The sequence below is a fragment of the Manacus candei genome, unplaced genomic scaffold (genome assembly GCF_025592945.1).
Source record: "Manacus candei isolate 608988 ecotype Guabito, Panama unplaced genomic scaffold, ASM2559294v1 h1tg000003l, whole genome shotgun sequence".
Classification (NCBI taxonomy): domain Eukaryota; kingdom Metazoa; phylum Chordata; class Aves; order Passeriformes; family Pipridae; genus Manacus; species Manacus candei.
This window is the reverse complement of record NW_026138051.1, coordinates 16,892,933-17,033,839: the sequence shown is the minus strand read 5'-3', so window position 1 is coordinate 17,033,839 and position 140,907 is coordinate 16,892,933. Positions and strand designations below refer to the sequence as shown.

Genomic DNA, 140,907 nt, shown 5'->3' with positions numbered 1-140,907 from the left:
ACCAAGAAGACAAGTCATACGTGTCCAGAGGTGAAAGGAAAATGGTGTTTTAACTATGCTTCCAAGAGGCAGACATAAAAAGGAAGGGGATCTGACCTTAAAGAAAACCAGGAAGGGTTGTGGGAACCAAGACTTAGTTGAGAAATGGACACTCAAGATTTTACCTACCCTGCTTCATCTGCCATTTCCTGCAGCAGCATGTCCACTTGGTTCTGAAGGAAAACAAAAGGGATTGTTGCATTTGGAGTTTCTGACAACTGTTAAATCTTCTGAGAACAGGAACTATTTGAACAAAACTGATTTAAAGGTAAATGCCTTTTGCAGAGCAGTTTTGTGCTTAACCACCAGAAGGTATGAACTCAAAACTAAGGAGTAGAGGTGACATTAACTGAACTCTGGCTTGTGAAATGATGCTTCTAAAGAAATCAACTTCTCTGCAAAAACCCCCAAACATATACCTGAGTGTTTCAAGTGCTGAATATGAGCTATTGCTTTGCACAACATGGAAAAAAAGCCCATCTCCAATAGATTTGGTTTATAGGATTTGGGCTTAGGTTTATTTTATTTATCTCCAGTAAATTTCTCTCACAAATGTTCTATTACAAAAGCTGGTCCTTGTGGAACAGCACAAGGGGACAGTTGCTGGGAATTCTTAATAAGCACTGTTTAAAGATTTGTTTTACTGAACACATGTGCATAAACTGGAAGTAGGTAATTACCAACCTCTCATTGCATATAACACTACTAATTTGGTAGTGACTCATGTAATTTTGTTAATATCAGTGAGTTAGAACTCACAGTATATTCTGCTTTGGCAATGCTGCAATATTCTCTGGTGCAGAAGTTCATTAAAACTCATGAAAATGCTGCTTATTCAGTAGGAAGGTTAAATTTTTCAAGTTATAATATAAAATAAAGCCTGCAAAAATAGGCTAAAATACATCTTTGTGATCCTCTGCACTTGTAGCGACAATTTGAAACAGTCTCTTCATCACAAAGGAACAAAAAGCAAAAAGGCTGCAGTGGCTGATATGTCCTAGGCAGAATGAAGAGAATCAGACATTTCCATCCAGTTTAGACACGAAATTTAAGGTCACCTTGTTCAAAATATTTGACTATTCTTACTTGTGGTGTTGTTAACGTCGTAGTGTTGCTCATTGTGTCTTCCATCTGTTGTGTCTGAACATCCAGTGTTTCAAACTGATGCTCAAATTTGTCCATTAGTGCAGAGATCTATACAAAATATGAATCACATCAATAAGCTGCAGATAACAAAAGAAATATATCTCAACAAAAACAGAATCATACAACAAGGACAGGCAGCCTCTGGAGATCAGAAGCTATGTCCCCCTTCCCTCCCAACCTCACTGTGAAAACTTTTCTCTTGATGAAATTTCCCTTTTCAAAACTTGTGTTAATTGTTCTTTCTGCTGTGTAAGTGCAGCTTCAAGAAAATGAAGCTTATTTACCTTTTCCAAGTTCATGCTCTTCAACGTGGCATCCATGGACTTCACCACCCCTGCCATCGACTTCGTCACCTGAAATAAGGGCAGGGAAATTATTACAAAGAAAAATTAGGAGTTTGGGAAGCAATCCTGCCCTGGGAGGGTGGGGAGGCCCTGGCACAGGTTGCCCAGAGAAGCTATGGCTGCCCCATCCCTGGAAATGTCCAAGGCCAGGTTGGACAGGGCTTGGAGCAACCTGGGATAGCGGGAGGTGTCCCTGCCCATGGAGGGGGTGGGACTGTGTGAGCTTTAAGGTCCCTTCCAACCCAAACCATTCCGGGATTCCATGATTTCTTATCCAGCTCTCTTATCCACAGAGCTTTGGCAACACTAAATAGCAGGAAACACACTATATCCATCTGGAATGTCACTGTTTTAATAGCTCCTGCCATTTCAAACTCTATAAATTAACTCAACCACTTGAAATACACATCCTAAGGCAAAATTCACTAAAAACCATGAGGTTTACATGGCATTAATTTTTGTGGACTTGAGACCTGTCAGTGTTAAGGGATACACTTGGTACACAGGTCACGTGGCACAATAAACTCTCAGTAGAGCAGTTTGCCTTAAACAAGTATCTGTGTTGAGAAAGATCTCCGGAGTCCCAAGTCCTACGCCATGACTTGATGCATTGGGAAGGGGAGAAGTATCCTGGCAAAACAATCTTCCCCCGAGCTAAAAAAGATCTCTAGAATCACAAGCCCTATGCCGTGACTTGATGTCCTGGGAAGGGGAAAAGCACCTTGGCAAAATAATCTTAAAATCATAGAATCAGCTGGATTGGAAGGGACCTCTGAGATCATCAAGTCCAACCCTTGATCCAACCCCGCCCTGGTTCCCAGCCCATGGCACTGATGCCACATCCAGTCTGTCCTTAAACACCTCCAGGGACAGAGAATCCACCACTTCCCTGGGCAGCCCATTCCAATGGCTGAGCAACCTCTCTGTAAAGAATTTCTTCCTAATATCCAACCTAAACCTCCCTGGCACAGCTTAAGACCCAGCCCTCTTGTCTTGCTGATAGTTGTCTGGGAGAAGAGACCAACCCTCACTACAGGTTACACCCTCCTGTCAGGGAGTTGTAGAGAGTGAGGAAGTCTCCCCTGAGCCTCCTCTTCTCCAGGCTCAACAACCCCAGTTCCCTCAGCCTCTCCTCATAGGACTTGTGTTCAAGTCCCTTCACCAGCCTTGTTGCTCCTCCTCTCTGGACCTGCTCCAGCCCCTCCATGTCCTTCCTGAACTGAGGGGCCCAGAACTGGACACAGCACTCGAGGTGTGGCCTCAACAGCACTGAGTCCAGGGCAAGAATCACTTCCCTGGACCTGTTGGCCACCCTGTTCCTGACACAGGCCAGGATACCACTGGCCTTCTTGGCCACCTGGGCACACTGCTGGCTCACGTTCAGCTCCCTGTCAATCCAAAGAGCAGCTGCCAGAGAAATTCCAGTACCCGCTTTACTACCAGCTACATCTAACCTAAACCTGACACTGCCCCGGTGGCTCTGGACAGCACGTGAAGCAGCTGAGGGGTGTCCCTGTGGGAGGGTTGTACCTTGCCCATGGTGACAGCAGTCTGCACCCGGGCAGCCACGGCGTCCACGCGGGCGCTCATGCGCAGGAAGTTGATGGCCTGGTTCTTCTGGCGGATGGCGTTCTCGGCGTGGATCCGAGCCACCTCCATGTTCCCCTTCTGGATGGCCTGGGAAGCGAGGAAAAGAGGGATAAAAAAAAAAAAAAAAAGAGCCTTTTAAGCCTTGCTTACTCTTGCAAATATGGTTTCTGAGTAGCCTGTTTGGTTTCTGAAATAAAAGCATTGACCTGTCGCTACGTTTTTTTCTGTTAAAAGAGACGATAAACCTTTCCCTCCTCCTGCTGGATTCCAAAATCTGGATATGAGAAAAAGAAAACTGCTAGGTCTAAACAAAAGCCTTGGGCTAACAGAGACTGGGGAAAACCCTCCATCTAGAGTCCAGACAAGGATCCATTGATGTCATGGTTTTGGAATGTCCTGTCCAAGCCTGGAGAAACCATGCCCTGATTTCATCAAGCCAGTGCAGAAGACTTATTGTGTTTTATCTCTCCCTTTGTGTTCCCTGGATCCTGTGCATTCTGCAAACCTGAATACCTCTTTCCCCCATGTAATCCCCCTAAGACAAGATGGGGTTTTCGCTATGATGTAATTGTTAAGACCCCAAATTTGGTAACCTGGGTTTTTCATCCGCTGAAACCCCCTGTTTGTAATAAATTGTAATAGTTACAACGCCCTGTTCAATATGTAGACCCTAAACCCTTCAAATATGACTTGTGAGCCCAATAAAGCATTCCAGTTTTCTGCCTCTGCTGGGATTGTCATAGTTATTGACTCACTACACCCTCCCCCAAACATTTTCAAGATTTGAATCCCTAATTTCTTTTCAAGGAAAATATCTAGAATGCTCATCAAACAGGAGCGTTTACAGAGCTACAGAAACAGAACTTTCTGTTCCTCAAACCATTTTCAGTCTCAAGATTCAGATGCAACCACACCAACTGTATCTCATGGACAAAACCAGAGTTAAATAAATTTCTTCTCTCTTCACTACCTCAATGACTCAAAAGCTATTTTGAAGTTCCTCTCCATAAGCCCTTTTAACACGAGCTGAGAAACATGAAGCACTTTTAACTTTGAGAACAATAATCTCTAACAAAATGCCTACAAGACAATCCTCTTGGGAAGCAAATTCCACAAGCTGTCCAGGAGGATACATGAGAATTTATCCTCATGTTTATTAATAAGCATGGGAAGATTTATAGTCATTACTTTAAATCCCAGACATTGACCACTTTATTATTAGCATGCACACCAGGGAAATGATAAAACACCACAAGTTTTCCTGCTGTAGTAGGTAAAAAACAGACATAAAAATCTTTTTTCACACTTACCTTTTTAATTTTGGCTTTCTCAGCCTTTTCTTCTTTGTCACATTTTTTGGAGTTCCTGTTGAGCTCCTTTGCAGCAAACTTCAAATTAAACAGGTGTTCTGCAGTGCAAGTTAAGGCTCAAGAACAGGATTGATCCTTCAGTTGTAGTATTTTCTCTCCTGTTTGAAGTGCTGCCAAACCATGCATATACTGTGCTTCCCCATTAGTGATATTAAAACTTGGAAAATGTTAGTTAAGCCCTTGAAATCTGCAGGATAAGGAGACCTACCAAGCTGCTTTATAGTGCCACTTAATATCTTGATCCAAAATGTACAGCCATAAAAAAAGTTCAGAACCCAAAGTGGCTCCATTTAACATGAGAGACCTCCTTCAGACTGATAAATACAACCAGTCAAACATCCCCTAAGGACTGAGAGCTCTTCTCTGCCATTTACTTTCACTCACACACCCAGATCCTGTGACTCTCAGCGAAATGATGTGGTTTAGTGGCCCACCTGGAACCTCCCCATCCAAAAAAACTCCAAAGCCACTGAGAAACAGGATAAATGAACAGTTTAACAGCAAAGTAGCTCAGCTGGCCATGCCCAGGCACAGCCCAGCAGGCAGAGCTGCCCTTCCCAGCCACAGGAGGATCCCAGATTTAAATTGCTCATTGAGCTCCTTCCCAGCCCTGGGTCATGTGAACAGTCCTGGACTCTCTGACAACTCCATCATCTGACTTTTGGGCAGAGAATATTTAAGGCAGGAAGAGAAAGTTTTTAAAAAGAAAAGTCTGAGTCCTGCTTAAGCTGAGAGTTCTAAGAAAACAGTAAGTCAGGCCTTCAACGTGACTTCGAATGACTGCATTAAATGATACTGACAGAGAATAAAGTGTGTGCTGCAGAAATAACAATTAAAAACCACTCTCTTAAAATACTGTCAATGAAAGCTTCCAAATAATATTAATCTTTCTCAAACAAAATGAAAGTAAAAAGTTTTGTAGGCCTCTTTGCTGCCACCTTTGCTACCCCAGGAGGAAGCTGCAGCAGGTACTAAGATACTTAACAGTTAAGTGGAAGCACAAAAGCTGAAACATTACAGGTACTCGAGGCTTCTTCAATATTTCAAGTATATAAATTATTCCACAGCTGCTTTTTGCCTGCAGACATGAGGAATGTCTTTGATATCCTACAAACAATCAGGTAACGGATGATTTTGCATTTAGGATATTTACTAAAGTAGGTACCAGTAGCACTAAAATTGCTACTTGTATTTATATTTGCTTTAAAATCCAGGTCACCATCCCTTTCAGCAGCAATAAGTGTATGCTCTGAGCCACAGATCAGGTAATTACCAAGCAGGAAAGCACTTTTACGTTGTTCACTATGGTTAGAGACCAGAACCACCAGGCAAAACATGACATCACCTGCTTACACTGATACAGCACTTCAGAGCAGTTTATTTTGAAACAACTTCCTCAGTTACTCACTTGGGGCATTAAAACATCTCACCTGCCACCTCCTCAGCTCTCCCATTCCTGAGCAGCACATTCCTGCTCCTCCCTTGAAGTGTCTTTCTCAATGTGCCATAGCCCAAGTGAAACACAACTTCCACCAGGGTTTGTGACTCACAGTCACCTGCTCCAGCCTTCCCTCAGTCCCTACACGACAACTGGCAACTCCAGCACTGCCTGCACATTCCACCCACACCAAGACCTCTGGCATCCACAGGGAGACCTCTGTGGTCTTTAAGAAGTTTCTGTCCCTGATCATTAAGATGGTTTTGTACATCAAGGAAGTTTAAATCAGCCCACACAGTGCTTTCTCTGTGTGTAAACTCTTCCCAACAGCAGGAAGCACAGTCAGGAGTGTCCACAGTGGCTGTGTGGGGGGACAGCCCTACTGACATCACCCCAGTCTGTACACACGTCTGGTGTCCCTGCTGCCCAATTTACACTATTTATAGTATAAACTGTGTTTTCTTCCTCAGGAAATGGGTTGTCCCTCCAGCCCTGGGAGCAGAGGCACCGCCTGCCCCTCGTCTGCGGAGCAGCTCAGGCCGCCTGGCCATGCCTCGGGAAGACACACTGAACCTCCCACTCACTTCCTCGGCCCTCCAGGGTGGTGAAACCACAGGATCACAGGATGGCTGGGGATGGAAGAGACCTCTGGAGATCATCCAGTCCCAGCCCCCTGCCCAGGCAGGGTCACCTGGCACAGGTGACACAGGGATGTCTCCAGCTGGATTTGGAATGTCGCCAGACAGCGAGACTCCACACCCGCCCTGGGCAGCTCTGCCACCCCGGACATAAAGAAGCTCTTCCTCATGCTGAGGTGTTTTAGTCGTGTTTTCGTTTCTGGCCATTGCTCCCCGTCCTGTCGCTGGGCAGCACTGAACAGAGCCTGGCACCATCCTCTGACACTCCTGGGAGAAATCTGTGTGGATCGAGGAGACCCCTCTCTCAGCCGCCTCTTCTCCAGAGAATTCAGAGAGCTCAGCTCCTGCCAGTGTCACACCCAGCCCTCTTCCTCCTCCTCCTCCTGTCCCTCGGACCCCGCGACCACCGACCTGAGGGGCTGGAATCGCCTCCTCCTTCCCCAGGGGCTCCTCCCGGGCGGGGAGGCCTCGCCCGCCACGTCCCCCCGCCCCGTTCCCGTTCCCGTTCCCGGCCCGGCCCGGCCCGCGGTGCCCCCGAGGATACTCTCCATGTTGGACATGCTGGCGGCGCCGGCCGGGCCGGCAGGGGCGTTGCGGGACCGAACCGGGCTCGATTGCGCTGGGCCCGGGGCGGCGGCGGCTCCTCCGGCGGCTCCGGTTCCGGGCCCGTGACGCGCCGGGGCGGGACAGGACGGGGCGGGCCCGGGGCGGGGACGCGCCTGCGGCCTTGGGGGGATCGCTCCTTCCCACCCCCTGCCACGGACAGGGATGCTTTCCACTAGCCCAGGCTGCTCCAACCTGGCCTTGGACACTTCCAGGGATGGGGCAGCCACAGCTTCTCTGGGCAATCTGTGCTAAGGCCTCACCACCCTCACAGCCAGGAATTCCTTCCCAGTATCCCATCTAACCCTGCCCTCTGGCAGTGGGAAGCCATTCCCTGTGTCCTGTCCCTCCATCTCTTGTCCCAAGTCCCTGTCCAGCTCTCCTGGAGCCCCTTTAGGCCCTACAAGGGGCTCTCAGGTCTCCCTGGATCCTTCTCTTCTCCGGGTGACCCCCCCAGCTCTCCCAGCCTGGCTCCAGAGCAGAGGGGCTCCAGCCCTTGGAGCATCTCCGGGGCCTCCTCTGGACTCGCTCCAGCATCTCCACGTCCTTTTGCTGTTGTTCCCCGGGGCTGGAGGCAGCTCTGCCGGTGGGGTCTCACCTGAGGAGGCAGAGGGGCAGAATCCCCCCCGCCCTGCTGCCCACGCTGGGGATGAGCCCAGGGCACGGGGGGGGTCGGGCTGGGGCATCTCCAGCCTCTCACCCACCATTAGTAAATATATAATGATATTTTCTGCCGAAGCATCTCAGGCAAACCCCGCCAAGGTAGTGATGTATCTCAGCTGCTAGTTCCTCACAGGGAAATTGCCTGTAGGAGTTGTGGACACGGTAATAACACAGGAACGCACGTAGCAAATAAATGCACGCTGCAGTAAGCGTGGCAGAAGACACTTGAGCAAAGCCAGTAACTTAATTATTCTTGCTTGTGTCTCAGGAGCCTGAATTCGTGATGATAAGGATCTCTGCTGAATCCTGGCTGTAAAAGCGTTGAAACCCAACTGGTGACACCTCAGCCGTGACACACTGTGTGTGTGCAACGGGAGAGGTCTGCAGGAAGGACTTTTTTTTCCAGGAGATAGGAAAAGATGAGATTTTCTGGACCTGATAATTCTCAGTATCACCAGTTCACAGAAGAAATGTTATTGTCCATGGTTTTAAACCAAATCTGTGGAGAGCTGTAGCAGAGATTTCACATATTTAATAGAGTCTGCTCCTGCTTGAACAGCCCTCCTGCACTCAGCCTCCTAGACACTTGCACAGTAATTCTCATGAGTAATAGTTCCTTAAATGAATAAGGTTTTCCAGGGTCAGAAACAGACACTAGATCACTGAATATCCACCTTGTTTTTTCTCTAATATTCCTGGAACTCTTTCATTAGGGCATGCTTTGGAGGTGGCAGTGATATTAGATAGGAAGTATTGGAGTGATCATCTACTTTGAAAAATAATTATTTGTTTCAGTGCTGTCAAGGAGAAGTGAACCTGACCTAATTATCCACAACAGTGTTAGAGAACAAAGCAGAAAAACCTGCTCAGAAGCAGGAGCATGTAATGTTTTACCTCAATTAAACCTGGAAAAGCATCAGCCAGGTTCACACTGGTGACACAGGAGGGAGAAAACTGGGCTGCAGCTGCTCAGGACATCAGCTCACAAATTCCAGCTGAAATCCTTCTTTCCTTTCGACTGCTGGGGAAATATCCTGGTGATACACCTTAAAAAACTACCTGAGATAAAACAGAAATACAGTTTATTGTTTGGGTTTCTTTTTCCTCTGACAAGCATCACTGAATTTTCATGATTTAAAACAAAAAAAAAAAAAAAGAAAACACAAATGTGGAAGGAACACATTACGGAGCAATTATCTTCAGAAACCTAAATTAAATATGTTATCTGCTGTGGGTGCAGGTGTAGAGATACACCAAGATGTTGGCAAAGATTGCAATGAAACTTATGTAATTTAATAATTTAGAAATACTTTCATTACAATAACGTCCTGAAAATACATTAGACAACAGAAATTGCATATTCTCTGCATCTTCCATTTGCAACTTGCCATTTCCTGGAGGAGCGAATGAATACTGCAGAGCAAATTATATCAAAAGAGATTTTTTTAAATGCTGCTCTTGCAGCATGGGGGACTCTGTGGGTCACCCTCCAGTGCCACTTCCAGGAGATAATCCTGGTCTCATTCCACCTGGACAAGGGGCTTGGCATGGAAGAGGCAGAGGTTGAACCTGGCACAGGTGTGGGAGGGAACTGGCCCTGCTTGGATGCATTTTCCCACAGCAGGAACATCGTGTCTATAATGTTCCAAACCAACATCCCTGTGTCCTTGGGGCTTTTCCAGCTCAACCCCATCCCAGCCCTCCTGAGCTGTGTTTTGGGGGCAGAGTGAGGCAGCACTCACAGCAACTCAGTGCTAAGACCCTCTTGCCTCACCCAGGAAAAAGGGACAGGGATAAATGGCATTTGAGTCACTGTTCTTTGGCCTCTGAGTGATCAACATTTGGAAGTGAATAAACCTGTTGACTAATCCCTGAACTCTCAGTACAGACCTTCTGCCTCTAAAATGAGAGGGACTTTGCTGTATCCCAAGTTCTGAAAGTTGTTGGCTTTTTCCAGCCAATAAAATTGTAAATAGATTGCTTTACCTTCCTTCAAACAATCGTGGATGTCCAGTACTGGCTGCTTATGTCTCATTAGACTGAAATCACCTTTCACAGCCACCTTTCCTCTTGTTTTTTGTATTTCAGTTCTTGATAAATCCATTTTAGAGCCTCAGCCATTTTGTACAGAGTTACCAACTCTCAATTTTCTAACCTCTCCCAAAAGCAGCAATTTCAAGTCTACCTCCTGCTTCCACCCCTCACCTTCCCTCCTACACAATCTCCATCTCATCTTGGATGCAGAAAATATTTATTTTTCCTTAAATTTTATTGAGTTGTGGGTTATATGTTGCTCCCTTCATAGCACTTTGGAGAAATAAAACTGACAAACTGAGCTGCACAAGAGGATGAGCTGGGAAAGAATTGAACTGCAAATATGAAAAAAATCAGAATTATTAAATAAAAGTGCTGAAAACTCAGCAGAATTCAATTTCCAGGCATGATGGAGGTGTATGTATTTGCCAGTTTAATGTGAATACTTACAGGTGGTGACGGCTTTTAGGGCAGGGAGGAGGTGATGAGGCTGAAAATACTCATTACATAAAATTCTCTCTGTGTCCATGGTGTTTCAGCTCAGTTTTTTTCTTATTCTTCCTCCATCATGCTCTTTTCTCTCTCCTTTTTTCCTTTCCTGTGTGTTTTCCCAGGTATTGACCAGCACAGGAGTTGGCACAGGTTGGTTGATTTTAATGAGCTCTTCAATGATGCCTTTCAGCCAAACCTACAGAAATTTTCTTCATATATTGTAAGAGGGTACAAAGATACATTTTACTTTCATGATACCTTAGATCCCATATTGCACAAACCTCCCAAGCATTGGCTATAAAATGGCATTTTTGCAATGCATTCAAACCCAAATATGACTTTGCCACGGGGTGCAAAGTCCATAAACACAGCTTGATTTTTATTCTCCTGATGAGCAAATACTTTAGTTTTGACATAGGACTCAGTGAAATTCTTCCTGTATGAAATGGTTCCAAGCCCAAGCCAAATGGGCTCGTGTACCTTGGCTTGTGAGCGGTGACACCAGGAGAGCTTTGTGGGGAGATCAATTTTAATCACAATAATTGATCTGTTCCCTTAGTCATCCCTGGTGTCAGTCATGTGTGATACACAGAAGACAGTAAATGTTAAATTCAGGGGGTAGAACATTGGAACAAGTAAACCCGGCTGTGATACAGCACTGCTGAGAGCTCTGATGCTGGGAGAACACTTGTAATTAAAATGCAGTTTTCTTAGTGCATTCCAAGTAAAAGCAAGACAAAGATTTGACTCACATTGTCCTTAAAGTCTACATGTAGCAAAAAGAAATTAGAGTGATGAAGAGCTTAGGGGATGTGGGATCTTGGCTACATCTGTGGAGCAGAAGCCGTTGGGAGACAGGATGATGTTCATCCGTGGGATGAGCTTGGCCTCCTCCCTGGTTTTGGATGTAGGAACACTGGCACCAAAACATGCACTTGTTGCCCACTGTCTGCTTTGCTCTTCTAATTGCAGCAAGATTCATTCCAGCAGGAGGACTCTGAAACTCAGCATTCCTGAGGGCTCAGAATGCTGGGGATGCACCAGAGTCCACTGCAAATGGTGGCAACTGCAGAGTCCAGTTCAAAGAGGGAACAACAGATTAGTCCTGGTCCAGTGTGGAGATGTGGCAAAATCTAGGTCTGCCCACTGTCTGTACTGGGTAAACAGGGACATTCTGGCTGTAGGGGGTCAGGGACCTGTGGGTGTACAAAGCCTGTTGATCCCAGCAGTTTTTTGCACATTGTGTGATTATATCCCAAAATGAGCATTTCCATCATTCAGTAGAATCACTACGAGTATGAGGCAACAACAGGAGACAACAAGGTCGCCAGTGATGATGATTTAATCACAGAACCATAAAATCACAGAATGGTTTGAGTTGGAAGGGACCTTAAAGCCCACCCAGTTCCACCCCCTGCCATGGGCAGGGACACCTTCCACTAGCCCAGGTTGCTCCAAGCCCCGTCCAACCTGGCCTTGGACACTTCCAGGGATGGGGCAGCCACAGCTTCTCTGGGCAACTGAATATTGCTTCCTTCAGAACTGAAGTTCTGGTTGTTTTTTCACAGAGACAATTCTGTAATATTTTCACTTAAAAGATGCTACTCAAAGTGGACAAAACTAAGAGTTTCTGTTCCACGGAAAATTCACCAAAAATTGTTCTCATTTAGAGTGCACACCAGAAATTAAATTTTCCATGGAAAGGAGAGTCCAATAGTTAATGTTTTAGAAAGAGCTCATTTTCTGATTTTTTTTTTTTTAATTTCTAATATTTTCTTCCCCAAAAAACTCCTCTTAGTCATATTTCATGCTCTTTAAACATCATTACCTTTAAAGTCTTCTGGCTCTGCTTTGAAATGTCGCTCTCTCCTTCAAAGTTTCTGTGGAAAGAAAACTTCTTGCACTGTGGGCGTTATTTATCTGAAGTAGCAGTGGGATTTCTCTGTCTCTTCGTGGAACAATGAAGGAAAGCAGGACTGTAAAGCCTCTGTCCCTGGATGAAGTGTTTAGGAATTCAGAGTGAACCTGCACAGATCTCAAAGGCAGCAGCCAGAGGGCATGAAAGAAATGGTTCAATAAAACCATTTAACTCTCCAATACCCTGTTAATGAGCTGATTCTGCACCTCTGAGCTCCAATACATCATGTCATTTCAGGAGAATTGGTGTAAATTTAAAGTTCGGTCTTTCTGAAAGTAGTAGAGTGAAAACCAAAGGGCTCCACATCACTAGGCTGATTTATTTTTAATAATAAATTTTCCCCTGCTCTATTACCATGGATTTCCTGAATAAGCTTCATTTCCAGCTTATCTCTGCCAGTAGCTGTGACACAACCTTCCACTGAGCTGTACTGGTTGTGTTCTGGAATGGGATGGGGGTGGTCAGTTTAAAATAGGGACATGGTGTTTCACTCAAATCAAAAACAGATTGAAGTAAACAGGATGCTAGTCCTGAAAAATATTTGAAACTTGGGGTTTTTTTAGTCCCTTAAATGCTTAATTTCTGTTCTTAAATAGATTAATATTTAGACTTTGAAAATACACTGTCAACCACTGAGCAAATGAGAAGTCTGGGACAGATTTAAGGCAAAAATTAAACTTAACATGACAGAAAAGTGATTTTTCTTCTGGAAAAAGACTAGAGGAGAGAGGCAGCTAAAAGAACCTCCATGAAAATAAAAAATACAAATTTTTTTTTTTTTTTTTTAAATAATCTCTTTTCAATAGTAAATCAATACAATACCCAGGGATGGCTCTACCATTTGTTAAGGTTGTGTAGCTGTGGGTAAATTCATCCCATGCCTTGGAGGAAAACAAGGACCTCCAAAGACTGATGGAGACTGCGCGACACAAAGGCTTTTTTACGGAATAGCAATTTTTTTCAAATTAAAACAGGATTTTTATGTTCTTGCTTTATATTTTTGCATTTAATTTGGGGGTGCTTCTGGGAAATAGTCCTATGCAATACTTTCAGGGCTTTTCCCCCTTTTTTTCCCAGCTGAAATTATGTGAGGCCTAGAAGAGCCTCCCCTTCTCCTCTTCCAGCTTCTCCAGCAGTAGGACACAGCAGCTGCATCCTTAGTGCTCCATGCTGTGCATTTTAGATCTCAGCAGGAACTCCCAAACTTCTCTGGGATTTAGGGCTGAGCTGGCAGTTTCCCTGTCCCACAAGGAGTCCCACCACAGCTGGCACGGGCAGCTCAGAGGTTGGGATGGTGTGAGAGGGAAGCACTGGAGCCTACGTGACTGCTCCCTGCTCCAGGGATTCAGGGTTCTGCTGCCAGGGCTGCCTGTGCTCTGCTGAGTATTTAAAACACATTTTCTCAATGATGATCCAAACAGTCTTTCCTCTCTGTAAGGTATTTGTCAGAGTGGTTTATTCTCTAAAGGGATTGCTCCTGCTCTGCATTTGTCATTCTTTTTGATTGCTGCAATATTGCACAACACAGTAAATAATACCAGGCTCCACTCCAGCTCCAGTTCCTTGTAGCACATGAATGCTACTCCAGAGCCTTGCTGCTTCCCTGATAAAAATACCATCCGATCTGATCTAAGCCTCTTGCACTTTGCAAATGTGGAAACTCCTCCTGTTCTGTTCTGTGCCCTGGTGACTCACACTGCTGGCGTCACACACGGAGCAGAGCCGAGCTCTGAGGTCAGTGTGTGCAGCCCAGCCCAGCCCCAGGTCTGTCCCTTCCTGATCTGTCACGGCACAGGCACTCGGGCACCAGTGCCACCACCACCCTCTGCTCTGGGGCTGGGACACAGGATGGGCCCCCAACTTCTGTCCCACTCCAGTGCTGCTGGTGGGGAAAAGCCATCTCAACACTTTTCCTCCTTTCCTTACAAAGTTAGGACATGTGTTACTAAGGCAGCAGCAGATCTTGCTCCAAGTCATCATCTACATTAACAAATTCTTTCTTCCTTCCTTACCATTCACCCTCCCTAATTTCTTGGTGTGCCTTCCTACACTCTTTGCCAGCTCTTACTGCTTCTTCTTTCAGGGCTGTGTCCTGTTCTCCTCCTCTGTCCTCCCACAGAGAAAAAAGTTTAAGAGGCTGCTCATCTCCAGAGTTATGAACCCACAGTCCCATGAAGTCACTCTCAGAGCTTCAGAGAATCATAGAATCACAGGATGGTTTGGGTTGGAAGGGACCTAAAAAACTATCCAGTTGAACCCCCCGACATGGGCAGGGACACATTCTACTAGACCAGGTTTCTCCATGACTCATCCAGCCTGGTCTTTCTTCACAAATCATGGTCCTTGAGGTATTTTTAAAGGACCTTTAGTCTCGCTCCTAATCTGTGTGCCAGAGGACAGCCAAAGGTTGACATGGTGTGACAGCCTGCAGTGCTCAAGAATCTGTTTTGTTGCAGGAGAAATCTGTCAGTGGATAATGTGAATTTACAGACAGCTGATGCTGTTAAAACAGCACCAACAACTGCAACAAATCTACAGCAAGGTGTGCACCCAGATGTGACCCCAGCTGGGGACATTGCTGCTTTCTATGGCAGCTGAAGTGCCTTGGCCAGGCAGCAGAAGGTCCCCTGGGTGGGAACAGCCCCTAAGGAGGGACACGGTGCTGCTGCAGTCTATGCACTCCCCTCCTGGAATTTGGGATGGCTGGAAAAGCCCTGCATTGGGAGATCATGGAATCATTGTTGTGGAAAAGCCCTCCCAGCCCATGGAGCCCAACCTGTGCCCAGTCCCCACCTTGTCACCCAGGGCAGAGCACTGAGTGCCATGTCCAGTCATTCCTTGTACACCTCCAGGGATGGGGACTCCACCTCCTCCCTGGGCAGCCCCTTCCAGTGCCTGACAAAAAAAATATGGAACGCTTCCCCAATTTCATCACCTGAGTCTAAGGGTGTGCTGCAGAATGTTCCTGATGTAGTTGGAGCACTGATGCAGGAAGGCATTTCAGCAGCTTCTCTGCTCATCTACAGTATTTCATTCTCATCCCTCAGGTGCTCCCGAGTGCCCTACACACACAATCGAATTACTGGGGCTTTACTAGGGGAGAAGATTGGATCAGGAGCTAAACAAACCAGATCAGGTTATAGATTTCTGTGCACTTTTATTTTCTTCCTACCACCACAGGGATATGTGTAAACAGGCACATATATAAACCCAGCAGCAGATCTTTTTAAAGCAGCCACATATTTCTGAAGTGTAAACATTTTTATTTGGGATCTGATACAGGAGTCAGAGGTGAAGGGCACGCACAGAACTTGTCTTTCCTTCTGAGCAGAGAGGCAGGAAATAGAATTTTTCTGAGCTTCCCAGCTGTCCATTGATGACAAATTACTGCTTGTTCCCATTTAGCCCAGCTTCAGCTGGCCTGAATACATTCTATTTACAAGTGCCCTGGGATTAGTTCAAGTTGCTCCAGACTTCAGCGTGCTGACGTTGGAGGAGATTAACAGAAGTAATTTGCTGATTCACCATAACAATTTTCATAAAATATGACTCAGGGTTTTCTTCTTTCATGTAAGGCTGAAATTAGGTTAACATGCTTTGCTGAGCACTGTGCTGTACTATGTGTGTTCCCAGCAGCATCTGATGTTCCAGGGGTATATTTTTGGAAGTATAACCAGATTTATGAGGCCTTATCTTTTCCTCAGCTTTCCAATAAACTGACCTTCACCAATCTGTGGCTTGAATTAGAGACCTCTTCTTCACTCCAAGACAAAGTCACGATACCAAGTGGATTTTCTGCAGCCTCTCACCTGTTGGACTGCTAAAGCTCTGTTTAAATTCTATGCTTAAGTGAGCTCCTCCAAACCTGGACACCTGGAGCAAAGCTTGGGGAACATTCATGGCAGGGAACTTGGAATGAGATGATCTTCAAAAGGTCCCTTCCAACCCAAACCATGTCCCAGGATCCAGCTCAAATTCCAGAGTAGGGAGACACCTCTTCCCTCAGACTGCTCATCTGGGAGCAGGGTCTTCTTGCCACCCCTTGCACGTCATTACCCCTTCGATGTGTCTCACAGTGTCTCTGCCACCTCATCATCAAACCTTCCTGTCCTCGTGCCTTTCTAGTTTCACACAGTTAAATTGAAGTGGTGACTGTGGAAAATGACATCAGCATTTAAATAGATTTCCTGAGGAAATGTTTTAATGGTCATTTTTATAGCTTGTTTTGTGCTTTTTAACTTTTTCCTCTCTGGTCAAAATCAAGAAATCATTTCATACACACCACTACAGGAAAAGAGCTAATTCTGACTAATCTCAAGGGTTTGATTTTTTTGATTTATTTTCATTCCAAGCAGCGACAGCAGAAAAAAACCTGAATTTCTTTGTCTTCAAACAGTTTCTTTGGATGAACCAAAACATTCTCCACTTCTAGATTCAGGCAATACAAAAACTCAACAAGTCTCTTCACATTTAAGAGTAAAACTCCATAAATGGCAGCAGAAGCTATAAACCCCCTGACCTCAATGGACTTCTTGGAATTTCTTGAAGATAAGTTTGCACAGCAAGTGGTTCTCAGCACTTTTATTCAGTGACATCTGACTTTCCCGCTGTGGCTACTAAAATGGATATAAATTCCTTCTGAATCCTGACCAAGGGCTCAATCCAAGGTGCCTGGTGATGAGAGGAAGAGCTTACAGTGCTCTGACAGTCATGTGTGCAATCTGGCTTCACCCTGGTGGGCTGGAAAGGAAAATTCCATATATTTCTCTTTGTGTTTGTGTGTGCAAAAGTGAATGCCCATTTCACCTGGAAAATGCACTTTGACTCACCCTCATGTTGCCTCAAAACTCATGCTCAAAGTTAAGGCCATGGGGGTTGTGTTTTCTGAGGTGATTTCCTCTGAGACAGAATATGAATCATTCATGACACAAAATTCTGGAGTTTGGGAAGGAAAACACAGCCCTGCGCTGGAATTTTCCAAAGGTAAAGCTGATTTTCTTCCGCCTCGCTGAACTGCAGAGCGCAGAGCTGAACGCCCAGGGTATCTGAGATCTAAATACATGTGAGAATTGGGGGAGTGTAGATCAGGATCTGACCTTTACAGGTCCAAGCTCAGTAATCTTCAGCGTTTTACAACTGCCTTTATTGCTCTCACAGTTTCAGCTTGTTCTGCACATCCAAATCCCTGCGAAATTTGATAAAATCTCCAAGCAGGGCTGGATCCTGTTGTTGCCCTGGAGGATTTAGGTGCTGCTATTCCAGCAAAACATGACCTTGCATGGGGTTATCCACGGCATACTATGGACCTTGAGCTCTGCATTCATAAAACCTGACAAAGGGCACAGTTCCAAGCTCTGTGAAAAATTGGCTGTGCTTCTACAATTTTATTCAGCAAGAAATCAGTGCTGTGCGTCACTGGTCAAAAGATGACTAAGCTCTCGTTATAAATGATAGAAATGATACAGCCAGATTATGCCTTTTGACTCCTTTTGAGTAATACCTCACTTCTTCACCAATGAATTAGAGATAAGCAAATCTTTAAACTAGGTGTTTGCTCAAGAGCTTGGCTGGCTGGAAATGTATTTATGGATATATTAAGTGCTTTCTGGAATTAGGGCCAAGGCAGGAGGAGGCAGCAACAATCCGGGTTTAGGGAGTGTATCTTGTACATCGGCACAGGAGACCTGGCCTTAGAGGTTGCCTTTAAAATCCTCATTTCCAAACCAAACAAAGTGAGCTGGGTGAAATCCCAGCTTTACTGAACTCCGGAGCAGAAGTCCCAGCAACCTCAGTGTCCCTGGGATGTCATCAGACAGACATCCTTCTCCTTCTCCCACTTTTCCACTTGGAGAATATGGTGCTGCCAGCCCTGTGCTGGTGTCCCTGACCTGCCCATGGCCAGTCCCAGCAGCCTGGTGACGTCTCGATGGCACAGATTTGCATCTGCCTCCCTGAAAATGCACAAAGAGGTGAAGGCATAATTCCAAGAAAACCCAGCTCTCCCTGCCTGACATTAAATTAGGTTTATCACCCATCAAACATGAGCTTTTCTCTGTATACTAAACACTTGTTCCATCACCCAGCCATGCTGTGGAGCTGCAGCTTCCTAAAGAGTGAAAAAAAAAGGAAAATATGTAGCTTTTCTGAAGTAATTCACTGTTTTCCAAGTGGAGGAGGACCATTAACTAATTAATTTGCCCAATTAATCATTCAATAGCTATGTATAATGGTTGGGCAAGCCATGGGCTTCATCCTGGCACAGGCTGAGCATGCAGCTCCCGTCCTGTCCCAGTCTCCAGCAGTTCTGTGTGTCCAATTCTCCCAGCAATTCTAGGCTTCCTCTGTCTTGGCTGTGGTGGCCCAGGGTCAGGAAACTGGAAAATACACTTATCAGAACTGAGAATTCATTTGTTTTAGAGTTTATGAGGATTTCAAAAGTCTCATCAACTCTTTTTCTTGATTTGTGACCTAGGAAGATAAGTTAATATAATAATAAACACAGAAATAACAAACAAAAGAAACAATCAGCTAATATAACAATATAAAGTAATTTAAATAGAAATACTTTTCACAGCTAGGAATATCAAGTAATAGAAACTAACTCGATGTTTATGACATAAAATGAAGTCGTCTCACAAGTGGGATTCTTTAATCGTGAAGTGCTTTGTAATTGCTGCAATTGCTCCATCATAAAACTGTTCCCAAGAGGAAAGAGACACTGAAGATATTTTTAAGGGCCCTAAAGAATAACAGCTGGTTTGGGGATTTTTATGTTCAACAAGGGTCGTATTTCCTTGCTGTGGATCCTTTTAGGATAAAAGGTTAATATCCTTCTCTGGTGTAATACCCCAGAGCCAGCCTTGAAGTACCTGGGTGCTGGAAGGTCAAGTACAGACATGGCTATTTAAGGTTATTATATATTTCCCTATGACAAAATGCAGTTTAAAATACTTTCATAACCTTTTTTTGCTCATTGTTATGAGTCACTATAGTACTAAATCTGCACTTTTTTTCAGAAGTAATCATGCCTTCCCCATGTGGCATATTTTCTCAGAACAGTAAATTATCTCTCATTTTAGGTCTATGTCTAAGCAAACTTAGACATCCCACAGCAGCAAATGTAAAGTATTTAGTGTTATAGTGGAATGGAAATGACCAAAAATGGCACAACTGACATAACCTCACCCTGGGCAGGGTTTTATTCCATCCATCCAGTGAAGTAACTGATCAAACATAGTCATTTTTAGATACCCAGTCTAGTTTTGTAAGTCAGATGCTTGGAACCAGAACTGAGTCTGTGACATCACATATTGCACATGAAGGAGCACAGGGAATGTTCCCAACAGGACACCACAGTAGAGGAGATCCTGGGCCCAGAGCTGAAGTGACAGAGCAGCCAAGTGTCTTTCACTGTGAGAAGGGCTGTGCTGCAGGTGAGGCAGAATTTGGGGGGTTGAGTGACCAAACTGCAGGTGCTCATGTCACTGTTATCAGTTTAATCATCTTAATCCTCAATCTTAATCCTTACAATCCTTAACGCATCCCTGAAATGTAGATTTCCTTGTTTAGATTCCTTTGGCAATTACATCCTGTGCATGTGTCTTGCCCAGAAAAGCTGTGGCTGCTCAATCTCTGGAAGTGTCCAAGGCCAGGTTGGAGGGGGCTTGGAGCAACCTGGGATAGTGGAAGGTGTCTCTGCCCATGGAAGGGGATGGGATGAGCTGGGCTTTAAGGTCCCTTCCAACTCAAATCATTCCAGGATTCCATGAAATAGTGAGGCAAAAACGAGAGACTGTTTGTACAAGAAGAATCTCAAAACCAAACAAGTTTAATTCTGACTCTTCTTGGGATCTGAGAACTGGGTCACCAGAGGATGAAACCATTTGCCACCAACTGAAAGGGACCCTCTTTGCCTGGGCTGACAGGACCTGAAGTTGCACGGGGGAAAGGTTCAGGCTGGATATTAGGAGCAATATTTTTCGTGGAAAGGTTTGTTAAAGCATTGGAACAGACTGCCTAAGACAGTGGTGGAATCATAGAATATTCTGAGATGGAAGGGACCCACAAGGATCATCCAGTCCCACTCCTAGCCCTACACAGGACACCCCAACAGTCCCACCCTGTGCCATTGTCCAAATGCTCCCTGAAGTCAGTCCCCATCCCTGGGGGAACTTTACAGCTGTGTGGATGTGGCCGCTGGGGACATGGGTTAGAGGTGGGCTTGGCAGTGCTGGGGGAACAGTTGGACTCGATGAGAGCTTTTCCAACCGAAACAATTCCCTTGATCTTATATTCCTTGTCGCCCTGATTTTATGATTCTGTGATTCCGTGATTTTATGATTCTTTGATCCCGCGATCCCGTGACCCCATGGTGTTATTATTCCACGACGCTATGACCCCGCTATTCCACGATTCTACGGTTCTGTGCCCTCCGCCGGGCGTATCTGGCAGGGGCGGCGGCCGGGGGGCTGCAGGTGAGGGGCGGCGGCCGGTGGCCGTCAGCTCCCGGTGTGGAAGCGCCGGTGGCCGCGCCGGTGTGACGAACAGCGGCCCCGGGGCAGGTGTGTGGCTCGGACCCTCCTCTGAGGGCCGCGCAGGGGCTGCGGGCTCGGGGGTCTCTGTGGCGGGGCCCCGTGAGGCGGCGGCGGCGGGCGCGGCCCCCCCGCTCCCGTTGCCATGGCGGCCGCGTTGCGCTCCGCGGGGGCGGGCGGAGGGCGGGGCGGGGCGGCCGCTTCAGCACCAGCGCGGCCGCGGACAGCGGCGGCCCCGGCTCGGCGGCCCCGGCAGCGGCGGCCCCGGACAGCGGCGGCCCCGGCTCGGCGCGGGCAGCGCGGGCAGCGCTCGGGGCTCAGCACGGTGAGTGTCCCCCCCGCCCCCGCCCCGTCCCCGCGGGTCCCCCCGGGCGGGGTCGCGGTGCCCGCGGTGCCCCCGGAGCTGCGGGGCCGGGGCGGGCGGGGCCGTTGCGGGAGCGGTTGGTCTCGGTTAGAAAACTTGGCGAGCCCCGGAGCGCTCGGCTCGGGCCTTTCTCCTCTCCCCGTTAAGGCGTTTTCCTCACAAACTTCGGGGGTAAACTTACAACAAGGGCGGTTTGGCGAGCTGGCGGTGCCGCGGGGGGTGTGTGTGTGTCTGTGTCTCGCCGCACGTGAGTTCTGTCTCGCTAGGGTGTTCCTTTGCACGAATCCTAAAAACTCCCTGGATCTGGGCAAGCCCTGCCTCACCACATCCATAGTAGGAGTAGTAGGAGTGTGGTGTTCCCTATCCGCTGGTGGAAGCTCTGTCACCCCATGTAGAAGATGACAGCTTAGGTAGCTCTGTCACCCAGTGTAGAAGATGACAGCTTAGGTAGCTTAGGCCTTTTGTAGGTGTTCAGCAAGGACCATCTGTGTTTTTGGGGAGGTCACAGCCTGGAGGTGACAGCGACAGCGACAGCAAGCTGGGATTCGCTGCCCTAAACTATTAGGAAGTGCCTGTGTGCAGTGCAACTCAGGGCTGGAATTCTGTGTCTTCCCACGCAGGAATCACTCTCCTGTGCTCCCTGCCTTCTCCCACAGGCATCTCTGAAACGTCTGTAAAGCCACTGCAAATCTTTAATGATATTTATTGTTCCCTCTCAAAGAGGAGGGCTGGCTCTGCAGGCTCACACACGTTGTGTTCCATGTGCTGCGTTAACAGGGACAGTCTGTCCGTGGCTCCCATTAAAAGCAGCAAGGTGGGTATGAATGGGGATGTGTTCAATTCTCCGCTAAAGGCCGAGCAATGAATAATAAATGACAGTGACGGAGAGCAGGGACTCTCCCAGGCTTCATGCTCTTGAGTTCCCCCTAAACTAGAGTCAGATGTGTCTGTCCCATTCAGAAATATAAAAACAATCCCTTGTGTCCTTTCATCCTCCGTGTGCCGTGCCTGCAGCATCCAGGAGTCAGGAATAAGGGCTTGATCTGTGAAACGGGAGTAGTTGCCTGCATTATACCTTCTATTCCTTATGCCTTATCCCTCTTGCATTCCCATAGCTCAGTTCAAAGAGAACACTAATAACTCCTTTAATTTGCAGTGCTGCAGACCTTTGACCCCTGGGTAGTGTTGCCTGCACACCATCCCTGCCCAGCTGTGCATCCTGGGCATAACTTTACAGTAAATTTAGTTTTATTGCCTCATTAGGCGTTGGAAATACAGCTCCTGTGTGCTCCATAATGATTCAGCTGCCACAAAGAGAGATGTCTGCCGTTGACCCTTGTGAGCAAAGGCCTGACCCTAAATTCCTGCCCCTGGGTGTATCAGCAGCTCAGGTTCGGGAGTAGCTGCTGACACTGTGGAGTCTGGTAATTTATGAACCCACTATAAATCAGGGAGACATAAGTAGACCAAGTTCCTTGAAAGACACATTGAGACTGAGTTATTTTGGAGAGTCAATTAAGCAGCATTTAGGCTGGCAGTGGAAATTCATTCATTAATTAATGCTGCTCGAAGGAATGAAATTCTACCTGTGTTTTCAAAACACTCCTAATCCGGAGCAGTTTCGTGGCCTTCCTGGTTCTGGGCTCTGATGATCAGACTCCAGGATGGGCTTGGGCTGAGCCATCAGTGCTCAGCCATGGCAAGGAGTGAAATGTTGGTACCTTGTACTCTGCTTTGCCTCTTTTGTTTGTGTTGGGGAGCCCTTGGTGGGTCACCCTGAGGTTATTGACAGTGTTGAGTTCCCAGTGGCCTGATGGTCATCTGCATATGGGGATAGACCTTGTCTTATGGATTTAAGACATAGATATGTCTTGCATGTCATATATATCTTACATGTCTCTGTTTAACCTGTTGTTTTTAATGGGTGAAGGTCAATGAAAAGCTACAAGATTTGGAGGCAAATTCCGAATCAAATTTCACCACCAAACTATAGGTAATGCAGGTAGAGTGGAAATGAGCTCAGGTTTATCTTACAGAAGTCAGAAGCTCAGCCATGAACAGACCAGGCCAGTTCTGCTCTCATTTATGCCAAAGCAATTCCTGGCACTGGTACAGGTTGCCCAGAGAAGCTGTGGCTGCCTCATGCCTGGAAGTGTCCAAGGCCAGGTTGGACAGGGCTTGGAGCAACCTGGGCTAGTGGAAGGTGTCCCTGCCCATGGCAGGGGGTGGGACTTGATGGGCTTTAAGGTCCTTTCCAACCCACACCATTCCACGATTCTATGAATTTATGCCCTTGGGTTTCAAATATTTTTTAAAAAGAAGTATTTTGAAAGTTACAATCTGGCTTTTCCCTTTTGCCACCACGATTTTCATGCAAAAATAATTATTCAAAGCATCAGCACAGAATCTGAGATGCCACAGGGAAGCAACAACGTACCTATTTCCCAAAATTAGTGTGGTCCAGAAAGGGAGAACACAGAGAGCTGCAAAATTTGAGCATAATACTGAACGTGGTTTCTTCGTGTTGCAGAATTGCTCACAGATAAACCATCCTTTCAGTTCTTTTCTAGCCAGGATATTTTTGTGGCCCTAAAAACTGTTCCTTTCAGCACTTATTACCGAAAGGAGGGTTTTCCTCCGTGAACCACCACAAATGGGTACAGCAGATGTTGATTTATGTCAACATCAGCTGATTTTCTTCTCCATTACCCTTCCTGCTGGGTCTTTGCTTAGCGAGCAGGTCCTGTCGCCTTGACAGCCGGTGTCACGTTGGATGTTTTTGCACATTTGGGGAGAGCTTGACTCAGTCCTTCTCCCAAACTTGGTGTCGTCATGCGCATGATGGTCATTATGAATTATTGATAGTGATGGAAAAGTCACGAATACACAGCTTTGCTGCAGGGCCTCAGCCTCTTCCTTTGGTTTAATCATTGCTTTATCTCCTCTCCGTGTTTTACTAATAATGTCAACAGAGACATTTTGTGCTGCCTTCCCCACCAAAGAGTAGCAGTGCTGGTGCTGCAGCCACGATCCTTTCTGCTGATCTAGTTTGACTAGTTATGCAGATTTTTTTTAATCTGCAAACTCTAGAAAACATTTCAGTTATCAAAAAAACTATTTTCTAGGGGAATCCTGGCTCTTACTGAGGCAGAATTAAGAGTAAACTCTTGTACAGCGAGTACTTTGAAGATAATGAATTATTCATTTATTTTTCCCCACTTTTACAGTGTAACTCGTAAAATTGGGAAAACAGCTATAAAATGAAACCCCACTGCTGCATTGTGTAGTCAGAGAATAACTTTCTAATATAAATATGGAAATTAATTCATAAAAATACGAATTCTATATTAACATTATAAACACAAGTAGTAATATCAATAAACAGTGGAAGACATAGTAATCTTTGAGTAAATTGGGAGACACATTCCTGTGGCATTACCAGCCCAGCCTGCTCCAGAAGTTTTTTCCAACTCAATTTAAACTCCCCACTTGCTGTAGCAGTGGGGAAGAGCCTTTATTTGAAGGGATCCCAAAATGCTTAATAAATCAACCTGGAGTCTGTGCCCAGAGCTCATGGCTTGTGCCATAAAATGAAAATACTTCTGGAGTGAAACAGGATAATTGTCTAATAGCAAACACTTTTCTAAGATATGCAGAGCAGAGCAGGGGTGATGCAGAGAGGCCTTCATGGAACACCAGTTCCATTTGTCTCAGTTTTCTGACTCCTCCCATGGAAAGCTTTCCAAATCCATTCTATTACTGTATGAACAATCAGAACCCACCCTTGATACTCCAATGGCTCAGCACTGATTCAGAGAGGGGAAAAAAGGCATTGCATTGATTGAAGGAACTGAATGCAGCTTCCAGCAAAGCTTTTTTGGGCATGATCAGTGAAAAAAGAGGAATCCATGCCATTTACCGTGTGTGTTGTGTTAGAACCCTCTCAAAACACACATAAATGCGATCCTGGAGGTGTCCTCTCGTGGTTCAGTGACCAAGGCTGTCCCACAAGGCGGGTTCTTGGGGACATTAGATGGCTGTCCTTTGGTGTAGATGAGGGGAGGAAGGCTCTGGAGAGTTTCTGAGGAGAGCCTTGACTTTGTAATGCCCTTTATCCCCTGACTGAGCCCAGAATCGGGGCTGTGATGGCATGTGGCATCGCTTATCCCTCTTCCTCCGACATCTGAAGAGGAGAGATGATTATGAAGGTGGTTAATAGATGGGAAAGGAGGATTGTTCCATTCTTTACCTTGCCTGCTTTTGCTGCAGTTTAGTCATAATAATGAGAGTTTTTGATAAGTGAGCTTTGGATTGAGTCACTGGGATCTCGAGTGAGTAAACAGATGTTGGGATTAGTCTGAGGAGCTGAGCAGAGCAATCATGTGCTGCTTGGGGAAGCAGGCAGAGAGGGGGGGAGGCAAGGATCTCTTGGATCCTTGGCTCTCATTCCTGCCAGTTTGGGGGGAATCACCTTGGAATGCTCTGGGTCAGCTGATGAGGTGTTGGAGCAACCTCCGTGCTCACCGAGGTGTGGGCACTTGAGGGGTTTGAGGGTGGATATTCCTTATGGTGGTAGCTGGGAGTGGGGACACCCAAAGGCAGGGACACCAGCTGGGAATGTGCTCCCAAGCAGTGCTTGTGGCAGGGAGGGAAATCCTCAGAGCCACATGTCACCTCCCAGCCCCTGCTGGGTCTCAGGAGAGTCCTTTGCTCGTTAGGCACGAGGGGAAAAAAGCTTGGAAATGGGTTTGTTGTCGCATGTCACAATTCACATCTCAAATTCAGGCACAGGAAAATACTATCTTTGAAACACAATTGTTGACAGAGTAATTTTTATTTTTATTTTTCCTTTAGTTGGAAAAATCCTGGGAACCACGAGTGTAGAATAAAGGACTGATGCGCTTTTTCCCGTGATGACGGAGCCAATAAAAGGCAGCAGTTGGGAAAAAAGTCCCAGCAGCCAAAGCAGTCCATCAATCTCAGCTGCTGCTTCTATGAACATATTATATAATAATGGCTCTTCTTCTACAAAAAAAAAGCCATAAAGGTCTCTCTTTTCTCCCCTTAAAGATCACCAGAGGAAGCCATTAATTCTGCTCTAGAGTTAATCTGTTCCATCATGGTGATATATCCATTAATGGATATCATCTATCCATTAAACCTTCCCCCCTTGCACAGAAAGAAATAACAATATTTCATCGTTAAAAAGAATTTTGTATTTTGTGTTTTGTTGTAAAGTGACTGATTTGTCTGACTTTTCCAGACTCCACATGCTGAGACTTTTATCTAAGCAGCCCAGAACCTCTTTTCTTTGGCATTGAAGGCCTAACTGGGCTCTCACTCTCAGGCTGACCAAAGCTCAGCCCTTGCCAGACTTAACCCTTTATTCCCAGCTGCAAATATGAGCCATCACTGCATGGATTTGGGGAGCAAGTTCAGGGAACACACATTCATCCAATTAATAGCCCGTGAGGAGTTGGAAAGCAAATGAAAGCTGCAGACAGGCCCTAGCACAGCAGCCAGGTCCCCACAGGGTGAGCAGAGCAAGTGCTGTGCTTTTGGCAGCAGCAAAATGGCATTTTCAGGGATAAAAATCTGCCTGCTGTAGCACAGAGGGAAAATCCAACTTATTCTGAATAAAATTATTAACCCAGTGCATACCTCCTCGGGCTATAATTCCAGCTTTTCCTGCAGATTATGCAGATATTTACACTCAAATCTTGCAAAGTTACCTTTAGTCAGAACCATATGTGCTTGCAGCATAAAAGCTGAGATTGTGGAACACAACTCATCAACAAGGAGTAAATTCACATGGATATCAAACCATAGAGTGGACAGGGCCCTGCTTGGGATAGTCCAGAAACCTTGTGTGGGTATTGTGGACTTTGCAGGATGGGGTTCTGGAATGGGAGATCTTTGAAGGAAAGCCTAAAAAAGGCTGCCTAGCTGTCAGCATGTCTTCAAAATGAGAAACAAATATAAAGAAGTGCCTTTATGATAGCACAGGAATATTTAGAAATATATTTAATTCCAGCATAGCCAGTCAACAGGCCACTGGAATTGGAAATTCCAGCAACAGGGATCCTGGGCTTACTGTAAATGAACAAACAACCTCTGAAACAAGATCTTCCTGTCATCTGCTCTTATAGAAGCAATATAAAGCCACTACACAACTCATAGTATTTCATTTTGCTGGGTTATTCATTCTATTTTTTAAATGATTCCACTACATCCCTGCTAATTTGCATGTCTATTAATAATATTGAATTCTCACTCAAAATCCCATAGAGAAAATGACAAGTCTGTTAATATCCTTGCAGAGGATTAAGCAGGACCTGAAACCCAGAGTCTTTATAAGCACTTTGGTGCCTTTCCACTGCTTTTACCTTATCATTCCCAACTTGAAAGGCTGTTGTTATTCCTGCAGGACTGCCAGGCTGTAATGCATCATTTATTATGTACAGCAGGTGACTGGTAGTTAACATTGATCTCAAAATGAATGTTATTGTTTGTTGGGTTTTATTTCCTGCAGCTTTCCCGGGGAGCTTCGTGTTTCTGTCAGTGACAAGATGACAATTCATATTTTTACCAAATGATCCAGTGACTCATCCTATTAACTCCGCTGGAATACACACTTCCAGTCCTCCTGCCACAGTAAGTCCGTGGGATTTTGCATTCTTTCTGGAAATATTACCCAGGACTCAGTCCACGGTATGTATCTGGTAGTACAAATAACCTTTACCTAAATCAGTAACTTCTCAGCAATGGCCATAGCCCCAAATAGACCAAATACTGCATATAAGACGTATTTTTTTTAAGTTATTAAAGTATTTTAGAGCAATTGAGAAGATTGTGCTTCATCCTATGTTACTTAGAGGCCTTGGTTTGTTTGGACATGGAGGCCATGTAAGAAGGAACATTGTGTGTTGTGGGAATTGATGCAAATCATAAAATATCTGCCCTTGAAAATGTTGCCCTGTGAGGGGATCCCCATCCAGCTCAGAATGACTGTACCATGAGTCATGAGGGAAAATCTGTCATCCAAAACCCCCAAATGTGCAGGATGAGATAATATGGATTATGTATTCATACTGCTTGCCTGAATTAAACTCCTCAGTTTGTCCCTCCTGAGAACTCCCAGCTCATCGAGCCCATATCCTGTAACATTCCAGGTGTTGGCTCCTCGGTTCCTTTTCCCAGCATTGTGCTGCAGGGCCGGGCTCTGCACATCATTCCCAGTTGGGAGAAGGGGTGTTGGAGCCTGGTACATGCCTCTGCTGATTCTCATGGAAACACAGGATCACAGGATGGTCTGGGTTGGAAGGGACCTTAAAGACCATCTCATTCCACAGGCAGGGACTCCTTCCGCTAGACCATGTTGCTCCAGCCTGGCCTTGGACACCTCCAGGGATTGGCAACCTGTGCCAGGGCCTCTTCCCAATATCCACATTCCTTCCTAATATCCAGTCTAAATCTGTCCTTTTTTCCTTAAAGCCATTGTCTCTGTTCCATGGGTTGGGGAAAGGTTAGAGCTTATTTTTGTCGGCAAAGTCTCTTCTTCTGCTCACCTTTTCTGCCCCTGAAGGTGATATTCTGTGGCATGGTCCAAGCAAACTGCTCTTAAGTGCATTTTGCCCACCTTGCAGCCTTATCTCACCAGAGAGGAGCATCTGGCCCCGAGTTATTATTTGTTATTTCAGGGTAACTCGATGGCAACTGTACTGAAAACTGATGGCAACTCATGCGTTATCTCGTGATAACAGGATAAACAAACACCACCTTCCCACATGCATTAACAGTAATGGGAGGAAAAACTGGTGAAAAACACTGTCAAATCAGTTTAAATATTTCCCCATTTAGGTTCTCCAGATGCTTTACTGCTTCTACTTGTCTCGTACGCATTTAAATTACGACTGGAACTCCTTCCCCGTTTGACATTCCTGCCTCCGGAGCTTATGCCAGCTGCAGTCCTTAAGTGAGTGAGTAAAATACTTCCAAATGCCCGGCTTAACAGAGAAATGGAGCTTTGAACTTAAGGGAAGCTTTAGCAAGAGATCATGGGAGTCATTAGTGATGCATGTAATGTGTGTGCAGGAAAATCAGTGCAGGCATTGAGGGGACAATGGCAGAATTTCTGGGAGTGTTTCTGGAGTAATCCCTGAAAACAAGGCCACCAGGGCAAGACATTTTGCTTCATCTCTTTTTAAGCCTTTGCTCCTGGGTAACAAGAGAGAGGACGAGAGGAAACAGCCTCAAACTGCACCAGGGGAGGGTCAGGTTGGACATCAGGAGGAATTTCTTCCTGGAAGGAGTGGTCAGGCACTGGAAGGGGCTGCCCAGGGAGGGAGCACCCTGTAGGTGTCCAAGGACCACCTCTGGTTGAGCTGACAAGGTGGGGATTGGTCACAGGTGGGACTCGATGATCTCTGAGGTCTTTTCCAACCTCAGTGATTCCATTATTCTGTAAAAGGTCCTCGTGCAACCAATTTCAAGTGCAAAGTAAAGAGAATTAGAGCAGTCAAGCATTCCCAATCTTTGCTGGAAAACAGGAAAACAGGGGAGCAGATCAAAGGGAAGAGGATGGAGCTACCACAGCTGCACAAAAACCCTCTCAGCTGGATTCTGCTTGAGAACTCCAGCACATGGCAAAGCCTTTGAAAACACACTGAAGCAACATTAGGGAGTATATAAAAAGAGAATCTAAACAGTTTATGGGAAAAATATGAGCTAAATTTGATGAGACTGTTCTCTAGACTGTAAGTATCTGTTTCTCTGAAAGTTGTGGGGAACATGAAAGCTGTCATTAGCGTGGCAGATTTTCTTCATTCAGATGTAAAGCCAGATCTGCTTTCATTTTTTTTTAATGCAGCTGATCCATGGCGCAGCGCTAAGATGTGGTTAACAAAACCTTTCAGCGTCATTTTATCCCAAACTCAGAGTTGTTTGGGTCCACAAAGAAAACTAGAGCCTCTCACTTCAATATTAAAATAAATAATAAAAGTTAATAAAACTGTGTTTAATGATCCCACAGTATCTAAACATTTTTCCATGTTGTGACCACTTTGTCAGCTCAAGGTGACCACTCAAGGACAAGCTGGAGCTTGAAACAGGGAAATATTGTTCTAACCTTATAATAAGGATACTATATCACAAAACTTGACTGGGTCTGATCCATCTTATTCTGTGCTTCTCTGGCCGGTGTATGTGAAAGAAAACACCTTGAAAACTACTTTTCCTCGTTGCTTTGTCTGGTAGAGATCTTAAGTCAGACAGTTTATAGTAACATTTTAAATCCCATAAACAAAAAACTAAGAAAAATCACTTGGAGAGAGTCCCAATAAATTACAAATATTGATGAAGTGAGCTAAAAACCACCCTCTTTTGAGTTTCACTGATGTTTGTGCAGCCTCCATTTGCCCATGGACTGACTTTAAGGCAAGAAAACACTGAATGTGGAACACATGAAATGCTTTTGGGTATTCACATGGAAGAAGTTACAGAAAATGAATTCTTTGGCAGGGAGCAGCAGGGAAGAGTCAGGGAAGGCTGGGATTGAGGGTGCTGCTGAGTGAGAGCTCTTGAAGTCTGTGTCACATGTAGGGTGACCCTAAATGATCAATGCTGGTTCTGGCAGAGGGGCAGGGAGGTGTTGCTGCCTCCAGGGATCATGGAATCTCAGGATGGGTTGGGTTGGAAGGACCTTAAAGATCATCTGCTTCCACTTCTGCTACCCCAGGTTGCTCCAAGCCCCGTCCAGCCTGGCCTTGGACACTTCCAGGGATGGGGCAGCCACAGCTTCTCTGGGCAACCTGTGCCAGGGCCTCACCACCCTCACAGGGAAGAATTTCTCCCTAATCTAATCTAAATCAACCCTCCTTTAGTTTAAAACCATCCCCCCCATCCTATTGCTATCTGCCCTTGTAAATGGATCATCCTCCATTCCAACCATCACCAGTTTCCAAAGAATAAAGTGATTTTCCAGCCTCTTTTCCCATGAACCAGCCCAGCATTTGCTTGTGTTTGGCTTCATCCAACTGCTGTGGTGACATGCAGTGAGTTTCCTTCCCTTCTTGTTTCACACAATACTTTAACTCATTTTAGTCTCAATATTGCTACTGATTTATTGTAACTGAGGTTACTTACATTAATAATAACTCCTGACATTGGCCTGAGCACCTCAGTAAGTAAATTTGCCACTGCTTTGAGAAATCAGGTTCCTAATGAGTATAAAATTACCTGGAAATTGTTCTTGTTGCCAGACAAGGTTGAGGAAAAGAACAAGAGAAAACCCTTCTGGGAAAGTCCAGACTTGCAAGCTGGAAGCAAATTAGTAAATAATAATAATTACAATCAAGTTTATTAATGTTTAGCTGCAAATTAATTACATGCTTGAAAACTTAATTCCTGTTTTTCCCAGGACGTTTTCCTCACTTGTCAAATTGAAGGTGCTGTTTCAGCACAGAATTCTTAGTATTTATTGTAAAACATTAATGTTGAAACTCTGAACTCCCAAAGCCTCCCCAGACTCTCCAGGAATCACTTTAGAGAAATGACATTTTGAGGTACGTCTCTTCAACACAAAAGAGAGATTTACTGACATTACCTTTTCCTGTCAATTTAAAATGCCAGTATGTTGCAGTAACATCTGAAATAACTAAAAACATGTAGCAATAAAGAAGGGATTTCTAAGCTTATTTAGGGATACTTCCATTTTCTGACTTTCCAAGTATTTGAAGAGGGTTCCTCTGCTAAAAGAGGGGATTGAATTTCAACATTCCCTTCTCTGCGCTCTTTCTTTTACATCACAACATTAACCTCAGAAAGATCAAAGTTTTGCAATATCAGACAAATCCCATAATAAAAAACTGCTTAGGCAACATTTCTGGCAACTATAAGTTTTCTGGTAGATCTGCCATAATCTGAATTATAAAAGGTTGGACTTCATGATCTTGGAAGTCTTTTCCAACCTTAACAATTTAATGATTCTATGAATGACACAGAGACAACAGGGCAGTGAAAACATTTATACAAAAAGCTCTCCTTACATCCTTCTTGCTCTACCTTGGGTTGTCCTGTTTCCAAAATTCACTGTGGCTTTCTGTAACAGCTGTTTTTCAGGATTAACTTGTTGTTGAGGGATGTGGAAAAGGCTCTGAAGGATGGGTACAAGTTTTTCATGGTAATAGTTTTAAAGGAATAAGCGTGGAGTTATAGTAGATATTTAATGGTGAAATCATAAAATTGGCAGTATTATGGATGGCAGTTTCTCTCCTTTTTGGTTCAAAAGGTCATGTTCTCTAAATTCCTGAAGTAATGTCCATATTCCAGAGTACATGTGCAAACATACATGTGTTTGCATACTATGTATGTGGAGTTATACACTACATACACAGTGCCAGGAGCTATGTGGGACTGATTCCAAGACCTTCACACTGTCAATTAAATTCCCAACTTAAGTCCTGCTTTAGCCAACTTTTAAAACATTCATTCAACTTCAAACATCTGGTTGGTTCCGTTCTTTGTAACGAGGCCAGAAAGGTGCCTGGAACTCCATATGCTCCTGATCAGTTTGCTGGGAGATGAAATTATAGCAGAAGTATGTGAAATATAGCTCTGTCATATTCCCAAGCCATTTGTCAGTTCACAAGTTACTTGAAATTACTAAAATATTCCAGAATGTGGAATCCGAAGGCGAGGGAAGGAAAATACATGACAACGTACATATGTAACCACTGCTGATGAAGAAACAACAGTGTAGACTTTTCAGTGGTGTTATTATTACTCAGTAGGATTTTATTTCATTTGTATTCTTGAGGTTTGGCTGAAAGAATCTGTTTGAGCCATCTGCCTGCAGAGACATTGCTGGTGTTTCAGTAGTAGGTTCTCGGTGTTGGCAGATTCCCAAAGACACTTTTTCCACCCGGTTGGTGACTCACTGAGCTGGTTCAGATCCCACCTGGGCACCACCTGAGTGTCACATCTCATTGCTAGATGTGAGGCTATGAAGTCCAAATATCATTTTAAACAAGTCAGAGCTTTCCCCTATGTATTCTACAGGTGCTTCTTTACAGGCTTCCTTGAGAAATTCTTTCTCCACAAGACTGGAAGAGGTTTTCTTACTGGTTCTGCAAACCATAGCTTGCAGCATTGGTACATTAATGTAGGAACTAATGTTAATACATTAACATAAGTTAATGGCTTAGAAGGAAATTTTTTGCCTCAGGAACACAGTGGAAACAGCTTAACAATGATCAGGTTCCTAAACCACAACAATTGATATTAAAGGATGTGTGTGTATAGATGATCCATAGAGACCAAAGTTCATCCAAGGCACTCACTGGATAAACAGTGAGCGTGTTCCTCACTCCTGCCTTTCACAGAAACTTCCTGCTCTTTCAGTGATTTGAAGTATTCAAGTCACTGAAGATAAAGGAAGATTTCTAGACAGGACAGAAAGAATAAATTTGCTCATTTTAGCTCTTCACAGTGAAATTTATTTGGAGTTTCATTAGAACCACCGAGTATTTGGTGTTATTAACCTTTGAGTAGTTTTCAGTTGGGTCTGGATGGTTTGCTGCATTTGCTTTGAGTCATGGGTTATACAATAACGTGATGGTTTCTCAGCAGGATTAAAACCTGGGTGCATTAAGATTCAATTAAAAGACTGCGACAAGTGCAGTGGTTGACTCAGACTATTAACTGGGATTGTGTCACTGGAAAATGAACTGGCTTTGCAGTTACTGCCAAGGAAGGAAGAGACAAGTTCAGTACAACCAAGTGAAATGTCTGTCTCTCTGGTATTTCAGGAAGTTCTAACATTTGTCCCTATTTTTTCTTTCTTCCTGTTTAGCTCACTGACATCACAATGACTGAGGAGGACTTAGACCACAGATTCAGTTGTCTCACCTGGGATCAGATTAAAATCCTGGATCAGGTTTTAGCTGAGCCCATACCTATCCATGGGAGAGGAAACTTTCCAACCCTGGATGTAAAGCCGAAGGATATCATTCATATGGTGAAGGACCAGCTCATTGAGAAGCAGATCCACGTCAGAGACATCCGCCTGAACGGCTCCACAGCCAGTCACATCCTGGTCAAGCAGAACGGAACCAGCTACAAGGACCTAGACATCATTTTTGGGGTGGAACTTCCCAGTGAGTTGGAGTTCCAGATTGTTAAGGAAGCAGTCCTTAATTGCCTATTGGACCTCTTGCCAAAATGCGTTAATAAGCAAAAAATCACGGCTCAGACCATGAAAGATGTGTATGTGCAGAAGATGGTCAAAGTCTCCACCGACCACGACCGCTGGAGTCTCATCTCGCTGTCCAACAACAGCGGCAAGAACGTGGAGTTGAAGTTTGTCAGCTCGCTCCGGCGGCAGTTCGAGTTCAGCGTGGACTCCTTCCAGATCATCCTGGACTCCATCCTGGCGGTGTACAGAGCCTCAGACTGCCCACTGGCAGAGGACTGTCACCCCACCGTCATCGCCGAGAGCATGTACGGGGACTTCAACGAGGCCATGGACCACCTGAAGTACAAACTGATCTCCACCAGGAACCCCGAGGAGATCCGAGGAGGTGGCCTCCTGAAGTACAGCAACCTCCTGGTCCGTGACTTTAAGCCGGCAGATGAGGCTGAAATTAAATCTCTGGAACGTTACATGTGCTCCAGGTTCTTCATTGATTTTCCAGATGTTGCCGAGCAGCAAAGGAAAATCGAGTCCTATCTGCGCAACCACTTCATCGGGGAGGAGAAGAGCAAGTACGACTACCTGATGACCCTGCGTGGGGTGGTGAACAAGAGCACAGTCTGCCTCATGGGGCACGAGCGGCGGCAGACTCTGAACATGATCACGATCCTGGCTTTGAAAGTACTGGGAGAGCAGAACATCATCCCCAACGCGGCCAACGTGACGTGCTATTACCAGCCTGCTCCATATATCAGTGACAGAAACTTCAGCAACTACTACATTGCTCATGGACAGCCCCCCGTGTTCTACCAGCCCTACCCATTCCACATACAGATCCAGAGCGGGATGGTTTAGGAACACGCCGACCTCCGCAGCACCCACTTACACTCCTCCCTCTTCCCAGTTCTTAATAAAGGCCTCATTAAAGCGAGTTTTATCAGCACTTCTGAGTTAAGGACATATTTTTGTGCAAGTTGCCAAAGTTCTTTGGTTGATCAATGTCTAAATCACCGTTCAGCACGTCGTGAAATAAGTGAAGCGTCCGTCATTCGTGAAGTGTTTATACCTTGGGCTGTATTTTTTTGCAATGAAAAGAGAAGGGTATAAATTATTCTAATTTTTTTAAAATGAAATGCACTAAGTTCTGGGTTCTAAAAAAAAAAAAAAAAAATTCTGAAGCAAAATTTAAATAGTGTAAATGAAAAATGAAGCCGATGAAATACCTCTCAGTAGAAACGCCTGATTTTAGAAGTGTTAGATCATCTCTCCGTTATATCCATGTGGTTCCAGCAACATTTATTTGCAGCACCTTTGAAAATACACATTGATGGGTCGTCTCTTGGTGGTGTGGGCTCTGCTTCACAGTCTGATCATCCCTCAGGTGCAATCAGAGAGGTCCCTCTCCTTCCCAGGGTACTGGTTAGTACTGGGGAGCAGGAAACACCCCCACCAAGAGCAGCCTTAGGACCTCGTGTGTCCAAAATTTCCACTGATGCGAGTGACAGATTTGGCTGCTCAAGTCATGCAGCATCAGACCCCAGGATCTGCCTCCCAGATAATGAAAGTTGTAAGAGATACAACTATTCTGATTAAATTGGTCTTGAAAGCCAAGGCAACAGAATGAGAGAGAAGGTGAAAATTGAGCACGTAGGGCTCACTTTCTGTTGCTAATTTGTTATTGATCTGAGCTGCTTTAATGCGCAACAAACAGAGTCAGGAAAAAACCAAAAAGCCCAGGACTGTGTTATTTTTAGGGGAATTAAAACAAATCCTTGGCAGTGGCATTTGAAAAAAATATTTTATATTAGCAACGTCCTGTGTGTGCTTAGATTCCTGCACACACACACCAGTAGCAAGTGAGGATTTAACGATCAGGAAGCAAAACATTAGTTCCGAGTTTTTGTGTGTGTGTGTGTGAGTGTTTACCAAAGATAAGTTTTAAACATGTCACATAAGTGCCTCCCTGTGCCAGTTGCTCCATGAAGGTTGTGATGGTGTTGGAAATGGTGCCGGAGAGCTCCTGAGTTAGGGAAAGGGGAACACACACTCCTGGGTTGCAAAGTGTTTGTAGCAGAGAAGGTGGGAGAGGTGGGAAGTGTTTGCTACGGGATGAGCAGGTTTGGGACAGGTGGACCTAAGGTGGTCACTAAAACTAAATATGGGACAAGGAATGGCATGAAAAGGAGATTTAGAATTGGTGTGGGTGTAAAATTGGAACAGCCAACTGGAAATGCAAAGCTGTAGAGTTTCTTACATCGATGCTTAACGTGTCACTGTGTTATTCTACGAGTCCCTTGCCAGTCCTGTACTATCCTCAATCCTCCTCCTGTGCAAAAGCAGCGGCTGCATTTCATTGATTTACAACAGTGTCAGGTCTTGGAAGTTTATTCTACTTGGGCATGAGTGCTTGATTGATTTTACACATAAATATGCTACGTAAATGTGCTATTTTAAATCAAACATTTCTAAAATTTCTATGAAGTCCTACAGCCAGTGAAATGTAGCTTCCCTTTTCCCTCTGATATTCCTGTACAGTTGAACAAAGAACTGTTCAAAGGCAACTTTGCTGACCACCATCACTACAGGCAACTGTTTTCTGTAAAATACAGTGCAAAAAATGATGTTTCTGCAACATAAGAAGGGTTTGCCAATGATGCTGATTCATTTTGTGATGCCTCTCATGAATATAGTACTGTTACTTTTGCTGATTTTTCAGGTATGTCGAATTTTGTGTCTAAAAGCACACTTGGTTCCACTTCCACGAATATCTTTCCATTGGCTAAAGTCTATTTAATAAAATCATCAATCCTAATTGCTCTGTTATCAGCTGTGATAACACCATATTTGCATGAAAGCACTTCTAGGGAATTCCCCATCAGGAGCAAAATGGAGTGAAAATGGTGGTTTCATTTTACTTCTTAATTGAACTGTTTGAATGATAAAGGGAACATTTACATGTAGTTAGGTATTTGCCAAATTAAATAACACTGTGAAAAATTCTGTCAGAGCCTTACACAGGTTGTGTCCCTGCTCATGCTTGTGCTCCAGCACTCGTGTGACCTGCAGGGAGGAGGAGCCAAGAGCTGGACTGGGGAATCTGTGGGGGTCAGGCATCCAAACACCTTGAGTTTCAGGAGGAATGAGGCTCCTAAACTCCCTGAATTGATTGGAAAATCTCAGTCCATCTGCACTGGCCTGTGACCTTAATGCAATGTAGCACATCAATTCATTACTCCTCCACTCCTGGTTTCCGTGGTTGGTGGGTGGAGAAATGGGTTGATCTTCTCAAGAACCAGGAAACAGGTCAGGCAGGAAGGAGCATTTTAAACATGTCTGATCCATTACCCTGAGAAATACTTCAATAAGTTGGTTTTAACCAACAGATAGAAACACTTTTGAATCAGATGTTGTGAAAACTATCAGGAATGGTGAAATCACTCTGGATTTGTGTAAACCAGCCTGTTCACTTGTACAGCAACTGTTTATTTAAATGTATATTGAATTCTGTTAGGTCTCTGTTTATACATGCAGGTAAGGAAGGGCTCAGCCAAAGTCCATGAAGTTGGTGGGAAGAATCCACCAAACTGCAACAGGCTTTGTACCCCAGAAAAGAGCAAAGGACTTAGGTGAGGACCTACAGGTAAAGATACAACATCAATATGCAAAAATCTCTCAGGTATCAATAAACCCTTTAAATTATTGAAAAAAGGTCTTATATTTCATACCTAGAGGTAGTTCAGTTCTGAAGGTTAAGTGAGGTTTAGGATTTTGTATATGTAAGCATTTATATGTCATTATTTATCCTTACATATATGAAATCTCATGTTTCTACACCCACAGGGCAATTACCAAAACCTGATGGTTTTAATTATTTCCTTCCAGATGTTATATTGACACTGGGAGCAGTATTTGACCTGGAGACTTTTTCTCCAGGTCATAGTGACTCTGTAAAGTAATTTCAAAAAGGGGATGATGAATTGACTGCTGCCTGCAAAACATTGATATCAGTGTGTGAGATGAAATATTGAAATATTGGAACCTCTTCTCCAGTTGTTACTGATTTTACCACGTGCAGATATAAATCTACAAAGAATTGAGAGTTTTCTCAGTCCCAGTCTCCTGAGCTTCATGTTTGCATTATAATTATATCTCGTTGTTACAATCTGTTCAATGATTATTATACCTGGAAATTGTAATGCTGATTTTATTTAATTACATAAAACTTAAGGTTTACGGCTTAAAATAATAGAATGTTGTCAGGACCTAAGTGTTACAGTTTCAAGTGCTTTCCTAAAAAATGTCATTTGAATTTTGTGTTATGTTGTAAAAGGTCTATTTGAAGCAAATACTTTATGGTAGTTCCTTTAAAATGTATTTTGTGAGCTTTATACTCGACATGTCACAAAGGTCTTTGCAATGGGTAAAAGGAATGTAAAGTTGTCCTGAGTCGAGGTGCTCCCTCTCCCGGGGATCTGTGGGTGATTTGAGTGGTGTCAGAGGAGTTACAGCGACAGAAATGGGGAATTACACAGCTGTGGGCTCAATATGATTTGCAGAAATACCTGGAGAAAGGGCAGCAAAGAGAGTTGGGCAGGTCAGCACGATTCTTACAGCTCAGTCTTGGGTTGATACTTCTATTAAACAATCAAATGGAAGGGTGTCCAGGACAAAGCTGTTGCAGCTGAAATATTTCACTGGATGTACCACCTGAAGCTGTTGAAAAAATGTTGTAACGCTAAAAAGGTGTGTGAATCCCACCAGTTTGTAGGGGATTAGTCTGCAGGGTTGACTGGTGCCTTTGGGTGTTTGGAGAGTGATCATTAAAACTACATTTTGTTTAATGGATGGTTTATTGGAATCCCTTCCTTACTCCGGTTGGACACCAACTGGAGCGGGGAGATTTTGTCCAACAGCCCAACTGGGGAGGTGCAACTGCAAGAGAGATACAGGTTTGGTCACATTTTCTTGGGTGGATAAACCACTGCCTCAGATTCATCAGGGGTCCACTGTCTGACCCACATGGAAGGTTCCTGTGGATCTCCCGATACATTGGAATGGCTCTGTCTAGTTGTCAACAGGCTTGTGTCAAATATTCACATTTGAAGTGCCTAGATATATATATATATATTTATATAATGAAAACATGACTGTCTGCTGGGTGAATAAAATTAATACTTAAATGACAAATGATTTGACTTTACATCTGCCTAAAAGTACATTTTACCTACTCTGAATGCACATTCCCATAAATCTAATCATGTATCTGTCCAGGCTGTAGGATTTGTCGTGCATGGACACGGCCAGTGCTGGTGATTTTGGAGAAAATCCAACAAACTCAGAGTTTTCAGCTCATCACAGTTACATTTATGGTTGTTTACTTGGATTTTCTGGGGTTTTTTGGGGGGGTTGGGTTTGGGATTTTTTGGTTGTTTGGGTTTTTTTGTTTCATGGGCTGGGTTTGAGCTCCTGCTTATTAATTCAGAGTTTTTAAAAAGGACAGGACAATATTGTTCTTTCTCCCTGGGGGTGTCATATGCTGTTATATCTCATGGACCCTCCAGTGCCTTACAAGGAGGGGTGGGAACATGCCAGAGGTTTCAGCCCCACCTGAGAGCTTGGGAATTCCCAGTTTGGCCTCTTTGTGTTGACTGTGCAGTAACAAGTGGTTCACATACAGCAAAGGTGCTGCCATTTGGTGGGAATGGGGAGGAAAACCAGCCTCAGAAATCCAAGGATGCTGGAGCAGGTCCCTCGCCTTCACCAGCCCCTCTGAGCTGTGCCCCAAAGTCCTTTGTTATCCAACACTGATGAGATTGATGGGATGGGAAGGGCAATCTGCAAATCTCCTCTCTGTTGACTCAAATTGGTGTTCAGTGTTTTCCCCCTTCACTTCCTGGCTCCCTCAGCTCTTCCTTGAGCACCCAGTGCCATCCCAAACTCTGACTGAGGGAGGGAAGCAAGACCCCCACACCCTAGGGAGACCTTTATTCTTTAATTTTACTCAATGTTGCTCAAAACATGTTCTTTCATCTCTTTTTTACAGCAAAATGGTTAATTTTTTGTAAAGGCCTTCCCTTTATTTTAACCAGTAAACACCATTTAATAATAATTTCATTTCCTGACCGTTTTCTTTTCTTTTCTACAGCCAGATTTTTAGGAGTCTGCCTCTTAATAAACTGGTAAGTGGGGAAGTTGGAAGGCAGCCCACATAGGGGGGTTCCTTTCCTTAAATATCCACCGGATGCTTTCCTGGGGAACTCAAAATCTGAGGAAATACGTGAAGCTGAGGGAGAACTGTTTTGTTCTAGTCCCTGCCACCCCCATTTTTTCTGCTCCATCAATCTCCATCATTAAATACTATTTCATAAGCAAGTGATTTTCTTCTTACCAGCTGCTTCCATATTCAGCTCCATTTCATCCTGTACCATTGCAGAACCTGCGCCTCGGAAATCACAATTAGTTACCATGGAAAGCAATTCAATACCGCAATAAATGCACTCCAAGGCTGCTCACCCTGCTCCATGTTACAAAATAAAAATAAAAATAAGTCCTCCCGACAACCGGCTGCAGATCATGGGTGTCTGTGTTTGTGGGCAAGTGTGTGCTTGTGCATACATGGGTTGATGTTATTTTTAATCCAATTTTCCTCGTGTTTGGGTGCATGGGAAGAGCAAACCCCTCCACGATGCAGCCCCGCTCCTTCATGAGCCCACCCTCCAATATGAGCCCCCTTTCCCCCGTCCTATATTTCATTTTCCTATAAATATTCCCGTCCTGTTGTTGATGTGAGTTTATTTCTCACTCGTTCTGTTTGCTCTCTGGAGCAGACAGGGACATGATGCTGCCCATATGCTGCTGTATTTCTGCACACACACACAAGCAGTGGCATTTCAGTGTCCCCAGCAGCTTCCCGGGGCCTCTTTGCCATCCCACGTTCCCTGAGGAGGAGCAGTGGTGTTGGGAGGACGACACGTCTCTTCTGGAGACGACGTGACCCCGTGGTGCTCCCACCATTAATGCCAACAATTCCTTCCTCCAGAGTTTTATCAGCTCCTGACATTTTCCAGACAAAAGGCTGAAATTGCAGCTCGTGGCTTTGCCTTAAAGATAAAACCAGATATTGGAATATATCCCTTTTTATTGTATTGCAGTTCCCAGGTAATGACATTGTCCAAGCAAGGATCTGGATTCTCCACCTGCCTTGAATGGTTTATTTACCCCCCAGGGCAGGAGAAAGAGCTGGGAACTTCTTGTATTAAAGTACCAACAACTTGTTACGCTTCTCTAGAAGTTGATTAAACTGCAAGTTCCAGCCCAAACACTCAGTCATAGAATCATAGAATTGCTTAGGTTGGAAAAGACCTTTCAGATGATGATTTCAATCAAGAGGCAGAAGGATGTCCATGAGATACAGCGCCACAGTTGTCGAGTTTAATAGTGTGGGACAGGCACAGCTGGTCTAATACTGAGCACTAAATCATTTGTGGCAGTGATCAGCACTTTCATTAAGTACTGCATTCAGGCAATGAATTTCTCAACTCTTATTGTGGTAAACCAGAGTGGCACAAGTCCTGCCATCCAAGGAGTGAGCTGGGCTTTCACTGGGGCTACCCCGGAGACACCTCCCAGAGCACATTTATGTGCTTTTCTCAACTCAAATGTGATTTTCCCCCATGGTTTCTAAGTCAGATCATAACAAGAAAACAGGTCATAGTACATAAACTAAGGAAAAGCTGTGGGAGAGCGTGGTGTCAGTAAAACCAGTCTGTGCTTCTGTGAATACACAAAACAAGGGCTGCACAGAACCTATGGAAAGCCAAGGATGAAGGATCCCAGCCTGGAGCTGCTCCCTGTGTCAGAGTGAGGTTTGGTGATCTTGACTTTGGTGGGTTGGGAGGCAGAATGGGAACTTTGGCCGTGTCCATCTCCTGCCCACTGACCAGGAAGGACCCTCCATCCCACTCCTGCCGGGGACGGCGGCTCTATGGAAACACTGCTGGACATCATTATTTATGGCACTTCAGTCACCCTGGAAACAAAGTAGATGCTACCAGACATGACTTTTAACACAGCTAATTATATCATTAGTGTCAGTGTCTCTCCACAGCTGGCATACACCTTCCCTGGGCTGGCGCTGGCGACGTTGCCACGGCAATGACCCGGCCCCGCACCCCGGTGGGGAGGTGCAGAGATGTGCCAGGACCATGGTGAGGTGGCTCAGCTTTCTGCTGCTCCTCCCAGGACAGGTTTGTTGCCTAATCCGAGTTTTGCATTGGCTAAAAAAGACTATTTGGAGATCAAGAGCCCACTGATGAATTCAGTCTGATTTCGGGAATGCTCTGCCCCGAAACGCTTCACGTGCCTTCCCTACGTGTGGTACTTCAGCCTCTCATTTCTCAGCTGTGCTCCCATCTCAAAATCCACTCAAGCAAAAGAATTCATTAAACAAAGTAATTAAAAAAAAAAAAAAGAGCAAAGTGAGAGCTTTCCTCCCTCTTTTCCAGGACTTCCTGATTGGCCCCAGCAATGCTGATCAGCATTTTAAGGTCTCAGAATGACTCAGAGGAGATTTTGGTGGGTGTCCAAACCGTTCATCACCTGGCACAAGCCTCTGGCTCCATGGGGAATGTGACCACATCCAAGAGCCATGTCCAGCCAGGATATGCTGCAACCAGAACCTGCCAGACTCCTGAGGTCCACAGGCCAGCAGGAAAACGCTGCTATTTTCCTTTTCAGTTGTACAGACCTGGGGCCAAATCTCTGCTGATAGGTTTTGGTGAAGTTTAACAGCATTTTAGCCACACACAAAGGGCTTCAGTTTCTGAGTGAGAAGCAAACAGCTCTGTAAAGAGCCAATAAATGATGCTTGGAAGAAAAAAACCCACTGAATTATTAAATCCCTGTCCCAAGGGCTGCACACAGGGCTCTGCAGCCTTGCTGAGCTGCTTTGCCCCAGGAGCACCGTGACCGATGGGCTGGTGGGTCTTGGGCTGATCAGCAGGATCCAGCTGTTCCACAGAGGGGTTGTCACCACAGCCCAGCTGTGGTTGGCAGCATTTTGGGGGCGATACATGTGTTTTTGGAGGCTGATCCCCCCTCAGAGCGGCAGGTGGTGGTTTCTGGATGAGGGGAAATGAGACGAGGGATGGATGGGACTTTCAAGCTGAAAGCTGAAAACGGTGTGTTTGTGGATTTAGAGAAATGAGTTAGAAAATAATGAAAATCACTGAACTGCCACTGAGAACCACTGTGTGCCTGCTCCCCCTCACCTGGGAGAGATGGATGGCTTCGTTAGCAGGTGATAATCGGTGCATCCAGCCCGGCTGGAGGCACAGCTTTAACCAGGGAATAGGGAAACTAGAGGGGAGATGGATGTTATAGGAATATGCCCAAGGCCCCAAGAATAAATCCAAGCCCAGTGGATGTTTTTCAGCAGAAGACAAATAGTGCAATTGGGGACTTGTTTTTCAGGGGATTGAGGGTTCAGCTCCACAGTTTAAATGTAATGGGAGTATTTTACTCTTTTGGCAATGGTTACTAATTATCCCCTCTGCCCATAACCCACATGGACACGTCCATGAACACACCTCTGACACTCCTTTACAATCACTGAAGTCCTCGAGGTTCCTGTGGCTGCTCTTTGCTGCAGCTGTTTCTTGGTCTAAAGCAAAAAAATATTGGCAAAATGATGTGTCTTTGTAGAGGAAACAATGTCAAAATGACTCAGGACTAGAAATAAAAGGAAGCAGGTGACTCTTGACTGGAACCCTGTACTGCAAGGTTTGGGCTTGAGGGCACTAATCCCTGCTCCTGCCCCATCCCTTTCCACCCTGGCCCTGAGAAAGGGGGCAGGAGAGGAGGGTGGGCACTGTCACCCCAGTCAGCAGAGTGGGTTTGGGCTCTTCTCCCTGATTCCTGTAGGGAATTCCTCAGGGGAAGGTAGGGTTGAAGGGTTCCAAGAGAGCAGCAGAATGTCTTCATCATCGTTGTTCTTCACAGACTAAGGGGAGTGGGGTGGGGAATGGTTTCCCACTGCCAGAGGGCAGGGCTAGATGGGATATTGGGAAGGAATCTTTCCCTGTAAGGGTGGGGAGGCCCTGGCACAGGTTGCCCAGAGAGGCTGTGGCTGCCCCTGGATCCCTGGAAGTGTCCAAGGCCAGGTTGGACAGGGCTTGGAGCAACCTGGGACAGTGGAAGGTGTCCCTGCCCATGGAAGGGGGTGGACCGAGAGGATCTTTAATGTCCCTTCCAACCCAAACCATCCTGTGATCCCATGGGTGCTCAGTGCTGTGCCCAGGGTGACGCTGGCACAGGTTGAACCTTACCCTGAGGGAGGTGTAAATCCAAGGGCACTTTGCAGCACTATCCCTGATCCCAAAATCCACTGGCAGACTCTGCCCCAGGTGTCAGTCGGTTCAAACCTGACTCCAGCTGAAGAGCACCTGCTCATAAATATCCACAAATCCTCCCACATCCTGTTTACATCATCCTCCCTGTACTTTACTGGGAGAGAACATGAGTAAATGACTGACTCACAATGCCTTATTTCCCAAATTTCATGCAGTTTTTGAGTTTTCCTTGTATTTTGCATTAAGATGCTTTTATAACCTTCATTACATGCAACGAGCCCCAAATAGCTCTTGAATTCATAAATATGGAGCAATCAATGTATTTTATTTTGCAATTATTGCCATAAACAAATGGGATATTTCAGGGCTGCTCGAATGTGCTCTGTAAGTAATGCCTCTCATTGTCCTTTAATTGTAAGGATTTGGTAAATGAGCTTTAAGGGGTCTATTAGTATTCATTAGGCAGAAGCTGCCATACATTTGCTGCAAAATTAATGAAATATAACTGTTTCCTCTGATCATGACGTAGCTGAGTTGCAGTCCAGCTCAGTGCAGGTTTATTACAGGTATGGTTTACTGTTTCTTCCCAAATTCTGGTTAGGAAGGTCACAAAGTGGCTATTTTCAGTCCCTGGCTGTGCAATGAACAAAGGTATGTAGGCACTTACTAATTTTCTTAGGATTTTCAGGCTGAAGTCTGCTGCCCAGCTGGGAAAATGAGACTTGAAATCCAACTGGATCTTGGTGTTGGGGATCTAAAACACTTCTGTGAGCATTACCAAGCTTTGGGATGTCCAGATGCTCCATCAACCCCAAGATGCTGCCAGTGCTGGGGCAGGAAAAGAGGTGTCCAGCCCCTGCACAGGGCATGGATGGAGCTCAGTGGAGCTTTCCCCCTCATTTTATTTGGCATTATTTTACATCAAACGCATTTAAAACAGTTTGCAAATGTTATATTGTTATTTTTGGGTTGGGCTATGAAACTTAAACTAAACATTTTATCCGAAAACTAAACCAACTGCAACAAAAAGCCCAAAGGCCAGCTACACAAAGTGCAGAAGGTTTTGTAAACCCACGTGTTTGCTGAGGATATTTTTCCTAGCAAATGAATGAAAACTTGATCTAATGAGGACTTTAAGGGTCTCACGTAGTGGAAATCCCTTTAGGAGGTGGAGAGGGTGAGCTGAGGCTGAAACAGGCTGTGCAAAGGGGTGAAAATGTCACCCCCCAGCACACCCATCAGGCTCGTGGGTTCATGGTGGTGAAGAGGAGATTCTGGGAGAATCAGGAGCAGGAGGCAGCACACAGCAACCTGCTGGAAAAAAATACCCACTGCTTGGCAAGGTGGGAGGATATAATATAAGAAATAAATGGAGGACGTAAAAGAAAAACAACCCCAAACATGTATGGGGAGCTGTGCTTAGAGAATAATGGGTTTGTTGTGGGGATGCCAGCTTGGATCCTGCTAAGTGATTAATAACCTGGAATTGAGAAGATTTGAGGAGCTGAATGACAAATGAGCGAGGGCAGAGCAGGAGCTGAGGCTGCAGAACGCAGCAGGTTCCTTCAGACAGACGTAAAAAATGACTGAGGGGAAGTGTAGTAAAAAAAAAACAACTCAAAACCAATCAGGAAAGATATAAAAAAAACCCCAAAAAAACCTATGAAAACATAATGAAGGCTGAGAAAATCAGAATATTACAATTTTCAGCTTCCCAAAAGGCCTATTAAATCAGCAGAGGTGAGGAGCGTGGGCTCTCGCTCCTGAAAGGCAACACTTGTTTGAACACGGATCCATCAGACAGTGGGAAAAGTTCATCACCAGGGGATTACTTGTGGCAAAATATAATGCCACCCCCCCAGCTCACAGCAGACTGTGGGATTTGGCTCTAAATCCCAAGCGAAGTGGAAGAAACCACGTTCATTTAGCAGGATATGTTTAATAGAGGAGGGAACAAGTCAAGCAGCCGACAGCTCTCTATAAATATTTAAATGGCAACAGAGCAGCCCCTCGAAGGTGTTGCCCAGGGGTTCAGGAGAAATAAATGAAACTGGCCTTTCCCACCTTGTCCTCTGTGAGTTGGTAAATATTTGGGGTGCTCAGTCACAAATATTTTGGGAACAAACCCACACTATGCATGAAATTCAACAGCAAATAACTTCACGCTCCCAGACTCAGGGAGAAGAAATGATTACTGGTTTCTGGTTAAGTCAGAATAATGAAGAATTTAGTTAATTTGTTGCTTAAAGGCATCTGAAGTTGCAAATAAATTATGTAAACTGAAATGTTATTGATCTTTTGATCCGTTCCAGGGTCAGGCGAGGACCAGCAAATACAAGTTGATGGCACGTGATGTTAATTGCATGGAAAGACAAACCTGAGCCTGCTTTTCCTGAAAGCACAGGAGGAACTCTGCTGGGTTTAATGGACTTTCAGACATTTTGAGAATTCCATTTAGGAGCTAAGATGTAGTGTGTAGGTGAAGCATGAATGATTCAGGTGTTTTTCTCAGCTGGAGGAGGCACGAGCACCTCCTCTCTCTCTTCAAGGACAGAGCAAACTCAAGGAGTTTGCACATCTCCATTCAAGGCAAAATCACTAAAATCCCGGTGTGAGTGTTTCTGTGAGCCCACACAGGGCAGGGCAGAGGCTCAGCAGCCCCAGCCAGAAATAGAAACACTCCTCAGAGAGCCTGAACTCGCTGAGCTTCCCCAGCCTTTGCCTCACGCAAGGGAAGGGCCACAGGATCATTGCATAACTGTGCTGGAGCAGGAGCTGATGGGCTGCAGGATCCCTGGAGGGGTGGGGTAGGCAGGCACAGGAGGGGATGAATTCCATCTGGAAATTTCCAGCTGTCCAGGATTCGGGCTGGTGGCAGGAGTGAAGGGGAGCATGGTCGGAGCCAGAGGTGACAGGTCATGAGCTGGAAGTGCCCAAGGGGTTTCCCTAAAAAGCAGTTTTAAATGTTATAGTTTTATACACAATACAAAATAAGAGTTGTTTCATAAAATCATAGAATGGTTTGGGTTGGAAGGGACATTAAAGGTCATCCAGTCCCACCCCTGCCATGGGCAGGGACACCTCCCACTAGCCCAGATTGCTCCAAGCCCCGTCCAACCTGGCCTTGGACACTTCCAGGGATCCAGGGGCAGCCACAGCCTCTCTGGGCAACCTGTGCCAGGGCCTCCCCACCCTCCCAGGGAAGGATTTCTTCCTTCACAAGTCCTCCATTCCCCAAAATAGAGCCAAGCACAACATGCTGTGACCTGTGTGGTAACAGCACAGAGAGAGAAAAAATACCTGGAAATGTAACCCCAGTGAATAAAACAAACCTCTTAATGCACCCTCTGGCTAGACTGAGGCAATACATGTAATTGAGCAGGTAAATCCAGTTATCAAAGAAATAATATTGGGAATAATTTGTTGGGATCAGAATTTACCCCACTGGATAAGGCACCTGAGGTTTGGCAACCAAACAGCTTTTAAATCCACTCCATGGTTCCATCCCTTCTCCTTGGAGACTGGATGGGGAATTACATACGATTGATTTAGATCCTGCAGCTTGTTTTCATCAGAGGAGCTTTGCTAGTTCCAGTCAATTATCCATTTTAAGTCTCAACAAGAATTACTTTTAGGAGTGGGAAGAAAAGGGATTTGTATCACAGTAATGATTTAAACATGATCCTGGCTGCTGCCAACAACTGTATGTCACCCATGGCCCTTCAAAAATGGTGCCAAGCCTGGAAAATTATCCTGAGAGTATCCACAGCTACAATAGGGTCTGGTTCCTCCCTTCCCAGGGCAGCCCTGCCCAGGCTGGCACAGTCAGGGGTGGATATGGGACATGAATAAAAGAACTATGCATCTATAGTAATTGGGTGATACAGAAGATGAGATTTCTCCTAAAATGAGCCTTGCCAGCTCTATGAGGTGTGTAAAAAATTCACTCTGAATGGGAAAAAAATAAAATGTCATAATTGTGAGTGCTGCTCAGAGACTTCTGCAAGAGCTCTGTTGAAATGTCACAGATAAATGAACACAATAATGTAATATTGGTAAATGAACACAATAATGTAACATCCCTGTGCAAACCCTGTGAGCAGATACAAAGCATTTAAATGAGAAATAACTCCCTGAGGTACAACACTGCACAGGGTAAGTTTTTAGTGCCTTGGGACCCCACGTTGTGCCAGGTCAGATTGACAGGAGGTGACTGTGGCAGAGACATGTGTCCTCCTTGACCTGGCATGGTGGTTCTAGATGCTCTGTTTGGGCATTTAGGTGTGATGGGGAAACCAAATACAGAGGTGGAGATGCTGAGTGGCACCCAGGAGACATCTCCTGCTCCTGGTCTGGCCCCAAATCGAGTCCATCCTTGGTTCTCCTCACAGCTAAACTCAGCTCTGCCACCTGTGCTGTGAACATCAGGGTGGTTTTTCCCACTCCCCCTTTTGCCATTGCTGCGTGTTCTGAGGAACATCAAATCATCCAGAGTCTTTATAGCTGGGTTAACACACAACATTTATAAAGAGAGAGTCCTGCACTCACCATATAAATCTGTGAAATGTGCTGAGGGAGGAATAAAACAAATACAGGAGACTTTCTTTGCAAGGGAGTAACAGAGAGCCTGGGAATTGTCTATATTGAAGGAATTTGCACTGGGAAATTATTAGAAGTCTCATGTTTTGTAGCTTCAGGTGCTCGTGTTGTGGGGTGTCTTTCACCCTGGAATAGCTCAGACCTGTCACACTTCCACCAGTGTCCAGGCAGGAAAATGAAGAGACAATTCCCCATCCATTAGTGACTAACAATCAAGTGTCTGTAATGGCCGAAGTACTTCCCAAATTCTGGCTGGTTCGACCAGAAATAGTTAATTTTCCAGGGTATGGGACCCATCCCTGCAGGTGGCAGCACCATGGATTGTGACACTGGAAACAGGAGCTGCCAGGGGGGATGTGACGACCCCGGGATCACCTCTGCCAGCCAGGGATAGTCTGGGGCTGGTTCATCCCTTGAGGGGTATTTGCTGTTTATCCTTTGCTTTCACTCTCCCTAAAAACAATTTCCTTGCTCAGGTTTTGGGAGCTCTGGGAACTCAGAGCAGCATGAGGGTTTGCATCCCATGGGGGAGGATTATTTGGATTATTTCTACTCGTTTAGAGCTGGAATTAGGTTTTTTCCCCTTACCTGGAACACAGAGGTGTTTTTATCACCCCAAATGCAATGGGGTGCTGGGCAGGGGGGTTCCTTCCCCAGCCTCTTCCCTCTGGCTATGTTACCCCTGGCAGGTAACAGAGACAAACATTAAGCATTTCCAGCTCTTTTAAGGTATCAAAGCTTTCTCCTGATTTCTTTTTTTTTTCCTTTTTTTTTTTTTTTTTTAGGAAGAGAGAAACACCAGAGGATGTTTAGTTCTGTTCAAATAAAAGAATCCCAGAGAGAAAAAAAGAAAAGAACATCTGCCTGCAGATCCAGCCAGGAGCCAACGCTGCACCCAAGACACAAACAAGCAAAGTCTAATGAAATAATTATGATTTTCTTAAAATTGAAGACAAAGAACCACCCGTAGAGCCTCTTGCTGAGAGCTTCACTCAGCTGCCCCTGCCAGCCCTGGGAAGGTGAGAACCCGCCCAGCCTCTCCTTTTATTTACTCAGAACACCTGGGAGCAATTTCTTGCAGACCATAATCAGCTTTTAATTAACAGGCAGGTCATTTGTCACCTGAACCTGTTGAGCAGCACCCGGGTGCTCATCTACAGCGTGGGGCGTTCTGTCCTCGCTGCTTAAGGGACCTTTGCTCCCAGGAGCTGAGGTTATGTCCCAGGCAGTACTTACTGGTAAAAAAAAAAAAAAGGCTTTAATTCAGACAGTGTTTGTGTGGCATTGAAAAGGTTGTGGTGGTTCCTTATCTGCTGGTAACGAGCTGTGCTGAGAGGCTGCTGGTGGTGCAGGTTATGAGTGGTGCAATAGGGGTAGTGCTGCTCCAGGTCGAGGGTTGTGCTGCTCCAGGAGAAGATGGGTGTCTGTGGCACGGAGAGGAAATGTTTGGAGAGCTCTGCAGCCCCACCACCCCCTGCTCAGCCGGTTTGTCGGCTTGTTCCGGGCGTGCCCGCGCGGTTTGAGCTCTGCACGGAGCAGCAAAGGAACTTCTGCCCCAGCACAGCCTCAGCCAAGGGGAGGAGCGGGGGATGCTCGCTCAGTTCTTTCTCACAGTTCCCTGGTGTGTCACAGGCGTGCAAGAGGCTCTGCCCGGCTCCTTTCCTGCCCTGCTGCAGGGAGGGGTTAGACGGAAAACCACAGTGTGGAGAGGAGCTCGGGGGAAGGGGCTGTTTTAAGGAAGGCTGTTTGTTAATCAGGGTGGAAATGTGCTGAGGAGAGGGGACCTGGGCACCACCAGCTGTGTGTTCCCGGGAGCCTGCCTGGAAAATGCCCTCATAATTTGGGTTACAAATCCTGTGAGTGAAGGTACCGTCTGATTCACACAAACACTTGAAAGCTTTTCTCTTGAGTGTCAGGGGTGGGGGGAGAAAAAGCTGAGTAAGTATTTGATAGGATGGTTGGGAAGGGTAAATTTTATTAGGGAGGGGTTTTATTGCCTTCCTATGGGGTGGCTCTCTGAGAAACTGCTCTTGCCCAGAGCTCCCGAGGCTCCTGCCCCAGGTGTGGGATCCCTCACAGATCCAGACAGTGCAGGAGAAAAGAAAACACTAAAGTTACAGGAATGCCATGGAGAACTAACTTTGTTGATAGCTCCGGGCAGCAAAATGCCTACTGACATGTATTGATTCAGCAAAAAGTCTATGATATGTAATAATGCCACTTTGTCATTTTATATCCAATTGTTTCTGCTCCACATCCTTGGGATTTCCCAGCTGAACCTTATGCAGTGGGCAGAGAGCAGCTTCACTCTTTTTCTGGCTTAAAAAGTAGAGATGAAGCTGATGCTGGAGTAGCTGCTGAAATTCTTCAGTTTAGGCTGGGCAAGAAGTCACCTCCTGTGGCCAAAATGCCCTTTGCTCACACCTGGGGCTCCCCTAAATGTGTTCTCCCCTAAATCTGCTCCCTGATTTTCCTGGTCTTTGCTCCTTTCTCCTTACAGGAAGCTGAGGTGGAATGTACCCTAGATTCCTCTCTGCAGCTCAGCACTGCATGACAACACACACCAGCCTCTAAAAACAGCCTCGTGTGAGGGCTGAGGGCTCAGCCCCCTCAAGAAGGTCAGGAGGAGCCTGATTTGCTGCACAGATCATCATCACACCCCTGAAATCCAGCTGCCCTGACCTGGAATAGCTTCAGTGACTCCAAAGTCTGAACTCCACACAAATAACCCACGTAATAAGTTCTAAATGTGAGTCATTATTGATGCTCAAAACCATTGCAGGGAGACCTTTTGCTTGTGACCATTGTTCCAGTTAAAGTCTTCTGCTCCTAAAATCTGAAACCTGAGTTAGATTAAAAAAGTAAACAGTGGAGAAAACTCCTCACAGCACCCCGTGAGTTGTTCCTCCTGCAGCTGGGCAGATGTGCTCTGCAAATGGTTTTAAGATGAAGGAGGGTAGATGTAGGTTAGGAAACTCTTCCCTGTGAGGGTGGTGAGGCCCTGGCACAGGTTGCCCAGAGAAGCTGTGGCTGCCCCATCCCTGGAAGTGTCCAAGGCCAGGTTGGATGGGGCTTGGAGCAACCTGGTCTAGTGGAAGGTGTCCCTGCCCGTGGAACTGGATGGTCACTCAAACCATCCTGTGATAATAAGAGAAGGTCTGAGGTGAAGAACATCTGGAGCCATCAGGGGAAATAGAGTGGCCCATCCAACACTCCCTTGGTACTCCCCTTCAAGGAAAAGCCATTTCAAATCCTGTCAGCTGGAAATCCCAAACGCTGATCCTTGCACATGACAGGTCACCTGCCCCTCTGCACTTCCCTGTCATCCCACCTTTGGCCATATCCCATCCAAAGATCAAAATTCTGCCATGCAAATGAGGTGAACTTTCCCATTAGCTCATCTGTTTATTTTCCCTTAATTATCCCAATTATCATTTCCACTGCACGATGACTCCTCTGCTTCGGGCACATCGTTCCCATGCAGAGCACGGGCTCTGTAGGAGCCGTTAACATTCATTAGCTCTTCAGGTCCCGAGGCAGAGCCAACCTTTCCTGGGCTCATTGTCATTCCCGGTGTGACAGCGGGGGCACCAGGGGCGTGCCAGGAGCCGGGATCTGTGCGAATTCCTGCGGAGGGTTGGCTGGGGCTCAGGGCTGACATCACAGCCTGCGTCACCGAGGTCCTTCACAGCTCTCCCTGGAGACAGGAGAAGTCTGGGGTGATAATTATTTAGATTCCTCTTGATCTCCAGAGGTTTCTGAAGGATTTTTCCTTCGCTGTCCTGTGCAATCATGTTGTCATGGTGACCAGAGCAGGATGCTGGACACCAGCCTGGCTCCCCTCCTCAGAGAATGGGCTGGCTGATGATGGAGCTGATGGTTTCCAGTGGAGTTTTGTCACACCTGAGAAGAGAGAAATTTAAAAAAAATTATGGACATATTTTCTAAAAGAGACTTGGAAATTTTTGCTTAACCAGAATGATCAGGACTTCAGATTTCCATTATTTACTTGGAATCCTGGAATGGTTTGGGTTGGAAGGGACCTTAAAATTGTCTAGTTCCAAGCCTCCATCATGGGTAGGGACACCTTCCACTTTGTAGATTAAACACAAAGGTTGGAAGCCTAATCACGGAACTGGACTAAAAGTTTCCCATGGTTGGAGCAGTTCTGGAGCTGGCACTGACCAAACCTGCACAGATTGACCTCCCTACACAGCTGATCATCACTCCTGTGACAAGCTATCTCAGCAGGGTTGAGGCTCTACAATGTGCTCCATCCACTGGGGGTGCTCGGGGAAGGTACCACGCTCCCTCCACCCAGCTCTGCCACGCAGACCCACTGTCATTTCAGTGTGAAAAGGCAATTTACCTTCCAAAAAACAGCAGAACTTTCTGTTGCAATGTCAAGTCTCTGACAGAGCCACGTGTCCTGCAGGTCTGCACAGAGGAGACGTGTTCTCAGTCTGAGCAGGTCGCCCTTTGTGACCCCTTTTCCTCACAGCAGCTCAGCTGACGTGTTTTGCTGAACACGGTGTCTGAAACCACCTGTTTGTGGAGCCTAGTCACTGCTCTCATTAAATACAAAGAAACTGAAAGAACATAAATTTTGCATTATCTATTTACTCACATCTCCTGGGCCAACTGTTTATTTTGGTGGACTTCCAATGTCCTGGGCAGGCAGGTCATTCGAGCCACTAATGATATTTCTTTCTCCTCTGCTCAGCCTATAATGATTATATTTTCCTCCTTTTCTATCTCTTCTTCTCTTTACTAATAAAGTTCTTATTCTTCAGTTGTGCCTGAGGGTGTCTGACCTACAAGGGAGATGCCCAAGGGGATGAGTGGCCACCAAAACAGGATGCATCTCCAGGCGAATTTTTATGGGATGTTGCCAAGTCAACAATAAACCTGCTTTTTCTTGCTGGTCAGATGGAAACTTCCAGGCATGGGGAGATGTCACATGGTGGAATGGGAAAGCACAAATGGTGTTGCACAGGGAAATCCTCTGTGGGCATCAGTCACTCCTGGGCTGTGTGAAGTGAGAGGAGATGGACCATGTTTCCAAAGTCTCGCCCTTACTGCCAGGCTGACATTGTCCACATGGCCAAGTTTATGGGGTGGTAATCATTGAAAACACCTTTGTATTGTCACATTTTGCTGTATTTAGCTGTGGAGTGTGGAATGCCTGGAGAACACTTTCCTCTTGGCATGTTTTTTCTCCCTTTAACTGTGCCACCCTCACATCAGGCACCACCATCAACCCCCTGCATGCCACAAGTCTTCAATAAACACCTTTTGCTCTCATCCAAAAGCCTCTCCAGCTCTGGGATCTGTGCTGGTGCAGGAGTACCCTTGGAAGAGCCATCACTTCAGCTCCACTCCTGGTTTACTCCTGGTCTAGTTCCTCACTCTTTGGGAACTTGCCTTGTTTCTGGGCTGCTTTGGATTCTCCTGTGCCTTCTGGGAAATGCTGAAAGCACCTGCTGAAGTGATGATCAGCCCAGGGTCACCTTCCTTTTCTGGATCCTGGACTACCACAGGCTGCCAACTTCAGCGGTGGCAGAGAGCTGAGGGCTTGTGCTTTGTCACCCTCCAACCCCTGGTGCTCCATAAACACCCAGGGCTGGACCTTAAGACATCCCAATCGATATCTCCTTGGATCTGTATTGCACAGAAAACAGACAGAATATCCCAAAGCTTTAAAGGGTGTTTATCTAAGGGAAATTAGTGAAGGCCAAGTAGCTACTTTCGTGTTTTTCTACTACTAGACAGATGTTAATCCTTAATGAATTATGTTTGCCTGAATCCAGGAGCACCATTTATCCCATCTGACCTTTGCTGCCTTGAGTTATTAAGTGTTATATATAGCTACTCTTAATATGCAGTCAGTGCACAAGTGCCTTTCATAATGATTCAGGAACAATCACAAACTAATTCCCCACAAATAATTCCTAAGATATCTGAATAAAAAGGAGACTGCATTTGCATATCTCCCCAGAAGGAAGTAATCTCCCTGCAAAGTATTCTGGTTTGCAAACTGCATTAGTCAATGGCTTTAGCACAGTCACTGTCACAGGAAATTATGCTAATCCATGTGGGAGATTTCATTTTCCTTAAAAAAAAATGGAAGTGCAGTAAGAGAGAACAGCCCAAATGACTGCAGAGGGATACACTGCCCTGAGAAATTGATTGCAGGATCTACTCAAATAAATCATGCTTTGTTAGGGAAAAATATTAGGCAAGTTTAAATCAGATAGAGCTATAGCTTAGTCTTCAATAAACAAATAGCATTCAGGGTTTAATTAAAATATGCATCCATTGTGTCACACACAGCAGGGACACCAGTGGGACTCACTGGATTTGCTACTGGAAAACAACCGCTTGGAAACACCCAAGAGAGAATCATGGAATCACAGAGTGGGTTGGGTTTGGTGGGGAGGGACTTTAAAGCTCACCTCATCCCACCCCCTGCCATGGGCAGGAAGACCTTCCACTAGACCGAGTTGCTCCAAGCCCCATCCAACCAAAAGAGCTGGAATACAACTTAAAACCTCGTGGACGGTTTGGCCAAGCCATCTCATATATCCCCACAACCAACAGGGTGGAAAATAACACAATAACCTCCAGGCCATCTATCCCAAAGCACTGATTTTTTTTTTTTTTAATTTATGTGTAAACATTTACACATCTGGGGTCCAGCTCTGGAGTCCAACATCAGAAGGACGTGGAGCTGCTGGAGCGAGTCCAGAGGAGGCCCCGGAGATCCTCCAAGGGCTGGAGCCCCTCTGCTCTGGAGCCAGGCTGGGAGAGCTGGGGGGGTCACCTGGAGAAGAGAGACCTGAGAGCCCCTTCCAGGAGGGACTTTGGACAAGGGATGGAGGGACAGGCCAAGGGGGAATGGCTTCAAACCCCGCCAGAGGGCAGGGTTAGATGGGATATAGGGAAGGAATTCTTGACTGTGAGGGTGGGGAGGCCCTGGCACAGGTTACCCAGAGAATCTGTAGCTGCCCCTGGATCCCTGGAAGTGTCCAAGGCCGGGCTGGATGGGGCTTGGAGCAACCTGGTCTAGTGGAAGGTGTCCCTGCCCACCACAGGGTTGGGTCTAGGATGAGCTTTAGGATCCTTTCCAACCCAAACCATTCGAGGTGATTCTCTGATTTCTGGGCTGTTTAATTTTGTATTTAATGAGGTGGACTTGGAAAACCAACATCCCCTGAGTGCCTGGTGCTGCTGCCCCACGAGCTCCATGTGGCCCCTCCCAGGGCACTGGGGTGACCTGCAGAGCTCAAATCAGTGTTTACTCCTCAGCAAGTGAGACAAACCCCTGTGTGAGCACCAACTGCTGAATATTTCACTAGTGGGGATGTGATGCTTTTGCCAAAATCCCAAGTTCTTAATTGCCAGCTTTGAATGTTGTGTTTGTTTGAATAAGACCATCAAGCTGTGCTTCAAACCAGCTTTTTAATCAAAGGGGGATACAAATATTCTCATGTCCATGAAGGATACCATTAACTGAAAAAATCATGAGAAAGCCTCTCCTGAATGAAGCCTGGTCTGGTTTGTGAATCTTTAATATGCATTTCTGCAGCTCCTTTCAACACTCAACAAATTCATATTCTCTCTGACAGAGCAGACATTTTCATGAAGTATTTATAGCAGCCAAGCAAAATAACCATATTTCCATCTTAACAGAGGCTTTTAGGTGTCTGCTCCCAAATCCCAATCTTCCTTATTTACACATAAAGAGGAAAGAGATCAAATAATAAAATGGGAGTGCAATTAAACTGGTTTTCCAGGGGAGAATATCTTCTTTTGTAAGGATACATGTGTAAACTGTGGCTGTTCTGTACAACTCCATTATTGATGAGCCAGGAGGATAAGTGAGAACAGGGAAGGGCTGAGGCAGGAGGGAAGGGCAAACCTGAACACATCCTCTGTCATCCAACACAGCCCATCCTCTGGGCATGTCCTCAGTGTGGAGAGAATGGCTTGTTCTTCAGAAAAAATGGCTTTAATCCATCAGTTCATAGAATTCACTCCATGCCACAACTGAGGCTCCTTGTTTTTTCCTCAGCTCCATTCCTTTCGACAACCCAGCAATATTTAAATGGAAGAAAGCACTACAGTAAGACACTATTAATGTATATTCCTTGTTATCAAGCATAATTTCCATTTTTCCAAAGCTCTCTTCACACTTCCAAATGTAGATTTCCGAGTGGAAATGGCAACCAAAAAAAATGGTCCATCTCCTTTTTGCTGCTCTGGTTTCTCTGCCTGGTCTGCACTGACATGTTCAGGGCAGGTTGATGCTTGCTTTCAGCCCAGCAGCAGTTTTAGATGCTGGTTTCAAGTGGTCACATCCCTCCTACAACATTCACCAAACCCACTTTATCCTGACACAAAACCAGAATCAAATATTGTGAATTGTCTCTGCACAGGCTCCTGCAAATGCCAACATAGAATGGGTTTGGTGGTTTGGCTTTTTGATTTGTTGGTTTGTTTTTTCCTTTCTCTTTTCTGACACAAAGGTTTGTTGTTTTGCTGTTTTCTTAATTTATTTTTATTTTTTTTTAAGCCATCTTTGGCTTTGTCAGTGCTCAAGTCGTGTGTGTGTCACTTGAGCTCCTTGTCTGCTGGTCTTTGAACAGGATGGGGAGGTGCTTGTGAAAAAACATGTTTTGCAATGAAACCTGTTTTTTAAAATGACAGAGGGCAGGGTTAGATGAGATATTGTGGGATATTGTGAGGGTGGTGAGGCCCTGGCCCAGGTTGCCCAGAGAAGCTGCAGCTGCCCCTGGATCCCTGGAAGTGTCCAAGGCCAGGTTGGATGGGCTTGGAGCAACCTGGGCTAGTGGGAGGTGTCCCTGCCCATGGCAGGGGGTGGCACTGGATGGGTTTTAAGGCGTCTCCCAACACAAATCATTCCATCATTCCATGATCCCACATGCTGCTGACTCATTAGCCAGAGGGGCATGTCAGGTAGCCGTGGTGAGTGTTTTTCATGAGATCTATGTTATTTTTCACCTCTCGCTGATTAAATTAAGGGAAGTTTAATTGAACACACGCAGATTGAGGGCAGACTTTGTGTTTCAATCTATGCTGTGCAGCACCCACAAACACACCCCCCTCTGACATTTCCAAGTCATTAACCCCGGTGTGTATTTTCCTGTGGCTCAAAGCCTGTTCTCTCCACTCCTCCAAAGGATGTCCCAGCAGAGACAACACAGACTCATATTTCTTTCAGATGAGAATCACCACAGTGGGTTATTTAAGGTCTGATCCAAACTGCAGAGGCCACAAGTGAGGGGAAACAACTGATTTTGGTGGTGTGAATTTTTTTTGCCTTTTTTTTTTTTTTTTTCTGGTGTGAAATTTTGCTCCCAGCCACCAAATATTTCAGGCTTTGGACTGATTTGCTCCATTTGTTACAAGCTGATAAGTCACAGGGATACCATTTGCTGCCATTAAAGTTGTTGGGTTTAACCAGTGGCAGAAAGATGAGATTCTACAAATGGGAATCCTCTGCCTAGGCTTCTGCTTTTTATAAGTCACTTGATATTTTTCATTTGAAATTACTCCAATAAATGTGTCTTGCTGGTCAATTTAGCAAGACAAGTGTTTCTGGTGAGCTCAGAGAAGACAAATAAGCAGGTTTCAGTAATATTACTTGTAATTTCATAGAAATTATTAAAAAATCATAAATGAGTGTTGCTTCCCTCTAATTGCCTGTTCACAGCCCTGTTCCCTTTGCTTCCTTTGGGAGTTTCACCAGTCAGGCCTTTAAAAAATATGCAGGGAGCTTAGAGAAGACATTTGCTATGATTGATTGGATGCAGACATCTATAAAAAATAGAATATGGGAAAAGAAGAGCAATATCTCCGAGTTTTCCTGGGTTTTATGGGCAGCAGAAGACCCGGCTCTGTCGTTACTGAAGTACCCTGCCTGGAGGCAAAGATTTCCATTACCAGGGAATCAGTCACCTGGGCAGGGAAGGAGATAAAAATTGGTCCTTTGTACAATGTTCAGCCGAGGTAATTAATTGGGGATTGACTCAGGAGAAATCCAACTCATTTGAAGTCTGCAGTGATAAAATCACAACAGATGGGATGGAGCAGGAGAAACTCGGAGTGAGCTCCGGGGGTGGGAGCAGCCAGCCTGCCCCAAGGCTTTACCAGGTATTTCCAAACATGGGGGTTTTCTGTGTGACTCTCAGGGGTGGCATTTGTGTCCCTGTGGATCCCACCACGAGGGCTGAGGCTGCAGCCCCGTTCCTGGTTCTGCTGGGACGAGACTCTTTAAATCACGTCAAGGGCAATTATTCAGAAAGCACTTTTATAAGCCACATCTTTTTTTCCATCAGCACGATTTTCCCTGCTCTGAAAGACAATCCAATTAGTGCTGCTCTGTCCCTAGACCATCATGTCCCTACCTGTAATCCTCATGGAAAAATTGGTGCCATGTACTCCTGTTTTCCCAGCACGGCATCCCTGAGTGCTGAATTCCTCAGGGGATTATTGCTGGGTGTCTGCTCTGCAAGCTCAGCCCACTCCCTCTCTTCCTCTTTTCCACACAGCTTTGCTGATCTCCTAATTGGGAATTCCCCAATTAACACCATCCTTTTTTCCCTCTTCCAAGCCACCCAGAGCTTCACCAGCCTGAAACATTCCCTTTAATACCCCCTTTTGATCCAATTATGGATCAAGAAACCCGGCAGGCAGAGCAGGAACCCTGCTGATGGTGCTGAATGGAGCAGACACCAGCGGGATGTCGGGCACTTGGATACACACCACTCATCTCCAGGACCATGGATCTGCACATTCATTTGGAACCTGGGGGTGGAAAAGAGATAAAAACCAGGCAATAAAGTCCTGCTGCAGAATTTAATATTCCCATTGCCAGTTTTGGAGGTCTTGGCACAAAAATATAATTGTTTTGCCTGTTATTCCACAATGAAGAAGGATCAGGACTGAGCAGGAGCTGGGCTGGAGCTTCCCTTTTTGATTGCATGTGCAGCCTGGGCTGCTCAAAGCAACCCGTTTCTTGTGAGTTAAATAAATAAATAAATAAAAAGGATTAAGTTTCGTGTTGGCTTCCAGGGGAAGTTGTGGTGGAAATAATGGATTCGTGTATATTCCCTAAAATAGTGACCCAGCACTGAAGGGAAGGGGCTGCCAGTGCAGCACCTGCTGCAAACCTGGCCCAGAATTCCCTGTGAAGACTCCCTAATTCCCTCTGGCTACCCAGGAGAATTGCAGCCAATATAATCCTGACTCATGTGTTTTGTCTGACTGATACTTCTCCTTCACACTCAGATGTTTGGTGCATTTTGGTGCATCATCAGCTGCCAGAGTCCAATGGCTCAGAGCCCAGGTTTTTCCAGGATGCAGGAATGATGTATGAATAGAGGAAAGCCTTTTAGAAATTAAGTTTTTTGCCAAACCTTGGGAAAAATGCTTTAAGATAAGAGGGCAGCTCCTGCATCTGCAGCATTGGGGGCGATGGAGGATGTTCTGTGTAAGAAAAAAGAGGCTTTTTCAGTTTTGAGTTTAATTTGAATATGATCTGAATTTGTGTTCCTGCATTTTGAATTGTACATGAAAACATAGAATATCAACCTCCCTTTCAAATAATCACAGTCCTCCCCCATGTGCTACCAAAGTAATATACAGCCATTTTTGCAAGCAAAGAAGTGTTTTGCAGCTCTAGGTAATAAAAATGCTTCAGCCAGAGTGAACTGCCTCTCTCCAGGGGCAACAGAGTCATTACAACCCTCTAACTTTATAGGTTCTTATTTTCATTAGTTCTTTATTTAATGAAAGAATAAAACCCACACTCTCAAGTGCTACAGCCCCCTCACACACAGTCAGTGCAGAGACAAAGCCCCAGGAAAGTCTGTTTAAATAACAAAAAAGTTAAATTTTGCAGCACAACCCTTCATCCCAGTCTTCCCAAAAACCTGCTCAGAATTATAGATTTCAGGTGGGATACCGTGGCTATGAGGAATTCTGGGTAGAAGATACTTTTTTATATTAAATACAATATTTTATCATACAATCACAGGATGGTTTGGGTTGGAAGGGACCTTGAAGATCATCCAGTTCAAACCCCATGGGCAGGGACACCTTCCACTAGCCCAGGTTGCTCCAAGCACCATCCAACCTGGCCTTGGACACTTTCCAGGGATGGGGCATGTTATATATTACATATATTTATATATTAATTATATATTATATACATAGTCCATGATTATAATCTATAACTGGAGATATTAGACACATTTCCCACCATTATCATCCTTCACCTTCTCCCTGGTGAGGTGATTGGAAGCATCAATGGTTTCTGTGCTTCCTCTGGGAAAGTTTGGAGCCCTTTGGATGTCATGGAAGCTGGGCTGCTGATTTCCTTGAGTCTTGTGTCCCATCTGAGCTCTTCTGGATGTGCATCCCTGGATGTGCTGCAGCCCTGCATCCCTCCTGGAAGCCACCGTCAGGCTCAGTTAACACCTTATCCCCTTCCCTGCCAGGATAACACCGATTTTAATTCTAATTTTTAATTTTTATTTTCTTGGTGAGGTCTCAGGTGGTGCCAGAAGATGGGATTTCCCTGGACATCCTGAGTTTGTCCATGCAGTAATGTCAGCGTGGGGTAAAACACTTCCCAAATATTTGCCTGACACAGGCAACCCCAGGACCTGGATTACTTGATAAGAGAAGAATAAAATTCTTTTCCCCTCTTATCAGGGTTATCAGCAATGAGAGGAATCATTTGTGCATTTTGAGTTGGCCTCTAATCTCATTTAATGGGCTGCAATGGGCTCCTCTAATGGGAAATAAATAGATCAGGATCAAAGCCCTTCTCCAATGCTCAGAACAAGAGAGCACTGAGTAGATTTTTACGCCTCAAATAGGAAATCATTTCAAATAAAACAAGTTCCAGGGAGATCCTTCCTCTCTGACACCACAGCAGAAAGGTGGGTGTGGAGTTAAAAACAAGCTGCATTTGGCCTAATTGTGCAAAGTGATGAGAAAGCTTTGACCTATTGATCTGGGGCATAATGTGTTGTACTGATCCATCTGGGGGCTCCAGGGATGCATGTGGAATTAAGGAAGCATTCAGCATCCTCACACGGAGCCTCTGGAACTCTCCCTTCTTTCCAGAGGGTTTTCCTTGGTGTTGGTATGAATTGTGCCCATTGTCTCCCTGCTAGAAAACCGACGGAGCAAAACGCTCCCAACACGGAAATTATTCGCTGTTTTATGAATAAAATGATCTCCTTGTGTTCAGGGGAAAGATTCCAGTCAAAGGGCTTTTGCTCCCATTCTAATCACTCCCCGTTTTCCCTCTTTCAGTGCACTTTCATGGCTTTATATCCCAGCTTTTTTCCCAGTGATAACAGAGAGGGAAACACCCCACAGGGTGTAAATCCCAGCTCTGCCCTTCTGCAGAAGCACAGCACAACCCCCCATTCTCAGGCTGTCCAGAAACAAACCTACTACCAAAAAAAAAGTACATTTTTGCCCCATTTTGCTCCTGATATAAATCTATTTTCCAAGAAAACCAGCAAATAGGAAGGAACAGACCATAGCATCCAATATTACCGACCTCCTTCCTTCTGAAGGGTGAAAAAAGCATCTCCCATCAGCAAAATCTGTCTTTTTGTCTTCCTTTTGCCTTCCTTAATGGTTCCTCAAAAATAAAGTTTTGAGGTCAAAAATTTCTTCCTAAGCAAAGCAAAGACCATCACAATTCTGAGGGAATGTTTATGACCGAGCTATAAAGTGGTGGTAATGGAAATGCTGACAATCCTTTTGCCACAGTGATCCCAGCTGGACCCTCTGATAATAAATTACATAAAATGAGGATTAAAAAGGACTTTCTGATTCACCAGTGGTAAAAACAAGTTGGATTTTCAGCCCTGTTGTGTAGTTTGGTTTGTTTTTTTTTTCAGTAAGTTTTCATTGTGACCCAGAGGCTGGAAGGTTTCAAATTAGTGTTGGGGGTGTGTTAAGATTTTATATTGTGAATATTTCAGCATATCTGAGTCTTTAATACTCTGCTCTTTAAACCTCTGCTCTGCTTAGCTCAGGAAATTTGAAAACTGGTACAATTTTCCTAAAAACATTGTGATTTGATTCACCAGCAAAATAACCAGCTTAAATTTGTCCTAGTGCTGGCTGCACTCTTGGGATCAATTTAGCTTTGTACACAGGCAAAAATGTTCCCCTTGGGAATGGAGATATCAGATTTTCCCAGTGCCTGTGGAACACTGTAACGGGATCAATAGTGACCCAAACCAGCAGGCAGATGGATGTTTCACTGCACAGCCTGGAAAAATGGTCCCAATTTAAAATTCTTCTGGCTAAACAAATAAAAATGCTTGAAGGTCCTGAAAAAAAACCTGTGGATCATCCAGTTTTGGAGCAGTGGATTCCCAGGTTTCCTGGGCAGAGTCCGGCACAGCCGGGCAGTGACACTCAGCCACGAGCATCCCCACTTACAGTTTATGCTAATGAGTCTCATTATTTAATGAACGGCAACATTTAATTAGTGAAACCATTGCCACACATAAAGCTCTGTAACGAGGCTGAGGGCTGAGGGAGGGAGGCAGTCCGGGAGACGGTGGGTTTGCACTGGAATGTGGCCCCTGGCAAAGGCAGGGACGGGGTTTGCCCTCTGTGCCTTTGCTCCCGGGTTAATTGTTCACTGAAATCCCTCTGGTTTGGGTTTCATTGGCAGAGGGTGTCCCTGCTGGTGGGTGAGGAAGGTGTGTGGATGGCCCAGGTTGCCCATGATACTGTTGGGTCGGTGGGACAGGTCTGAGCTCTGAATTCAGGACTTCAGCCCTCCACTCCCTGCACACACAGCCTGCAGCCTCCCTGCAAACCACCCAGGTGGCCCCAGTTCCTCCCTCTCCCTGGCATGTTTTCTCTCCAAAATCCATCCTCAGACCTGCTCCTATTTTCAGCCAAGTTTTCTTTCCCACCTGAGGGGCTCTCAGCATCCCACGGAGCCAGGAGGAGGCTCCAGCCTGCAGCTCCTCCAGCATCCCTTGCCCAAACAGTTGCTCCCCATCCTGCAGCTCAGGAGGGGTCTAAGTGAGGCATTTGTAGCTTTCTGGAGAGATCCATCTGCTGTGGCTGTTCTGAGAGGAGCCCCTGTGAATCCACACATAAATACCTCCCTGTGTCCCCCAGCTGGAGTCCCTGGAACCCCCGTGGCAGGTGGGCTGGGGGAGCCTCAGCAGCATCCTCAGAGCTGCCAAGCAGCCAAGTGGCTTCATGTGCTGCCATTACAGGAGAGTAATTCTGGGACACTGCGTGTCTGGCTGAAAAAGTGATTAAATGGTTTAACTGGGGTGAAATCACAGCTCGGAGTTTACCCATTGGTGGACAAGTGGATGTGGAATGTGAACCCCAGGATGGAGCCACCAGAAACCACCACACGTGGTTTCCTTCATCCCAAAGCCTGTGCTTGTACGTCCACCTGCCCTAAAATTGGCCCCCAAACCCAGGAGGATGTTTTAGAGCCCAGCAGTGAAAACCATCTTCAAGCTTTGCTAATGTTTTAAAAAAAAATTAATCAGTTAATCAAATATTTCATAGTTAATTTTATTTATTACACTGCTTTTCTCAAGACAGTGTTTTGAAATTGTTGCAAACTGTTATTGTAGCCTTTTTCTAACTGAGAAGTAGCCATTTAAAGAGTAAAACAACACTTCCAAACCAGCCAAAACCACATTCAGCCACAACATACGTGTCAAAAAAAAACAGATTATGATGAAAGCACTTCAAAGAAACTGAACTTTTTAACTTTCTGATATGTGCCAGGGACATTTCAAGACATTAAAATGTTGGTGGAGGGAGAATTTAACACCTGCCAACCCCTCCTGGTGTCCAGAATTGGGGGAGATGGTGAAATGTCTGGGATGGCCATGGCCCAATGTACCAGGTCCAAGGTGCCCCCAGCTCTATCCTGTCCCACCAGCTCTTCTGGTTCCTGCCTGAATGGAGACCGGGCAGGGAAGGAGAGGACATGGATTGTGCTCAGGGCTGTTGCACACCCATTAATTATAAGATTTTGGTGTCCAGGCTGCACATCCCAGCACAAGGACACGCTGGGCTGAATGACTTCATCCACCTTCTGCTCCTCCAGCTTGAGTAATTTCCAACCTAAATGATTCTATGCTAAGCTTTAAAAACACTAAAATAAATTCCAAGTGTCTGGTTTTGTAACAAATTCATACTTTGCAAGTTTGAGAACTCGTGTTCCTTGTGGAGCACATTTTCTTCTGGAACTTTGTCCCTCTGCCTTTATTCATCAGAAGTGTTTTGGTCCTAATTTAACATTATTCTGTGGCTGCTTTATGGACGAGAACCATGTTTGTCTCTCCCCTTCTTGCATCTGCCACGGAGACAAAAAGCTGATACTCTGCACCTGTCCCCGCTTCACAAGCAGCTGAAACAAGATTCAGGCGCTGAACAGAGTGCCAGTAATGACTCAGTATGGAAATAAGACTTGTTTCTTTTAGACTCAGTATGGAAATAAGACTTATTTCTTTTAAACTCTATTATGTGGCAGCACAAGGCAGCAGGCACACGTTCCGCTGGCGCTGCCGATCCGCCGGGCCCTGCTCACAATCTTCTCCCGGTGCTTTCTCAACAACCCTGAGACAAAAGGAGAAAATACTGGTTTTTCCTCTCTGAGACTGATGCACATCTGCTCCAGTCCCTATTTACATTTTTTTAACGTTAACAAGGCACTGTTAAAATACAAGAAAGTGGAGCGAAAATAGAGGAGATGTCGCAGACCCCAGGCTGCAGCCAACCTGCACTTCAGTTTGCCAAGTGTCCACCAACATTTCAGTAGAAACTTGTTTAATAGACCCCCTGAGGGGTGATTTCCCAACATCCCTGAAGGTTATTAAGATCTGGCTGAGTGAAGCCCCAGATGATGCTGGACTGGATGCGCCCCAAGGTCCCTTCCTGTCAACACAGCCATGATCTGGATTTCCTGGGGCTGCTGTTTTTAAGAGAGTTGAATCCAAACCATTGCTATGAGCGTAGGTTATAAATACTGTGGTCCTCGTGTGCTGCTGATGGTTTTGAGCCACCAAATCTTCCCTGTGAGGGTGGGGAGGCCCTGGCACAGATTACCCAGAGAAGCTGTGGCTGGCCCTGGATCCCTGGAAATGTTTCAAGGCCAGGTTGGAGCAACCTGGGACAGTGGAAGGTATCCCTGCCCATGACAGGGGGTGGGAATGGGATTGTCTTTAAGGTCTCTTCCAACCCAAACCACCCTGTGATTCTATATTGAAATAGTACATCTGGAAACATCTGGGGGAGCTGGGGCAAGAACTGTGGAAACTTTAAGAAACTCGTGAAACTTCTGTAGCGAACTCACTGCTACCTGCTGTCCACCTTAACCAGTCCAGCTTCCTTCTTCACTTGGATTATACTGTCCCTAATTCAACAACAGTTTAGTTTCCAAGTCTTTTATCTGTTCCCTGTCTTTAAAAAAAAAAAACACAACCCTTTTGTTATGGTGAATAAACCCCATCCATTCCTCATCACAATAAACACGGTAATTTTTTGCAACTACAAAATTCATCTCTTTAAAAAGTGCTAATTGCTCCTTTTGGAAAAAAAGGGCCTGAATGTTCCTGTTCCAGCCCAGAAGGAGCAGCATGTGCACCGTGCTCTCAAGATTGTTTATCTTCTCTGCTCCTCTATTCTTAATATTCTCCACTTCAGTTCTTCTGAAGCCTGATAGGCTCCATATAAAAAGAAAATGGGTAAATGATTTAAACAGTAGCCATCTTAGGGTTGAGCTGAATGTAAAACAGCGAGTAAAATATTCTTTTTGTTACCATCCTAGTGTGGAAAGCCGTGAAAAACCATGGAAAGCTGTGGAAAGACTTTGTACCCTGCTCAGCAGGTCATCTTCATCCCTCAGAGAGGCACTGACATGATTGTTTCTCTCCCCATTTATACAACATCAGAATTAAATGCAGAGATACCCACCTCCTGAAGGACACAGCTCGAGAAATAAAAGGCAGTGAAGGTCTGAGGATGTGGCTTTGCTGAGGTCCACAGAGGAGGGAGAGGGTCGCTCTTGGAAACCACTTTTCCAGTTTTCCAACTTGCTTGATTCACGTCTCTGTCAAAAGTTAAAGATGAGTAAAAACTGCTCTTTGTGGCCCATGGAATGATGTAATTTAACAACTATGATTTGTGCTATTTATTGCTCCTGTTTGGTGCTTTCTGCCACAATTTCATCTCAAATTCACCACCATCAGCTCACCCCCCATCAGCTGATGTCTCCAAAGCTTTCTGCAGGTTTATTGCTGTTCTAATATTTGGGAAATGGGATTCACTGTTGGGGAATATAAGGAAAATTATGTCACTTGCCCTAATTTTGTGAAGAATAAAAAATACTGGGAGCTTCCTGGAAGACAGAGAGGCCACCTCCTTTTCCCATAAAACCAAGCACAGGGTACATCTTGGAGACAGGCTCCTCCAAGGCAGACAGCAATTTGAGCTGTAAAACTGTTTCTCATCCTCAGTGGCTTCGTGCCATTGCAAACAGGAGGTAAAACTCACTTTAGAGTGTATTTGATGCAACAATATTGAGCTTGACCCATTAGCTGGTTTTGAACAGTCAAATTTTTCCCTCTCACTGTTAATTCAACCTGAAAAATCCCCTATTCAGAGTGAAAGGCTTTATTTAAGACTCCGTGGAAAGGTTGGAGGGGTTGGCTACCCAGAGTGCATAGGGATGGACAAAATTATTAGAACAAATCCCATTTTCAGTGACCCAGGCATTGATCCAGGAGTCCAGAGCAGAGGAAGTGTTGTGTGAAGCAGAGTCAAAAACTCCCTGGAAGGTGAGGATTGCATCAGGACTCTCATTTTGGGGCCACTTAAAGCCTCTCCTCTCTCCCCATCATGAGAGATTTGCCCTCCTGGGCAGGCACAGCCTATAAATTGTCCCCACTGAAGAACTTCAGAGGTCTCTGCTTGGAAAACAAAGATTTGTGCAAACAAGGCTTCAGGCTCCCGAAAACAGGAATTTCCAGTCAGAGCTGCCTGTCAAGCTGTTGGCACAATAATTTGGCATGGAGTGACAGACAAGGGGGAATGGCTTCCCACTGCCAGAGGGCAGGGTTAGATGGGATATTGGGAAGGAATTCTTCCCTGTGAGGGTGGGGAGGCCCTGGCACAGAGAAGCTGTGGCTGCCCCATCCCTGGAAGTGCCCAAGGCCAGGTTGGAGCAGCCTGGGCTAGTGAAAGGTGTCCCTGCCCACGGCAAGGGGTGAAATAAGATGAGCCCTAAGGTCCCTTCCTACCCAAACCATTCCAGGATTCTGTGATGATGAATTATTTCTGGTAGATTTTTCACAACTTGACCGCAGGAAGAGACACGCAGATCAAGCTTCATCCCCCCCAGGGAAATCCAACAGCAATATTTTAGCACTGGAAAACACAATTTATTTCATGTCTGGAGTAAATGACCCAAAATTGAGATGGAACCTGCCCCACACTGCCCACACAGATCAGGTTGCTGGGACACCAAAGCCATCCAGTTGAAGCAAACACCCAAAATGAGCCCAATCTGTTGATAAAACCCAAGGATGGAGTTTCCTAGACAAGCAGTGTCTCCCCCAGATTTCCTGGCAGTGATCTCAACTCCTGCAGAAAGGCTTGTGAGCCAGATCTCTGTGTTTTTCAGAGGCAGCAGCAGATATTTGATGAGCTCTGTGAAGAGAGTTGTTGATTCACTGGAAAATACAGCAGAAACTGGGTAAAACCAAATCAAGTCAATTTAAGCTGCTGACACATCCCTGGATTGGGGAGTGAAATGTAAAAAGGGTTTGTAAGCAAAGCAATGACTTGGTTACCCACACAGAAGAATTAATTTCTGATTTCATATTAAGTATATTCAGAATAAAATTACCAAGTGTGATCTGAGAACTAAAGAAAAAAACCCCACCTTTTTGAAAAATTTTTGGAAATGGAAAGATTGAGTGATGGTTTTCAATGGGAATAATCTGAGGAAAATGAAAATATAACTTATTAAATGTCTCCTATTATTTTAAAATACCTAAATACTTGTAATTAAAAATTTATCCTTGCTCTTTTGTAACTGGGGAACAAAAAAATGGAATTACAGTTTTAAACATTGATGCAACTTTTCCCCTAGTTTTGCCAATAAATGTAGATGTCCAGAGGTTCAGCCAAAGAGATGCTGCAAATTGGACAGAAATGGGGGGATTTAATCCCTTTCCAACATTCAGGGGGCTTTTAAAAAGCTGCATTTACAAGAAATTATTCTGTTTGTGGGTGTTTGTTGTGACATGAAAAACCAGCAGCATTGAAGAGATGAAAGTTCCGTGTTTGAGCTGGAATTCACAAGCCCTCCTGGGGTCCCTGAGCAGGAACTGTTGAGCTGTGATAACCCTCCTCATCTTAAAACCCAAGTTTTATAGGGTGATTAATTTAGTCTGGAATTATTTACTCGTCTAAACATCAGGAAAAGATTTTGTATTCTTAAAAAAAAAAATTATTTTCAGTGACATTTCTTCAACTGAAAGACTTTGCAAGTGCAAAGCAGCGTGTGCTGCCAGCACAGTTACAAAGGCTTTGGGCTTTTAATCCAGCTCCTTTTAATGCATTTTACTACAAATTCCTGTTTTAGTGCCTCTTGTGTCAGCACAGAGCAGAGCTGGGAGGTGTGTGGATTTTTAACTTTGCCTTTCTCTTATTTTTCCCCTTAAATGTGAACCTCTTACATTTCTGATGCTCATTTGGGACATAATTAAAACAGCCCTTAGAACAGTCTTAGAAGGTCCTCCACCTTCATCATCTCCAGGAATACTCATAAAGCAAATGTGTTTTAGACGAAGTCCCAGCCTTCATTGGGGAGAGAAAGGAATCTTCTCCATCCTTTTGAGTGTTCATGCCCACATTACAATATTATTAATTATTTTGCTATGCAGTAGTTAGGTTCTGTCCGAGGCCAATATTTAGTGGAAGGACACCAAGCAGCAGAAAAAAAAATAGATGAATAAAGTTATATAAACTGTTGAAGCCATTGGTGGGAAGATCTGCTCTGAGGTGTAAAGTTTCTAATCTTCTTCTCCTTCTTTAACTCCTCAGGGGTCCTTGTAACACAAATTAGGGTTATTTTCCTGTTAATTCCATGTGCAGGAAAACACCACTGGCTGCTGCAGCTGCTCCATGCCCGGTTCTGGAGGAGTTGTGCTCCATGAAATCCACTGCAAATACTTCCTGGCAGGAAGCACTGAGGGGAACACAGGGTTTTTTCCCTGTACTTTATGGATAATCCCCTCTGGAGCAGCTCAACCAGCTGGGTCAGACGCTGCCCAGCCACCCAAGGCTCCAGGGAGTTGTTTGTGCAGGGAGTTGTTGTGAGGGTGGTGCATGAAAGGTGGTTAAATATGTTTTACTGCACTTGGATTTGCCACCTCCCGACCTTGCTGAGGCTTATTTCCTTTCTCTCCATGTCCTGGGAGTCTGTAAAAAGCTCCAGTGCTTCCCAGGAGGCTTTTGCAGCCACACATTAAATGTGGGTTTTGATGCAGGATGCAGAGGGTGTTTCCAATGGCCTGGAAAGTTGTGGGGTTTTTTAAATGAAAATTAAATAAAGAGGTAACTTCTATTCATCAAGGTTTGAATGAAAAAAGTAATATTCATTTAGATGTCACAAATGAAAAACAAAGAAGGAGGAAGAGGGCAGGAGCAGAGGCTGCTCAGCCCAGATCCCCAGGAACCACTGTCCTTGCAGGGATGCACATTCCTGGTGCTGAGGGGCTTCCCAAAAATATCCATATATGGAAAAGGAATGCATTCATCAGCCTGAAAATTAAGTTTTCTCGATTCCTAAGAATTTAATTCAATGAACATATGAAGAGGTCATTCCCTTTCTGCTTTTCCTTAGCTTTGGGTCCCTGCACCATCATGCAAGCTGTGCCATCGAGCAAGGTGGGCATTGTCCTTACACAATTTTACAAGGTGTGCCTGGTCCTTGCATGATCATACCTGGTCCTTCCATCACTGTCCAAGGTGTTCCTGGTCCCTGTGTTGCCAGGTAAGGTGTGCATGGTCCCTGTGCCATCAGAAAGGTGTGGGTGGTCCCTGTGCCACCACGCAAGATGTTCCCAGTCCCTGTGGTGCCATGCCAGGTGTGCACAGTCTTTACATCATCAAGTAGGGTGTGTATAGTCCTTGCATCATCAAACAAGCCATGCGTGGTTCTTGCATCATCAAGCAAGGTGTGCACGGTCCCTGTGCCGCCTTGTAATGTGTGCATTGTCCTTACACCGTTAAACAAGGTGCCATGGTCCTTGCACCATCATACAGGGTGTGCACGGCCCCTGCAGCACCGTGCAAGAAGCACAAGACAGCAGCAGCCTCCCGTGCCAGCCTTCCTTGCCCAGAGCGGGGCACATCCCCGAGAGCCGCCGCACCCCTGGTGCAGCCCTGGTTCAGCGGAGGCCCCGAGGGCCAGGCAGGCAGGGGCAGCAGCTGCAGAGCCCGAGGGCTGCGCTGAGCAGGGCCGAGAGCCTGGATGGGCGCTGGTACCGCCGGGCCCTCTTCACCTCGGCCTGTGCGGCGCAGTCGAGGGAGCGCAGCACGTGCTGCTCCACGCTGTCGGCCGCCCCGTGCTGCTGGGCCAGCAGCCCCTCCAGCTGCAGGAACAGCCCCCGCAGCTCCGCCATCTGCGCCTCCAGCTCCAGGAGCTGCCGCTGGCGCGCCTGGGCCACGCTGAGGTGGTGCTTGGCCTTGAGCTCCTCCAGGTCCTGGCCGACGATGCGCGGCCCCCCAGGGCTCTCGGCCAGCTGCTCCACGTCCTGAGCGCCCAGGGCGATGCCCGCCAGCTCCGCCTGCCTCTGGATCTGCTCCTTGAGGCGCTGGCGGTAGCGGCTCTCCCGGGCGTAGTGGCGGGCGAGGACGGCGCCAAACCTCCTCACCAGCAGCCAGAGCTGCGTCTGGCGCACGCGGGGCCCCGCTCGCCCCGAGCCGCCCGCCGGGCCCGTGGGCAGAGCGCCCAGCCGGGGCTGCAGGGCCGCGGCCTGGCGGGCGAAGGCGGCTCGGGCGTCGCCCAGGCCCCGCTTCTCCCGGGTCATGCTCTGCTCCGAGGTGCAGCACAGCACCGTCTGCTGCGTCCTGTCGATGGTCTCCGAGAGCTGCTCCAGCTGGTCCAGCGCCCGCCACAGCTCGGCCGCCTCCTGCAGCACCCGCCCCACGGGGCTGGCGTCATCCCCGGCCAGTACCGGGTTGTCGAAGCCCATGGTGTCCTCGTGCGGGTCCCCCTCGGCCGCCACGCGCTGCCGCAGCTCCGCCAGACGGTCCCTCATGGTCCGCAGGGGCCTCCGGCACCGTCCGTGCGGCACAGTGGCCTGGCAGGGGAGGCGTGAGGAGCCAGAGCTCCCGTGGCAACAGGAGCCGTTCGAGCCTTTCCCTCCCGGCACCCAAGCAAATATTGATGGAGGAGGGAAGGTATCCTGCGTCAGCTCGAGGCAGGACAGGTTTGTCCAAGAAGCCGAGCGGTGGGAAGGCCTGGAGAGGGAGTGCTGCCAGCACCGCTGGCACCTGCGTCACGGGACAGGCTCTGCTGCCTCAGCACCTCAACCTCCGAGGCCTCACACAAAGACACTTTTGTTCACTCAGAAACAAAGACATGCAGATATCTGGGGGTAGGTGAGGAGGACACCCACCCGGCTCCTGAAATGCCTTCACACGGCTCCAAAGGATAAAGGTGCACAAACACACCTCAGACCTCACAAAGTACCCCCAAAACCCGCTCCCAGTGAGGATGTTACAGCTGAAGGGCAACTCACACAGGACCACACAGAATATGCTGGGTTGGAAGGGATGCATGAGGATCATCAAATCCCATCCTTAGCCCTTCACAGGACACCCCAAGGGTCACACCATGTGCCTGAGAAAATTGTCCAAATGCTTCTTGCACTCGAATCATCCCACTCCAGTGCCTGTTGAGAACTGGAAAGGTGGGATGGAGGCAAAGCTTGGCCTCCTCCTCCTGCAGGAAGGTTCCATGGGACCACTGATGGCACAGGCAGTGTGTGAAGCGTTGTAATGGTGGATGGAAAAAGGTGCTTTAGGGGTTTCCAGGCTGGAAATGAGCACTGGGTTGACCAGCTGTGCTGCATATTCAGGGAAGAGCAGGTTTTAGTCCACGTGCTGCTGAAATGTATAAAAATCACAACTAAATCTATAAAAATTATCAATAAAAATACTGCTATAAAATGCATTTCTGAAGTGCACAGGAAGAATAATTGAATTGTTCTCTACCACTCTGGTATTTTATATCATGTATTTTATAACATATGACCTAAACAGGATGATATAAAGTATGTAACAGCTATGATATAATATCAACATAATATTTACAGAGGGACAGCAAAGGGGCATTTGGCAAAGGTGAAGCAGCTCTGAAGGGAGCAGAATTCCTTCCCTCCAATGCCATGTGATGGATGTACACAGTGAGGGGGCTCCAGTATCTCTGCAAAACAAGTTTAATTTTGTTCTCTGTAACCAACATGGCCAAGAAATAAATAAAAAAAAAAAGCCCTTTTGTTCCTGGGGCTTGGAGGATGAGTGTTGTGTTAAAAAGCAGATATTCATTCCCATCAGAGAGGAAATGCCACTGGAATCAGTGCAATAAAGTGAAATGTCAAATAAGTCACAGGATTAAGGAGAAAAGTCAAAACAGACTCACAGAAACACAGAAACATTGAGGGTGGAAAAGACCTCTGAGATCATCAAGCCTAGTCCATGCCCAATCCCCACCTTGTCACCCAGGCCAGAGCACTGAGTGCCACGTCCTTGGGCACCACCAGGGATGGGGACTCTACCACCTCCCTGTGCAGCCCCTTCCAATGCCTGACCACCCTTTCCAGGAAGAAATTCTTCCCAAGTTTATTCAATGTATTTAGTGTCAGCTCCCCGGCCGAGCCCGGAGCCCCCTGGCAGTTCTACATAAACCCAGCCCCATCCACCCCCAAGAATCCCTGGTTAAACAATATTATCACTGCTATTTAACAAGAGGGCAAGAACAGAGATGAAAAAAAAAGAGCAATTCCTTGTTTTGCATGAAATAGCCCTTAAAAAACAGGTAAAACCTCCTGGAGCTGAGTCTCACCCCCTGAACCCACCCTGGTCCCACAGTGGCCAAGGGAGCTGGTCCAGGAGCCTCCTCCTCACCTGCTCATTTCACGGCATTTTTAGCCATTTCACAGCATTTTAAGGCATTTTTCACTTCTTCTTCCAAGAAATCATTACTTGCTCCTCTCCTTTTTCCCAGAAAAATGGTATTTTGGAGCCAGGTCAGATGGTGATTGGGGTAACAGATCCCCAGTGAGCTGCCACACTCACCTCTGGCTAAGGTGAGGGTCTTCATCCCATCCTGCTCAACATCTTCCCACTTTTTAAAAGCTTCTATATCCACTTTCTAAAAGTTCCTATATTCAGTTTATAAAACTTTTAAAAGCATAAAATCATCCAGTTGAATAAAAAAGTGATTTTCTTTTTACATTAAAAACTCAATTTCACCAATTTTTTTGTATTTTTTTAACATCTCAACTATTCAGGAAACAATGCAAACCCAAAAATAAGAGTTTCTCTTTTTATTTTTTTTTTATTAAGACAATCCCACAGCTGGAAAATGAAACATCCTAGATTACATCAGTGACTTCAAAAAAACTCTAGAAAAAAATCTTTACAAATTTACATTTGTACAATACAAAAAACTAACAGCTCATTGCATATAAATATTACATTTGGTCTGCCAACACGTGGCATCAAAATCCCTGAAGTATTCATTAAAGGGACCTGAGATAGCAGATGTGAAGATATGGGCATAAATATCACCTGAAAAAAAAAATTAATATAGAAAGTAGACATAATTCTAATAGTTTTGTGCATTTTTGGAGTATTTTAAATCCAGAACATGACCTGGAGAGCCTAAATCACGTGAATTCTGTAGTATTTCTACATGAAATCTGCTCTAATGGAGGAATGAAGAGCCTGAATTAGTATTTCTACAGAAAAAGAATCCTCAGACGTTGAGTTCTGAGCACACCCGAGCAGCCACCACTCTGCCAGGAGGCATTTTAGGAAAAGAAACAGTGGATTTGGATTTTACTGGGAATATTCTGGCAGGATTTCACCCCCACCCCCCACCCAGGCAACACCTCACAGACCTAAAAATCAGGAAGATCCGCAGCACTTGCCAATTAAATCCCCCAAACTGAGGAACTGCTCCGAATTGTCCACTGGTTGAAACATCCCCCAAATATTTACACGCTTCCCAGTTCCCCAGTGTGGCTCCGGTTACTATCAGGAGTAGTAACTCCAAGCGCTCGCTTTCACTTGGAAGTCTCACAAACTCCTCTCAGGGACCTGCACCCACCCACTCCAATGTATTTCAGCACCATTTTTCTAACACTAAGGTTAAGGTTGTGACAGCAATTCCACTGGGAATCTCATTTTTCAGGGATTCGTAGCACTGTTGTGTAAATTTGCTGTGGGCCGAACAGGACAGAGTAAAAATCTACAAGATTCCAACAGGTCTTTGCATTTCTAAGACTAAAAAAAGGACAGGTTTTGGACTAAATTTTGCAGGCTGTTACTTAGTGTACAGAAAGGAGTTCTTTTTCCCTGTGTAAACCTCAGATACACTAAAGATTTGGGAATTATGTCTCGCTCATGCACAGGAATCTTCTATAATACACACTGTAAGAACACAATGACAGCTCCCTATCTACTAAATATAGGTTAGCTTTGGGTGGTTAACTGCTCCTTTAGGAAATATTCAGCATTTTATAAAACTTTGCAGGATGGTTTTGAAATAAAAAGATAAAATTAGGAAATGTAAACACACAAAGACATTTTTAACCCATTAAATCCATGACAGGATGCTCCAGGTCAGGACACAACATCCTTAAACCTACAGTTGTTCACTTTTCCTTGTTGTTCACCACTCAAAGATGAAATATAATCAAGTTCTTATTAAAATTAATGATTGTTAATCTCATTTTCTCACATTAATACTCTGCAATTTGGAGTGGTTGGCAAAAACATTCCCGAGACAACCAGGAACAGCTTTTCCAAATGCTTGGCAAAGTTCATCTTGCTTTTGGGAGTCAAGAGAGCCTCCAAATATTTTAATTTTTTAAATTAAAAACTCTCTACTACACACCCAGTGTCAGCTCTTTTCCAGTACTACTCAGTCCTTCCACTTCCATGCAGGAGAAGCAGCTGAGGTGGACACCAAGGAAAAAATTCCAGGAAAATCACAACAGGACGCAAAATTTTAAGCAGCCATGATTCTGTTTAGTTTTTGTGTCTGCAGGGTGGGGGTGGTTGGGATAAGGGGGCAGCCTCTGCTTGGTTGATGGAGAAAGGAGTGATGGAAAGAGGAAGGAAGGATAAAACTGCCCAGGATCCATTGAAATTCAAGCACCAACACAAAGGTTGTTTAGAACAGGAATACCTGGAGAGGCTGGAAGCACAGGAATTCTACATGGGAGACATAAGCCCAGGCCAGGAGCACAGGTATTCCAGGATCCCAAGTGAACTGTGTTTTCCAAGGCTGGGGGAAGAATGTGCTGCCTCAGCTGACCTGGCAGTGGTCCCACTCTGGGTATGGATGGCCACGGAGGTGCAGCCAAGAAGCCAATCCTCAAACTTTCCATCTTCATTAAATCTGCCTCCAGACATTTAGGAATGTTGCTAGTAAACACAATAAGGCAGATATAAAAAATATGGAAAGTCTTGGGGAAAAAGAGGGATAAAAGAATTAAACTTTCCAGCCAAGAAGTCCAGCCAAAATAAAATTCATCATAAATCGTCTACAAAGGGAAGCCAAAGGGGAGAGGTGGGACATGGCAAAAAGGAAAATCAGAAGTGATAGAGAAAATAGAAAGCAGGCAAAATTTGGGCTGAATCATGGAATCATTAAGGTTGGAAAAGCCTTCCAAGGTCACCTTCCAAGTCCAACCTTCGACGGAATCCCACCATGGTCACTGAACCACATCACCAAGTGCCACATCTGCTTATTTCCTGAACACCTCCAGGGACAGTGGCTCCACCACTGCCCCGGGCAGCCCATTCTCCCCTAACATCTGAGACAACAGCACATCACTACTGCAAAATAAGCTTTGTCATCCATGCCCTGGTCCAGGAAGACACGGGAGCACTGCAGGGACAGCAGACTGGAGCTGGGAGAGGCCAAGAGCAAAGACACAAGATTCCAGCCCTATCTCCAAGGAGAATGGATTGTGTGGGGCTGAGGGTCCATTTTCCAAGGTGCCCTGAAGTGCGCTGGCAGCTCAGGATTGGGATCATGCCAGCCTGACCTCAGAGGGAACAGAACCACCAAAGCCCAAACATCTACAGCAGCAGAGGAGCCCCTGGCCTGCCTGCACACCCCCAACAATCCCAGAAAAATCACACCTTAAATCCCATTCCTTAGGCAGAGTTTGGAGTTCTTTGTAAAGAGTGCAAGGAAACGTTTCAGGAAAAGTCCTGACTCTGCAGCCTGCCTGGAGCTCAGCACCTTCTGGAGTTGCTGGCTGAGCACCCAGGGGTTGGGTCAGGGAGACCTTTAGATGGTTTGAATCACTTTCCTGCTTCTGTTACACCTGGTGGGCTCACCCTGAGTTTTCTACAACCTCCTGACAGGATCTGGGATTTGAGAGAAAGCGTCCAAGGTCCTACAAAAGTCTAATTATTCCCCGGAACGAGGCTGTGAGAAATCAACTGCCCAACTCAGAGGAAGAATCCAGACACAAACCAAGCAAAAAGAACAGCTCTAAACCCGAGTTATTTCTGTCATGCTTATAAAAGGTTCTCATGCACCAAAAAAAAAAAAAAAAGAAAAAAAAAGAAGCTTTTTTTCAATTTTTACACTAAATTCTGTTGTTCCAGCACATCCTGCTCTAGCTGGGAACCATGGGACACATGGAGTAATACTTACGCCACAGCAAAGTGATGCTTCACTGGTATCTTCACAGGACATAGAAAAGATACAGTTAAGAACATATTTAATCTTATTCTAATTGCTGCTAAAATACATCAGCTTATAAAATGGTTTCTCTGGAATCCCTGTGGTTTATCTCTCCCCAGCCCCTACACAAAATAAATAAGGAGTAAGTGGATTTTCGGCCAGTCAGAAAGAGAGGGAAAAAAAAGCATTTGTTTTGCATTTCAAGCTTTTCAGGCTTTAGGACAGAACCCCTAGTGTTTACATTAGCTCACAGGACTCATCTAAGGATATGATTTTGACTATGGACTGATGCATACATGCTATTCCTGGTTACCATATGTAAAAAGACCAATCAGTCAAACAAATAATACATTTCTTATAAATATAAATGCGTGTATATATATACAGATATATGAGAAAGATGATAGGACAGGTGTTTATACTTTAAAGCCCAACAGAGATCTAGGAGAGCCTTTGCACTTGTTTCCCACCCCCTACCCCCCCATCAAAACCAGAATTGAGTCCAGCAGTGGATTACGGCTGATTCCAACCATTCCTTAAAAAATTAAAAGTGTGATTTTTGTACTGTACCATAAATTCATATTAATGAGCAGTTTAGGATATACTCTCCTTCATCACAAAACTAAACCTCTGCTTTTTTTTTTTTTTTCAAGTCATTTTTGCATCTAACTAGAGTTGGTTTTTTTTGGAAAGTGAGATAAAATAGCTAGTGCTGAATATAGAAAGTCAAAAATTAAATTCCTTCTGCATCTGAGAATATACATGGGTCACTCTTTGCTGCCTGAGGTTTTCCAGAATTATTGACCAAGCTGTGCACAGAAGAACTGAAGGATATTGGATGAAAGTTTAAAAAAAACCTAAAAACCTTGAAAAACTCCAGCGGAACTTTGTAGCCTCTTTTTGTTTGTTCTCTCTGTGACCTGACTCACTCTCGGAGCTGTCAGATCCGTTTGGACAACGGGAGAAAATTGAAGTCCCATATATATTCCAGCCAGAGCCCAGGAAGGAAGGAAGAGGCTGCTCAGCTCCAGCTCAGCCCACGCCAAGCGCCCGGTTCTGCTCCCGGAGGAGCCAGAGCACCAATCTCCTCACAAACTGCACTACCAAAGGGTTTCAAGTCAGCATTTCCCAGGATAACAAGAGTACAGTGCAACAGGAATACTCTTCTGGAAGCTTGAGATACAAGAGTCAGTCTGGAGGGTTCTGTACCGGCATGGCCAGAGGGAGCAGGGCTCCCCCAGCCCCTCATCCAAACCCACATTTTCACAGATCAAGGGGCAGCAGGAAGGAGTGGGAGCAGCTCAGCCCCTCTGCACAAACAAATCCCCACCTGCACAGAACGTGCTGCTTCTGAGAACTCTGGTAACCACTGAATTGGTTTTCATGGTGACAAGAGAATGAAGATACAGTTACTCTACAACTTCCACCCCTCAAGCTCCTTCTCGCCTCTTCAACATGCACTGAATAACAGCATCTATTTTCTTTTCAGTTTCCAGTAGTTGTAAATAAGAGGTAGCTGAGCTACTATTAAAAATCACTTTATGCTTTGAAGAGGAGGAACCTTTCAAATGTTGAAGTCACCCCTTTAGCTGCACAATCTCAATTAATACTATAAAAATATGAGAGGACAAAAAGAAAATAGATGCAAGTAACTTTTGCATTTGGCACCTTTTGTCTAGATATTCATACTTCTCAAGTATTCTCTTTTTAATAAAGTTAATGCACACATAGGACACACCACATCAAAGGTTTGCTACATATTTACAAGGCACCAACCCTTTTGTCACTTTTTTACACGAATAAAGAACCGATAGAAAGCACATCAGGACCCCCAAAACTGTAGTATAGACATACTTCAGTTCAGCACAATTCCATCAACGTTTGGCCTGGGAAGATTAAAATAATCCAGATCCTTCTTACAATATAGAAACTGTAAACATTTTATAGCTGCCTTTAGGATTGGTGTATTGTGCAAAAGTTATAATTATTACTGTGTCTAAGGATTTATGGCAGAAACCACATAAAAACTCTGTAAGAAGGTGCTATTTCTATAATACAAAAACAAAACGAGGGAGAGAATTCATAAGCGTGACTCAAAAATGTCATGTTCTTACTGAGAAGCTGGAAGCCTCTTTAATGTGATGAACTCGTAGTGTGTGGGGAAGAATTTCTGTAATTTAAGGCCTAATGACTAAGGCTTGTTTTGACCAATGAAGTGTGGAGAGCTGAAGCTTTAAAACAAACACAAACTGACAGGATGGAAAAGCACCACTGTGAAAACGTGAGTGGAGTCCCCGCACAACTTGCTTGGTAGAATTTCTGGTAAAATCCCTGCAGTAGAAGGCCATTGAAGTTCTTTTAAAATTGTTCCAAAGTTTTCCACCTGTCAATAATTCCATCCCATGAGATGGCTGACCCTGGCTTTTTCTGTCATTTTGCGCACCCTGCCTGACCTGGAGGTACCAAGGTTCAACGGATCCTCGGTGTGCACGAAGGTGTCGTTGTCGGAGTCATCGTTGTACAGGACAGTCCTCCTGCCCTCGTTCCTGGTTTTGATCCGAGGGGGGCGGCTGAACCTCCCCCCAAACACGTTCTCTCCAAACTGGCCCCCAAACAGGTTCTCAAACTCGTCGTCGGCGATTCGGGCGCGTTTCGCTCTGGTGGCTCCTCGCGAGGCCCCTCGGCCTCCGCGGCCTCTCCTTCCTCCCCTGCCGCCGCCTCTGCCTCTGCCGCAGCCTCTTCCACCTCTCCCCCCTCTGCCCCCTCTGCTCCATCTCCCCCACCTGCCCCATCTCCCCCTCCTCCCTGTGCCCCTGCCCTGCCAATTCCTCTTCCCGGCGCTGAGTTTCCGTTTGATTTTCCGTTTGGGCTTTTTGGATTGCACCACTTTGCTGTAGTCATGGTCTCCGTCAATGTAATCCTGATCTGTCCTGGAGGTTGATTCCGAGTCGGAATCAGAGCCACTTCTGCTTTCAGAGCTGGAGCTGGATCCTGATTCCCCACTTTCTGATGAAGACAAACCAGACTTTTCCTTTAATTCTCTCTTCTTTTCCTCCTCCTCTGCCTCCTCCAGGTGCTCGTCCTCCTCCGATGCGCTCAGTAACTTCCTCTTGACTCCTGCCCGAGGCTCTCTGCCATCTCCATTGGTGAGGGGTCCGTCAGGAGAGTGATCTAAGCAAACACAAAAAAACCCCATCAGCATCACACCTGAGCCAAACAGGACACAAAGAGTGGGAGTGGCCTCAGCTGCCTCTGGGATTCTCCTCAGCTGCCTCAGGTGTGCTCTGGGGATGATCCAGCTTGGAGCTACTCACCCTTTATGTGCTGGGGACACAAAGAGGTGCTCTAAGAGGAAAATTTATCAAAGTAAATGTAGTTCTTATCCAGAAGCAACAACATCAAACTCTCCTGACTAAGAGTTCAGGGAAAATCCAGGCAATAAAAGGAGCCCAGAGTGAACATCTAAAACTCAATCTGGTGAATCCCACCAAGGCAGGAAAAACTCTCAAATCCATTTCAAAGCTATATAAATGAAAATAACACTCTGCAAGCAGGATTTATTGCCCCTCAAATGCATGTTCTCAAAAGGCTGAGTCCAGGGAAGCATAATTCAGCAGAGTCAATAACCCTAGAAAGCTCACTAGGATTGCTGGGCATCTTAACTTAAAAATAAGTGGGACCCAAAATCCTACATGTTTTGAGAGTTAAGAATCTGATAATGACGATTCAATATCTTCTTTAACACAGGAAGAGCTCACCTGCAGCATCCAGCATGGCTACAGCACAGGGGTGTGGACTTGGGAAAGGCTCCAGGGGTCAGGCAATGCCCACTCAGTGCCCACCTCAGTGCAAACTCTGAGTGACATGTCCCAGAGACAACTTATCAAAGCTTCAAACAGTGTTTCCCTTCCAATCACAACCACTTTGTCTTGAGTAGAATAAAAATATTTACATTTTTGGGGGAAACTTTTTTTCATCTTTGGTTTCAACTTGATTAATAAAAGGAGGTTGTGGGGTGGGGATGCCTTTGGTTTGTTTGCTATTTGTAACTCCTGAAGGAACTGTAGGAGTGTAAGAGCAATCAAGCTTTTCCACCTGGAGAGATTTTAAAGGATCTCACTGAAGTCCACGTGGAATCATGTGCACTCCACACCTCAGACAAGAGACCACAGAACTGTGAGGAGTAAAGTAAACTCAACTTCTTTTGTATGGTTTGGGAATATATGTAATGTTACACTCAGGCAATAATACCATCAACATCAGAGAGAAGGAACATCTTTCACCTCTAGTGAAACCAGTTATTCAAACAACAGAATCTTATTATTTCTCACCTTGTTTCACTGGTGTGGATTTACTCCTGACTGGCCTGCTTTTCCCTGGATCTATGGCATTTCCACTTCGGTTCTGTGCATTGGAGCCTGAGGAAGATGGTTGACCCTCCAGCTCTTCACCAGTGGCTGAACCCAGAGGTTCTTCTGCTGTATCTGAAACTTTACACAGGACAGCACAACGTGACAGAGTGATTTTTATCCTCTATTGACAGGGCTGGGGAGGTTTTGGATCACCTGAGTTAACAGCCCCAGTCAGGTTCATCTCACCAAGCTGCCTCTACAGCCATGAAGAGACAGATTCCTTTTGGTATAATCCAAAGTAAGATTAATTTATCCATAACTGCTGTATGAGAGAAGCCCATGTACAGGAAGCCCAGGCTCTGGGGACTAGGTTAATTCTCACTAAGGCTCCCAATTCCCTGATCCTTACCCATAACTTCCTAACAGCCAAGTTCAGCTAAAACAACCTACAGACAACACATTTCCATGACCTTGCCACTTGCTCCCTCCTCAGGTGTGTTTAGCATGTGCCTCAGGAATAACAGATCCAATCTGCACACACAAGTAGGCTGTACTTTAGAACATTCCTCCTCACCATGAGATGAGACTGAAGAGCTCGTCCTGGTCAGGGGCAGTGAGGTATTCTGGTTGGGTTTAGGTTGAATCTTCATTTGTTTCTGCTTCCCTTTGGGGCTGAAAACACAAAATATCCCAAAGAGAGAAAACTGTCAGCACCAAAAGACTCAAAGATAAAACCAATTTCCCCTGCAAAGTGCCTTGATTTTTGCAGCGAATTTATCAAACAAATATCTTTTCCCCAGTGCTCACACTGTTGTAATAATACTAAAAATAGTTACACCACCATGTGTCTGCTAAAGCAGATGAGTTTGCAGGAACAACACTTTATCTCCCTTTTTAAAACCAATACTCAGTTTACTTAGATAGTGTATCAGACAGAAGGCTGATATACAGTGTTAAACAACACTTTTTTCAACTAAACAAAGGTGAAGAGACAGTTGGTCTTTCATTTCCTCCAGAGGGAATAACTGTAACCACATAGTCTTTCACTTACCAGAATTATGCACAAACTACACTTGAACAGGATTTTATCACCCAAAAGAGCAACTGCAGCAGGAAATGAGCAATACTGTTGCTGTCTGGTTATCCTACCACTGTTCCCTGGAATGCCACTGCCAGGCAGTCCCACTCTCCCACATTACCTGGATGCTCTGCTGGTTGAGGGGGAGCTGCTGCTGCTCCTCAGCCGTTTTCGGTACCGTGGCCTCCTCCTCTTCTGACACTGCATTGCTGCCTTGTACTCAGAGATGATGTTCTTCATGTGATTCTCAAATAAGGCAGAGAGTCGAAGGGTCATGCTGTAAATCTGGAGTGAGAAAGCACAGTCAGACTTAGCAGAAGTTCAGTAACTTGGAAGAACAACCAAAAAACAATCACCAAGATGTCCGGACTTTGTAGCACAAAGGAAGAATTCATGGTGACATTTCACTACGAGGTCCTTTGCAGATAATTTCCTTCTGTATTCTCACCACAGAAAGTGTTTTCCTAAAAAGATTTACTTCCAGTACAAAATATTTCCAGAGTAAAAAGGAAATTTCATATCTAAATTACTGGAATACAACCTCCTTTGTCAACCCCATAAAGCATGGAAGAAGCAGCCCATAAGATAACTTGAATATCAAGGGAAAAACAAATGAATTTTGCTGTCCCCTCACCTTTGTTTTTGCTTTAATTCCCTGGTGAAATGTCTTAATTCTACCCCTACACAGCTGCACACAGAAGCCAACTACAATGTCCTCATTCCTAATTTCTATAAACCAGATGTCACAATCTTTAAACCCTTTTCCTGCCCTCTCTCTAGGCCTTGTCTCTGTGTAGCCTCAGCCACAAGGTCACTCCTGGCTGTTCCTCCATTGCAATTATTACAATTTTATGTCTGAAAACACAGTCAAAACTCTGTCTGCTTTTATACCATGAAGACATCAACCACTCCAGCTCTGTTTTGCACCAACAGTGCTAAAACTGCATCTGTCCTGGTGCCAACTTGTGATTTTTTTGAGGATAAATATCATTAAAGCACTTGAAAATTTTAGAGTAATTTGATCATTAAACATCTTAGGAAAAGCTGACACAGGAACACAGATCAAACACAGCCATGTTTACATATCAGTCACATACCAGTTGTCATTTTACTTAGTTCATACAAAAATATCTATACTCCAACATTTTGATCTCCCTTTTCCCTCATTCCATATCCTCCTTAGGGCTTCAATCCAATACATTTTTTCTGCCTCTATGTCCAAACAGCAAAAAGCAGGATTAGCACCTGAGAAACACAGGCAACAGTGTGCAAAAAGTACTGCCAAATATTCTAAGTCAACTAGAAAAAAATAAGTATCTCATCTCCTCTGGTAGTAGAAATATTGCATCATATTTCCATTAATTTGAAAAGGATCCTTTTGTAGACAGATGGACAGAGATAAATATGCAGTTTTCAAGCTGATAGCCTTGTTTCCAAGAATAAATTATTGAAAAAAATAAAAGCACCTTGTGATCGGTTTTCTGCTGCAAATATTTCAGGAAACAGCTGCAACACTAAACATCTCAGAAGCTTTAAGTTCAGAAAGTTCAGATGAAAATGAAAGTTTTAAGTGATCTGGGTGAGCAGAACAAAGCAAATTTATAAGCACAGGCCCCAGAATTGATATACACTGGTTATTTTTATTACACCAAGCAATGCTTTGCTCTTCAGACATTATTCCATGTGTTTTATTCATGTAGGGCCAAGGTCTTTGTGAAAAAAAAAGGGCATTAAAATTTATTACTTACACGAGACTTTTTATTAGGAGTGTAAGCCTTAGAGTTGCAGAATATCAAACGAATGTCTTTGTAGAATTCCAAGGGACTGGTGTAGTTTCCTGCTTCCAAGGTTTCTTTCACAGTGCTGAAGTCCATGGGAGTGTCTACAATGTCTCGATAATCCTGGAAGGACACAAAATAGTAAAGGCTGATGAAAACAGTAAAGGCTGTCAAATCCTACAGCAATAAAAGCACCTCAGTGTTCATCCAGTGGCTCAAGTAATTATTTTACTTTCAAGTTATTGCAGATAATTCTCTGCTCATAAAGGGAGAGCACAGACACGCCCAGCACGGATGTTTTGCCAAAGGATGAACCATTTTGGATGTGGAAGGTGCACTTACAGGATAAGAGAAGAGATCAACAGGCTGCCTAAAAGGCTCTGAGTCCTCTCGTTCATAAATCAGGTTTAGCAGCTGCTGGCACTGCTCCTTCCAGGCATCAGGACTGGCTTTCATGGGCTGCCTCTTCACTCGTCGTCTCACCTGCAGGGAAACAGAAATTACCAAAAAATTCCAATTTTCCCCTTCAATTTCCTATTAATTTCCCAGCATTCTGATTCAAAGATCTCCACAACTAAAAACAGAAATCCAGGAAGATTCAAGCAAAGCTGATGGCCCAGTTTGGCTTTTCTGGTCATATGTAGCACTCACACCCAAAACTCAAAGTTGCAATATTTCAGCCCCAGCCTCGCTATTTGTATCAGTTTTATCTAAACTTGACTGTTCTTGATATTTTTCAAATCTAACATAAAAAAAAGACCAAAGCAGAAGTTTTACTCACTCTTCTTTTCCCAGAGGAAGTTCCTGGAGCGTCTGAATCCACATCTACTTCTGCCACCTAAAGGCAAAGGGAATGATCACACACAGGGCCTTGGATGGACCCTCAGCCATGGAAAAAGGGTTAAAAAACAGCCAACAACAACAAATATTTTAAACTACTCAAATGTAACAAATGGCTCAAGAAAAGCAGAAACTAATTTCAAACTAGAATTTACGTAACTCGATCCACCTGATTCCTGATTTTAAGCTGTTTCATGCTTTTTCCAAGTTTGCTTCCATAAAAAATGATACATAAAAACATATGAGAAATAGGAATGGCTGATTTTCAGTCCTTAAGACTCAGCTCAGTTGCAGCCTTGCAGAGCTTCATTACCCTGCCTCAGTTTTCATGCTCTGAGCAGCTGCACTGAGTTTATTCAGGTTTCATGCAGTGCCTTACATCAGGTGGGTGTAATATTCTTTTCAGAACCTGGATTTAGGAATTACAACAAAAATTCCTTTGTACACAGCTTTTACCAGTAATTAAATATAAATAATTTTTGAGAGGACTCCACTAGATCAGGTTGCTCCATCCAACCTGGCCTGGGACACTTCCAGGGTTGGGGCAGCCACAGCTTCTCTGGGCAACCTGTGCCAGGGCCTCCCCACCCTCACAGGGAAGGATTCCTTCCTAACATCTAAAAAACATTTAAACTTTTAAAATATTACAAAGCAAAACACATTATAAACCAGCTCTTTGGAAGGCTGGAGAGAAGAAGGTGATATAGAGGGAATTTTGGTCACTTCTGAGATTCAAAACTGAGACTAGAAGGTTGAGTTGGGAAAGGGGGGTCTGCTATTTTACTATGGAAATCTCTCATTTTCTTCAAAATACTTTTTTCACAGTCTGTGATAACAGATGGTGTTATTCCATCTTCAGTTTTATAAAATAATGAAATTATTTCACTGTACCACAGACTTTAATTTCAACACAAACCCAAGACAGCAGCACCAGCCCCAAGCAAACAGGTGCTCAGGCAGCACCAGGTTTAACTTTCATATTTCCAATTTGCCACACAAGAGAATGTCTCAGGGAAGAAACCTCCTCACTAAATCTTATACTACCTTGTGTATTAGAAAATAACACTGAAAAGTAAAACCCAAGCGATTTAGGTTGTAACAGGTCACTTTGCAACAGGAACTACAGCCCATTTCAAACTGCATTGAAGGGGAGAAGGTGCAAGGAGAGAGAAAAAGCTCAAGGAAGTGATATCTGGGCTCTACCTGACATTTCACTCCAGGGAACAACGGATGGGAAATGACACAGAATTACACATGAAAACCATCTCTGCTGCCTTGCTGGCAATGGGGAGCTGTTGTCCTCTGACTGAGTAACAGCTCCACTTCCCAGTCCCCTAATTACTCATCCTTCCCCACACAACAAAACACCATGTACTGGGAGCAGATTAAAGACAGGCAGTTCCAAGAATCATTTTTACCTACTTAAGGGAGCTTATTGTCCCAGGTGAGCCTGAACAGGCTCATCTCAAAACCTCAGTGCAATTACCCAGAAAATAAAGCCTCAACAAAAATCAAATTTCTTGCACGTGCTGAACTTCAGAAGGCAAGAAAATGATCTTACCTCCTCTTCTTCATCAGTGCTGCTCAGGTCTTCTGCTTTCACCTTGTTATAGATCTCTAAGATATCAGTGCAGCTCTGATCTCTGCAGGACAGTGACAAAAACCAAGATACACAATCAAATCCCTCAGGAACTCAAAGCTGTGGGGGCTGTGAGGTCCAAACCTACCCAATGAAGTGCAGTAACACGTCTGTCACAATTTTGGCTGCTTTGACTATGGGACTGTCTGGCTCGTTGAAGGTCCTGGCATTGTGTTCAATGTATCTGACCTCCCACATCAGTGCAGAGATTCTCCTAAAAATACAGAAAATATAAGAAATGGGATGAAGAAGGAGGTGTGGATTGTTTTCCCTCTGAGATCAGTAGGATTCTGCAGTAAAAAAAAGGAATTGGGGATTCAGAGCGAGGAGAAACGGGTGGTCCTCAGAGGGAGAAAAATGATGAGGATGTTATTTATTCCACTTCACAGCATTTAGCCCATTTCTGGCAACTGCAACACCAGCAAAACCTCTGGTTCAAAGGCAGCAGGGATGGAAACAAAGCAAATATGCTCTGCCTCCACCACGGAGTGAGGCTCAGGATGTTAAACACACTCCAGATCCAGCCATACCGGCTTTTGCCTTTACAACCAAAAGGAATTTATTATTCAGGAAGACTCACTTTGCCCAAGGCCAAACAGAATCCTATCTGATGCTGTTGCTCATGTTGCTGGAGGGGCATTACAGAACATTCAGCTCAGGATTGCCCTCCGTGGGGCTGTAACAAACGGAGATTACAAACAAATCCGAAGCCAACTGACCTATAAAACCTGTTTTCGAGTCTCCTCCTGATCGTGGTGAGGTCAGTTGGATAAGCAACGACAGTGCAATACATGGGATAGGCACTAAGGTCCACTGGGACTGCAAAGGGATTGGAAATGTCTGCAAGACAAAAGACCAAAATCATTCAGATGCCTCAAAGGGATGTTACACGATATCGATATTTCTTTTAATGCTTTCTGGGTTTTCTTTCTAAGAATTCAGCAAAAGCAATCCAGATCTACAGCTGGAAATGTCATTACACAAAGGGGACAGTTCTTCCCCTTGTGCCATCTGTTAAATACTCTCGAAAAAGCACTTTTTGTTTAAGTATCACATCTGAGGTTTGTGTGTCAGCAGCCAAATGTGCCACTGAAAGGAACATGCATATCACTTACAACAGGAATGCTACAAGAAGTAATATAAGTTAGGAATACAGACATGTCCTGGGTGTAAATATAGGCAGAAATTAAATCACTTTGTGCTATTAAATGGCTACAAACTATTTACAAGGGATTTGTTGGTGAGGATGTTCAGTGAGGATTTGTTGGTTGGTTTTGAGGGGTTTAATTCAGTGTTTTGCTCCTTCACATTTAGATATGACCCACTGAGAACCCCCATTGAAAGAAACCAGGTGAACCCCTGGGGAAAAAAAGGAATATAACTTAAAAGGAAATCGAAATATGAAATTTAAAAGGCTCTTTTCAGTAATTTAGTTTACATTTCAAATATTCCACACCAACTCCCAACACTCCATCCCATCTACTCTTCAGTCATGTGCCACCACATGATATTCTGATATTAATATACTGATATTCTTAATCCTTCCACCCCTTCTCTCCAAACATACCAAGGGAAAGAAGCTGCTCAATGCCACGGATCACTCGTTCACATTCTTCATCTCTGGAATGGGCCCCCCATTCTCCTTCCTGGGGTTTGTAGAGAAGAGCTGTCAGCTCCTCTGGAGTCACAGGAACTCCAGCACCAACCTCCTCTGGATAGGCAGCTGGAAAGGGAGAATTCCACAGGCAGTAAGTCCCAGCAATGGCAAAAAGCTGCTTACTTTGCACAGGAACATGAGTTCAACACTTACTTCCTTCTGGGATTGGTTCCATGTCCCAGGGACTCATCCTCTCTCTTTCATTATTGTCCCAGCTATTAAAACAAATACATTCAAAATGCACAAGTTAAAGCTGAATATAACAATGCACCTTTTCTTTACCAGATTTACACCACGAAGGTCATCCCTGTTAGGAACAAGACCTGTCACTGACAACATTCCAACTCCTTATTTTCCTCTTGTATCCCCTCTACAGTCACTGCACTGCTGTTTACACCAGAAGTGTTGCTTTAGGAATAAATTCAAAATTAAATAAGTAAATCAAGTGGCTGGTTATTTATTTAAATGGTAAAAAGAGATGCTGATGCCTGAGGTACCCATTTGAGTTGTATGTAAAACATGTAAAAACTCACTGGACACTGTAGCACTGGAAGGAACTGTCAGGATACTCTGCCTGGAAAGGCTGCTGACTCTCCACAGTTCCAAACCACCAAGCATCATCTATTATACTGCGAAATCTATCCCCTGGAAGGCAAAATATTGCATTCAGCACAAGAACAACATCAATAATTATTAAATATTTCTTTTTAGAGAGTCAACTCCATCTTTCATAAATGTACTACTTCAATTTTTACATTTTGCACTAAAGGAATGGAGCCCTAAAGGAAGGTCTTGGACACCTCTGGGAATTACCCACAGCTGATTCCATGCCTCAAATCACAACAGATCAGCAGATTCTCCTGCTCTCACAGGTTTTGATACAGTTTCTCTTATATTTTTTGGTTTTTTTTCTGCTATAGGAATTGCAGCAAACATCAAATAAAAGTTTCCAATGACCTCTAGAATACCACGGTGTGACTCTTGGGGAAGGTCCTGTGCAGGGCTAAGGGCAGTCCTTTACATGATGTAATGAAGACCCTGCATCCCATTAAACAGCTGCAGAAATGGTGCAGAAAACATATGGAAGTGGGGAAAAAAAAAAAAGGAGTCACCTATTTGCCAGTTCCTTTCTTTGGCTTCGTTATAAAACTGGTGCAGCACGAGGAAGTCAATGACATCTGGCATATCATGGTACCTTCAGGAAACAAGACAGTTATTACTACCCAGAAATATAATTGTGCATGCACAGCACAGTCCCCAAATTCCATGCATTTGGAAGGAGAAGGGAGAAGCTTTTACACTGCAAAAAAAATCTCCTGAAGGATGCCATCAGTGTTCCAGTGACTTACTTTATGGAAAAGGATTCTCCTGTCATTTTGCCTGTGATTGGATCCAGGAATGCAAGCTTCAAGCAGCAGAGTGTGGGAGGCCCAACTTCGTATTTAATCCCTACAGTCTTCACAAATTCTTGTTCCTATTTATCAGTGAATATGGAACAGCATTATTTTTAACTCGCTGACCACAAAAATATCCACTTTAAAGCATTAAACATATTAATATAAAGCAGTGTTCCTACTCTACAGCCCAGGTAATTTCGCCCATAAATTTTATTTTTCCAAATACTAAAAATCAATCACTGACACCTTAAAACCAAAAACCAGGAAGGTGTAAGATGCTCATTCCCTTGGTAGATTTGTGAACAGGATTCCCACAAATTACTTAAGAAGGTTCTAAGGACCAAACCCACTCTGGTTTTAACCACATTGATGGCACCAAAGTTTATCCCTGACCTAATCCAGGGCTCCTCACTCTTGTATAGGGGGGAAAAAGGAAATTCTTCCTCTTAAAACAGAAATTCCACAATAGCCTTTATGTTCACATCCTGTCAAACTCTATCCTAAGTGAAACGCTGTTTCCTTTTCCTTACAAGCTGCTGATGCCCTGGAAAATTACAGCTGGAATCACTGAATACTTCAGCCTAGTAACTGGGTATTGTTCCAGTTAAGCAATTATTTTCATATAATAGAAGCACATATATAAATATTAGAACATATATGGACTCTTCTTTTGATATAAAATTGGAGTAAAGCAGGAAAAAACATGGGAACACTGTGGATTAAGTACTAGGGGACTCTGGTTCAAAGTAAGATCCAGTGTTTAAAAGAGCTTGTACACACATTTAGGTGTTTACACCATAATTTCTTCCTTCTTACCATAGCATTAAAAACAAGAACTAGAAACCAAATGTTCAGGTCACTGTAGAGCAGTGAGAGAACTATAAACAGCTTTGGAGTGGTGGGTTCTGAATGAATTAAATGAAAATAATTTGTGTGGAAAGCAACTCCTGAGAACCATGTCCAAAATCAGGAACTGAACAGATGTAAAGAATTAATATTTACAATTTAAACTTCAATATTAACATTTTAAAGTAATTCCTTCTTCCTATTTTTCATGCTGGTTTTTCGTGTCAGTTTAACATTACAGAGACACTCAGCTCTTTGAAGTATTTCTTTAACTTACCCTGAGTTCCATTTTGTTCCATGGTTGTTTTTGCATGTTAATACTGTAAATTTTGGCTTTCCTTACTGCCCTCACATAAGCTTCATGGCCTTGCCTAAAGTATATGATCTTAAAAGGGAAAAAAAAAGAAAAAAGAGAAAAAAGGGAAAAAAAGAGAAGGTTATTTTACTGAGAGTTCTCTTCCTGTTCATTCTAAAATTTCTATGAACAGGAGGGATGAGAACTTACTGCCCACTTATCTATTTCATTATAAAACACTCCTCTAGTTAAAAATATTTCTATCAGCCCCCCAAATCAGAACTTTCTCTGTGCTTCAAAAGTGGGATAATTAAGAAATGGCAGGTGAAGGTGAACAACCAGCTCTTCCTGCTACTCCTCGGTCACCACTGCAGAAAAACAGACTCAGGATTATCTGCAAACAACAAACTGCCTGAGAATTATCAACATTCAGCCTGTTTTTGGGCACAGTTCACTGCTGGATATATAGCCCTGACCAACCCAAGCTCTCCAGCCCCTGTGGAAGGTGGGAATTGCTGCAGGCAGTACCTCATCTCCCATCTGTGGGACGAACGGGGAGCGCCGGGGAATGGTGTCCAGGATCCACTGAGGAGCAAGCCACTCCTCACTGGGCTCCCCTTCCAGGGACAGCAGGCCACTGGGCTTCTGAAATATATTACATTTAGAATACAATTAATACAGTGTTTAGAACACCGTTAATATAATATTTAGAATGCAATTACTAAAATATTCAGAGTACAATTAATTACTATGGCAGAACACATGAAAAACTGACCATACAGCAGTTACTGCACATAAGAGATACAAAGCAAAGGAAATACTGGAATGTCAGCCTTCCCAAACCTCCACTAATTAGTAGGGAATAAGACATGTCTATTATAAATATAATAGAAAATTAAAACATCCATAAATTCATTAAAATGCCCATGGAACAAGGGTGGACTTTAAGGTCCCTTCCAGCCCAAACCGGGCTGTGGTTCCAGATAATAAATAAAAAATAAAATAAAATAAAGAGATTGTACTTCTATAAATATTCTAAACAGCTCTTTTAAAAAAAAATACCAGGAAAAAGAAACCTGGCAATGTAGATACAATACAGATCCATTGTAATTTTACAACAAAACCATCCTGGAGTAAATTTAACTGCAGGGAAGAGCATAAACCTGGGAGAAAACATCTATGTCACACAGGAAAACAAACAATAAAATCACTTTGGTACCACTGGCACTACAATTCCTGTGCTCTCTACAGTTTCTTTCTTCCTATATACTTGTCTGTGAACAATTTTACTTTGAAAAAAAACCACCAAAAAACCAAATTTATATTCCTAAAGTAAAACAGACAGTAAAAATTTACAAATGCTGACCTTTTTTCTAGGTTGTTTAAGTTTCCTTCGCTTTGGCTCCAGTCCTTTTGTTCCCTTCATATTTTCATCTTCAGAACTACTACAGATTTTCCGAGCTGCCTGCCTGGTTTGTCTCTTTGGAGGCTGGAGATTAATTCCAGCATCTGCTGTCCAGTCCGAATATTCACTTGATGAATCACTGGAGATAAGAAAAAGTTGTAAGAAAGAGAACAGAAAACTTCAGTTTTCACACAATGGACTGAAAGGCCCAAACATTCAACCTGCTCTCCTGGGGAGCAGATGTCAGGATTAGCACAGAATTTTGTTGTCATGTGAATTTACAGAATTTGTGATTTCAGCAAATTATTGTATCCATTTGAAACTCCCAGTAAAGCTGCAGCTATGGTTGATACCAATTTTCATACTCATCATCTCACTAATTCACGGACTGATTTCAGAAGAACCAGCAGTAAAAAATGCTTGAAAAATGTAGAAAACCAGAGCACTTCCCTAAAAATCCAGTTCTGACTTCTTGAATATCAAATAACACACATACAGGATTTGCATGGCAAACTGGCTTTGATTTTTTCAAGCAGTTCTTAATTAAAGACACTATTTTCTTACAAATGGTCTTTCAGAACTGTTTCTGACTGAAAAAAAACCCCACAACAACAAAAAATCCACAACATAAAACGTTTCACAAAGAACTGAGGGGAAAAAATCAGTCTTCAAAATGAAGTCTGAGTATCACAACACCAACTGTCTTAATTAAATTCCATAATAAACCAGTATTACCAATTCAGAAACCAGTAAAGGTACCTGGAACTGCTTTCACTTTGCCAGGCTGCCACGGGATCGTCCATGGAGGCATCACTTGTGCCAACAGTCTCATCTTCCTGTGTTAAAAATGGAAGGTTTCACTTTGGGGTCAAGGCTAAAATATGTAATTTCTGTTTGCAAGCAAGATGTGTCATCTGAGGAAAACTTTGTATTTAAGGGCTGGTTTAGATTCGAATAAGTAGGTCCACAGTTTCTTTCTGTATCTTAGTACGACACTATATGATTTTTTAATTCCTACATAAATAAGTAGACAATTTCTTTCTATGTATTAATCAATATTATACTTTGTCCTTTTTGTCCCTTATAGTTATATAACATAGTATAAATAATATTATATGCTATAACTCCTATAGAAACAGATGTGAATTTTAGTTCTATTAGAACCATAACATGAGTTCATATTTAAATGTTTGATTAATAAATTTTAGTGCCAAGTGCCCAACTTTTTTAGCTATTCTGTACATTCAGTGCATCTACAAAGCAACAATGTTCAGCCTCTTCCTGAAGGACAAGAAGTTTTATTTAATCTGAGATATTTTAAGTTCTTCCCTTGCCAATATCAATGATTAATACCAATACTCCATCTCTTTCCACAGCAGTCCACAGATGTAGCTGAAATCAAAGCACTGCAAAACGAAATCAAAGCCCTGCCCTGAATCCACGTGCTGTGTGAGATCCCGAAATAGCAAGTGCTTTAACACAACCCAGTTAAATTCACTTGAAAACGTTTCAGGTTTCCAAAAATACCTGAGCTGTTTCATGCTACTTTTGAACACTGTACTGGCACTGAGGGAGAAGATCCTGCACCCTCCCAGACCAACACGCCCCAAATCCCCGGGAATCAACGAGCCGAGCGTTTCTCCCCGCACAGAGAAACTCGGGAATGCTGCTGTGCTGTGAGATTTGGGAGCAGGGAGGCTGTTGGGAGGTGTTTGGGGGGTCAGACCTCGGAGGAGCTGTCGGATTGCTGGCGGGCACAGGGGTGGTGGGGGGCTCCCTGCGGGCTGTGCTCGATGGTGGAGCGGGTCTGGTAGGCGTGCTGCCGCCGCCGCTGGTTCCTGCGCAGGGATCTGCCGCTGCCCGCCTGGAATTCGCTCTGCCACGGGGACAAACAGCACAAAACCAAGGAGTCGAGGATGAGTTACACACTTAAAAGATGTCTCGTTAAAGTGACAATGTTATATTCCAATTGCAAACAGGAAATCGCTGCAGAGTCTTGGACGCATCGTGGCTCGTTTAAGGGCACTTCCAAGCGTGGTTTTTGGTTCAATATCAATTCTACTTTATAAAGCAGAAAGGAAGTTAGGGAAAACATAATTTCTTCTATAAAATTCCTGAAATCTCTGCATAAGATAACTCCAGCCACTTATAAAAGTGTGGCACCTCTAAAGTTTGTCTGTTTGCACAGAATCACAGGATATGCCGAGTTGGAAGGGACCCACACGAGTCATCAGGTCCAACCCTCAGCCCTGCACAGGACCATCCCCATTTTCCACAAGTCAAAGTGAAACCCCACTGTGGCTCTGCTCTTTTTCTTTCCCAGAATCTTCCCACCACTGAAGACTCAAGGATAGAGATTTACCACTATTTGCATATTACAGACAGACAAATCACAGCTACAGAAGGAAGACAGAGCCAGAGGAACAATTAAGAGTATTGATCTTCTAAATAATTTAATAAAATTGGGTTGGGTTTTTTTGTTTAATTTAGTGCTATAACTCACCCGCTGTAAGGTGTGGGATGGCTTTCTCTTCTTTTCAACAGTGTATAAACTAATTTCTATTTCACCTTTGGCAGCTCGACATTCTTCCTGGACCCTAATTATGCAGAAGAAACATCCCTTTTATTCAGTAAATCATCAAATAACTCACCAGTCTCATTAAGACACACATAGAAATACTTGTTCTGTTGCTATAAGAAATCTGTGCACAAGCAGCATCACTCCTAGAATCATAAGTTAAGGAAGCAAACTCCTTAGCTGAGCATCCATAATTACCTCCAAGTAGACTGCAATGAAATAAAATTATTTGCATGGGGTTTGTTTTAAATAAAACTTCAGGGAAATGTGGTGTTTGAACTACTGAAGAGAGACTGAATTGTGAAAAGAAGGAATTACTATTCTCAACTCCCCACTCCAATCCTAACATTCCAAACAACACAATCAACCAACCCCCAAAGCCAACGCGTTTCTGCAAAATCACTTCAGGAGTACGGATTAATTATTAAATATTATACAATGAGATTTTTTTCCTCCCCTGGCTCACTTAGCATCTTACTTGCTGACGCCTGGAGGGAGCTCATTGACCACCACCCTCCTGCTCCAGGCCATGAGGTCCCTCTCGGTGGCCATCTGGCTGCGGGGCGCGTTGTGGTGCATCTGCCGCACGCCCTCGATCTGCCCGCTCCGGCGGAGCCCCACGTTCGGGGGGGAGGCCACGTCCAGAGCCGGGCTGCGAAGGGCTGAGGGAGGGAAAAACAACCTCTTCACTTCCAGAAACCATCACTGGAATCATGCAGTCATGGTTGGGTTGGAAGGCACCTTAAAGCTCATCCTGTTCCACCTCCCTGCCATGGGCAGGGACACCTTCCACTAGCCCAGGTTGCTCCAACCTGGCCTTGGACACTTCCAGGGATGGGGCAGCCACAGCTTCTCTGTGCCAGGGCCTCATCACCCTCACAGGGAGGAATTCCTTCCCAATATCTAATCTACAATTCAAAGCTTAAGGACCACACAAATTCTTTTTTGGCAATAATCAACACTTATTCTTCATGAAGTGGCTTTTCTTTTGCTCCAGGTGAACATTTTTGTGTGCTGGCCTTAGGGATGTGTTTGCTGCTGGCTTGAGGTATTTCTGAGATATCTGAGGCACACAGAGAATGTAATCTGTGAGGAAAGTTTTAAGGGCACTTAAGTGAACTTCAAATTAAAGTTTTTCAACTGCTTAAAGGCTCTAAAATCATCAATCTTAAAATTCTATGGAACAAGAAGAGATGAGGTTGACATCTAAAATAACAGACTGCTGCAAGGTTTACGTTGTCTGTTGTGTCTCCATTTGTTTTGTGGTTTTAATTCTTATTTGCTGTGCCACAGGCACTGCTCTGCTCTGGGCTTCTCATCAGGTGGCACAACACAGTGAAAACACACACTTCAGGCAGCAAAAAGACACAAAAAGCCTGCTAATAATGGAATGACTGCCATCATTGTTCTTGTTTAGCTCATCAACACAACATCCACGTGCTCAAATATGGTCAACCACATGAATATACTGCAATTTATGGTTATGCAAACCTGCATAAAAATATCTGGCTGTTTATACATACTCTAATTAGCTTACATCAATTGGGTGATCACATAGCAAAGTCACTCCTCAGTGCAAGTTCTAGAAGGGAACTGCTGTAATTTCCATACCATTCATACCTGGAAATTCCTTTGTACAACTACAGGGACACACAAATAATTGGGAACTGGGACTGCACAACACATCACCCTATCCTAAGATGCAGAAAAGACTTTGTGTGAGCTGAAGGTGCCTTCTAGACACCCTTCCTGACATACCAATTTAGAGCAAAGCAAAAGTGTATTTTCAGCATTTTTCACCGATATTTTTCCTATTCCTTCTTGAATTTCAACACGAGCAACTTCAAATCCTAATGAGCTTTTCCAAGAAATCTACTTCAAACATGTGTAATCAGTCACTTAACCAAGAACTAATTTATGAGCAGCTGTAAATTTCCCAAAGCTCAGGATGACTTGCAGCTCAGGTCCTTGGCATCTGCTCCCCTTCCATCAGCTGCGCCCACTCAGCTCTCCACATCTGACTGAGTTAGGTTTAAATTTTTAATCACTTTGTGTATTAAAGATAAAATCACAGTAGCAGAACATTTACCAGGAGAATAATCTCAAGCTTTCTAAGGAAATACTAAGACAGAGCAACATGTTTATTTTATTACCACTGATGCTCAGCCTTCCGCTGCAGCAGGAAACCATTAGTCTGTCACAACACTATTCACTGACAACCTCTAATTATACGCTGTTATTTTGACATTATGCAGTTAGGAAGTATCATCTCTGCACTGATATCAAGACAATACAGTGAATTTTATGTTTATTTTTCAGGAAGATGGTTTATAACAGGAATAGTTCCAGTCTAATAGCTTGAAGTAATCAGATACAGCCCAGGCAGACACTGTGTGCCCTCAGCTGCACCTTAAACTTTTAATTTCTCTGCTGGAATCCAAAGAACATCCAAAAGCTCCCCACAGGTTAACAAGGTGTACAAACAGGAGAGAAAAGCATCCTCCAAGACACATGAAGACATTTTGATCAGTACCTTCTGTGATTAAGGAAAGAACTGCTGGAGACAAGGCAGGACACTGACCTCCATTGACAGAGAGGGATCTGTTGAGTGGAGGGTTTGGAGGAGTTTCTCCTTCATTAATTAGTCTGAGATCTTGTTCCCTCTGGAGCTCCCTGATCATTCCATCGAGGATACTCTCATCCTGGTCATTTGTTTGCTGCCCAATGACTTGTTCAACTACTTCACCATCACCTTGGCAAGAACAAAGCCACAAATATGACATGATTAATTTCTGTTATAAATTAATCTCTCTTATAAAGTGATTACTGTTTTACTAAACACCACAGAAACAATCCTATTTAAAACTCTGCCCTGCAGAACATCTGATCACCAGCTGGTTTTCTGCCCTCATGGAATAAATGGAGGCAAAGTTTAGAAGAGAAGCTACAATAAAAACCTGAAACTCCAGAGCACATGTGAAACATAAACACAAACCCTTAGAAACAGCAGAAAGAAATTATGCTTCAGTGGGTAATAATGGAAGATCTTTTCTGGAGACCAGCATTTTGAAAAAATTTATGTCTACAGGGAAAAAAACTCCTGTTTTGAAAAACAAAAGCTGTTTTTATCATGTCTTTCTCACCCTCCTGGTTCCTTCCTCACATCCTCAGTTACACTGAGGTTAATGGGACAATGCTTTAAGCATCTGCTATATATGGGAGAAGTCCACAGATTTTGAAATATTCTTGTTTCCAGTCAAGTTAGTTCCAGACACTTCCTTAGTGCCATAAACTCACCCTATCTCCTCTTCTGCCTCTCTGCTGAATTTAAACCACTAATTTATAAATTCTTACAGCACCACCTCACGGAGCTGCTGCTCAATCCTGTGCCACACATGTATTATTCATGAGGTTTAGACAGAATACCATTAGCTACATATCCCAGCTGAGGAATGAGCTGCTCATCCTTGCAATTCTCCCTCCCTGGGACCAGGCGCTGGAATCTCGTGGGATGAGGATTTCCATCAACATCCACCAGGAATGGAGGAGGCATCAGATGTGGAGCCTGTTGGGTCTGTTCATCCAACACGTAGTTATTGGCATCACGGATCAGAGGCCTGTAATCCGTATGGAAGAACATCTGATCTGGAATCTGAAAGAAAAGCAATTTAGGGAATGAATCAATGGCCATTTGCAGCTGTCTGGCTGCTCTGGAATGGCTCCATATCCATAAACCACAACTCCTGCACTCAGGAGCAGCAGCAGGAATGTTGTGACAGAGAACAGATTCCTACCACAAATGTGGTTTATTACCAAGGCCTGATGCAGAAATTCAAGACTAAAATAGGCCAAAAGAGGTGAACAGAGAGAAGTTAATGCTTTGCTCCCCTGTCTAAGATTCTCTTGTCTAAATCTTTTTGATTTAGGTAAAAAGCAACTGCTTCATGATCTAATTATTATTTAGTGTGAGGCAGGGTGAGGGAATAAATTGTAACACAAATACTTCTAAGACAAAATCAGGTCAAGACAGGGAAGAGTTTAAAATTCATTCAACCCACCTTTTCATAATATTTATTGCATCCAAAACCAAATAGTAGCAGATGTCCATGAGAGTCTGTGCAGGCAAAATGCTGCCCATCTGGTGAGAACTTGCAATCAAAAACAGCTCCGTGGCCTTGGCCCTCAATCTGGATCAAGCACAGAACATTCCCTTCACCATATATGCACTGCAAGAGCTTTTTTACAAATATTTCACCTGTGCTCCAACACGTATTTCACACTCATTCTGTAGTTTCTCACTTTACTCAAGACTGATTTGCACTTTTACGTATTAAAGTTAAACTGAACAACACTGTAAAACTTCACATTTTGTCTTTGTTCTGAAATTTCAGCACAACTTTTAATGTATGTTCTGAAACAACCCCCTGGAAGTCTGTAATTTATCTTAATGGCAGACACAGGGCAAGCCCACGCCAAAGATCTCAGATCTGTGCCGGCTCTGTAGGTGTATAATGAAATCTGCTTTTGTCTCAAGATCAGTTTTAAACAAATATGAAAATAAAACTCCCTGATTCCTTCTTACCATGTTGAAGTAATTGCGAATTTTTGTTCCTTTGTCTATATCCCAAACAAAAATATTCCCATCGTGACCCGCCGAAAGCACAATCCTTTGGTCAAAGGGATGAGCCTCCAGAACAAACACTTCATCATCATGACCCTACAACGACAGCAGGGGGAAAAAGGAACTTGTATTTCTCCGTGTGGTACCTCCAGACGTGTTGGTAATTCGTGTGAGGACATCTCAGATCAGGGAGCAGCTGAACCCACTGGATCTGGGACTGGAGCTGCACTTGGACAACACTCCTGCCAGAGGTTTGGCATTGTCACTGCCCTGACTGCAGCTCAGCATTGCTGACATGGGGAGGAAGGAGAAATCAGTGCACAAATGGAGCCTTCAAAGGGCTCCCTGTCAGCCAGAAATCACCAGGATCCTGGCCATCAGCTCCTTTCCCCAAGATTCACCCTCCTCCCAACAGGCAGGGCACCGCTGGATACTTCCAAGACCAAACACTCCTCATCAGGGGGAATGATGATGCAGTCTAGCCTCAAATCAATCTCAGAGCTGAACTATATCCATTTGGGATTCCCCCTTGGAATGTTACTCACGGATAAGCTATGGAGAAGCTGCCCTGTGGACGAGTTCCACACTTTGAGAAGGAAGTTGTTGACTGCAGTGATGACAGTGGCATCGTATCGATCCCAGGCCACCATGGTGACCTTCAGCTTAGTCACCTTGTCCTCCCCAGATGCCACATTGTTTCTAAGGAAATCAATGAGTTAAAAAGGAATAAATCAGTAACTGCATATGGAAACATTTCAGTGCTAATCCAGTATGGAATTCAGGGAAGATGGTTGTGACTGTGACTCTGGCTGGGGCAGGAGAAAGAAGGATGGTTCTGTGGTGGTAAAAACAGGATACAGGAAATATTCAGTGCCACTAAGATTTATAGATCTCTATGTCCTTAAAAAGGACATTTTCCCTTGTCTACCCCAGGTTTTCCTTCCAAGCTCTTCAGATCTATTAAGCTTTTTCCTACAAGGCATTTTTATCAGTCATCAATTTCAGTAAACTCCACAAAGAGCAGGAACCTGTTAAATAAGCCCAAATCACACCTCTGACAGCAAACACTGCAAATGTAACCATATGAAACACAGAGAATTCTGCCAAGCAAATGCCTAACAGATTTCTGCTCTTTGTGGTTGTGCATATCCAATTACAAGGCACTTACAGAAGTCACTTGAGGATCTCAAAAAGATAAACTCGAAACCCTACTTGAACCTGAGAACCAGAACACCACATTTCACCTCTTACTTGGAAAATTAAGGAAGAAATACAATGTTAGGAAACATTCTGGATATATATATTAGCACGTGATCAATGGGGTTCTACTAAAACCTGTTTTTATGACATAAAACTGTTTGACATTCTTACTTCATATGTAAAATACTAAATATTCCCCAACTATTAGGTAGGGAACCACCAATGTATTAATATTTTCTTTGGTGGGCTAATTAACTGTGTAAATTAACAGACAGAGCCATGGCATTTTCAGTACACAAAAAACATGCATGGAAATTAACTCAAAATGGCAGTAAATGAACAGTTCTCAATATGATGGAGGATTTAGTTTGCATGGAAATGTGGCCACGAGGTGTGTTCTGCTTGGTTTGCTTTACCCTGTCATTTTAGTAGCCATATCCAGGACCACACTCTTCCAGTCATGCTGATGGTAGTGCCAGATTCTTGCTGTTCCATCTCTGCTTCCACTGACAAACCTTAAGCTGTGGGGCAAAGAGAAAAAAAGCCATGAAATTCTGAATAAGGATGGTCTAAAACCCACATGTACATAAATATACAGAGATATACTGGAAGTGTGTACTTGTGTGTCACTGCTTCTCCTCCTTGTGAGGTTCCAATTTTCATATCAGATATTGTACAGAAGAGTTTACAACATTAATTACATTTGGCTCCAGCAGGCAGATGGCCTTGGAATGACTTCAGTGTCGTAATTCATCCGAGCTGCACATTCCCTGTTTCATGACATCAGCAAATCCCTGGAGCAGCTCAGAGTGGCAGCAAAGAAAGAGCAACTGTGTGCCAGGAGTGTGGCATAAATTACAATACATTAACTCAGGGAGGGGGTGATGACAGGGAAAGGAAAGAGCCAAATTTACAAGCAGGTAGCTCTGACTGGGAAGCTGAACGTGAATATTTTAATTTTTAAACTCCTCCTGGTTCAAAAATTTTAAGCATCCAGCAAATGTATTTAACCACATCGGAGTGTTTGGCCATCAATGCTACAGAAATCATTTCTGTTGAGAAACTGGAAAAGAGCTCCTCAAGTAATACCTTTTCACAGGATGGCCAACACCTTTAAAAGCATATATTATACACAAAATTACACTTCAAAGTCAAGTCTGTTCAATTTTATTAAGTGATTATTTGCCCCTTTTCAGTTTCCCTGATCTGAATCTTTTCATTATGATGGAAAAGAGTTTTAAAATGCTTTTGACAAGTTTATTTTCCTCTTATTTTTACTTCTTTGTATTAAAATAAAAAGGAAACTACTTTTTCATTCAAAGCATCACTGCAGCATATAATTTTCAGTGATGACATGACCTAAACCCTCTGACATGGCTTGGAAAGAACTGGTAGCACAATTACAGCACCACATTCCCACATAATTTCATGTGACAAAGATCTCCAAGTGCAGGTGCAAAGCTTCCACACATCCCTTATACCTCCTGCCCAGGAAAATAAGGAAATAGGAACAAAAGCTGGGAAAAAAACACCTACATTAAATTCTAACTTTTGCTTTAAACTACATTTATTACAGTGCTCTTACTCCACAAGTAAATCCCTCTGTGGGAGTTACCTGGGAACTAAGACACTCTTACAGAAAAGGACACAAAATTTGGGTTCCAATTTGCTGTTTTAAAGAAAAAAACAAATTAAAAGCATAATTACAGAAGGTTTTTGTTGTTACAGCAGAGGACAACAAGCTGGAGCTTGTGAACATGACACACATCTTGCAACACACTTAAATAGTTTGTCCAGGATTAATCAGAGCCCACAGGCAGTTTTCCTGTTGTGCCAAATTTTCCATGAAATGTTCTTTGGGCAATTAAATGGCAACACTCTCAAGTGCAAACCCCAGGAGCCACTCACCTGTCCCCATTGTTACAGAACTGGACTGCAACCACCTTGTCCTGGAGAGGAAAACACAGCAGTAAGTGCTTTGTGGGCTGAAACTTTCACCCTAAAAGTTCTCAATCAGTTGATTCTTGATTAGTTTTTATTTAGCAAATTGTATCTTTCCTACAACAGTCTTAAAAATTCACGTATAGAGAAGTTTTATTTAAAGCTAAAACTTCCCCAGACTTACTGTGCTAAACACTCAAACAGAAAACTTCACAGAGGTGATGGTTTCCTGCAATTTTTAGACCTAATATTAAAGTGCATCAAAAAAATTTAATCCAAAAAATGCAAACCTTGGCTTTATTTCCACTCACAAACTGCTGAGAAACAAATGTTATGTTTCAGACATGAGTTTGCCTTTTTTTTAATTTGCTAAACACTTGTGTTGGCTCCAGGCACTTGTATCCTTACTCCCACTGGTGTCTCCAGCTCCTGATAACCCATCTGGGATTTGTTGTCTGCAGGATTAAGAGTGGATTTAAAAAACTTAAAGGAATTACAGCTCCTTCCAAACCTACTCAAAACAGAAAACACTGTTTTGTGAGCAAAATACTTGTTAGATGTGTTGGTTTGGAGATTTAAATGGGACACCCAAGACTCCCACTTAAGTTCAGTGAATCAGTTTAGATCTCAGGCCTAATCCATAAAATGCTGTTAGAGTGGAAAGTCTGAATTTTTATGGGAACCCTTTTGCATTACCTGAAAAAAGATGCTCCTAAGCTTGATTTTCTAAAGGAAATTTCCATCATGATCCAAACTTTGACTAAAACCTGAATTACTTCGTTTTTCTTGTTATGTGAAATTGTGGTCACAACTAAAGTTAAATACTCAGCAGTAAATTCTATAGGAAAAAAATAACATGGTGTTTTAAAAGTGCTTTAATTCCTCATTCCAACCCAGACTTTTTTCAAGAATATGGGAAAATCACCTGATCCCTCAGTTTTCTGGGGGAATAAAATATTAAAGCATATTTTGCACAGAATTTTTGCCTCAGAGGGACTTAAAAACAACCATCCCCCAAATTCCCAGGCATTTAAACACCACAGTGTTGAGAGCCAAATAACTTCTAGAGAGTTAATAAATCAAACAGGATGTAAAAACCCAAATTCCTGAAATCAGGTAAAGGAGGGGAAAAAAAGATTTGTGTCCTGCTTTTCCTCTTACCGTGTGAGATTCCAGCTCAGCCATTTTCTCTGGAGATTCTGAGCCCAAATAATAAATTCTTATCACGTGGTCAGTGCTACCTGTTGCAATGAACATGCCACCTAAGACAGAGAGTTTTCCATGAGAAGCAAAGTCATCCAAGGAATACCTTCTTTTAACTTTGTTTATCTGAATTTGCTGCTTTCTTGTCAATGCAGGAAACTAGTTTTAAACAGAAAATTTCAATGTAAACTGGTAAATATAAAATAAAATATTTGAGTGCGCCTTCAATTCTATTTGACACAAATCAGAGAAATTATTGCTGAATCAGGAGTCAGGGATTGCTGAGAAACTGGGAAAAAGCTCCTTAAGTAATACATTTTCACAGGATAGCCAACACCTTTGAAAGTATATTCCATTTATATACAAAATTACACTTCAAAGCCAAACCAATTCAATTTTATTAAGTGACTCTTTGCCCTTTCCAGTTTCCCTAATCTGAATTTTTCCAAAGTGTTTAAAAATGCTTGTGACAAACTTACATTCTTAGTCTTACTTTTATTGCAATTTCTTTACAATATTGCCCAAAAAGGGCACTGTTGTGTAATGTACTGCATTTGAAATGGGTTTAGTTATTTCAGGAGTTCTAGATTGAAGAAAGGAACGTGGCTCTAGAAGAGTTCTCCATTTCAAAAAGGCAAATTTCATGAGCAATTTTCTTTGTAAAAATATAAAAAAGTATAAAAATAAAAAATATCTCTGATGTGCAAAACAAGAGACTTTCAAGCCTTGGAGCTGGTCAAGATAGCTTAAATTATAGGAAAAAAGAGAAAAAGCAACTTGAGGCAGACACTTGGCATGGAAAATTTCAAGCAATCCCAATGTGACAGAGCTAAAATTAACTGGAAAAGGGTTTAACAGTATTTGTATTTAAAGAGAAGTAGCAGAACTGCCACCAAAGGACCCAAGTCCATGGAATACCTGACTGGACACGTACCAGAACTGAAGGATGAACAGGAGATCTGAACACCAGGCCTGGACCTCTCTGCAAATTTTACAGGACGATCCCTACGTGCAACAACACAACATTTTTACTTTTCATTGCTTTTTTCAACAAAAACATCTCCCTGCAGCTCAGGTTGGGGTCGATATGCTCACCTTAAATCTCTTTATATCACAATTCTCTCCTAAGTTTCCTAGAATTTTTCATTTGAGGCATTTTTGTCCTTAGTTGAATAAGAAAACCATAATTTTCTAAACTGAAAAGATTAACTGATTTATCATGATACTCACCAATTAAAAACTATTTAAAACAGAACCTGCCAAACCATTCATCTGATGGCATTTACTCCCTATTAAATATGGGTTTGGTGACATTTGCATATGCATGTTCTTCTGATTAAAAGCAAATTATTTCTTCTGCCATTTTGGACAAAGATTTATTCCTAAGCTGGAAGTTCTTCCACAACTTTGCCTTGCAAGGCACAAACCCCAGAAATAACAACCCCAATCTCTGCCTCCCCTCTGGGTTCCAACGCCACAGAACCCCTGCCCCCCACCACCACCAGTTTATTGAACAAGAGAACGCCCTTATTTAATTATCTCAGCATTCCTCTCCAGGCCAAAACTCAAAATAAATCCCTTCTCGAGTCAAAATAATTATAATTATCTAAAGAGTCTTACTTAAATTTCATGGTGTTCGCATGCCACTGCCAGAAACAGATTGTTCCGTCGGCACCAGTGGAGGTGAGGTATCGTGTTGTTCCTTTCCTTGCTGGAGAGAACTAAAAATAAAGTTGGAACAATTAAACCAGCTGATTTCTTTCTCTTCTTTCATGCTGGAAACCTGTAGGGAATTTTTTTCACTCGCCTATGAGCTTTCTGCCCAGGAGAACAGGGAGCAGGGAAAGGCACAGAATCTGAACTTCCATAAAAAAATCAAGGTGATGGAAATGGAAAACACCCACATTTTGAGCAGGAATTCTTTATTTCCGCCACACATAGGAGAGTAAATTGGAGAAATGAAACAAGCCCAGACTCTTTTAATGGGGTATTAAAATGAGGAAATAGTTCTTTCTAGGATAGAACTGGATCAAACATGGCAAATAAAATGATTCCTGCATCCCAATGAAGAACAGCAGCACAGCAGGATCCCCTCTTCCTGAATGTCTCCTCTGGCTCTCTAAGGAGTGGGAAAGCTTTTTATTCTTAATTTCATAACTGCAGCAATGCCTTTAATCCTCTGGTTATTTGGTAATTTGATAGAGGAATTGTTTCCTCTATTTGCATTGTTTGCACTGTTTCCTCAAAAAGCCATCACTGATTATATTCTAAATGATCAGAGTTTTACAAAAAGCTTGTGAGGAACATATATATGTGTGTGTATATATATATATATATATATATATATATATATATATATATATATATACACACACATGCAAATAAGTAATATAACAATTATAAAGCCAGGTTGTAAAATACGTTTCCAAAATATGGTTGAAATCAGACAAAATTGGAAGTGTAGGGAAGAGGGGGAGAAACAAAGCTCCTGGGGACCACTGGCATGATGGAGAAGCCTGTGCTGAATCCAAGGAAGCACAGCTCCCAAAGAGAGGGATTCTGAGCCAAACAGCCCCCCCTCACTCTACCCTCTAACATGCATCACCTGCCAAATTGCAGGGAATGGTTTTTTTTATATCCTGGAATTTTGATTTTTGGAGGTTTCTGGCAATTGTGCTGTTTTTTAAAGAAAATCTGTGCTTGCTACAAAACCCAGAACAGCTCCTTACGGTACAAGTAAAGATAACAAAGAAGCGAGAAATGTGGAATAAGGAATTTTTGCTGATTCTTCCGAAAAATAAATGTTCTCTACGAACACAGGACTGTCAGCTCAGGTGCTGTGCCAGAGCAAGCACCAAAGATGCCAAACATGACTCCTTGGCTCATTGAGAGCACCAGACCTATCATTCTCTAGACCTAAGGAAGCAGCAGTGGGATCCCACAGCTAAAGGCACACGGAAGGAGCAGGATGAACCAGCAGCGAATTTGCCAAGAAAAACACCGCCGAGTTGGGACGAACTTGAGAAGAGATGATAAATTTTTACCTCCAATTGCCAATCCCTGATTACCATTTGAACTCAAACCTGGTGGCTGCTCACCTGTATGGAAGTGATGGAGGCCGAGTGGCCCTGCAGGACGGCGAGGGGGGCGCAGGTGCGGAGGCACCACACCCGCACCACCTTGTCGCAGCTGCCCGCGGCCAGCAGCGTGTTCTCGTAGTTCACGGCCATGTCCGAGATCTCGGCCGAGTGCCCCCGCAGGGTGGACAGCAGGCGCCCGTCATCCGTCGCCCAGATCTTCACCAGACAGTCATCTGAGCCCTGGGAACACAGACATTCCCAAAGATCACCTAAAGCTGAGGGCGGGCAGGGATCTCTGCCAGCACAAACATGCTGGAAGCGCTTCAGTGGGATTCCGCTGTTATATCAGGAATAAATTCTTTACTGTGAGGGCGGATATTGGGAAGGAATTCTTCCCTGTGAGGGTGGAAAGGCCCTGGGTACAAGTTGCCCAGAGAAGCTGTGGCTGCCCCATCCCTGGAAGTGTCCAAGGCCAGGTTGGACGGGGTTTGGAGCAACCTGGGCTAGTGGGAGGTGTCCCTGCCCATGGCAGGGGGTGGAACTGGATGGGCTTTGAGGTCCCTTCCAACCCAAACCAGTCTGGGATTCTGTGACTACGAACTATGTTCATATGAGTCTGGGGATCACCTTGTGGAGTCAAGGATTTCCATTTTATAAAATCATGGAATCACAGGATGGTTTGAGTCAGAAGGTACCTTAAAACCTCATGTCATTCCAACCCCTGACATGGGCAGGGACACCTTCCACTAGCCCAGGTTGCTCCAAGCCTCATCCAACCTGGCCTTGGACACTTCCAGGGATCCAGGGGCAGCTACAGCTTCTCTGAGCAACCTGTGCCCAGGGCCTTTCCACCCTCACAGCCAAGAATTCCTTCCCAATATCCCATCTAACCCTGTCCCCTTCACCCGAAGGCCATTCCACCTTGTCCTGTTACTCCATGCACAGGGATTAACATTAACAGCTAAAAATGCAGTATTAATTTGAAAAATCTACTCATTTTTAAATATGCCAAACAAAAAGCAAGGGCAGTACCACAGAAATGGATGCTACTGTATTCTGGAGAAAATCTTAAATTAATAGTCCCGTATTCACTGACAGACCACAAATTCTGGAAGGTAAATTTAGTATAAAACTAACTCGTAGCTGAAGTAAGTTGTGTCTGCATCTCAATCAGTGACCAAGAGGCTCATGAAACAAGGAAATCAAACCAAGCAAAGCAATCTTCCAAAAAAAAAAAAAATCCAATTTTTAAACTCACTGTAAAAATTCTCCTCCCGCTGCGGTCAAAGGCGATACAATAAACAGATGAGAGGTGCCCCAAAATCCTCTTATGCATCTTCATGTGTTGGTAGGTGGATGTTGGGAACAAGTGGCTGAAACGGCCACATCCAGTTAATTGCCTGGCAGAGAGGATGTGAACTGGGAGAGAAAAACAAAGCAAAAAAAAATCTGAGACATGAATTGTTGTCTAGAACTCAATGTAAATGAGTATTAAATCAAATGTAATGGTCCTTAACAACTTTATGATTATAATCTATAAATCTGAGCTTCTTCCACCTCATCAGAATGTTCTGTATAATGTCCTAAAAAGAAATCCCACTCCTAATAAAGCCTTTCAATGCAGCACCACATGCTGCACCTGCTTCCTCACCAAAAATTACAGCAAAATTAAAAGTTCCCATCACAAGTGGGAGTTATTCCAATCTTCAATTCATGAACAGGTACAGATACAGTTACTCTACATGGATTAGAGAAATCTGCTTTATGGATATTAGATGTTCCTAATAACAATTACAAGAAATTTAGTTTTATAGTATAATAATTGTTTATTTTCAGTGCTTTCTTGGTGATAAAAATCTTTCTTTGGAATGGCTTCTAGATCACATGGGATGGTCAAAGGTCTTCCACGTGTTCAACATCAACAGCACTGCATTCCTATGGCTGTGGAATTGAAGAATAAGAAATATGTGGCACTGATGGGAAACTCCCCATCAAAAGAATGGCAGGTACAAGAAAAAACTGCAATAACAAATTATTTCCCACTGCTACAGACAGAAATCCTTCCAAGAACAGCCTGAAATCCAAATCCACAAAAACACCAAGTCAAAAAGCCCATCTTTGATCTGATGCACAATTTGAGCTCGTTTTGGGGTATTTAATTCCACCAACCCTCTCTCATTACTGTTTTCCCCAACCCATCCTCATTTGTAGCACTTGAACTTTAAAACCCAAAGTTTGCAGAGGTTTTTCCAATGGCACTTGAGGCTCTGACACTGCTGGGCTGGTGGGTTTGTGGAGTCTGTGATAGCAGATCCCCTGGAGAAACTCCTTATCTTGCCTCCTGCACCTTGAAGTAGGCTGGGCTTCACAGGAGCACCACGAAGCTCCTCAGTGCCTTTCAACCCCTTAGTTTAAAAGTGCAGTGAAAAACTCAACCCATTCCTTAATTGTCTCATCACATCATTCCCAATCTCCACAAAAAAGATTATGGAATACGATAAAAAAAAATAAAAAAGAAAAATCTACAAAGTCAAGAAGTGCCATTTCAAAGGGTTTCAAACCCATAACTCACTCGTGCAAATTTGTACCATGGAAGCATCTATTAACAAATAAATTTATTTCAGCTTTACAGAAAGTATTTTTGTCTCTAAATTTTGGAAATTTAGATTATTTTTCATCACTCAATGTACTTGAAACACAACACATGAGGGAAAAAAGCTGCAAAAAAGACACTTGCAAAAGCCATCAGGCTCCAGCATAACCTCACCTTCAGTCAATATTTGCTTTGCATGTAAAAACACATATTCAGCAGCACTAAAAAGCAAAACACACTAAAGCAAATTAATTTACTGTCTACCTACTATTGAATTGATGCCTGACATTACACAGGGCTGTTAAACAAAACTGTCTCCTCAAACAAAGTAAAACTGAAATTTTTAACCTTTTTTACACCTCTAACACAGAGATCCCACAGTGCTAAATCCTCTACAAAGGTGCCTCAGGTTTTCCTATACATTATTTTATTTACTATGTAAGTGTGACAGCTAAAAAGCTAAATATTTAAAAATATTAAACCTCCCTTTCCCCCCACCCTGTGGACCCTGTGTGCCAACAGAGGGATGGAGTCATTCAGCAACCTGGTGATTCTGCTGTGCTTTTCAATGCTTAAAGTCTTTAAATACATATATATTTATATATTTAAATACATAATAACAGTGTATCTGCCTTTAAGCAATTTCAAACAGCTCTGAATAATGTTTTAACCACACAAAGAACTGTGTGAATCAAAGAGGTATTTCAAAACATTCCCAATAATCACAATATTTTCTGTGTCTCCCTGCAATCCTTCTGAACATTTACCACTGATTTTTGGTGTACATCACATGAAGGAAACACTAAAAGGTATAAAGAATATTCAGTCACCTAAATCCCAGCCTTGGCATCTCCCTTTTCCGGTGGATTCCCAGCCTTGCAATCAGTTCAGCTCCAGCGGATATGAAAGTGATTTCACTTGTTTTTTTCCTGTGTTTATTTCCCTATTTGCACAATGAGGACAAAACTCCTCAATCTCCCATGGATAATTACAAAATAAAAAGCCCTGTTTATGAAATGCTTCAACCAAGAGACGTCCAGAACTATTGTTGTGCCGTGAGGAGCAACGACTTTATCAAAGCAACAGCATCTCTGGGCAGAAAAACTATCACTGCTTCAAAAGGAACAAAAAAACATCCCCAATTCCAGTTCTTAGGAAGATTAATACACAATATCTAAATAGGGAATTACCCCCACATGACAAAAATCCCTGTGAAGTTTCCTTTCTTCAGCACAATGAAGTCCTTGTATCCCTAAGGCCCCAAAGCATTAAAAACCAACAATTCCCATCAAGAGAAACAGCAACTTAGTAACCCTAAAATATTTTAGCAACCTATCTAATTAAACTGATGTATTTCATGCCATACTGGGTGTAAAAAATGTCAAGTCCACCCCCTCTCAATATTCCCTGCCAGAAAAAACTTTCCAGACAGTTATTTCACATAAAAAGGGAACGGATATTTAGTCTTCTTGATAAGAAAAGTTAGTTTTGTCCCCAAACTGAAGGGCCATTTCAGCTCCTCCAACTAGAACCTGTAAAATACAGGCATTTTTCTTTTTATGGTCCTGGAAAAACACACCTTCAGGAAAATCAAGAGTTCTTAATGCAAGTCAGATATGCTGTACATCAGCAATTCCTTAATCACAATTTACCTCCCATTCTACCAGAGGTAACAGCACAAATGTAAAAACCCCTGTAAGAAAGCTCACCTAGGAAGGATAAACCCCGAAGCCTGCAACAACAACCCAAACCAGTGTAAAGAAAGTTTAAAAACCAATCCCCAGACAGCACAAATTTCAAAGTGAAGTCACAACTTCAGAAGGAATTCAAAGTCACCGAGCAGCACCTGCTTGAATTCCTCCTCTCCCTACACACCCTTGTGTTGCTCCACTTTTTGCAAGGAAAACCAGAAAACAGGAAACGGGTGCAAATGTTTGGTTTAAAACCAGTTTCTCGAGGGTGATGAGTTCACATCAGACTGTTTTACCCTCTGCAATGAGCACTGTAACTTTGGAATGAGGACTTAAATTTTGCCCTCATAGCAGGGCTGGAATGAGCGAGGATCGGGTACCACTCACAGAGAGTGGGAGAAACACAGGTCAGGATTTCATAGGAATGCTAGGAATTAAATACAGTTGGCTCACATATGGAAAATATCTTCTCAGAGTGGCCACAAAGAGAGCTGGACCCAGGAAAAGCACTGAAAGCACGACGTGTTCCAGCTCTGGGAGCCGCTGACCTCATGGAACTCATTTACAGCATGAGAGACACCATCGATTCCTGACCTCATCCCAGTGCTGCTCTTTGGCACGGCCAAGGTAGCTGGATCACCTTGACTGTGACTTTCCATCCAGCTCAAATGCTTGTTCACTAAGACTGTGCTTTCTGCTTCCAAATTCTGTGTTATTTTCACTAAGAAGTTACCTACAGAAAGATTTTCATCCTCAGGTTAGTGCAGCTCTTAGAGTCAAAACAACCTTCTTTCTGATCTGCTTTGAGTTGCCTCCAAAAAACAAAGCTCTGACAAACTGAAGGAGCATTAAAAGCAGGTTTATCAAAGGGGAATAACTCCCAGTGCTGAGGTACTGCATGACCAGTCTTTCCACTTTCTGACTGGGAGAGCACAAACGGAGCTCTAAAAATCCCACGGCTGCAAAACCTGTCCAGAAAGGCTCGACCAGACCATCTCCAGTGTTCCCTGGGTTGTCCTGGCAGCAGGAAGCTCTGCCAGTGTTTTCCCTCCCTCTCCTCCCCCAGCAGATCCCCACAGACTCAACACACAGACACCACATCCCTGGGAACAACTTCCACAGATCAGCACTTTCTCGGAGACTCCCCCAACCAGAAGATTCCCAGCTCTGCACAAACACGCTGGGAAAAGGCAACACCAATTTCCTGCTCCAGTTCCAGCAGACCTTTTATTTTGCAGTACTGACCCCAAAGTCCCATCCCAACCAACCCCAACCACATGGAAAGGCAAACCACTGCAGCTACCAGTTCTTCCAACTGGACCCTCCCAGTTGATCCCAGCTGGACCATCAGTGATCCTGTTCTCCCAGCAGAACAACACTCATGGTGGAAAACTTAAATCCTTATCACTGGAAGGGAAATGATATAGGAAGCCTTTTAGCTGCTCGTTCTATATCTTATTTACCAGTTCACACAGGTAAATGTATAATCATCTCATCTCACTCCTGAACACACATGACCATGGGTGTCTTTTCCTTCAGCAAGTAATTCCAGAAAACTCCCTCTGACTGAGCAAGCACAGTGTGGGAATTCATGGTTATGCCAAAATCCCAAGGAGGTCACACACTCTTCTTCATCTTGTATTTAAAACAAGACACACTGGCTGGCACCACTCAGCAGGAAAAAAACACCCATTTTGCACAAATATATACAGAATTTTGTGACTTCAACTTCAGGATTAACAATGAGGAATCCCAAAACCAAACTCCTGGCTTAAATATAGCCAACTCCTTATTTTAATCTTCATACACATTTTTTCACATTGTAGTTTATGTAGCTACACCAAGCAGGGCTGTATTCCTGTATTCTTCCAGGAATCAATGCTTATAAAAATTAATTCCTGGCTAAAAAAGACCCTTTTCCATATAATAGCTTTGCATTTATTAAAAAAGCAATTAGGAAAACACCAAACACAAGAAATTATTCTGTTCTTTAAGTCACTAGATAATCACCAGCAAGCAGCACAAACATTTGCCATGAAAACATGACAAATGCTGAAGCCCAATCTGCCAGGTTGGTTCATTAATAACACCACATATTCCAAAAACACACAATCTGATGAAAGAACTGATCCAAGAATCCACACAGAAATACAGCTGTAGAAGTTGTGTGCTATAAATCTCCAATCTAGGTTATTAGTAATCCATCAGCACAACTGCTCACAGCAAAGTAACTGCAGAACCAGCCTAAAATAACAAATACAAAGATATGGTAAAACCAGAAAATTGCCATCACCATCCCTATGCCTCCAAAAGAAGGGATTCCCTGACAAACCAGCAAAACATTTGCACAAACAGAGATAAAATACTCCAAGAAGAACCAAACCAAGATTCACATTTATGCCCGCAAGAACCAAACTTGTTTGCTATAAAAATAGTTAACCAAAGTTCAGACCATACAAGGAAAACACTTCAGTTTAAATAAAACAGAGCAGCTCTGTGATGAGATGTCAGCTGAGAGCCCACATATTTTTACACAAGTTCTTTATCTGTGTGGACAACTGAGTCTGAAGTAACACAAATGTTGCTTTGGTGATTATTTCCTTTTAGGAGAGGGATGTTGCAAGCAGTCTGTTTTCTGTCATAATCAAACTAAATGGAATTCTTGAGTCAAAAAAAGCTCCCTGGGAGCCAGACACTTTGTTCTGGCTAAGATTCCTCTGATGATTCCATGATTCCATGCTCCTGTGGCCATGCCTAGCCAATCTTATAACAATATGTATATATTATGTAGGGGTATCATAAGAAGATACTCAAACCTGTTGCCCTCCAAACAAGTTGATGTGCAAAGCTTTGCAAAACATGCCTACACACACTGTGGAAGATCCAAGCCTGAATAACACAAAAATCATTCTACTTTCAGTGAGAAACCTATTTTAGATTAATTCACAGCGACATGTTAAAAAACACATTAATGCAAACCCATAGCAGTGTTTCAGTCAGTGAGTGCAACTTTCAGCAGGACAGGAATAAACACACAGAGGGGAGAAAAACCCACCACCTTATGCAGTTCCAAACTCACCCACGTTTGGTGGCTTCCCATAGTTCACAGGGAGTTCTGGGGGTCGGCCCCTGTGCAGAGCTGCAAAGGCAGAGCCTTTCCATAGCGTGTGTCTGAAGTCTGCACCACAGAGAGGACAGAAATCATCAGTAAATGAAATAATCAGGAGATCAAGCACCGCTCCCAGCACCCCAGAATAAGATCTGCCCTGTTAAACATTTTGCCAGAGACCTAACACTTAAAGCTACTCTGATTTCTAGTTCCTAAGCAATATCACTGTAAATGATTTCAACTTCTTTTTGGTTAATTTGGGTGGGTAGTGAGTCTAAATTGATGGAAAGAAAAAGAATTTAAAAAATGAGTGCATTTTGTATTGAGGCAGGCCTGAGCTTTGCCATGTTTTGAGTCCTGCAATCCCAACACTGAAAGCACCTCTGCTTAGGAACTGTACATTTGAGAATACACACACACATTTGCTCCCTGAAAGTGGAAAAGTGAGGTTTTTTCCAATAAATCTGTTTTCCTGCAATTGGTGGCAACATGCCCTCCTTTCAGATTGTCCTCTGCACCCCAACCCCCCAAAAAATCATTGTTTCAAAGTGAAGACTGCTTTCTTTAAAGACTCTCCAGCTCTCTGCTGCCAACTGGCCTCGGAGAGCCTCCTCTCTAGAACAATAGTGATTTTTCTGAGTGCCTCAAAAATCAGACCTGGATTTCTTCCATTTCTGGCCATCTGGAAGGAGAGAAATGAGCTTCCACGGGGAGTAAGTAGTGAAACAGAAGGACAGTGCCACAGGTTGGTGGGTCTGTGTAGCACCATGTACCTCTCTGGACATCACGTGCACGAGCTCAGGGGACTCAGAGACCCCTGAGAGCACCTGCTGATTAAACCCCAAACTGCAGCCCAGAGTATTAAATGATATTCATTAAAAACAGCACTCAAGACCTCCCAAAATAGATCAATCCACCTCAGAAGTTCTGTCTCCCTGCATAAATAAAAATGTTTATTTTCTCTCCATGTTTTGCTGCTGTTTTCTGCAAACTGAGTGTGAAATGAAGGAATGTTTCTCTGCAAACCTGAAATTCTCCACCCAATTACATCAAAGCACAGGCAAAACAAGACTCAGTCCCAAAACTCTGTGTGTTTGCAAACAGCACAGCCCTCCAGGAGACATCCAATGGATCAGCAGAATGCCACAGTCCTTGTTAGCATCAGTGTGACTTCACAGGATGCAGGGAATTAAGTGCTCAGTGCCACCAAAACAGGAAGGTCCTGCTGTCCCATCCCTCCTCCTCTGCCAGGATGATGCTCCTGTGTCACCTCCAGCCCTCTGATCCTTTTCCACCAACTCATTTAATTCACTGCAACAAATTTTGCAACATTTCAGCTCTCTGAATCAGCACATCACAGGATCCAGGAAGTTCTGGCTCCTCCAGGGAGGAAGTGTCAGGGGCATGGAGTGAGGAGGGAAGGGAGGAATCACTCTCCAATAGCAGATGGCTCTCAGATCTGTTTAGTTTTAACACAAAACTGCTCTGAGGATCATTCTCTCAAGCAGAGCAGTTTTTCAAAGGGAATAGGACTGTTCATGAAAGGATTGGGAGCCTTCAAATTAACTCTAAGCAAGGGCAAGCAGGAATTGTCACTGAAGAATCAGCCTCACCTTCTCCCACGCCCTAAATGCTGCCCCCAAATCCCACCTTGTCCTGTGTCTGCACAGCCAGGGAATCAAATCATGGAAGAAATAAGGCTCAAAAATTGCCCAGCAAAACACATCGACTGCTGGGTGATTTTAGACACTGCTGTGTGCAAATGTATATGAAAAAATGGCATTTTTCAGATGGATCAAACCCCTCATCCAGTTCACATCATTTACACAACCACCAGTCCAACACACTGGGGAAAGGGGGCAGGGAAAGCAAGTAACAAGATGAGACAAGAATTGCTTAAAATGGCGGTTTCAACCCCAGAAAATATATCCAACAGGGTCAGCAACAACTGCATTTTAGCAGCAAGAAAGCTGGCAAGCATAGGGGACAAAGCAGAGCTCATCAAACACACAGACAGCACAACATGAATCGAAACAAAAGGGTTTTTTGATCATCAAAACGGGATTCAAGCACAAATCAGTGGAGATTCTTACCTTTTGCTGCTCTCAGGAGAGACTGGCGCCCGACACCCAGCAAAGTCTGCACCCCTAAAACACTCTGGGGGATTTCCTTGTCTAAGAGGGGTCCAAGCCTCTCACAGATCCTAAGAAGATAATCCGGAGGGATGTGTGCATTGACAGCCACCTAGACACAGGAACAACGCAGACGTTGGAAAACTGGTTTATTCTTGCTTCTCCTGGTATTTCTTTGTTTCATATTCAAGCGTAAAGTTACTGAAATCGAGTCTAAAAACCCCTCCAAAATTAATTATACAAATGTTGAAGTGATGTGGAGCGTTAAAAAAGTTAGACCAGAAATTCCAGGTTCGAGTGGTTTAATTGTAATTTAGGATATCCCTTAACAACAAACAGAGTCCTTGAAACTCGGAGTTCCCAGTGCAGTGCTCTGCTCAAACAACTTTTTTTTAAACCCCTTTTACCCTCCAGTTCATTCTTTTCCCATTTCTTGCTTAGTTGAAACACACTTATGCTGACATTACTGTATGAAGCACATGTGCTAAAACCTAAAAAACTTTAAATCTTACCCTAAAAACCCTAAACATCACCCTCAAAGCAATACCCAGTCTCCAGCTCCTGGGAATAGCTTTGTTTAAGACCCAGATGTGTAGGCTCCAAATTTGTCACGCTGAGAAAACGTTCTTGTTTTCTCCTTTCTTTTCTACTGAGAGACAATATTTTTTCCAAGAGTCTGTTACCCAGAATGTCCTGCACTTGCCCGACTTTCATATTTACTAACCGGCAGGAAAAACTCCTCATCAGGGCTCATTTAGCTCCTTCAACGCAGGACACACTGTTAAATCTACCTTCTTTTATGGATCAACAGCATCCTGCCTTCCCAGATCCCAAGGATATGCCCAGTTCCCACCCCATACACCAGAGGGAGAGGCAGGAATCAGGAAGGAGGAAAAGGTGTGTAGTTCACTCAGCCCTGCTGCCAAAACATTGTTCACTCAACTGTGTCATCAAACAGATTATTAGCACATGGCAGTGGGAATTTTTTCATTCCAGTTGGGCAACAGCAGTGGAGCTACAGGACACAACATGGCCAGGCAGGGGGTGGATAATGTCACCACCTGCACCATGAGCAGGGTCACCACCATCCCATAAATCAGATTTTAACAAAAAAGAAAAAAGGGAGGGTTTTTCTAACAATATGTACAGATTATCATTTAACTAAGGCCAACTAAAAACTCTTCCAATGTGACTGAAACTCCTGGAGAAAATCAGGCTTCTCTCTCCACACATCCTTCAGTCACTGCAGGTTAAAGGATCATCCCTGGCCTCTCAGTGGAAACAGGAGGATTGTCCCTGTGCAGGGAAGAGAAACATGATGGCTGCATTCACATGTTCCCATTCCATGACTTTTCATCCTGTGAGTGTCAAGGAATGACCCTGTGAATGCTCTCCTGCTCTGACAGGTTCCTCCAGCCATTGTAACTTCTTTTTCCCCAAAGAGGAGTTCCAAAATTCACCTTCTCAATATAATACAGCCAATGAAGTTCAGTGTATGAGCATGAATTGCCTTCCATTGTAAATGACAGGATATAACAGAAGTCAAAAGGAGATGAAAGGATTATCCCAAACTTTGGTATTTGCCTCTTTTTCTTACTCATTCCTGAAATATTCTAAATGTGTTAATGCTACAAAATATTTTATTACCCTCCACCAGCCTCCCTTCAAAGTGTAGGGGATCTGAAAGGGTCTGGAACAAGGGCAGTCTCAAAGAGAAAATCTGCAGTTTAGTAACATCTGAGTATGAAATCCTCATTTACATCTCTGATAACCAGTAACAACCTTCCCAGTCACCAGCTGCCAATATACAGCAATATATCCAGTTTAATATTAAAAGGAGTAACCAGCCCAGAAGTGTGAAATTTTACTTCCAGGGTAAAAATAAACCAAATCATACCACTCTCTCTGGAAATACAACGTTTCACATAACATTCCAACCCATTCTCCCAGTGTAACATGCAAACACCTCTTTTCACCCCAGAGCTGGTCTGGGAGTATCATCAACATTCCATGTTAAGACAAGCAAATATCCCACTGCAGAGACAGAGCACAAGTTACTCCACAAGCAGTCCTGACTAACTCCCACATGGAAAAGGACTTTGTGTTTAAGGATGAAGCTACAGTTTTACAGGGAACAGCAAAGAGGGAACACGGGCACTGGGGCTGGGACAATGTTCCCTGAGGAGGGGTGGCTGGAGCAGCCTCATGGAGCACAGGGCAGTTGTCTGCACATGCCCTGTGGGAATTTCCCTGGGATATCCAGAGGTTGAGCAGCTCAGGATACCAGACCTCTGTTTGATCACTGCCCAGACCAGAAAGGCTGGCAAATCCACCATGGAACCACAGTTAAAGGGGCACACGTGAGCTGCTGAAGCTTCTACATTTTAGTGTAGTTTTATTGGACTGTAAACTTTCCTAAGGAATATTTAATGTGGAGCACATTGCCCACACCAGGCACGTGCCACAGTGACCATTCCCTCTTCTCTGCATTTGCAATCCAAACCATGCCACACCACAGAGAAGGCTCTATCACACTCCTTTCCCTGCACAATTCCATGTTTCTACAAGCCACAACAGCCCAAATAAGTGGTGCTTAAGCTGAGCATTATTACTGTTGTTACTACCAAACAGCTCCAAAGGCAGGCAGCAAAACCAGCAAATTCTCCTGGAGACTTTTTTCCGTAAGAACTTCCAGATAAAATGCTTAAATCCCAGCCCAGAGCTAAACAAGCAATTCGGTTTTCAGGTTTCCAAAAGGACTTGAAACAAAAATCCTTCCTTTCACCTCTGTGTGAGAAGCTGTAAATGGATTTTAAGTACTTTTCTAAAACACGAAGCTGCAAACATCCAGCTGAGAAAACCAGTCTCCCAGGTCAGATTTCCCTTAAAAGAAGGATGGAAAAAAGCAAAGGTATAACCACATCTCTTAGTGTGTGCTTGTCCAAACCCAACATGGTAAAATTAGACAACAGCAAGGATATTATCAGCTCCTCAAATATATCAGAAAATATTTTTAGAATGTATGAAAATATTTTGGAAGATAATTAGAAAAGTGGAAAAAATTAAAAATTAGTAATACAGGCCCAAACCATGCATGTTTAAATAACGCAGAAGAGCTGAAAATGTGCTAAGTGAGAACAAATACTGCACCTTGGGATAAATTATAAAGACAAAATGTTTTGTTGCCTGAAGATGTGAAAAACTCTATAAATAAAGTTAAAAGGTGAGAGCACAAGAATGCCACAGTACCATGGAAGAGTTCACTGACACAGTAACCACACAGTTATAATGGATCTAAAAATGAAGAATTGAGTAAAGCAAATCCATTCTTTATAAAAGAACTCTTTTTTAAAAAAGTCTCCCAGTCCTGACTGCTTGAGTCAGGCTGCAGAGAAGTTGTTACAGTGATAAGCAGAGGAAAAGAACTGTAAGTGAAGTCATGTCAGGGCTGGGAGAAATTCAACCCCCAAACCTGTTTGTGCTCCTGTGGTTGGAAGCATCAAAGTGTCATCTCAAAGACCATGAGCAAGGTGTCCTGTGATTCCTGTTTGGACACCCCTCTCAGGCACAGGGTGGGATTTTGGGGTGTCCTGTGCAGGGTCAGGAGTTGGATTTGATCATCCTCATGGGTCCATTCCAACTCAGGATATTCCATGAGTACGATTCTATGACCGTTGACAATATCTCCTCCAAGGAAGGTTTCAACAAAAAGGAAACAAAAAAGACTCTTTGTGATGACTACTTAGGATGTCTGTCTTCCCAGAAGTGGGAACCAGGGAGCTTGGAACCATCTCTTTTGGGAAGCTCAGTGAAACATCTCTTCCCAGGACAGATCTGAGGCAGGAGGTGCAGACTGAAGGGGGGCAGCAACGTGGCCCTTCAGAGGCTCCTCCACCCCATCCCTCGTGGGCAGGCCCAGCTGGGCCTCAGCAACACATTTCTATCCTCCAGGTAGTCCTACAACACTTTTCTCACTTGGAAAATAACCATCAATTAAGAATCAATTGACAACTGTATCAAAAAGCAGAGGAGGAGGCCAAGAGACCCAGGGTAGCTGAGCAAGCAGGAAATTACAGCCTCAAAGAGGGAATCTCAGCAGAAGGAATCTCAGACACTGGACCTGCACAAGATGCCAACAATATGCAAACAGACGTGGATTTAAAAAGCCTTTACCCACTTGGTTCCCCAGAGAGAACAGGTTGGAACGACCATGTTACCACATGACATATTCCTGAGGTGACAAAACTGTAACATCTCTTCTCTGCTAATGCTGGGATTGGCAGGATCTATAAATACCAGCACCTCAGACTCAGGGCTAGTTTTAAATCAATGCAGATGGGCAAGGCAGCAACTCAGAGCCAAATCCCATAAGCTGTTCCATACCAGCACAGCCGTTCATGGATGCAAATTCCCCACTGTCCAACAACAGCTGATTTTCTGTTTTGCCTGAAATTACACATATTTCAGCACAAAGACCAAAACAGGCTGAGCCAGAAGACACAGCCCATCAGAAAGTTCTTAAAAGCAGAGCAGAGCCAGTCACCTTTATCAGGAATAAACAAAGATAATGTGGAACAGCAGGTCACTGGAGACTGCACTGATAATCGGAGTCGTTCAGCCTGACTCATCTGTACAGCAGCTGAGTCCTCATCGAGGGTTGCTGCTCATTTAAAATCACAGCACTAATTACCTGCAAGTTGGACACGCTTCAGGCCAGGCTGGATGGGGCTGGAGCAACCTGGTCTGGTGGAAGGTGCCTCTGCCCATGCCAAGGGTGGACCGAGATGGGCCTTAAGGTGCCTTCCAACCCAAACCAGTCTGGGGTTCTACGATTCTGTGACCCTGCCTTTTACAAACACATCTCATGTCTCAAGACCACCAGCAGCCAAAACCAGAGTAAAACCACTCTGGAGCACCCCTGGACGATTCAGCTGGAGGAGACTGAGGGGAGACTCATGGGGCTCTGCAGCTCCTCCCGAAGGACAGCTCCGACCTCTGCTCTGTGTGACAGTGACAGGACTCGAGGGAGTGGCTGGAGCTGAGTCAGGGGAGGTTTAGGGTGGATCTCAGGAAAAGGTTCTTCCCCCAAAGGGTGGTTGGGCACTGAACAGGCTCCCCAGGGCAGTGGTCTCTGCCCCAAGGCTGCCAGAGCTCCAGCAGTGTTTGGACAACGCTCTCAAGGACAGGGGGAGATTGTTGAGGTGTCTGTGCAGGGCCAGGAGTTGGGCTGGATGATCCTTGGGAGTCCCTTCCAGCTCGGGATATTCTGTGATTCTGTGATTACCTAGACAGGCAGCCACATGTGGCACACAGAAAGTGCTCCAATGTGCAAATAAGCAGGAAAGACAAAGTGAACACAAATGCATGTGAACATGTATCCTCTGTGTGGTTTCGCTCGCTAAGTACAATTCTTATTAGTGTGTCTTACATTACTCTTCTGTCTTGTGGCACCTGTCATTTGCAGTAAAATATTAACTTTAAAGGAAAAAGAAACAAAGAAATCTCAGAAAGAGTTTTCAGATCCTGACTAAAAACTCGAGTGAAGTGGGAGTAAACGTTCCTTAGATAAAAACCACCCAGTAGGCACTGGGTTGTTACATCCTTATCATTTCCAAAAACCCAGAAGCAATAACAACATACTCAGTGGCCACGATGGGCATATTTTCTGAAAAACACCACTGCCGACCTGAACAGCCACACTGAGAATGCAAAACAAAGCTGAAACAGCAGAACCAGAAATACTCTGTAATAATACTGAGCAAACAAACAAACAAATCAGACTTGTCCGGGTTGTCAACTCTCATCACTTCAATTACCTCAGGCCTGCCTGACCAGAGGAGTTGCAACACCCAGCTGAGATTGTAAATAATTTTGGTTTTCTGTCTTTAAGGTTCAAAAAGGAGAAATAGGTAGAAAAAAAAAACCTTTGGCACCAATTGCGGGCAACTAAAATTTAATTTTGGTTCATTACGCGTCTGAGATAATTAAAATGAAGGTCGGAGAGATCTGTGTCCTTCACAACCCTGGCTCTGTCCTGAACATTCAGACATCCAGCCAGCCCTGAAGTCGAGGAGTTTGGGTTAATAAAACAATCATATGCAGCCAAAGGTCCAAATTCCAAACACATCAGACCCTAAGCACAGAGAGGGGGAAAAGCCTTCCTTCAATATCCTCAGCTCTCTGAGGATTAACAGAGAGAAGCTCAGCTCATCCCACCTGGCATCAGCCTGTCTCACTGTAATGATTCATTTATAATCCCATTCCTTCCTGTAAAGCATGAGAAACGGGTAAATAATATCAGAGAAAAAGGCAAACCAAAAGGATTGGTTAGTGTTGATTAGTTTAAGACAGAGGAAAAAAATCTTAGGACTTAATATGGATAATTTTATACAGAAAAAAGCAATTTTCCATGAACTCCAAAACTCACTCCAAAATGGTTTGTCTCCCATTTCCGAAGTCTTAAAGAAAAGTACATGGTTTCAAGATGTAATATACACACAAAAAAAAGTGTTAAGGTTTTAAAGCTTTTCTATCTATGAATGAAAGGAAAAAAATGTATATGTTAAAAGACCAGTATGTCTGACACCAGACTTTACACTGGCACTGCCAATATTCCTCTTGGATCCTAGGTGCAGTCACAAGCTAAACCTGAGACAGCCCATAGCTAGATTTCAGATTCTCTGGGAAGAGAGAATCAGAATTTATTGAATGCAGTACTTACTCTACGTCTGCTCACTCAATTTACAGTCCCAGAATTATCCACCAGAGGTGCGATGAAGCACAACTTCCCTGGAATTCTAAATATGCCTTGGAAAGGGAAAGGCAGCGGATCCAAATGTGGACACGAGGAGCTCTCCTGTCTGCACCTGAGCTCCTACAACGTTGCTAAAGTGGGAAACCACGTCTTGAGCAAGGTACAGAGGGGTTTGAGCAACAGCCATGAGCAAACCCCACACCCCCCCTGCTCCGTGGGAGAGGCCGGGCCGTGCTTCCCATTCCTTCCCGGTGAGGTGACGGTGCTGATCACAGGTACCAGCGCTGGGAGAGCTACCGGGAAGTTCACAGCATTCCAACTGCAAAGCGCCGCACGGCATCACCCAAAGCTCCCAGAAACGACACCGAGGCCGTTCGGACCCTTTGGAAACGCACTGGAAGGGTTCGGGTTTGTCACTTCCACAGTGACACACCCCGGGGGGGGCGCAGGGACACGGGCCGCCCCCGGCCCTGCCGAGGGGCCTGACCTTCCTCAATGACACACATCCATACGTTTATATCTCAGCAAAACCCGCCGCTCCGTTTATTTCACCGGCATTTACCAGGCAAAACACCCCCGTCCCCGACCCCCCCCTTCCCCGCCTCACAGCAGGCCCGACCGCCGCACTCAGCGGCGGCTTTCGCGCAGGCCGCCGCAGGCCGGGAATCCCTGACCCAGCCCGGCGGCACGTCCGGCACGTCCCCCCGCGGGGCTGCGGGCCCGGGCGGAGCCCAGCGCGGTGCGGGGCAGCCCCGCGGGCCCGGCGCGGCCCCGGCCGAGGGTGCGGGGGCTCCGGGGGGACCCGCGCCCCGCGCCCCCCGCCCCGCCGCGGCGCCGCCGCAGCCAATCAGCCGCCGCCTCACATCGCGGCGCAGCGCTCCGCGCGCTGTAAGGCGCGGCGCCATTGGCTGCGGCGGGCCCCGGAGCGTGCCCTCGGATAACCCCCGGCCCCACAATGGAGCCGGGCCGGGGGCGCTGCGGGCGGACCGGGGAGGTCTCGCCGGGCACCCCCGGCCCCGCGGAGCCCACACGGCCTCCCCTGCGCTCCGCTCCGCACTCCCGGCCCGCCGCGGCCTCGGCGGGGCGCAGTCCGCAGCGCCGTGGGGGACACGCACACACACACACGCACACACATAAGCGGGGAGGGGGGGACGCGGCGCCCGGTGCGGCGGCGGCGGCGCGGGGAGAGGGGGGGGGGTGTGGGAAGTTGCCGGGAAAGTCGGGAGTGAAAGTTGTCTCACCAGGTCCTCGAAGCTCCGGCGGTGCTCCTTGCCCTGCCAGTCCAGGCGCCGCGGGATCAGCTGCGGGAGGGACACGGGGCCGGGGGCGGCCGTCAGACCCCAGCGACCCTCCCGGGGTAGCCCCCGCCGGGGTCGTCCGCTCCCCCCCGGGAGGAACCCCCCCGGGCAGGAGCCCCCTGGCCCTGCCCCGGCCCCGCCGCTGGGCCCCCGCGCTCCCCGCCGGGTGTCCCGGGCGGAGATGGGCTGGGTTAGACGGGGCAGGGCAACCCCGACCCCCCCGTCCCGAGGGCTTCCCCCGTCCCGCCGGGGCAGGCGCCTCACCTGGTGCTCCTCCAGCTCCTCCACCAGCACCTGGGGACAGACGGACACACAGACACACACACACAAAGGACGTGAGCCGGGCGCCCGCAGCGCAGCGGCTCCGCCGCCCCGTCCCGTCCCGTGGCCGCCCGCCCGGCCCGGCCGGCTCCGCTCACCTGGGCGGATTTCTTGCAGGGTCCGGACTGCAGGAACCGCGCGATCAGGTAGTAGAGCTCTGCGGAGGGGCGGGGGAGAGGGCGTTAGACACGGTTAGAGCGGGGGGTGGCGGAGGTTGCAGGGGGGGGGACGGACGCGGAGCGCAGCCCCCGCCGCCAGCGATACCCACCGGCTTCCAGCTGGGTCGGGGCGGCCGCCGCCGCCATCCTCCTCGGGAGGGGGGGAGGGGAGGCGGCGGATGGCGGCCCGGGGCACGGCGCTCCTAGAGCGGGCGCGGCCGCATGCCGGCGCGGCGGGGCGGGCGCGGGGCGCGGGTCCCGGTGCGGGTGCGGGCGCGGGTCCCGCCCGGGCTCATCGCGGCTCCCTCCGCGCACCGAGCGCCGCCGGCACCGCCCGCACCGCCCCCGCCCGCCGACGGGGGGCGCGCGCGGCTCCGCCGGGCGGGACGGGCGGGCAGGAAGGGCGGCGCCGGCACGGGGCGGGCGTCGCTTCCGGCCCCGGAGGAGGAGGAGGAGGAAAAAGACGACGAAGAAGAAGAAGAAGACGACGGAGTGGAAGTGCTCGGTCCTGCGGCCGGGGTGGGCCCGGGGGCTCTGAGCGCCGGCACGGCGGGAGCGCTGAGCTGGGGTGTGCCCGAGGGGGGCACAGCCGCCGTTATGAGGGGAACGCTCGCGGACTCGGCCCTCGCGGCCTTCAGGGCCTCAGCGCTCCCGGCACTCGCCCTCCCGGCCTCGGGGCTCCCGGTCCCGGCCGTCACGGCTCCAGCCCTTCCAGCCCTCATGGCTCAAGCCTTCACGGCTCCGGCCTTCAGGGCCTCACCGCCTCAGGGCCCTTCTAGCCCGCCCTGTCTCAGCCCTCCTGGCTCCAGCCCTCCCGGCCTCAGATCTCACAGCCCCTGTGCTTCCAGCCCTCCTGGCCTTCCCGGCCCTGCTGCTTCCCACCTCAGATTTCCAGGGCCTCAGTGTGACCTCCTCCTGCCCACCATCACCTGAGAAATGGAGCCCCACCGTGGTCCTAAAACCAAGCAGTTTTATTTAAACGAGAACGCAGGGATCCAGGAATCTGATACATCCTGTCATGGGGAGGGGCACAGAGCCCGTCGATGTGTTCTGGAGGGGACACACTGCACGGGAGGGAGGTGACAGCCCTCACTGGCTCCTGGTAAACAAGGCCTGGATGTAAGGAAAGGTCTCAGGTTTGGGTGGCCTTAGTAGCCAGATTAAAAGTGTTTGCTCCCAGTGACCAGGAAATGAAAATAAGATGGATATGGCACCTGTGCTCCCCAAGGAACAAAGGGTTCAGTGTCAGTGTAGAGAGTTTTGATGGAAATAAATATTTTTCCATGGGAAGTGTCCTGTCAGAGCTCAAGAATTCTGTGTCACTTCAGCAATAAGTTGCTAAAAGATGAAGTGAATTGACAGCATTCCTCGGTGTAAAGTTGTGTTTTGTCACCACAAGTACCCGACATTTGGTGTTGGGACTCCAGAGCCTTGGCAGTCTAAAAACCACTGTCATCATAGGGAATAACAAATGACAACCATCCTCATGCCTGGAATACCAGGAGCTGAATCACTGCAGATCAATGCTGTGGAAACATTAGGAATAAATCCAGTTTGAGCTTATATTTATAGCAGCTGCTCAGGACTGGGCCTGCTGTGAAGCGCTGGCTCAGAGTTCCCTGCTGTGCAGTCCTTCCTGTTGGCAGCTCCTTGGATGCTTCCAGGCACCCATCCAGTCTCTGGAGAAGGATTTGGGGATTTGACATTGAGCTGCTCCACATAATTCACCTGCACTCACCTGCTCTTCATCCACTGGGGAAATTGGTTTGTGCCAGGAGGTTGGAATAACTGGGTGGTGTGTAGATCCCATTTCTTCTTCAACCTCCAGAGTTCTTGAGCTGCCAGTGACAGTTCATAAAATCATAGAATGGTTTGGGTTGGAAGGACCTTAAAGCTCATCCAGTCCCACCCCTGCCATGGGCAGGGACACTTTCCACTAGCCCAGGTTACTCCAAGGCCTGTCCAACTGTTGCCCGTAACAAATAAAAAACACAAACCAACAGAGTGCCGGTTTATGCGGTGCTTTATTCGGGGCCCCGGGAACCTGAGGACTAGTGTCCCAAGTCAGGATTCCGAAGACCTCTATTCTCAGTTCAGCTTTTATACACAAACAAGTTTACATGTTGTTTCCACGGCAAAACAGTTACATTCAGTTACAAACAAGCTCATAGCAGTTTCTACAACAAAACAGTTACAAGCAAGCTCATACTTCATACTGATAACAATTAATAATCATCTATTCTAATCATAAATCTTACTTAAGCTGTCTTACCCCTAGAAACTGATTAACAGACCCTTACCACATCCCAGGTAACAAATCGTTATATACATGCTTGACTTAATCCTTTGATTATTGTTGCCATCTCTTCAGTACATTCTACACTCACAAACAAGGTTGCTAGCTTACTACTTTGAAGCATTGCTTTCTGGGCCTACTCTCCTACTAAGCCTTAGCCATTCTACTACTAAATTCGAATTATTCTGCAACACAACCTGGCCTTGGACACTTCCAGGGATTCAGGGGCAGCCTGTGCCGGGGCCTCCCCACTCTCACAGGGAAGAATTCCTTCACAATATCCCATCTAAATTTACCTTCCTTCAGCTTAAAGCCATTCCCCGTTATGCTGCTGCTCCAGAGCCTTGTAAAAACTCTCTCTCCACCTTTCTTGCAGGCTCCAAAAAATTACTCTGGGAGTTTCTCAGGGCACGTTCATTGCTCAGCTCATCAGTAGCAGACACGAGGTGCCCCCTCACCAACTGCAAGTTCCAGTGGCTTCCCAATAGTAGCAGCTCTCCCACCTTCCCAGCAGGACCCTGGAGCCTCTGGGGCTGCAGCACGGAGCTTCCTGGGAGAGAGACAGTGTGAAACTGCAGCTCCCAGAATAAATGCCAGCCAAGAAAAGCACACACTGATCCCACTCTGGGGAGGTAATGCTTCTCCCACCTGCCTTCAGAGCCCAGAACTGCAAGCTCATCTTTTTATGCATGATGGGAAGGCACAGGAAAAAACAGGGATGATGTTTTATAATGTGTCCTAGAGGTACAAATCCATTTTCCTGAGCTGAATAAAATTCCATGCCAGGGAAAAAAAAGCCCCACAAATACTGCACAGCACCGTGTCCTGGTGCATTCTGGTGCTGACATTCCCTAATATATCCCTGCTCAGGTGAGACCCCACCTGCAGTGCTGCCTCCAGCTCTGGGGTCCTTGTTTTCCAGTGCAGGAAGGACAAGGTGTCCAGAGGAGACACCAAGAGGGCTGGAGCACCTCTGCTATGAGGAAAGGTTGGGAGATTTGGGATTGTTCAGCCTGGGGAAGGGAAGGCTCCAGAGAGACATAATTGTGGCCTTCCAGTACCTGAAGGGAGCCTACAGGAAAGGTGGAGAGGTAATATTTACAACATCCTGGAGTGACAGACAAGGGGGAATGGCTTCCCACCACCAGAGGGCAGGGTTAGATGGGATATTGGGAAGGAATTCTCCCCTGTGAGGGTGGGGGGGCCCTGGCACTGGTTGCCCCATCCCTGGAAGTGTCCAAGGCCAGGTTGGACAGGGCTTGGAGCAACCTGGGCTAGTGGAAGGTGTCCCTGCCCATGGTTGGGGTTGGAACTGGATGAGCTTTAAGGTCCTTCCAACCCAAACCATTCTATGATTTTATGATTCTGTATTTATTTAGGAATGTGGCATTTCTTCAGGAATGTGGCATGTTTCCTTGGCACCTTTTGCTGCCTTACTGAGTCTCTCCACTCATGATTTGCTTTTATGTGAGCGTGGGGGTGGCACAGGTGAAGCTGCAGCACCGCCAGGCAGGATTGTTCCATTGGGGCCCATCAGGGGCTGATGGGGATTTTAAGCAGTAACTAAAACGGGCTCTCAAAAGCCCGGGATAGAAAATGCTCCCAGCATAAGCTCATCCGTGCTTTGCTTATGTCCTTCCCGCAGCATTCCAGCTGGAAGCCTGGCCACATGCTCTTTGCTTAATGCCTGTAAATCCACAGCCGTGCTCCGCGTTGCTCCTCCTCGCGGCTCGGATGGATTCATGGATCGGGAGGAAAGGAGAGTGTTAGGAATGCCCCAGGTGTGTCCTGTGTGTGCTGCAGAGCACAGGGGTGCAGGTACCTGCACGGGGGGCAGGCACAACCAGCAGCCCTCGTTCCCAAACAGCCCTTGTGGAACTTCCCTCGGCCCTGCTGGCACGGCCGTGGCTGTGCTGTGCTCCTCTGCAGTCACTCCCGAGCCTCTTCCCAACGTTCCCGGCTCTCTGGCAGCTCGCCTTCCTCCCCTTGCCATTCTCCCAGTCGCTTTATTACTCCCTAAGCGTGCTACGAGCTCTGTGGTCGATACCTCTTCCCACCTGTCCCGGGTTTTCCCCCGCAGGAGTCCTGTCTGCTGAGTAATGCCCGTCCTGTCATTCCCCAGGAGCTCCATTTCCCCGGCACACGCGGATCTTGCATCTCCGTGACTCATCTCTTTCCGGATCCTCTGCATCCAAGCAGCAGCATGCTGGGGGTGATAGTAAATCTCGGAGTGAAGGCAGGATTTTATGGATGTGCTGATTCATCTTTCCTGGGAGCAGAGCTCTGTTATGTAAATGCCAACAGCAGCCGTGGCAGAGAGGAGGGAGAACGGACTAATGAGCTAGAGAAGGATTCAGGAGCAGAAATGCTTTAAGGATTGGAACAGTTTCCTTCCATGCTGTTCTTTAAATAAATAGAAATTGAAGTTTTAAGGGATTTTAGGAGTAGGAAGTAACACTCAAATACCCATCACTTCCCCCCGTCTGGTGTTGTAGAAAGGTTTACTCTGAGTTGTAGCTGAGAGGAAACACAATCCTCTGTTTAATTTGATTATGAAATTAAATTAGCTTCCCCAAGGTCAGCTTGGAACACCAGGTAAAGGTGTCTCTCATGTTTTATTTATCGTGTCCTGATGAGTCAAATCCTGACCTCTGCTTTAACAGTGGAAACATGATTGTGGTTTGTCACAGCCAGAAATGTACATTTACAAATAAAAAACCCCCAAAGTTTAGAGTGGAATTGTGCAGGTGTGGTGGGTTGTACCTGGATTGTACCTTTCCAATAAATGTAGCTGGGGATGCACATATCTGAATCCAGCTGGATTTAAACACTGGAACGAATTAAGCATTTTCAGCTTTTTTCTTTTAATATTTTCCATGGACATTTTATAGAATTTCCTGAGTTGGAAGGGACCCACAAGGATTTCTATCCTGCTCATCTTGGGCTTTTCATATGGAGCTAAATTTAATTTAATTTAATTAAATCCAAAGTTTTGTTTAGCTGATAAAAAAACCCAAGAGGTGTTTAGAAGGAATTTAGGAGTTGGTGCCTTGTGCTGCACAATTGTGAGCAAATAGGGACATTGAAAAGTCATTGCTTTAAGATCTCTAAATACAGCAAACTCAGATTTTGGTATCATAGTTATTTATTCTAATAAATATATGAGGTGCAAAATAATTAGCACTAATTGCAGTTGCTGGAGTGCAGGGCTCCTGTGTGCAAACCCACATCCTGTTTTGCAGGACAAATATCCCAATTCCTGCTTCTTCCCGGGGGTTTTCTCCCTCAGTGAGAGCCGTAAATAATAACTAAATAGCTGTTAGATATTATACGAGATGTGCTCTAGGTTTTCTGCTGGTTTTAATAATTTAGTATTTCATTTCCCTGCTGCATCATTCCAATCATCCCTCTAGATGGTGCCCGATATCCAAGAGTTGGGTGTAACATTATCCTGTAGGAAAGGCGATGGAGGAGCAGCCAGGACGCCGCTCGCCTTTGTTTCGGAATTCTGTCACGTAATAATTCATCTCCTTGATAAATTACTTGTTCTGCACGCTGTAAACATGATGTTTCTTCCTTTGGAGAATCCTAAAATCCACTCGCCGGCGCCTAAATTCCAGGCGCCTGCCGCGGTGTCCTCCCGTGCTCCGGGGACGGATCCGTATCTCCCGTTCCTTCTGGCAGCCATTAGTGAGAGCTGGGAGCAGCTGGATGCTCTGCACAGCCCCGCTGCAGCCGGGGGGTTAACCTGCCTGCTTTGCAAAGAAATCCAATTTCTGACCGTCATTTACACGTTTTCCTTGTCTCTGTTTTACCCAGAAATGCACAATTTCAGTTATGTGCCAGGGAAAGGGGTGGCTCTGTGTCCCTGTGTGCTCAGGGCTCTGCCAGCAGAAGGACCAGGGGAATAAAGTCAGTGTCAGGTCCATCCTCGGCATCTCAGAATTCCGATTTTGTCCCTCCAAAGTGCCTGGAACCCCCCAGGTTTTACAGCAGGAAAATTACTCCTGGTTGTAAGTGATAAAGTATGTTTTGTTCTTGTTGGTATTACTATTGCAGTCAGCACGTCCCTGTCTAAAGGATTCCAACCCATATCCCCAGGATCCCCTGGCTGGGATCAAGCTCCCTGCTCCCAGCCTTTTCCAGCTTCTCCTGAGGTGCCCATGGCAGCTGCCAGGTCGGGGGGCCCCTCCACAGGGGTCTGCTCCCCAAAATACCAGCTGGTGTCTCCTGCTGGGCTGACTCAGCAACTTCAGCTCATGGTAAATATTTTAAAATAAGCCTTTCATGTTTGGTTTGTGATTTTTGTCGGTTTTAGAGCCAAACCCTGCATCTTTGACTTCTTCTGGAAGTGTGAGCACTCTCTCTGAACGTGCAAATTTTACTGGAATTCCCCCAGCCAAGTATATAATTTTAATAAAATTACATCCCTGTGTATCCCATACCCTTTCTTCCTTAAGTTTTGAGGATTTTTATGTTTTAATTATATTTTTCATTTTACAAAAACATGAGAAATATTGGGAAGGGGCACACCAGGGTTAGTTAAAAATGCTGCTTTTATTGAAATAAAAAGTTTTAAAACAGTTTGATGTATTTTTCATATTTATTAATATCCCTAACATGCAGACATTGTAAAGAAGCTCATTAATGCTCTTTAAATTCAGTCTCATAAAACTAAATATCAGTTACTGCATGAGGTGATAGATTAGAAAGCTGTGCTAAGTTTTCCCAAAAGGAGTGTGAGTTTATGATGATCTTTCTAAGGCACGAATCATGGAATCCCAGGATGGGATTTTGGAACATTTCTCAAAGTGCTGTCCCATACAGGTATCTTCTTCCCATTATTTTCATTTATTCCGTTGAAAGCCACTTCTAGTGATTCGAGTTTGAGGTGATTTCTCCCTCTTATCCTTCATTAAGAAAGGCTTTAACATGGAAGCCTCCATAAATTCCTCTGTGGAAAAGACACTCCCATTTTTCCTTTAGTTCTTGCACTTCCATCATTTACTGGACATACACATTCCCCTGTGGCCTTCCAGCTTTGTGTCTCTGGGAAAAGTCTTTCCCCCAATATCCTGAGTTCAGATTTCAGAATCTCTTTTTTATTTTTGGCCATAAATTGCTGGGGTTTGAGGCATAACCTGCTAGAATATGTGTTCTGTCCTCTCCATTTGGAGAGGACTTGAACTCTTGGAAGGCCCTTTAAAGCTTTTTTTGATAGAAGGACTAATTTAATTGAACCTCTGGTGAAGTGGTTTCCAACACCTGCAAGTTCTTGCCTTGTTGGCTGTTCCCTTTCATTTCTTTTACACCAATAAAAGAGCTTTCATTTAGAGTTTGGGAAGTCCCCAAGTTCTGTGGGTTTAGTTTCTGATGGGACCTCTGAGGCCATAGGTGGGAGATGAAGCTCATGGGAGGCCATAAAATCAGAATTGTGTCCTTGGTCCTTATTTCCCTGAGGTGTTTAGTTGTCATCCCTGGGTTATAATAAGTGTGGGATGCAATTGCACAGACTGTAGGGGTGGAAAAAGGCATCTCTTGATATTCTCCACATTGTCCTTGGAGTCTTGAAGGTCCTGCCTTTTCCTGTTGAGGATTCTCTTCTCTCCATGTGTTTCCTGCTGTCTCCCTGGACACTTTTCCCTCCCCTGTTCCTGTGGCCATCAGTAGATCTGAGTCTCTTCAAATATTTCCCTTTCTTTGCTCCTTCCTCCTGTTTGGTGACTGAATTTGTTACAGGTAACACCTTTCAGACCTTGAACTTTCCTCTAAACCCTCCTTCCCATCCTGACTTTGCTGCGGCCTGTGGACTATTCCAGCCCCCCATTCCCTTGTATTTGGATTTTTTTGTCCTTGCTGATTCCTGAGATGCCTCTGGAATGACTGAGGAACATTTCCATGGGAGACAGGGTGCACCCTGAAATGGGGCCTGGAAAAACCCCATCGGGAGCAATGCTGACCTCTTGGCACAGGTTTTTATTCACTGCTGGCTGAATGCATCAGGTTCCACTGGAGAAATCCTGAGAGCTGAGCACCAGCCGAGGAATTTAAGGAGAGCAGAGGCTCGTGAGGTGCTTTGATACTCATTAAACACTCGTTTTGTCTTTCTTGTGGAAAGCAAGCCAGGCTGCAGCACTCCCTTGCTGTCAGGAGAAGGAAGCAGGGACAAAAACTCTTGCTGGAACTTCCCTCCTGCAGCACTTCCATCCCTCCCACCCCGGGGGTGGTCGGGGTGAGCCGTGCCCACGTCTGGGGGGACCCACCCCGGGGGGATCCGGGTGTCCCCGAGCTGGGGACTCCGCTTTGTTCCCTCAGCCCCACCCACCCCCTCAGCCAAAAAATGACATTTTTCCCCAACAGCCAAACTCTCCTGCTCCTGTTCAGCATTATTTTGGCCGTTTCCAGCCAGACACACTGAGCTCCCTCATCCAGGAATCCGCGTGGCAGCGCCGAGCTCCAGCCCCATCTGGGTGACAGAGTTTTGTTTCCTTTGGCAATATGGATTTGAGTGCCCGCCCCGGGAACCGTTTCCCTCAAATAACTGCAGAATAAAGGATGGGCCGTTTTCCAGGGCAGAGCTGCAACCACCCAAAATGCCACTGCGGAATTCCCAGAGGCCACGCAGAGCCAGTGCATTAAGCAAGGCTTAGGGGGATTATGGAATTAAATTGGGAGCCCCTTCCATCCTTCCCCCAGACAGAGACGTTCGGAAATAAGTACAAAAAAGGGTGTGAAAGCAGCACAATGGGCTTGGCTCAAACCTCTGAGAGCCAAGAACCTCGTGGTGGAGGCTGTTGCTGTGCTCTGGACTGCTGTTGGATCAGGCAGAGCGCAGTGTTCCGGAGGGATTCCAGCAGGGAGCTGGAGGGGATAATCCCAGAGACACCCTGGAATGCTCTGGGAATGGCTCTGCTTCCCGAATTCCCTCTTGAAGGAGGAATGCACACGGCACAGGACGTTTCTCCGTGCCTCTGGATCGTGGTGCCTGTCTCTGGCATTCCTTATTCCCATCTCTGTCCCTTCCCCAGCAGCAGGAGCATCCTGCTGCTTTCAGGGAGAGTTTGTGCAACGAAAGCTTTGCTCTAATCTGGGCTGGATTTAGCCAGATGCAGCAATCCTGGGAAGGCTTACATGGAGCTCAGGACTGCTACAGGCACAGAGCTGTGATTTGATAATCTGGGAATGGTCGATTTAAAATTAAAAACAATAAAAACCTTTAAAACTGCTTTTTTTTTTTTCTGAGCTCTTTTTGGTCTCGCAGGGCTCTCGGTCACACATAGGGGCTGGAACCCATGAAATAGGTTTTAGGCTAACGAGGTACACTCTGCTTGCTTAAATTAGAGGAATTATAGCCCCAGAAAGGCATTTCCCATTAAAAAAAAAATAGCATCATGATCATACAATTATTGAAATATTTAATATAGAAATATGTAAAATTAAATATTAATTTCCACTACACTTACAGAGCCCATTTCACCCAAGTGACCCCAGGAATATTTCCTTGCAAGGGTATCCCTTTTCTTTGCATCTTTATTAACACCACATCAAACCTTCGTGATTAAAACCTTTACTTTGGTGCAGTTCTCTTGGGAATAAAATAAATTCCTGGGACACCTGTGCAGCAACAAATAGGATTTACAGAGATTTTTGGGGCAAACACCCCCAGTTTATCCTTGCCCATGTCGGAGCCTGGGGTAGGATGGATGGCACCACACAGCCAGCTGAGTGTTGTTAATCAGTGCTAATTAATAAAGTTATCAGATTATCTTTGACCTTCTCCCAGCTCATTGCAAGGGGTGGGGAGGAAGGATAAGGGATGAGCAAAGGAATATCCCTGTGGTTGGCTCTCCCCTGTGACTCCCCCCATCGTGCCTTGGCAGGGAGCAGTGACACCTCATCCTGCAGGTTGGAGCTGGAATTCCAAGGGATCCTGCAGCACCCTGGGGAGCTGCTGTCCGGGAAGGACCTTGGGATGTGACTGCTTGTGTTGCCTGGGAGAAAACCAAGCCAGCAGCGGTTGGAAACCTGAGTGATGTCACTATGGCAACAAAATAACTCACCTTCCAATAAAATGTGCCTTGGGAGCAGCCTCACGTGCTTGGGGAGCCGGGAGAGGAAGCTCCTAGTTTTTATATATATATACTTATATATATTTTAATATATTTGTAATATTTTTTAATTTTTTTTTGGCTTCCTGAATTCCTTCCCTATCACCAGAGGCTGATGCAGATATTAAAAAATATTTTAATTTCTCTCAGCAAAGAAATGAAACTGAACATGACCAAACCTCCTGAACAAGGTAAAATGTGTTTGCTGTGGGGCAGGAAAACCCTGGAGCTGCTGATAATCAGAAGTTCTTCTGATGGATGTGGGATCCAGAGTATCCAGATCTGCAGCTCAGGGCAATGAGCAGCGACTAATTATTGCTAATATTTTTCATGGACATAGTCCATTTCTTTCCAACAATCCCAAACACCATTTCCATGTTTGTTCCTTCCAGCCAGGTTTGTTTTCCCATTGTTTCTGCATTAAATAAGAACAACAGGTGGAAATTTAGACGTTTCTCTGGGAATGCCAAGTGCTCTTTTCATCCCACGAGCATCCCAGCAGAGTTGGGACCACGATGGCTCAGTCACAGCGCTGCTGGTGACATGTTCCCGAGTTTACTCATAATCCAGAATGCTTTTTTTAGGCTGGAGCGAGTAACTTTGACCATCTCTGTGTCAGGGAAGTGGGATGGGAAGTGCCGTGGTGCTGAGCTGGAGCAGCGCCGGCAGCTCCTCAGGGATCAAACCCTGGCAGCAAAGAGAGGTTGTCCTGTCAGGGGGTGTGTGCTGGGGCCAGACACAGCATCTGCCTGGAAATGGGAAACCAAGTGCCAAAGGCTCTGGAGAGCCATGGGATTTTCCTGTTTTTTTGGCAAAGTTCAGCCGGTTCAAAGAAGCCGTGGAAAGCCCAGCACATCCCAGCAGGAATCGCCGGCACACGTGGCTGTGTGAGCAACTCTGCACTTGCAGTTCTTGCAGTGCAAAAATGACTGCATTTCTGTAATAATTATGCTATTATTTTATATAATAGACTAATTATGATATAATTTATAATATGCAATTATGTACGATTATTATATTGTATTATATCATATTATATTGTAATTTCCCCTCTGTATATCCCACTCTCTGAGAGCTTTGCACCCAGTTTGCCAGCAACAAAAATAATGTCCTTCCAGCTGCTTTTTCATAGAAAATCAGAGAAAGTGGATTGAAAGGAATGAGGTTATGGAGCACAAAAAAAATGCTTCAAAACAACTCCCAAAACTGAGGAGGAGGGAAGAGAAGGTTTGGCTCCGGCACTGGGAGGGTTCAGGTGGGTGCATGGAATATTTGGGTGCCAGATAACGCTGATAATTGGGAATGTCACGTCTTAACGTCGCCGGCACAGCATCCAGACACTGCCTCTCCCCTTCCCATCGGTGTTTCCCTGCAATCCCACGTTTTATGCATGTGGAGAACAAGGAATAGCTGCGGTTCTGCTCCCGGAGCGCGAGAGGGACGAGCCGAGATGGAAACGATTCCCAGCGTGGATGTGGGGACAACTCCAACAGCAGCTCCGGCTCCATCCACCCGCTCCTGCCCCATCCCTGCGCCCGCCCAGGAAAAGGAATCCCTGCCTTACCTCGGGGTTAATTAGTCCCTACTCCAGAGCTAATTAGGAGCGCGGTCCGGCGGGGTCGGGGCCGGAGCCCTCCCTCCCCTCCCTCCCTGTGCCATCTGCCATTGCCATGACACTGGCTCTGCTTTCACGCCTGGCTGGGCACTCTGGATGCACCGGGGGAACTATTTCCCCCCCACACACACACACTTTGGTCTTTGGAAAGGAAATAATAATAATAATAATAATAATAATAATAAACCCGAGAATGGCTGGAGCTGCTGAGCGCTGCCCTTTCCCTTCCCGCTCTTGCAGCTTTTTAGCATTCAGTTTTCCAGTAATTTGGGAGGAAAATTGCCCTGAAAGAAAGAAACAAAAATCTGCCTGATTTTTTTAACACACCCCCCCCTCCCCACGCCACACAGGCAGCTGCAGAGAATTTCTCTTCCAAATGGATGATGTAATGGGCTTTGTCAGCCAATGCTGGAATGAATAAAACCCCAGACCCGAAATCCATCCAGGCTTTTGATGAAACTCCTGAGGTTCCTGGAGCAAGTGGTCGCCAAAATGGGCTGGAGCCGGTGGTTTTGTCACGCAGCTCTGGGAGTCAGGACTCCAACCAGGGGATAACCAAAACTGCTGGGTTTGTCCCTGCTGAGGGAAAGGGGGCCTGGCACAGGGCATCTGGGGGCACATTCTTGTGGAGTGCACAGCCCTGATGCTGGAATATCAACCCCGGCTTCAGCATCCACCACAGAGTCACTCCTGATCTAAAAAGGGGACCTGCAACCACACCAGATCTATGTATGTTTATATTTAATATTATATGTAATGTGATAGTGTTGCCCAGAGAAGCTGTGGCTGCTCCATCCCTGGAGGTCTCCAAGGCCAGGTTGGACGGGGCTTGGAGCAATCTGGGCTAGTGGAAGGTGTCCCTGCCCATGGCAGGGGTGGCACTGGATGGGCTTTCAGGTCCCTTCCCACTCAGACCGTTCTGGGATTTAGTGATATTCTATGATATGTATAAACATAAATATATAAACTACACCAACTATTGCCAAATATCACCAATTCCTGCTGCACCAATGGGCACATCATTGCTCTCCTAAGGATGTCCCTGGATGTGAGGCTGGGAAACTTTGCTGGGGAGGGGATGGTTCCAGCCACAGGGAACAGTGCCACACCTGGCAAGTCACAGAGGGACGTTGGGGACAGGGCTGGGAATGACACCCCTGGGACTGAGCACATCCCTCCCAAGTCATCACACAGCATGTGGACACTTCTCCGGGTGAGGCACCAAATCAAGTCATAAAGTGATTTTAGTGCTGCATCCCGAGGGAGAGCTAGCTGCCCAGAACTCACCCTCTGGCCCCTGATGGTGGGACTGCAGGGTAGGGACACACAGGCCCTGAATTCCTGTGCAGGAGAGGCTGCAGGGCAGGCAGGAGGAGCACCCGGCACTCCAGAGCATTCCGGCCCTTCCAGGGACATCGCGCTCCTGAGCGATGGTGGAAATCCATGGATACATTTTCCCTTGGCTGCCCCGTGGTCCAGGCTGGCCTTGTGCAGCCTCACAGGGGGTTTCTGCTGAGGTAGCTGAGACAGAGCTGCTGCCACCACATCCCCCAGCCCTGAGGAGCAGCCGTTCCAGTGCCATGGTGCCACATTCAGCAATACCCTGGGAGCTGCAGGCTCTGCTCCTGCCATTCCTGCTCCTGCTGTACCTGCTCCTGCCATTCCTGCTCCTGCCATCCCTGCTCCTGCCATCCCTGCTCCTGCTGTACCTCTTGCGGGTCCCAGTGCCTCACCCCAGGCATCTGGATCCCCCCAAACTCCTGGGAGCTCCTGCTGCCCTCGCTGGATGTGCAGAGCACAGGAATCCCCAGCCATGACCACCACCTAGAGGCTACAGCACTAAGTGAAGCCGGAAAGATTTATAGCCAAGATGGGTCAAAAAGGGCTTTGGAAATATTTCCCAAGCTCAAATCAAGCAACACTGGGAGCTGGGAGTCTGGACCCCCTTCTCCAGCTCACCTGACCTTCAGCCTGGAGCCCCCAGCAAACCTGGGCCCCAAGGTGGCTCTTAGGGAGGGAGTTTTGCCAAGAGCAGAAGGATGTGGTGCCCTTTTCCTCCTGGGCACCTTCTCCTGCTGGAGGGGGTCAGGAGGAGCCCATCCTTCAACTCCAGTGGAGAATATTCCTGGGAACACACTTGCCCAGGGGATGTGCACAGCCCAGGTGGGCAGCACAGGGTGTGTCCACAGTGTCTGTCCCCCACCAACAGCCACGTGCAGGGGACAGCAGGTGAATTTTCCTCCTTTGGAGGTGCCTGGAGTGTGGCCAGAGGGGCTCAGACTGAAGGTGGGTCCAAACCTGTGTCCCTTCACCTCCAGCTCCAGCCAGAGGTGACAGGGAAGGGCAGAGCCAGGGGACAACTCCAGATGCTGTCCCACCCCCAACAGGTTGCTGGCCCTGCACTGGGGACAAGTCTTTGTGTCCCACAGCCCCACCGGGTCGTCTTCCAAGAATCTGTCCAATTTCTTACCAACCCATCATGATTTTTGGGCTCCATTTGTGCAGTGAGTTCCGTGGCTTAATTACACATTGTGTGAAATATGTTGGCTTTGCATCTGCTGC

The 140,907-nt window shown here is 45.1% G+C and overlaps 4 protein-coding genes across 10 annotated transcripts in view; 1 reads left to right on the top strand and 3 right to left on the bottom strand.

Moving 5' to 3' along the window:
- CHMP1B (charged multivesicular body protein 1B) overlaps positions 1–7,277 on the bottom strand; it is a 10,900-nt gene extending 3,623 nt beyond the window's left edge. Inside the window, exons 1-6 of the mRNA XM_051786673.1 lie at positions 7,110–7,277; positions 4,430–4,527; positions 3,060–3,206; positions 1,470–1,538; positions 1,126–1,233; positions 169–212 (exon numbers count right to left, since the gene is read on the bottom strand). Of these exons, the coding sequence (XP_051642633.1) occupies positions 169–212; positions 1,126–1,233; positions 1,470–1,538; positions 3,060–3,206; positions 4,430–4,527; positions 7,110–7,125 (482 nt within the window). The 5' untranslated portion in view covers positions 7,126–7,277. The remainder of the gene's footprint in view (positions 1–168; positions 213–1,125; positions 1,234–1,469; positions 1,539–3,059; positions 3,207–4,429; positions 4,528–7,109) is intronic.
- A 12,307-nt stretch (positions 7,278–19,584) lies between these two features.
- LOC127470644 (terminal nucleotidyltransferase 5C-like) lies at positions 19,585–35,321 on the top strand. 7 transcript variants are annotated; one of them, XM_051786398.1, is made up of 4 exons: positions 19,585–19,708; positions 27,703–27,824; positions 29,031–29,145; positions 34,021–35,321. In XM_051786398.1, the coding sequence occupies exon 4, from the start codon at positions 34,036–34,038 to the stop codon at positions 35,212–35,214; it is 1,179 nt and encodes a 392-aa protein (XP_051642358.1). In that variant the 5' UTR covers positions 19,585–19,708; positions 27,703–27,824; positions 29,031–29,145; positions 34,021–34,035; the 3' UTR covers positions 35,215–35,321. The 7 variants fall into 7 exon arrangements, with proteins under 7 accessions (XP_051642358.1, XP_051642381.1, XP_051642366.1 ...); XM_051786421.1 differs by lacking the exon at positions 19,585–19,708 and adding an exon at positions 20,813–20,836; XM_051786406.1 differs by lacking the exon at positions 19,585–19,708 and adding an exon at positions 21,044–21,131.
- Positions 35,322–71,812: 36,491 nt separating this feature from the next.
- On the bottom strand, positions 71,813–72,685 carry LOC127471435 (syntaxin-1A homolog). The gene has a single exon (XM_051788336.1). The coding sequence runs from the start codon at positions 72,683–72,685 to the stop codon at positions 71,813–71,815; it is 873 nt and encodes a 290-aa protein (XP_051644296.1).
- A 2,277-nt stretch (positions 72,686–74,962) lies between these two features.
- Positions 74,963–126,625, bottom strand: BRWD3 (bromodomain and WD repeat domain containing 3). The gene is made up of 40 exons (XM_051785837.1): positions 126,437–126,625; positions 126,267–126,325; positions 126,112–126,141; positions 125,791–125,850; positions 117,757–117,907; positions 115,634–115,732; positions 109,529–109,689; positions 108,289–108,510; positions 106,811–106,911; positions 106,125–106,195; positions 105,149–105,249; positions 103,955–103,995; positions 102,463–102,567; positions 101,392–101,545; positions 100,808–100,942; positions 100,284–100,412; positions 99,652–99,877; positions 98,807–98,977; positions 96,704–96,887; positions 96,151–96,244; positions 95,374–95,523; positions 94,407–94,483; positions 93,609–93,786; positions 92,771–92,887; positions 92,225–92,332; positions 91,054–91,178; positions 90,817–90,899; positions 90,238–90,349; positions 89,858–89,919; positions 89,615–89,770; positions 88,767–88,887; positions 88,136–88,261; positions 87,970–88,051; positions 86,350–86,406; positions 85,911–86,051; positions 85,539–85,691; positions 83,912–84,075; positions 83,287–83,384; positions 82,692–82,850; positions 74,963–81,531 (listed from the first exon to the last, which is right to left on the bottom strand). The coding sequence occupies exons 1-40, from the start codon at positions 126,471–126,473 to the stop codon at positions 80,747–80,749; spliced, it is 5,385 nt and encodes a 1,794-aa protein (XP_051641797.1). The 5' UTR covers positions 126,474–126,625; the 3' UTR covers positions 74,963–80,746.
- Positions 126,626–140,907: the final 14,282 nt, after the last annotated feature.

What these genes read in the sequence shown, in the direction of transcription:
- LOC127470644 (XM_051786398.1), top strand. Translation starts at nt 34,036, where the DNA reads ATGACTGAGGAGGACTTAGACCACAGATTCAGTTGTCTCACCTGGGAT.
- LOC127471435 (XM_051788336.1), bottom strand. Translation starts at nt 72,685, where the DNA reads ATGAGGGACCGTCTGGCGGAGCTGCGGCAGCGCGTGGCGGCCGAGGGG.
- BRWD3 (XM_051785837.1), bottom strand. Translation starts at nt 126,473, where the DNA reads ATGGCGGCGGCGGCCGCCCCGACCCAGCTGGAAGCCG. An exon ending in TCTCCTGAGAGCAGCAAAAG is followed by an intron (nt 115,733 to 117,756) that starts GTAAGAATCTCC and finishes TCTGTGGTGCAG; the next exon opens with ACTTCAGACACACGCTATGG. An exon ending in TTCGCAATTACTTCAACATG is followed by an intron (nt 100,413 to 100,807) that starts GTAAGAAGGAAT and finishes TGCTTGATCCAG; the next exon opens with ATTGAGGGCCAAGGCCACGG.